The following is a 115,608-nucleotide window of genomic DNA, read 5'->3' on the forward strand; positions in this document are numbered from 1 at the left end:
AGGTAAGCAGAAAGTGGTAGATGAGAAGAAGCCAAGTGGGGGAGCTTAACACCCTTCTAAAATACCCCAATGTTTAATAATAAAATAACAACAATTAAATCATACATATCAGAGTAATCATACATCTCAAGGGTGTCACATAACAACTTCTTCACAAAAGTCAATATAAAATCAGTCATGCTCAATTTTATTCAACATAAAACTTCTTTAACAATACGCAGCGGATAAAATATTTCAACATCTGTAATTCATCAAAATTAACATTTATTCAACAATTCAAACATCCCGTCCCGATGTTACATTTATCAGAGCATGACCCTCTAACCACACTAGACTTCAAGCACTAGCTTCTATTCGACTCACTGCTCGTTACCTGAAAAATATAGCTGTAAGGGTGAGTTCCTCAATCGATATAACAAATATTATAATTTATCATGTTATGTTAAGTAATTCTACACGTTAATCACCCTAATTATATCATGCATTAGGCAACGGCACAGTCAACTCAATTATCATATTCAAACACAACGTAAAGGCAACTCAATAACAACATAAAATGCAACTCAATGAGACTCGACTCTTCATGCATGTGGTACCATTTGGAGCAAAACTCCCAACTTAAAATCATTGCCAGTTTAGTGGGCATCAAGGCATAAGCCTTCAACTTTCAACTTAAAATTTTGCCAATCCAGGCCAACGTGGTGTGAGCAAAAGCCCCATAATTTTTGCCAATCCAGGCCAACGTGGTGTGAGCAAAAGCCCCGACTTAATGCATATGAATGTATATGTCATGTACGACTTGAAAGTTCAACAACATAATAACAACAGCCACATAACAGCTTTTCAACAAAACAACTCAAAATCAACTTTGGCTCTTCAGCCTACAACTCAGTAATTCTCAACAAAGCAACTTAGAATCAACGTTGGCTCATCAGCCTACAACTTAATAATTTCAACAAGGCAACTTAAAAATCAACTTTTCAACATTATTGCATCAACATTTCACAACCATAAACCTAGTAAATTCATTCATCACAATTAACTATGATAGGCCAGCTACCAATTGCATTTACAGCATAAAAATCAGCTATTTTTCCACACTGCACGTATACGAACAGGATTTGAAGGCTTTGAGTCGACCGTAGGGGTCAGCTCAAAGTTCACGGGTCGGCGCAAAGGCTCTGCTCAACTGGAGGGAGTCGGCGCAAAGACCCCTTGCGTCGACGCATGGGGTCGACGCTTAACTCACGGGTCGGCGCCAAAATGCCTTGCGTCGACGCATGCAGTCGGCGCATGCCCCACGGGTCAGCGCACGCCGACCCTATGGTCGACCGCTCGCGCGCAGACTCAGTTTTTCTGAGTTATTCCAAAGTTCTGTTAGCTTCACGCAGATCAGGTTTTCCGGCCGCTTCCGCATCTGAACCCTTTCTAAGAAAACCTAATTTGTCTCTAATTTGGTAGTGCCGAATCAAGTTTTTAATTGTGATCCGTGCTATAGTCTAACATTTACGACTCACACAACTATCAATTCAATTTACAGTTTTTAACACGGTTTATTCAACGTCAATTTCAGCATATACAGTCCCAATTAGGGTTAAATCAACGGCTTATCACTACCCATGACATGTTAATCTATAATACCCATTAAACGACGATAAACCCCCCTTACCTGAGATAATCCGGCAATTCTCTAAGCTTTAGCTTTTCCGTTCCTCAACCGTGCTTTTCGGCTCTTTGCCCTTTTTCCTCTTCTCTGCAGCTTCTCTGAGTTTCACGTGAAATTTCTTTGTTAAGAATGAAACCCTTTTCTTTATTCCCACTTATATATATATTCCAATTATTATTATTCCAAAATAATAATAATAATAATAATAATAATCCAATAATCCAATTTATTTAATTAAATTAATAATTATATTATCAACTTAATTAAATAATTCTTTTTCTTTATTTGGGGTGTTACAACTCTCCCCCACTAAAAGAGTTTTCGTCCTCGAAAACATACCTCAAGCAAATAACTCTGGATAGGACTCTTCTTAAGTTCGGTAACATCCGGAATGCACACCCGACTACCAAATCTCAAAACACCATCCTCATCAATTCTGAATTCGCCACCTTGACCTTGATTCACTAGAGTCAACTTATCAACCAAAAGCATATCAGATTTCTGACCCTCTCTGATCTCCTCCAGAATACCACTTGTTAACTTCAACATTCCCAATTTAACACTATTGTGAGTACTCTCACACACCAAACTCAAATCTCTAAACTGTTCGATTAAATCCAACTCCTTAACCATTAGCATAGACATATGCAATGATTTCCGACTCAACGCATCAGCCACTACATTTGCTTTACCCGGATGGTAATTCAAACCAAAGTCATAATCCTTCAGAAACTCTAACCATCTCCTCTGTCTCATATTCAGCTCTTTCTGATCAAACAAATACTTTAAACTTTTATGGTCACTGAAAACTTCAAATCTTGACCCATACAAGTAATGTCTCCATAACTTCAGAACAAACACCACAGCCGCCAACTCTAAATCGTGCGTCGGATAATTCCTCTCATGAATCCTCAGCTGTCTTGAAGCATAAGCTATAACCTGCTTATTCTGCATCAACACGCCACCCAAACCCAACAATGAAGCATCACAGTAAACTTCAAATGGTTCCGACGAACTCGGTAATGTCAGAATAGGAGCAGTAGTTAACCTTCTCTTTAACTCTTGGAAACCTTCTTCACATTTTGAGTCCCAAACAAATGCTTGCCCCTTTCTAGTCAACATCGTCAACGGTAACGCCAACTTAGAAAACCCCTCAATGAACTTCCTATAATAACCAGCCAAACCAAGAAAACTTCGAATCTCAGCAACAGACTTCGGGGCTTCCCACTTAGATACCGCTTCTATCTTAGAAGGATCAACAGCAACACCACCTCTTGAAATCACATGACCAAGAAAACTTACCTCTTCTAACCAAAACTCACACTTGGACAATTTAGCAAATAATTTCTTTTCTCGTAGAACTTCCAAAACCACTCTCAAATGCTCAGCATGCTCTTCTTCCGATTTCGAATACACCAAAATATCATCAATAAATACCACAACAAACTTGTCTAGGTATGGATGGAAAATCCTATTCATATACTCCATAAATACTCCAGGTGCATTTGTTACACCAAAAGGCATTACAGAATACTCATAATGTCCATACCTTGTCCTGAAAGCAGTCTTCTGAATATCCTCAGTCTTCACACGTATCTGATGATACCCAGATCTCAAATCTATCTTGCTGAACACACTCGTACCAACCAATTGATCCATCAAATCATCAATCCTCGGCAAAGGATACCGATTCTTGATCATCACTTTATTCAGTTGTCTGTAATCCACACACAACCTCATAGTACCTTCTTTCTTCTTAACCAACAGCACTGGCGCACCCCACGGTGACACACTCGGACGAATAAATTTCTTATCCAACAGATCTTCCAACTGACTCTTCAATTCAGTTAACTCAACAGCAGACATACGGTACGGAGCCATCGATATCGGTCTAGTACCAGGTACCAAATCAATCGAGAACTCCACTTCGCGTTCTGGTGGTAATTCATTCACCTCTTCAGGAAACACATCAGGAAAATCACGCACCACGGCTAGATCACAAATCACCATCTTATCCTTGGCCTCCAAAGTTGCTAACAGCATAAACAACTCTGCCCCATCAGCTACTTCTTCATTCACCTGCCTTGCTGATAGAAACAAACTCTTTCCTTCCTCAATCTCAGGAAAGACTACCGTCTTATCAAAACAATTGATAGAAACTCGGTTAAACACCAACCAGTTCATACCCAGAATAACATCAATCTGCACTAGTGGAAGACACACTAGGTCCATCCCAAAGTCTCTACCAAAAATACTCAAAGGACAATTTAAACAAACCGAAGTAGTAGTCACTGAACCCTTCGCAGGAGTATCAATTACCATACTTCCAAACATCTCAGATATCTCTAACTTAAGTTTCACAGCACAATCCAAAGATATAAAGGAATGAGTCGCACCTGTGTCAATAATAGCTACAAGAGGAAAGCCATTAATATAACACGTACCTCGGATCAAACGATCATCTGCAGAAGTCTCAGAACCCGATAAAGCAAAGACCTTGCCTCCTGACTGATTCCCTTTCTTCGGCTTCCGACACTGACTTCCAATATGCCCTTCTTCGCCACAATTAAAACAAATCACTTCCTTGTGCTTGCAATCAGCTATTGCATGCCCAGTCTTACCACAGCGAAAACACCTCTTCACTTCAGCAGTACATACATTACTCTTATGACCAGCCTGACCACATTTGAAGCAAACTATACCAGTAGGAGCACCTCCCCTACTAGTCCTCTGAGCCGGAGCAGCTACTTGTTTCCCTTTTCCAGCTGGAACATCATACGGCTTGCCACGGTTTTGATGTTGCTTGCCTCTGCGATCACTGACAATCTTGTAATGAGCATTATTGTCCTCTTCAAATATCCTGCAGCTATCAACCAACTCAGTAAAAATGCGTATCTTCTGATACCCAACAGCCTTCTTAATTTCAGAGCGCAATCCATTTTCAAACTTGATGCACTTTGAAAATTCAGCACCAGCACCAGTGTAATGAGGATAAAATTTGGACAACTCCGCAAATTTCGCAGCATAATCCGTGACAGACATGTTTCCTTGCTTCAGCTCAAGGAATTCAATCTCCTTCTTACCACGGACATCCTCTGGATAATACTTCCTCAGAAATTCCCTACGGAATACATCCCAAGTAACGACTTCACCTGCCGCGGTCAACCTCTCGTGAGTCTCTAGCCACCAGTCATCAGCTTCGACTGCTAGCATGTGAGTACCATACCGAACCTTCTGAGCTGGAGTACAATCCATAACACGGAAGATTCTCTCAATCTCTTTCAACCATCCCAAGGCTGCATCTGGATCATGCTTTCCTTTAAACACCGGCGGGTTCTCTCTCTGAAAAGTCGCCAAGCTACGTGATCCAGCATCTCCACCAGCATTTGGCAAGTTCTGCACAGCTTGTGCCATTGCTTGCATTGCGGCAGCCATTGCAGCGTCATTCCTTCCCGCCATTTCAACTTATCAATACAACACAACTTAAAGTTAGATTGGTAACAATACACGATTGTTAGACAAAACGACACGACAACTGGCCGGACGGACCGACCTGCTCTGATACCACTAATGTAACACCCTTCTAAAATACCCCAATGTTTAATAATAAAATAACAACAATTAAATCATACATATCAGAGTAATCATACATCTCAAGGGTGTCACATAACAACTTCTTCACAAAAGTCAATATAAAATCAGTCATGCTCAATTTTATTCAACATAAAACTTCTTTAACAATACGCAGCGGATAAAATATTTCAACATCTGTAATTCATCAAAATTAACATTTATTCAACAATTCAAACATCCCGTCCCGATGTTACATTTATCAGAGCATGACCCTCTAACCACACTAGACTTCAAGCACTAGCTTCTATTCGACTCACTGCTCGTTACCTGAAAAATATAGCTGTAAGGGTGAGTTCCTCAATCGATATAACAAATATTATAATTTATCATGTTATGTTAAGTAATTCTACACGTTAATCACCCTAATTATATCATGCATTAGGCAACGACACAGTCAACTCAATTATCATATTCAAACACAACGTAAAGGCAACTCAATAACAACATAAAATGCAACTCAATGAGACTCGACTCTTCATGCATGTGGTACCATTTGGAGCAAAACTCCCAACTTAAAATCATTGCCAGTTTAGTGGGCATCAAGGCATAAGCCTTCAACTTTCAACTTAAAATTTTGCCAATCCAGGCCAACGTGGTGTGAGCAAAAGCCCCATAATTTTTGCCAATCCAGGCCAACGTGGTGTGAGCAAAAGCCCCGACTTAATGCATATGAATGTATATGTCATGTACGACTTGAAAGTTCAACAACATAATAACAACAGCCACATAACAGCTTTTCAACAAAACAACTCAAAATCAACTTTGGCTCTTCAGCCTACAACTCAGTAATTCTCAACAAAGCAACTTAGAATCAACGTTGGCTCATCAGCCTACAACTTAATAATTTCAACAAGGCAACTTAAAAATCAACTTTTCAACATTATTGCATCAACATTTCACAACCATAAACCTAATAAATTCATTCATCACAATTAACTATGATAGGCCAGCTACCAATTGCATTTACAGCATAAAAATCAGCTATTTTTCCACACTGCACGTATACGAACAGGATTTGAAGGCTTTGAGTCAACCGTAGGGGTCAGCTCAAAGTTCACGGGTCGGCGCAAAGGCTCTGCTCAACTGGAGGGAGTCGGCGCAAAGACCCCTTGCGTCGACGCATGGGGTCGACGCTTAACTCACGGGTCGGCGCCAAAATGCCTTGCGTCGACGCATGCAGTCGGCGCATGCCCCACGGGTCAGCGCACGCCGACCCTATGGTCGACCGCTCGCGCGCAGACTCAGTTTTTCTGAGTTATTCCAAAGTTCTGTTAGCTTCACGCAGATCAGGTTTTCCGGCCGCTTCCGCATCTGAACCCTTTCTAAGAAAACCTAATTTGTCTCTAATTTGGTAGTGCCGAATCAAGTTTTTAATTGTGATCCGTGCTATAGTCTAACATTTACGACTCACACAACTATCAATTCAATTTACAGTTTTTAACACGGTTTATTCAACATCAATTTCAGCATATACAGTCCCAATTAGGGTTAAATCAACGGCTTATCACTACCCATGACATGTTAATCTATAATACCCATTAAACGACGATAAACCCCCCTTACCTGAGATAATCCGGCAATTCTCTAAGCTTTAGCTTTTCCGTTCCTCAACCGTGCTTTTCGGCTCTTTGCCCTTTTTCCTCTTCTCTGCAGCTTCTCTGAGTTTCACGTGAAATTTCTTTGTTAAGAATGAAACCCTTTTCTTTATTCCCACTTATATATATATTCCAATTATTATTATTCCAAAATAATAATAATAATAATAATAATAATCCAATAATCCAATTTATTTAATTAAATTAATAATTATATTATCAACTTAATTAAATAATTCTTTTTCTTTATTTGGGGTGTTACAGGGAGGATCTCCCATAGCTGGTAAATGTTTCAAGTGTGGCGAGCCAGGCCACCGTGCTGATAGCTGTACCAAGAGAGTGCTGAGATGTTTCCGATGCGGTCAGGCTGGTCATAGAGTTACTGAATGTAAGGATGCTGGTCCGACATGTTTTAATTGTGGCGAGAAAGGCCATATCAGTTCGCAGTGCTCGAAACCGAAGAAGGCGGCTACTGCAGCTCATACTACTGGTAGGGTGTTTGCTCTGAGTGGGACTGAAGCTCCTAAAGAAGATAATCTGATTAAAGGTACTTGCTTGATTAATAATGTTGAATTGCTTGCTATTGTTGACACTGGTGCTACGCATTCGTTTATTTCGTATGAGTGTGCGACCAGGATTGGTGTGATTATGTCGTCCCTAGGCGGAAGTATGGTGATAGATACTCCTGCTAATGGTTCTGTGAAGACTTCTGTTGTCTGTCGAGGTTGTCATTTGACGATCTTTGGAAGAGAGTTTGTGGTTGATTTGGTGTGCTTACCCTTGCATCAAATTGATATTATTCTGGGAATGAATTGGCTAGAATTCTATGGCGTGTTTATCAACTGCTATAGTAAGACGGTGCGGTTCTCTGAAGTTGGTGAGAATGATGAGGCAAGATTTCTATCTGCTAGGCAGGTGGGGGAATTTGTGAAAGATGAAGCTCAGATATTCGCTTTATTTGCGTCTCTGCAAGCGGATAAGAAAGTGGTGAGTGTAGATTTGCCTGTTGTCTGTGAATTTCAGGATGTGTTTCCGGAGGATGTAAGTGAATTACCTCCAGAACGTGAAGTCGAATTTGCCATTGACTTAGTACCAGGTACGAGTCCAGTGTCGATGTCTCCTTATAGAATGTCGGCAACTGAATTAGTTGAATTGAAGAAGCAACTTGAAGAATTGCTTGAGAAGAAGTTTGTGCGTCCAAGTGTTTCTCCTTGGGGTGCACCAGTATTGTTAGTGAAGAAGAAAGAAGGTACGATGAGGTTGTGTGTCGATTATCGGCAGTTGAATAAGGTGACTATCAAGAATCGGTATCCATTGCCGAGGATTGATGATTTGATGGACCAGTTGGTTGGAGCTCATGTTTTCAGTAAGATTGATTTGCGGTCGGGTTATCATCAGATCCGAGTGAAGTCAGATGATATTGCGAAGACTGCTTTCCGTACGAGGTATGGTCATTATGAATACACTGTGATGCCGTTCGGTGTGTCTAATGCTCCAGGTGTGTTTATGGAATATATGAATCGTATATTTCATCCATACCTTGATAATTTTGTTGTGGTGTTCATAGATGATATATTGATATATTCTAAGACGGAAGAAGAGCATGCAGGACATCTGAGAATTGTTTTGCGGGTGTTAAGAGAGAAGAAATTATATGCAAAGTTATCTAAATGTGAGTTCTGGTTGAAGGAAGTGAGTTTCCTTGGCCATGTGATTTCGAGCGGTGGGATTTCGGTTGATCCTGCTAAAGTTGTTGCTGTATTACAGTGGGAGACTCCGAAGTCTGCTACTGAGATACGCAGTTTTCTGGGGTTAGCTGGTTATTATCGCAGATTTATTGAGGGCTTCTCTAAGTTGGCATTGCCGTTGACGCAGTTGACTAAGAAGGGTCAAGTGTATGTGTGGGATGCAGCTTGTGAAGCGAGTTTTGTTGAGTTGAAGAGGCGGTTGACCAGTGCTCCAGTGTTGATCTTGCCTAATCCTGGTGAGTCCTTCGTTGTTTATTGTGATGCTTCTTTGATGGGTCTTGGTGGTGTTTTGATGCAGAATGGTAAAGTTGTAGCTTATGCTTCAAGACAGTTGAAAGTTCATGAGAGGAACTATCCTACGCATGATCTAGAACTTGCAGCTGTTGTATTTGTGTTGAAAATGTGGAGGCATTATCTGTATGGTTCCAGATTCGAAGTGTTCAGTGATCACAAGAGTCTGAAGTATCTGTTTGATCAGAAAGAGTTAAATATGAGGCAGAGAAGGTGGTTAGAATTACTGAAGGATTTTGACTTTGAATTGAGTTATCATCCCGGTAAGGCTAATGTAGTTGCAGATGCGCTGAGTAGAAAGTCTCTACATATGTCTATGATGATGGTTCGGGAGCTTGAGTTAATTGAACAGTTCCGTGATATGAGCTTGGGTTGTGAAGTTTCCGCTGATAGTGTAAAGTTGGGTATGCTGAAGTTGACTAGTGGAATTCTGGAAGATATTCGGAATGGTCAGCAAGTTGATGTCGCTCTAGTTGATCATATTACTATGGTTAACCAAGGTAATGGTGGTAATTTTGAGATTGATGAGAATGGCATTCTGCGATTTAAAGGTAGAGTTTGTGTTCCTGAGGTGTCTGAATTGAAAAAGAGTATTCTTGAAGAGGGTCATAGGAGTGGATTGAGTATCCATCCAGGTGCAACTAAAATGTATCAAGATTTGAAGAAGTTGTTTTGGTGGGCTGGTATGAAAAGAGATGTTGCTAAGTTTGTGTATGCCTGTTTGACTTGTCAGAAGTCAAAGATTGAACATCAGAAACCGGCAGGTATGATGCAACCTTTGAAGATTCCTGAATGGAAGTGGGATAGCATTTCCATGGATTTTGTGACGGGATTGCTGAGGACGGTGAAAGGTAATGATTCTATTTGGGTGATTGTGGATCGATTGACTAAGTCGGCGCATTTCTTGCCGATGAAGATTAATCACTCTTTAGAGAAGTTGGCGGAGTTGTATATTGAGGAGATAGTGAGGCTGCATGGTATTCCATCCAGTATTGTGTCTGATAGAGATCCCAGATTTACTTCTAGATTTTGGGAAAGTTTGCAGAAAGCGTTGGGGACTAAGTTGAGGTTGAGTTCAGCTTATCATCCTCAGACTGATGGTCAGACTGAAAGAACGATCCAATCCTTGGAGGGCTTGTTGAGAGGCTTGGTTCCTTACGGGGGACTCGGATTCTATGGTGATGAATCTGGGAGTGGTGATCCTGTAGCGATCACAAAATGGGTATACCGAGTCGTGTTGAGTCATGCATGGGTGTGTGCATTGCATTTGATGTGTTGTTTTGTTGATGTTCATGAGTTTGTTGATTTTGATGATGATGATGAGTTGTGTTGGCATATGTGAAATTTATAATTGTGTTTATATTTCTGTCGTTATATTATTATTTAATAATGTAATTCTCACCCCTTCTGCATGTGTTTATGTTCATCTATGATGAGCAATGTGCAGATAAAGAGGAGTAGCTTTTGTTGAGGTTCGAAGAATAAGTGTAGAATTATTCTACCGAGTCGAGTCAAATGCTCTGGTCATGTGACACCGGGGATTATGGGATTCGATAGCCAAATTATTTTTACCTACGTTGTTTATGATGAATAATTGTTGAGATGTTTTGTTGAGATAATGTTGAAACATTTTTACGAATTATTATATGATGAATAATAATGATTGTGTTGTTGTCCGCTGCGAAGTTTTAAATACTGCATAATATGTTTTATGTTGTAATGTAATGAGTGTTATGTTGTAAGAAATGTAAACTCTTCTACATGTTGTACTCTGATAAAATATATAAATATGTCGTTTGGGTAGAAGGGTGTTACATTAGTGGTATCAGAGTGGTTCTTGGGATAGTTATTTGCCGTTGGTGGAGTTTACTTATAATAATAGTTTTCATGCTAGTATCGGTATGGCTCCATATGAAGCATTGTATGGTAGGAGGTGTAGAACTCCATTGTGTTGGTATGAATCAGGTGAGAGTGCTGTACTCGGACCTGAGATTGTGCAGCAGACGACTGAAAGGGTTAAGATGATTCAGGAGAAAATGAAGATTTCTCAGAGTCGTCAGAAGAGTTATCATGATAACAGGAGAAAGGCACTTGAGTTCCAAGAGGGAGATCATGTGTTCTTGAGAGTTACTCCGACGACAGGGGTGGGTAGAGCTTTAAAGTCCAAAAAGCTTACTCCGAGGTTTGTGGGTCCATATCAGATTTTGAAGAGGGTTGGGGAAGTGGCGTATCGGATAGCTTTACCGCCGTCGCTTTCTAATCTGCATGATGTGTTTCATGTATCTCAGTTGAGAAAATATATTGCGGATCATTCGCATGTTGTTCAGTTGGATGATATCCAGGTGAGGGATAATTTGACCGTTGAGGTGTTGCCGATTCGGATAGATGACCGAGAAGAGAAGACCCTGAGAGGTAAGAAGATTGCTCTAGTGAAAGTTGTTTGGGGAGGTCCAGCTGGTGAGAGCTTGACTTGGGAGCGTGAAGATCAGATGAAGGAGTCGTATCCGGCTCTATTTGCTTGAGGTATGTTTTCGAGGACGAAAACTCTTTTAGTGGGGGAGAGTTGTAACATCCCGATTAAAATAAGAGAATTATTTAATTGAGTTAATATTATTTTATTAATTTAATTAAATAAAGTTGAATTATTGGATTATTATTATTATTATTATAGATGTTATTTATTTTAATAATAATTAAATAAATAAATAAATGGAATATGAAGAGTGGAAGGGTAAAAGTGGAAATTGGATAAAAGAGGAAAAAGGGAGAACTCAGAATTGTTTTTCACGTGTTGTTGCCTCAGAGTCAGAAAAAGGGAAAAAGCTGAAGAGAAAGAGAAGGAAGAGGAAAAGGCCAAAGATTGCTCAGAGCTTCCTTCAATCCAAAGAGGTAAGGGGTCTGAACCATTATTAAACGATAATATGCGAGCAATTTCGTGTTATCTGTGTGATTGTTGATGGATTTTGGGAATTTTAGGGAGATTGGGAGAGTTGGGATTTTGATGGAAAATGCATCGATCTGTGAGTTTTGTTGTGTTATATGCCCTGTAATCGAAGTATGTTGTGTATATATGTCTGTTAAATGTCGATTTTGGTTTGTTAGCTGTGGGGTACGGGTTATGGCAAGTAGAGGAGCAAAGCTGCGCTGAATTCTGCAGCAGAGGGTTCTGGTTGCGCGCGATTCGCGGCGCGAAGCCTAGTTCGCGGCGCGAACTGGGCAGGGTTCAGAAGGAGTTCTGTAATTCGCTGTTCGCGACGCGAACCCTGCTTCGCGGCGCGTACTGAAGCGAAATAGGTTGTTCGCGACGCGATCCTTCGTTCGCGGCGCGAACTGTGTTGTATTGGGGAGTTCGCGGCGCGTCCCTATGTTGGCGGCGCGAACTGGAGAAATGCAGAAGCCAATGTTGGTAGGTTTTGAGTACGTTGAGTTGCGAGACTCTTAGTAAGTCACTGTAGTTGTACTATAAACAATTAATAGTGATTACATGATTGCGTGTGAGGTGTTATGATGATGATATGTTGAATTTATGTGTTTAATTATGAATGTGTTATGTGGCGATGTGATATCGTTATGATGTTGTTGTTGTTTTGTTGAGTTGTATGTCATGATATTAATGATGATGATAACATGACTATAAGATGTTGTTGTGCGATGATGATTATGAAGCATGTTTGATGTGCATGCATTCATGAGAGGCCGATGCCTAGTGATGAACGGACATGAGTTCCAATGATGTTGTTGACTCCGGGCTTGTTGAGAGGCTTGGTTCCTTACGGGGGACTCGGATTCTATGGTGATGAATCTGGGAGTGGTGATCCTGTAGCGATCACAAAATGGGTATACCGAGTCGTGTTGAGTCATGCATGGGTGTGTGCATTGCATTTGATGTGTTGTTTTGTTGATGTTCATGAGTTTGTTGATTTTGATGATGATGATGAGTTGTGTTGGCATATGTGAAATTTATAATTGTGTTTATATTTCTGTCGTTATATTATTATTTAATAATGTAATTCTCACCCCTTCTGCATGTGTTTATGTTCATCTATGATGAGCAATGTGCAGATAAAGAGGAGTAGCTTTTGTTGAGGTTCGAAGAATAAGTGTAGAATTATTCTACCGAGTCGAGTCAAATGCTCTGGTCATGTGACACCGGGGATTATGGGATTCGATAGCCAAATTATTTTTACCTACGTTGTTTATGATGAATAATTGTTGAGATGTTTTGTTGAGATAATGTTGAAACATTTTTACGAATTATTATATGATGAATAATAATGATTGTGTTGTTGTCCGCTGCGAAGTTTTAAATACTGCATAATATGTTTTATGTTGTAATGTAATGAGTGTTATGTTGTAAGAAATGTAAACTCTTCTACATGTTGTACTCTGATAAAATATATAAATATGTCGTTTGGGTAGAAGGGTGTTACAGTTTGACTCTTCCACTTTATCTCATATGGGATATCGGTGGGACAAGGATCGTCAATGTTTCTATTTCTTTGAAAGGAAATCCAAAACAAGGATCTATAACTTTGATGTGCCTTCTGAACGAATTCATGTTGTTGAAGACCATCCTGATGAAGAAATGCATGATGTGAACGAAGCAGATCTGCCTGCGGCTGATGACAATGCTGGTTGGGGTGATTGGGTGCCACAAAGGTGGTCTCCAACCAACTATGTACCAGAACCAACGGTTCCTCCGTTCTCCGACGGTACGTCATCTTCAACACCTACTACGCACTTAACTCAAATGCTTCAACAAATAGAGCTTGCCAACAAAGAACGTCATGAAGAGGCACGGTCCTGGCATGTACAACAAAGTGAGTGGCATAAGGAGCATCGTGAGTGGCATGACGATCATACAAGGATGTACCATAACCAACACTCTTGGCACACGGACTTGGTTAAGTGGCACCAAGTCTTCTACAATGAAATGTCTGGCTTTATGGACGACTGCCGTGCTAATCATGGTATTATTGACAGATTCAGAAGTGTTGAAGTTCAGGACAGGTTCAGGCACTACACCTTCATGGGCCACAATCCAGATGCAATGCCTCCTCCGTCGCCTCCGCCAAGCTTCAGAGATCTTGATAGAGAAGATGAGGAGTCCTGTGGTGGCTATAATCCACATTAAACCATCATCATTTCATCTCACTGCATTTCATTGCATGTTGCTTGAGTTTTTTTTCCAGATTAGTTTCACATTATATGTATTGGCTTATGTAATTTTTAAATAATTTCTACTAGTTAAATGCTTATTTCCTTCTGCTTACTTCTAGTGTTATTGCCCTTATTTGTCATTCTTTGTGAGTGATTCTTTACTTTGTAAGCTTCCTTCTTTGTGATTGTTAGCTTCTTTATCATTTTTGTTGTGTCCTGCTACAACATGTTGCCTTGATAAAACTGTTTTCTTTCTTCTTTTTGATGTTGACAAAGGGGGAGAAACGCAAATGTTGACAGATATGCACAAACTCAGGGGGAGTATCACACATCTTGCTAAAAATTTGCCATCATAAAAAAGGGGGAGTTTGTGAGCAAATTCTTTACTTTGAATAAGTTTTAAATGATAACAAATTGTGTGATCATTGTCTAATTGTTGGTTGTGCATTATTTTTCATGCTTCATTTGTGTTTTTAGCCTATACTATTGTTTCGTGTCTTTACATAAAGCTCCACATTGATACATGTCTTAAAAGAACTCATAAAAACTGTTTTGAGTCAGTATGTATCAATACATGTTCATTTGCATCGATACATAAACTTGCTTTAAATAACAAAACGTTTTTGCTTCAGTATGTATCGATCCATACGAGTCTTGTATCGATACATGCTTAGTTAAAGTGCTCTATGTATCGATACATACGAGCTTTGTATCGATACATGCTTAGTTAAAATGCTCTATGTATCGATACATACGAGGTTTGGATCGATACATGCTTGTATTAATTCTCTAAAATTAATCAAAGCTACAGTATGTATCGATGCATAATCTCTTGTATCAATACATAAGTCTGTTTTGTCTACTAACAGCTTCTTTTATTCATATATATAAGCAGTATTTTGACAGATCATGACATGTACGAATTTTGAGAGGGAAAAACAGTTGAAACACAAATCAAAGGAGTGTGTAGCAGCAATTGTTTTTGAGCAGTTAGAAACCTGAAAGAGACTTCATCTTCTTCATCTTCTCAATCTCTTTTCTTCAAGAACATCAACACATAATCATTCTTGTTCTTTGGATTAAAGGATCAACGAGATAACGTTCAGTGGAACGATCAAGGATCTAGCTGAGGTGTTCAGTGGAACGATCGAGGATCTAGCTGAGTTGAAGATTGAAGGGGGTTTCGAGGAAAAACCAACTAGTTTGTCCTTCAAGAACTGGAGTGTTCTTGCGGGTTTGTTAGTCACGATTTGCAGAACAGATTCAGCCGCAGCGTAGGGTTTGGAAATTGGTTAATTTCGCAAACAGGTCGTGGAACCGGTGAATTGTTTGCAATTTCTTGCAGGAAATTCTTGATCGAGCTCAGATTAAGTGGAGGTTTTATACAAGAAGAAGATCTTGGGATTTAGAATTCTGCCTGTGTATAATAACCTTGTATCAACGAATTCGGCATTATTGATAATTACAGTTCTCAATTTCATTTGAAATTGAGAGGGAGACGTACCCACACGCGAGGACGACAGTGGGGAACTTCCTTACCAAATCTCTGCGTATCGTATTCTTTCCTTATCTCTCTTTACGTTTTCAACAGTTTTGTGAATTCAGTTGGTGTATAGTGACTGTACCTTTTGTGATACAATAGTGGAAAGAAAACTTCTTTATCTAAACTCCACCATTGCTCATCATTGATCACATACACACCAACTGTTTGACAAAACTGTCAGCTGAGTTTTTATTCATTGGAATCAGAATTTAGTGATAAGTGCATTTGATTTGATAAGATTCTGGTGTTAATAATCTCTATCGTTCTAATTCAAATCCAGCATATAAATTCGCGTGTCCGGTTTTCTAGTAGCGGTTCAGAATAGACGGAAGTCGATTCGGGACTGTAATTTTCCGCTAAGTTTCACAAACTCTGATAAGAATTTTTAAATCCGTTTATTTTAAAGAGGTGATCTATTCACCCCCCTCTCGATCACTAGCCACACCGTCTAATAGGCCCCATGTCTATGTTTGTCATGATTTCACTCTCCCCCTTATTCTGAGGCTCTTCTACTTCAATGATCACATCAGAATTTGTTTCAACTTGTTTTTCTCTTGGTTCATTAGAAATTATGATCTGGTCTTGCTGCCCATCGTTGGTAGACGTGATATCTTCTTCAACAGAATAAAAATCCAGAGCAAATGTTGGCGAAGTATTTTCTTCACTGCTGTCCTTTTCATGTGGTGCATACGGAAAAATTTCTTCATAGAACACCACATCTCTTGATACATAGATCTCTTGAGTATTTAGGTTGTACACTGTCCAACCTTTTTGGCCTTTAGGATATCCCACGAATACACATTTTTCTGCTCTTGAATCAAATTTATCTCGCTGCTTGTTTGAATTTTTCACATAACATAAGCATCCGAAAGTCTTAATGTGCTCATATGATGAAGGTTTTCCCAATAGCTTCTAATATGGGGTCAACCCATCATTAATCATGGTAGGGGTTCTATTAATGAGGTATGTTGCTGTCAAGACACACTCCCCCTGAAATGATATGGGTAAGTAAACTTGGAATCTCAAAGCTCGTGCCACATTGAGTATATGCCTATGTTTTCTCTCTACCCTTGCATTTTGTTGAGGTGTTCCAACACATGAAGTTTCATGTAGGATTCCCTCTTGTTGTAAGATTCCTTGAAACGCATGATTGGTAAATTCTGTCCCATTGTCACTCCACAACCTCTTGATCTTTACATTAAACTGTGTCTTTACCATGTTGATAAAATTTGTTATAATTTTCAGAACTTCTGTTTTTTCTTTTAACAAGTAAACCCATGTTCCACGCGAATAATCATCAACAATCGTAAGGAAATAGTGACAGCCACTATGAGAGCTAGTACGATATCTTCCCTACAGATCGCAATGTATAAGATCAAAATGATTATCAGCTTTATTATAACTAATATGAAAGGGAAGTCTACATTGCTTTGATCTATGACATATGTCACAACAACGAAGTTTATTTGAACAGAAATTAAAATTCACTAGCTGAGATATGCGTTGCATAACTTGAGGAGAGGGATTCCCCATGCGTGCGTGCCAAAGAACAATGTTGTCTTCACGATGTGCTGTGAAAGCAGACCCATGACCTTGTTGCTTCAACACATAAACCCCACCATGTACATCACCTAAGCCAATCTTCTTCTTCGTGGCAAAGTCCTGTATCATACAATAACTAGGATGATAAGTCACAAAGCAATTTAAATCACGAGTCAATTGACAGATTGAAATTAAATTGTAATCAAACTTAGGAACAAGTAAAACATTTTGTAAAGTAATGTCTTTGCTAAGATCAATGGTCCCCATCATTTCTACCAACACTGTGTTCCCTGTAGGAATGGTGACATAGAAAGGTTTCTCAATCTTGGTTACCCCTCTCATTAAGGATAAGAGAGGAGTCATGTGGTGTGATGCACCACTGTCCAAGACCCATTTTAGATCTTTACAAGATGTATTTTTACCGGATTCACAAAAATCATGCTTCATCACACGAGAACCATGGAATGCACGCCCCTGCACTATTTCTTCAGTCGCATGTGTATGATGAGCACTAGATTGTCCTCCACCATCTCTTGAGAGGTGTTGTGTCCTTCGCGTGTTCCAACTCTCTAGGTATCCTATAATCTATGTAACAACCCGTATAATATATATCTAGAATAATATCATACAAGTGTAAAATTTTGATACTGTCACAACATAAGTGCCTAATGGCATCAATATATATATATATATATATATATATATATATATATATATATATATATATATATATATATATATATATATATATATATACATGTCCAAACTAAAAACATAAATGGAACATGTTATACAATAATGCCTAAACAATAAAATCTAAGAACTATGTGCAATATCTTCATTGCACACCACTCCACAGCAGAAGATCATAATAAACAACATCCCTTGAAACATCCATAACAGCTTCTCAAGATTCAACCTGTAAGGATTACCTGAAAATAACAACAATAATGGGATGAGATAATAATCTCAGTGAGTTCTCCTATCCTATGAGTCCACTCGGCTCTACATGGTTTTCTAATCAATATTCAACTCATATCCAACTCAAGTCAACAAGGGAAAGAAGACTTAAGTGATGGGGAACTATCTCGCAATTGTGTGGCAACATGCATATGAGTTCTCACAACTCAACCACGATCATTATTCAGATCACGATGCATCAATTCCCGAACGGACTTACGTCTAAGCCAGACCCGGTTCATGCATGCTCGTATGATTCGACTTTCGCGGTGGATATCCGGTTCCCCTATGGGACTCAAACCCACTTTTAAGAACCATCACTCGTATGGGACTTTAACCCACTTTAAGTCTCTTTCACCGTATGGGATTTTAACCCACTTAGGTGTCCACCTTTCCCCCATGTCCACCATGATTGGGGCTCAAACCCAATTGAGGCTCGAATCATTGGTCCCACATCCCAATGCTTACTCATCTAAGCATACCACAAGAGATGTGTACCACCACAAAAAAACAACATTCTGAATACATGATCGGTTCCATAATCATTGGTTCCACGAACCATAACAAATTCATCAATCATAGGTGACTTCATTCACCATGATACACAAATAATAACATGGCATGTTCCATACAATGCGTCTCATTCTCAATCATGGCAACACTTCGTCCACGACCTCACATAAGCGTCGTACGAATGAATACCATATTCTCATACATATATCACATATGTTCCATAACCTAGATCATATTTTTAAGTTATTAATCACGTTATTCTCCTAGGTTTCCTCACTCATCTTTGTAAAGTTTTAATCATGTTACTTTACCTTTCACATAACAACAATATTTAATTTTCATCATGATAAAATTCATGACATTTATAAATCACATAATATTTTATAACATGGAACAATAATAATAGCCCTTTACGTTATCTTTCTAACGCATCCGTCCGTGTCCAAAACGGAGGTATAATACTCAATTAATTCATTAATCTATCTTAATCAAGATTTAGATTAATATTTATTCATTGCATAAGTAGTCAACAACAACACCTCTAACCTAGTGGTAAGGCTTGTACAGTTTTAAGGAGGTCTTGGGTTTGAACCCCCTTGGTGACATATTTTGTACAAAGTATTTAAATTTATAAAATCATTTAAATATTGTACTATATTTCATACTTTATTACTTAGAAAAAAATCACGAAAAAAAAATTAGGTAAAAACTTATATTTTTATAATTGTTATATTCTTATATAAGATTTTATAAAAGTTATAATTTTTATAAAAATTCATATTTTGCACATTTAAATATTTTCATAAATTTGATATATTTTATAGAAATATTTATTTCTATTATTTATGTTCCTTTTACTTTGTGTATATTCAATAACATCCAAAACCACTTACAGGTTCATTATCTTCTTTATTCCCAATCATTTATTTTAATTTAATTATGTATATTTTTACTTTATCGTTTTTCAATAACACTCATGACCTCTCGCATGCTCATTACTACATTTAAAATTAAAATTTGTATATTTAACTGATTAAAACTATTATAACTAACAATTGATTTTAAAATAAAATTGTTATGAATTAAATTTGATAATTATAATAATATAATAATATAAGTTAAATTTATTTATCTCTTTTAAAAAAATTGAAAAATATATAAACTAATAAAATAATAACTTATATAAATAACAATATTTTAATTTCTAAATATTTTTAAACATAAGTATTATGAGTTTTAGTTTTTTTATAACTAATTATCTTATTAAATACGCATTTTTAAAAATAAATATATACCAATTGCAAATTTTATCTTTATATTTTAAAACACAAAGAAATCATTATATACCTGTTTTAAATTTAATCATATTTAATTTCTATTCTAATTCAAATTCTTTTAGATACTAATAATGTAACTTAATAATTATTAATTTCTAAATATTTTAATTTCTATTATAAATAAAAGTTTAATTTCTTATATTTTAATTTCTAATAAAACAATAACTTATATAAATAACAATATTTTAATTTCTAAATATTTTTAAAAATAAGTATTATGAGTTTTAGTTTATTTTATAACTATTTATCTTATTAAATAATTATTTTTAAAAATCAATATATACACATTGCAAATTTTATCTTTATATTTTAAAACACAAAGAAATCATTATGTACCTGTTTTAAAATTTATCATATTCAATTTGTATTCTAATTCAAATTCTTTTAGATATGAATAATGGAACTTAATAATATTAATAGTAAACATGTAACAAATCTAATATTTATAGTATGTCTGATAATAATTGTCAGTAGTTAATTAGAATTATTATTATGTAATTTTACAGAACATCAATTTGTTATAAATGTGCGTTTTTTTATAAAAATTTTTATGACATAATCTCAACTATGTATTTGAATATCTTTAAAATTAAATAAATATAAATAGCATTTTTACTTGAAACATTAAAAAAATATATGCATTTATACACAAATAATAGATTGATTAAGTACAATTTTTAATAAGTTATTATTGTCAAATTATTTTGAAAAAAATAAATTTAGTATGTAATTAAGTCACAACATAACAGTTTGTTATAAATATGAGTTTTTTATTGAAATAATTTGATATAATCACAATTATTTACTTGAACCTTTTCAAAATTAAATAAATATAAACATCATTTACACATGTTGAACATTAAAAATAGATACACAACTTTTACTCGAATAATAAATTAATGAATTTAATTGATATATACTATCCGTGTAAAGATTTTTTACACTATCAGTTAATCACAACCATTAATTTATTTAAAAAGTTTGACTTCTATTTTAAACATTTAAAAAAAAATACGTACAGTATAAAACTTTTTACACGAACAATATATAACGATTAATCTGATTACAAATTTACCTACTTTTTCTCATTGCCATATAGGCGATTTCTGATTCACTGATTATCTTATGAAGATGCCTCTGTTTTGGCCTCTAAAGATATTTAATAAAAAATAATGATGTGATCGGCTTTTTTTCTTAAACTTTTTTTAATGACGTGGTTTGTTAAAGATTGCATTTTTAAAAAAATAAATTATTATTGATTTTTTTAAGATTGGAAATTTTAATATCGAAAAAAATAAAAAATTTGCTACAAAAATGAGTTGGACTAAAGTCTCCTACCTCCCATGCCTAGGGGCCTCACCACTGGACCATTTTTCATGCTTTACATTTTTATCCCATTTTGATTATACTTTTATTTTAATTAAATTAAAGTTGTTTACATATTAATTGATTATATTTATTTAGTTAATTAATATTTAAATATTTTAATTATTAACTAAATTTTATTGAATAAAAATTACGTTTTAAATATTTGATTTTTAATTATTAAATAGTAATTATTTTTCAGCAAGAAAAGATTAAATAGTAATTAGCTAGATAATTATATTCAATTAATATATATTAAATATTTAATTTTAAATATAATTAATATTTAACATGAATATATATATCCAATTAACTTAAATATTTCAATTAATATATTTTAAATATTTAACTTTAAATATTTCAAATAAAATATTTTATATTTTATATATTTAATTATATTTTAAATATAATTAATTTTAAATGATTAAATAGTAATTAGAATTTTTTACAAAAATAACCCACTTTTTCAAGGAAATTCTCAAAAATACCCCTAGTTTCAAAAAAAATCCCCAACTATCCCACTTTTAGGAAGAGGCGCCAATTCAATTGACGACTCCTCTTAAATACTTGAATGGAGGCGCCAATCCAATTGACGCCCATGTGTATTACTTGAGAGGAGGCGCCAATTGGATTGACACCTCAGTGTAAAATGCATTTTTTTTTGTAAATGGTATACGTGATAGATAAAAATTTCAAAATGGGAAGTCCGGGATTGGGGAAGCCGAAGAAAGTGGTGCATGTATCGACGTCGCACCTGTTGCCTACGATGGATGATATTCAACATGATACCAACAAACATGTTAATGATAGATCGTCTGAAAGCTCTCATGGCGATACTTTGATTGAAAATGGGTAGGAACAACAAGAAATATATTACGATTAAAGTGGAAGTGGATGTCACACAAACGCTTAAGACATATATTACGATTAAAGATAGTGAAGGGCGTAGAATGATCAAGGCGGTGGAATATGAATGGAAGCCTGCTTTCTGTGAAAAATGGCAAAAGGTGGGCCATAATTTTGGTGTATCAAAGCCAAAAATGCAGTGGAAACCACGAGCAAAACCACCTGAGTTAGAATAAAAAACTCTTTATAAACGTAAAGGAACTAGCAGTGTTACTCACACTAAAGAAAAAATAGAGGATGGACAAAGGTACATAGCAGGGGCACATACAAAGGACAAGGAATAGTTCAGGAAGGGACACTAGAAAGAGTTCGATGCACCAATGTTTTTGAGGCACTAGGGACTGAGAATGATCATGTGGTGTACCAAGATATTGAAACATGATGCTTGCTTGGAATTAGCTCCCGTCTCCTAGAGTTTCGCCCCAAAGATTGCTATCTTATTAGAAACTAGGGTGAAGAAAGATAATGCTACTAATATCAGGAAGTTGCTTCATCTTCAAGGTACTTATCTTGACAACTTTGCTAATCATGCTATGGTAGGATTAAGATAGTCTGGGATAATACTTGCATTGACATTAGGTTCATTAGTAGTACTAGCAAATTGGTTCACTGTGGTATGTATGATCTTAAGTGAAAGTTTCAATATTGGTTAATTACTATCTATGCCCTTAATACCCTTGATCAAAGAAGAATTTTGTGGAAATATATTGAAGCTATTCATGGTCAACAGTAGGATCTTTGGTGCTTGGTTGGTGACTTCAATAATATTACGAAGACTCAAGATAGAATTGGAGGTAAAATGGTTACAACAACCGAGTACATTGATCTTATCAAATCACATTTGATACCAAGCGGTCCGTCAGATCTTAAACTAAACTTTTGATACCATATTAAGAAATATAGTTAGAGCTAACTCAATCTACACATATTCATGCCATATATTAGGATTCTAAACAAATTCAATAACTTTTTTCCTTCTAATTTTAATTTTAATATGGTATATTTTAAGCCAAACTTATTATTTACCGCATATTTGCAATATTATAATTAAAAACTTCAACTAATATGTTTTAACATTTAACATTTTATTCAAAATAAATCACATTAAATTAGATCTATTTTGATCGGATTTTAGAAATAACTATTCAAAATTGAACCCTACAATATAAATTATTATCTTTATCTCAAAACCATAGCAAACACACATAAAAATTTGTATCATTGATTCTTAATGAACAAATATAAATTTTAAAGTGCTTTTATTCATAATCAAGTTTATGCTTCTCAAATAAATAGTTCTTACACACTATAAATTCTAAAGCAAAAAAAAAAGTGCATCTATTATTTTCAAGAATTATATCAAGAAATTGTAACTCATTATACTAAACAACAACATTTATTTTCAAGTTGAGAATTACAGTCTCCACCTTGTACATATCTCTTATTGATGCAATCGGTAGAACAATCAGGACTACAACTCCCTATACAGCAAAATTTTGGGTCTACGTCACTCTAATGAATACATATTGGTTTTTCAACTAATGTTCGAGTCTCCAAACTTGTATCAATATCTGAATCAAACATAAATAATTATTTTAAACAAATATGTAATTTATCTAAAAAATATACAAAAAAAAGATAGGAACGAAATTCCACTTACCTGATATCATGATAAAACTCATGCATAAAACAACTAGAATATAAGAAAAATGACAACGTTGAGAAGTCATCTTTTGGATATCACCTTATTTGCATATCACCTTATATGAGTTTACTTTTTATTGACAAGAAACTAAAACTACCTCTAGAAAACATCTTAACACACAAAAAAAAACTATCATTATGTTAATTTTTTTTTATAAATAAAATTGTTTTCGAAACATGGAAATAAACAGGGTTTTAAAAACGGTCACATTAGTGTAAAGGATTTCGCGTTTTTCGAAGATACAACAAGTATTGTGACACTTATTTCGATCGTCGGTGAAAATTAATTATAATTTATTATCTACTTATTATAAATGTAAAGTTGTCATTATAACAACCCTAACCCTAATTTTATAATAAGTGGATTTATCATAATGAACTATAAATATATATATATATATATATATATATATATATATATATATATATATATATATATATATATATATATATATATATATATATATATATATATATATATATATATAAAATATTTTAACAATAAATATTTTTAAATATACTTTTAATAGAAAGTTGATCTAATTAATTAAATATACCTATGAATATAATAATAAAACGTTTCTCTCTTCTCCCAATTGAATAAATCATTATTTTTAATATAAATTAATTGTTTATGTTTAGGTAATAGGTAATAATAATAATAAAAAATTAAATATAGTTGTAGAATACATAATTTCTAATATATTTTCAAAATAAAATTTAAAAAACCTTATAAAAAGAATTATTTCTAAATTATTCCCATTATTTTCTACTTCTTTTACTTTAGGTATATTCAATAAAATGAATCACCATATTGATAAAAATTTCAACATAGGAAGTCCGGGACTGAGGCAGCCGAAGAAAGCGGTGCATGCATAAAACAACTAGAATATAAGAAAAGTGACAACTTTGAAAAGTCATATTTTGGATATCACCTTATTTGAATTTCACCTTATATGAGTTTACTTTTTATTTACAAGACACTAAAATTACCTCCAATATATAGGCTGAAAATTGTCCTAATGATAATATTTTATTTTAAAAATTAACTTCATTATTTTCATTCATATCCAAAAATTAACTCTATTATTAAAACCCATTAATTCATCATTTCTATTCATATACAAAAAAGATCTAAATTTTAATTATCCATAATTTAAAAGTAAATATTAAATATAAATTATAGGTTCAAACCCACTATTTTAAGAAAAATCATATAATCACGGTAAAATTCGAAAAGATTTTATTAGTGCTGCCCGAAAAATGTTTTATCAACATAAATTGATAAAATTCTTAATCACTACAAACATAGAAAAAAGCTATTATATCTTAATCTTCTTCCTAATTATTTTTATTTTCTTCACCTTTACCTTCTTTCCAAATCGAGAAAACATCTTAACACAAAAAAAATAAAAAACTATCATACTCTTAATTTTTTTTAACTAAAATTGTTTTCTAAACTTGGAAATAAAAAGGGTTTTAAAAAAGGTTTCGTGTTTTTCGAAGGTACAAGTATTATGGCACTTATTTCGATCGTTGGTGAAAATTAATTATAATTTATTATCTACTTATTATAAATCTAAAGTTGTCATAATGACAACCCTAACCCTGATTTTATAATAAATACATTTATCAATAATCAATTTATATATAGAGAGAATATATTTTAACAATAAATATTTTTAAATATACTATTAATAGAAAATTGACCTAAGTAATTAAATATCCCTACGCATATTAAAAAAATGTTTCCCTCTCCTCCCAATTGAAAAAATAATTATTTTTAATATAAATTAATAGTTTATGTTTAGGTAATAGGTAATAATAATTATAAATAAAAAGAATATAGTTATATAATATAAAATTTCTAATATATTTTAAAAATATTATTTTAAAAAACTCATAAAAAGAATTGTTTCTAAGTTATTCCCATTATTTTCTATTTCCTTTATTTTATGTATATTCAATAACATGAATTACAATAATGATAAAAATTTGAAAATGGGAAGTCCGGGATTAGGGAAGCCAAAGAAAGCGGTCCATGTGTCGTTGTCGTACCTGTTGCCTATAGTGGATGATATTTAACATGCTACGAACAGTCTTATTAATGCTAGATCGACTGGAATCTCTCATGGCGACACTCTGATTGAAAACAAAAAGGAATGACTAGAAAGTGAAAACACAGAACCAAATAACCCAACCCTAGATATGTAAACACCATACAAAACTAAAGAACCTAGGAAGCTATGGGTCGATGTTCTATCTGAAAATAGAAACTTAGCAAAAGGAATGACTATTGTGCAAAAACTTTTGAATGATGAAATTGAAATTGAAATTGAGAAGGAGGATACCGCATCTGAGGCGAAGTTTTAGGAATGAGCATTATTCATGTATGTCCTTGGAGGGGAAGTTAGCATAAATGTGATGAAATAATTAATGACTAGGTCATGGAACTTTGTACAGCTCCTTGATATGTACTACCATGATGATGTGTACTTTCTACTAAAGTTCAGAACTCACAAGGATATGGAATATGTTATGATGAATAGGCCTTATAGTATTAGAAGTATGCCTATGTTACCTAGGGAGTGACAACCAGATCTTAACTAGAAGGAATATATGTTGAGAGCCCTCCTTATTCGGATCAAACTTCTCCAGTTACCTTTTCACCTTTGGGACCCAAGAGTCTTAGCAAAATCGGTAGTGCACTTGGAACTCATTAACTCACAAATGAAGGCACTGCAAATTAGTCAAGAGTCTCCTATGCTAGAATTCCAGTGGAAGTGGATGTCACACAAGCGTTTTAAGATATATATTACGATTAAAGATAATGAATGGCGTATAATGATCGAGGAGGTGCAATATGAATAGAAACCTGCTTTCTATGGAAAAATGCCAAAAGGTGGGCCATAATTTTAGTGTATCAAAGCCAAAAATACAGTGGAAACCATAAGCGAAACCACTTGAGTTAGAAACAATAATTCTTCATACACCTAAAGGAACTAACAGTGTTACTAAAATTGAATAACAAAATAGAGAATGGACAAAGGTAAATAGCAATGGCACATACAAAGGAAAAGGAATATTTCAGGAAGGGACACTAATAACAGTTCAATGTACCAATGTTTTGGAGGCACTAGGGATTGAGAATGATAATGTGGTGTACCAAGATATTGGAACATGATCTTGCTTGGAATGTTTAGGGGCTAAATAAAAAGGGTAAGCTCAGGGAAATTAGCTCCCGTCTTCTAGAGTTTCGACCCAACATTGCTATCTTATTGGAAACTAGGATGAAGAAAGATAATGCTACTAATATCAAGAAGTTGCTTCATCTTCAAGGTACTTATCTTGACAACTATGCTAATCATGCTAATGGTAGGATTTGGATAGTCTAGCATAATACTTACGTTGATATTAAGTTCATTAATAGTACTAGACAATTGGTTCACTATGGTGTTTATGATCTTCAAGGAAAGTTTCAATATTGGCTAACTGCTATTTTTGCCCTTAATACCCTTGATCAAAGAACAATTTTATGGAAAGGTATTGAAGGTATTCTTGGTCAATAGTAGGGTCATTGGTGCTTGCTTGGAGACTTCAATAATGCTACAAAGACTCAAGATATAATTGGAGGTAAAATGGTTACAGCAGCCGAGTACATTGATCTTACCAAATCACATTTCATACCAAGTGGTTCGTCAGATCTTAAACTAAAATTTTGATACCATATTAAAAAATTTAGTTAGACCTAACTCAATCTACACATATTCATGTCATATATAAGGATTCTTAACAAATTCAATAAACTTTATTTGCTAATTCTATGTTTTAATATGGTATATTTTAAGCCAAACTTATTATTTTACCGCATATTTGCAATATTATTATTAAAAACTTCAATTTATAGATTTTGACATTTAACATTTGATTCAAAATAAATCACATTAAATTAGATCTATTTTGATCGGATTTTAGAAATAACTATTCAAAATTGAACCCTACAATATAAATTATTATATTTATCGTATTGAACAAATATAAATTTTAAAGTGCTTTTACTCAGAATCAAGTTTACAGTTCTCAAATAAATAGTTCTTACACACTATAAGTTCTAAAGAAAAAAAAAGTGCATCTATTATTTTCAAGAATTATTGCAAGAAATTGTAACTCAATATTAGGAATGAGCATTATTCATGATGTCTTTGGAGCGGAAGTCTGCATGAATATGGGGAAACCATTTATAACTAGGTCATAGAACTTTGTATAGCTCCCTGATGTGTACTATCATGATTATTTGTACTTTTTGCTAAAGTTCATGACTCAGTAACTCGCAAGGATATGGAATCTGTTAGGATGAATAGGCCTTATACTATCAGTAGTATGCCTATGTTTCTTAGGAAATGACAACCAGATCTTAAGCAGAAGGAATATATGTTAAGATCCCTCCCTATTTGGATCAAACTTCCCCAATTACCTCTCCACCTTTGGGGACCCAAGAGTCTTAGCAAAATCGGTAGTGCACTTAGAACTCATTTGCTAGAATTCTAGTGGAAGTGGATGTCACACAAGCGCTTAAGACATATATTACGATTAAAGATAGGGAAGGGCGTAGAATGATCCAGGCGGTGGAATATGAATGAAAAACCTGATTTCTGTGAAAAATGCCAAAGATGGGCCATAATTTTGGTGTATCAAAGCCAAAATGCAGTGGAAACCACGAGTGAAACCACCTAAGTTCGAATAAAAAACTCTTTATAAACTTAAAGGAACTACCAATGTTACTCAAACTCAAGAAAAAACTAGAGAATGGACAAAAGGTACATAGTAGGGGCACAAACAATGGACAAGGAATAGTTCAGGAAGGGACACTAGTAAGATTTAAACGCACCATTGTTTTTGAGGCACTAGTGAGAATGATCATGTGGTGTATCAAGATATTGAAACATGATGCTTGCTTGAAACGTTCTAGTGCTAAATAAAAAGGTTAAGCTCATGGAAATTATCTCCCGTCTCCTAGAGTTTCAACCCAACATTGTTATCTTATTAGAAACAAGGGTGAAGAAAGATAATGCTACTAAAATCAGGAAGTTGCTTCATCTTCAAGGTATTTATCTTGACAACAATGCTAATCATGCTAATGGTAGGATTTGGATAATCTGGGATAATACTTGCATTGACATTAGGGTCATTAGTAGTACTAGCAAATTGGTTCAACCTGGTGTGTATGATCTTCAAGGAAAGTTTCATTATAGGCTAACTGCTATCTACGCCCTTAATACCCTTGATCAAAGAAGAATTTTATGGAAAGATATTGAAGCTATTCATGGTCAACAGTAGGGTCTTTCGTGCTTGGTTGGTGACTTCAATAATGTTACGAAGACTCAAGATAGAATTGGAGGTAAAATGGTTACAGCAACCGAGTACATTGATCTTACCAAATCACATTTGATACCAAGTCGTCCGTCAGATCTTAAACCAAACGTTTGATACAATACTAAGAAATTTAGTTAGAGCTAACTCAATCTACACAAATTCCTGCAATATATTAGGATTTTAAATAAATTCAATAAATTTAATTTTTTAATTTTAAGTTTTAATATGGTATATTTAAAGCCAAACGGATTGTTTTACCGCATTTTTCCAATATTATAATTAAAAACTTCAATTTATAAATTTTAACATTTTACATTTTATTCAAAATAAATCACATTAAATTAGATCTATTTTGATCGGATTTTAGAAATAACTATTCAAAATTGAACCCTACAATATAAAACATTATCTTTATCTAAAAACCGTAGCAAACACCCATAAAAATTTGTATCAGTGATTCTTAATGAACAAATATAAATTTGATTCATTGATTCTCAAATAAATAGTTCTTACACACTATAAGTTCTAAAGCAAAAAAATAAGTGCATCTATTATTTTTAAGAATTATAGTAAGAAATTGTAAATCATTATACTAAGCAACAACAATTATTTTCAAGTTGAGAATTACACTCTCCACCTTGTACATATCCCTTATTGATGCAATATGTAAAACAGTAAGGACTACAACTCCCTATGCAACAAAATCTTGGGTCTACGTCATTCTCATGAATACATATTGGTTTTTCAACTAATGTTCGAGTCTCCAAACTTGTAACAATATCTGAATCAACATAAATAGTTATTTTCAACAAATAAGCCATTTATCTAAAAAATATACATAAAAAAAGATAGAAAAGAAATTCCACTTACCTGATATCATGATAAAATTCATGCATAAAACAACTAGAATATAAGAAAAATGACAACGTTGAGCAGTCATGTTTTTGATATCACCTTATCTGGATTTCATCCTATATGAGTTTACTTTTATTTACAAGAGACTAAAACTACGTCCAATTTATAGGCTGAAAAATTGTCCTAATGATAATATTTTATTTTAAAAATTAACTTCATTATTTCCATTCATATCTGAAAATTAACTTTATTATTAAAATTCATAAATTTATCATTTCTATTCATATACAAAAAAGATCTTAATCTTAAAAATTCATAATTTAAAATTAATATTAAACATAAATTATAGTTTCAAACCAACTATTTTAAGAAAAAGCATATAATCACGGCAAAATTAGAAAAGATTTTATTAAATCTTAGAAATAACGCTATTATATCTTAATCTTCTTCCTAAATTTTTTATTTTCTTCACCTTTACCTTCTGTCCAAGTCCATAAAACATCTTAACACAAAAAAAAAACTATCTTATTTTTAATTTTTTTTAACTAAAATTGTTTTCTAAACCTAGGAATAAAAAGGGTTTTTAAAACCGTCACATTCGTGTCAAGGGTTTCGCGTTTTTAGAAGGTACAAGTATTGCGGCACTTATTTCGATTGTCGGTGAAAATTAATTATAATTTATTATCTACTTATATAAAGCTAAGGTTGTCATAATGACAACCCTAACCCTTATTTTATAATAAGTACATTTATCAATAATCAATTATATATATCCCTACTTATATATCCCTACCGATATTAAAATAAAATTTTTCTCTCTTCTCCTCATTGAATAAATAATTAATTTTAATATAAATTAATAGTTTATGTTTAGGTAATAGGTATTTATAATAATAAAATATTAAAAGAATATAGTTATAGAATACAAAATTTCTAATATATTTTCAAAATAAATTTTAATTTTTTTTATAAAAAGAATTATTTCTAAATTATTCCCATTATTTTCTATTTCTTTTATTTTATGTATATTCAATAACATGAATCACAATAATGATAAAAGATTCAACATGGGAAGTCCGGGACTATAGCAGCCGAAGAAAGCGGTGCATGTAAAAGCGTCACACCTATTGCGTACAGTGGATGATATTCAACATGATACCAAGAGTCCTGTTAATGCTAGCTTGACTGAAAGCTCTCATGGCGATACTCTGATTGAAAACAGAAAGGAACAATAAGAAAGTGAAAAGGAGGAACCATATAACCCAACCCTAGAGATGGAAACACCAGACGAAACCAAAGAACATAGGAAGCTATGGGTCGATGTTCTATCTGAAAATAGAAACCCAGCAAAAGGAATTACTATTGAGTATGTTGGGAAAAAACTTGTCAATGGTGAAATTGAAATTGAAATTGAGAGGAGGAAATCGCTTCTCAGGTGAAGTATTAGGAATGAGCATTATTCATGTATGTCCTTGGAGGGGAAGTCGGCATGAATATGGTGAAACAATTCATGACTAGGTCAGGGAACTTTGTACAGCTCCCTGATATGCACTACCATGATTATGTGTACTTATTGCTAAAGTTCAGAACTCACAAGGATATGGTATCTGTTAGGATGAATAGGCCTTATACTATCAGAAGTATGCCTATGTTACTTAGGAAATGACCACAAGATCTTAGCAAGAACGAATATATGTTGAGATCCCTCCCAATTTGGATCAAACTTCCATAGTTATCTCTCCACCTTTTGGGACCCAAGAGTCTTAGCAAAATCGGTAGTGCACTTGGAACTCATTTACTACCAGATGAAAGAACTACAAGTAAGTTAAGAGTCTCATATGCGAGAATTCTAGCGGAAGAGGATGTCACACAAGCGCTTAAGACATATATTACGATTAAAGATAGCGAAGTGCGTAGAATGATCCAGGCGGTGGAATATGAATGGAAACCTGCTTTCTGTGAAAAATTCCAAAAGGTGGGCCATAAGTTTGGTGTATCAAAGCCAAAACTGCAGTAGAAACCACGAGCGAAACCACCTGAGTTAGAAACAAAAACTCTTTATAAACCTAAAGGAACTAGCACTGTTACTCAAACTGAAGAATAAAATAGAGAATGGATAAAGGTACATAGCAACGACACAGACAAGAGCAAATGAATAGTTCAGGAAGGGACACCAATAAGAGTTCAATGCCCAATGTTTTTGAGGCACTAGGGATTAAGAGTGATCATGTGGTGTACCAAGATATTGGAACATGATGCTTGTTTGGAACGTTCTGCAGCTAAATAAAAAGGGAAAGCTCAGGGAAATTAGCTCTCGTCTCCTAGAGTTTTGACCCAACATTTCTACCTTATTGGAAACTAGGGTGAAGAAAGATAATGCTACTAATATCAGGAAGTTGATTCATCTTTAAGGTACTTATCTTGATAACTATGATAATCATGTTAATGGTAGTATTTGGATAGTCTGGGATAATACTAGCGTTGACATTAAGGTCATTAGTAGTACTAGCCAATTAGTTCACTATGGTGTGTATGATCTTCAAGGAAAGTTTCAATATTTATTAACTGCTATTTATGCCCTTTATACCCTTGATCAAAGAAGAATTTTGTGTAAAGATATTGAAGTTAATCATGGTCAACAGTCTGGTCTTTTGTGCTTGCTTGGTGACTTCAATAATGCTACGAAGACTCAAGATAAATTGGAGGTAAAATTGTTACGGCAACCGAGTACATTGATGTTACCAAATCACATTTTATACCAAGTGGTCCGACAGATCTTAAACTAAACTTTTGATACCATATTAAGAAATATAGTTAGCCCTCACTCAATCTACACATATTCATTCCATATATTAGGATTCTTAACAAATTCAACAAATTTTCTTTTAGCGCATATTTGCAATATTATAATTAAAAACTTCAATTTATAAATTTTAACATTTAACATTTTATTCAAAATAAATCACATTAAATTAGATCTATTTCGATCAGATTTTAGAAATAAATATTATAAATTGAACCCTACAATATAAATTATTATCTTTATCTTAAAATTGTAGCAAACACCCATACTAATATGTATCAATGATTCTTATTGAATAGATATAAATTTTAAAGTGCTTTTATTCATAATCAAGTTTACGGTTCTCAAATAAATAGTTCTTACACACTATAAGTTCTAAAGCCAAAAAAAAGTGCATCTATTATTTTCAAGAATTATAGCAAGAAATTGTAACTCATTATACTCAACAACAACACTTATTTTCAAGTTGAGAATTACACTCTCCACCTTGTACATATCCCTTATTGATGCAATCTAAAGAACAGTCAGGACTACAACTCCCTATGCAGCAAAATCTTGGATCTACGTCACTCTCAAGAATACAAATTGGTTTTTCGACTAATGTTCGAGTCTCTAAACTTTTAACAATATCTTAATCAAACATAAATAATTATTTTAAACAAATAAGTTATTAATTTAAAAAATATACTACAAAAAAGATAGAAAAGAAATTCCACTTACCTGATATCATATTAAAACTCATGCATAAAACAACTAGAATATAAGAAAAGTGATAGCGTTGAGAAGTCATGTTTTGGATATCACCTTATTTGGATTTCATGTTTAATTTTTATTTACTTTTTATTAACGTTAATGATAATATTTTATTTTAAAAATTAACTTTATTATTTCCATTCATATCCGAAAATTGACTCTATTATTAAAATCCATAAATTCATCATTACTATTTATATACAAATAAGATATGCATCTTAAAAATCCATAATTTAAAATTAAATATTAAAGATAAATTATAGTTTCAAACCAACTATTTTAAGAAAAAGTATAGAATCACGGTAAAATTAGAAAAGATTTTATTTGTGCTGCTCGAAAAACATGTTATCATCATAAGTCGATAAAATGCTTAATCACTACAAACTTAGAAAAGACACTATTATATCTTAATCTTCTTCCTAAATTTTTTCATTTTCTTCACCTCTATCTTCTTTCCAAATCCATAAATCATGTAAACACTAAACAAAAATATATTCTTAATTTTTTTAAAACTAGATTTGTTTTCTAAACCTAGAAATAAGCAGGGGTTTAAAAACGGTCACATTTGTGTAAAGGATTTCACGATTTTAGTAGGTACAAGTATTACGACACTTATTGAGATTGTCGGTGAAAATTAATTATCTACTTATTATAAATCTAAGGTTGTCATAATGACAACCCTAACCCTAATTTTATAATAAGTAGATTTATCAATAATCAAATATATATATATATATATATATATATATATATATATATATATATATATATATATATATATAATATATATATATATATATATATATATATATATTAACAATAAATATTTTAAAATATACTTTTAATAGAAAGTTGATTTAATTAATTAAATATCCCTACGAATATTAAAACAAATATTTCTCTCTTCTCCCAATTGAATAAATCATTATTTTCACTATAAATTAATAGTTTATGTTTAGGTAATAGGTAACAATAATAAAAAATTAAAAAAATATAGATATAGAATACAAAATTTGCAATATATTTTCAAAATAAAATTTTAAAAAACTTATAAAAAATGTCTTTCTAAATTATTCTCATTATTTTTTATTTGTTTTATTTTATGTATATTGAATAACATGAATCACAATAATTATAAATATTTCAACATGGGAAGTCTTGGACTGGGGCAGCCGAAGAAAGCGGTGCATGTATCGACATCGCACTTGTTGCCTATGGTGGATGATGTTCAACATGATACCAACAGTCTTGTTAATGCTAAATCGACTGCAAAGGTCATGTGGCTATACTCCGATTAAAAACAGAAAGGAACAACCAACAAGTGAAAAGGCGGAACCATATAACCTAACCCTAGAGATGGAAACACCAGAAGAAACCAAATAACCTAGGAAGCTATGGGTCGATGTTTTATCTGAAAATAGAAACCCAGCAAAATGAATGCCTATTGAGTATGTTGTGCAAAAACTTGTCAATGGTGAAATTGAAATTGAAATTGAGAAGGAGGATATCGTATCTGAGGTGAAGTTTTAGGAATGAGCATTATTCTTGTATGTCCTTGGAGGGGAAGTCTGCATGAATATGGTGAAACAAATCATGACTAGGTCATGGAACTTTGTACAACTCCCTGATATGTACTATCATGATTATGTGTGCTTTCTGCTAAAGTTCAGAACTCACAAGGATATGGAATCTGTTAGGATGAATAGGCCTTATACTATCAGAAGTATGCCTATGTTACTTAGGGAATGACAACAAGATCTTAACTAGAAGGAATATTCGTTGAGATCCCTCCCTTTTTGGATCAAACTTCCCCAATTACCTCTCCACCTTTGGGGACCCAAGAGTCTTAGCAAAATCGATAGTGCACTTGGAACACATTTACTCACATATGAATGCATTGCAAATAAGTTAAGAGTCTCCTCTGCTAGAAATCTAGTGGAAGTGGATGCCACACAAGCGCTTAAGACATACATTACGATTAAAGATACTGAAGGGCGTAGAAGGATCCATGCGTTAAAATATGAATGGAAACCTGCTTTATGTGAAAAATACCAAAAGGTAGGCCATAATTTTGGTGTAGCAAAGCCAAAAATGCAGTGGAAACGACGAGCAAAATGACCTTAATTAGAATCCAAAACTCTTTATAAACCTATTGGAACTACCAATGTTTCTCAAACTGAAGAAAAAAATAGAGAATGGTCAACGATACATAGCAGTGGCACAGACAAGGGAAGAGGAATAGTTCAGTAAGGGACACCAATAAGAGTTCAATGCACCAATGTTTTTGACGCACTAGGGGTTGAGAATGATCATGTGGTGTACCAAGATATTGGAAGATGATGCTTGCTTGGAACATTCGGGGGATAAATAAAAAGGGTAAGCTCAGGGAAATTAGCTCCCGTATCCTAGAATTCCGACCCAACATTGTTATCTTATTGGAAATTAGGGTGAAGAAAGATAATGCTACTAATATCAGGAAGTTGCTTCATCTTTAAGGTACTTATCTTGAAAAGTTTGCTAATCATGCTAATGGTAGGATTTGGATAGCCTGGGATAATACTTCCGTTGACATTAGGGTCATTAGTAATACTAGCAAATTGGTTCACTGTGGTGTGTATGATCTTCAGGGAAAGTTTCAATATTGGCTAACTGCTATCTATGCCCTTTATACCCTTGATCAAAGAAGAATTTTATGGAAAGATATTGAAGTTAATCGTGGTCAACAGTAGGGTCTTTTGTGATTGCTTGGTGACTTCAATAATGCTACGAAGACTCAAGATAGAATTGAAGGTAAAATGGTTACAGTAGTCGAGTACATTGATCTTGCCTAATCACATTTGATACCAAGTGGTCCGTCAGATCTTAAACTAAACTTTTGATACCATATTAAGAAATATAGTTAGACCTAACTCAATCTACACATATGCGTGCCATATATTAGGATTCTAAACAAATTCAAAAAAATTTATTTTCTAATTTTAAGTTTTAGTATGGTATATTTTAAGCCAAACTTATTATTTTACTGCATCTTTGCAATATTATAATTAAAAACTTCAATTTATAAATTTCAAATTCTAACATTTTTTTCAAAATAAATCACATTAAGTTAGATCTATTTTGATCGGGTTTTAGAAATAACTATTCAAAATTGAACCCTACAATATAAATTATTATCTTTATCTCAAAACTGTAGCAAACACCCATACTAATTTGTATAATTGATTTCTAATGAACAAATATAAATCTTAAAGTGCTTTTATTCCTAATCAAGTTTACGGTTCTCAAATAAATAGTTCTTACACACTATAAGTTCTAAAGCCAAAAATAAAACGCATCTATATATTTTCAAGAATTATAGCAAGAAATTGTAACTCATTATACTAAACAACAACAACACTTATTTTCAAGTTGAGAATTACACTCTCCACCTTGTACGCATCCCCTCATTGATGCAATATATAGAACAGTCAGGACTACAACTCCCTATGCAGCAAAATCTTAGGTCTACGTCACTCTCATGAATATATATTGATTTTTCAACTAATGTTCAAGTCTCCAAATTTGTTACAATATCTGAATCAAACATAAATAGTTATTTTAAACATATAAGTTATTTATCTAAAAAATATACAAAAAAAAAGATAAAAAAGAAATTCCACTTACCTAATATCATTATAAATTCATGCATAAAACAACTAGAATATAAGAAAACTGACAACGTTGAGAAGTCATATTTTGGATATCACCTTATTTGGATTTCACCTTGTATGACTTTACTTTTTATTTAAGAGACTAAAATTACCTCCAATATATAGGCTGAAAAATTATCCTAATGATAGTATTTTATTTTTAAAATTAACTTCGTTATTTCCATTCATCATTTCTATTTATATACAAAAAAAAGATTTGAATCTTAAAAGTCCATAATTTAAAAGTAATATTAAATCATATAATCACGGTAAAATTAGAAATTTTTTATTAGTGTTATCAATAATCAATTATATATATATATATATATATATATATATATATATATATATATATATATATATATATATATATATATATATATATATATAATATATATATATATATATATATAATATATATATATATATATATATATATATATATATATTATATATATATATATATATATATATATATATATATATATATATATATATATATATAAAGAGAGAGAGAGAGTATATTTTAACAATAAATATTTTAAAATATACTTTTAATAGAAAGTTGATCTAATTAATGAAACATCCCTACCAATATTAAAATAAAATGTTTCTCTCTTCTCCCAATTGAATAAATTATTATTTTTAATATAAATTAATAGTTTGTGTTTAGGTAATAGTTAATAATAATAACAATAATAAATTAAAAGAATATAGTTATAGAATACAAAATTTCTAATATATTTTAAAAATAAAATTTTAAAAAACATATAAAAAGAATTATTTCTAAATTGTTCCCATTATTTTCTATTTCTTTTATTTTATGTATATTCAATAACATGAATCACAATAATGAGAAAAATTTCAACGTGGGAAGTCCGAGACTAGGGCAGCCGAAGAAAGCGGTGCATGTATCGGCGTCACACATGTTGCCTACGGTGGATGATATTCAACATGATACCAATAGTCCTGTTAATGCTAGATCGACTGAAAGCTCTCATGGTGATACTCTGATTGAAAAATGAAAGGAACAACAAGAAAGTGAAAAGGCGGAACCATATAACCCAACCCTAGAGATGGAAACACCAGATGAAACCAAAGAACATAGGAAGCTATGGGTTGATGTTCTATCTGAAAATAGAAACCAATCAACATGAATGACTATTGAGTATGTTGTGCAAAAAATGTGTCAATGGTGAACTTGAAATCGAAATTGAGAAGGAGGATATCGCATCTGAGGTGAAGTTTTAGGAATGACTATTATTCATGTATTTCCTTAGAGGGGAAGTCTGCATGAATATGGTGAAACAATTCATGACTAGGTCATGGAACTTTGTACAGCTCCTTGATATGTACTACCATGATGATGTGTACTTTCTACTAAAGTTCAGAACTCACAAGGATATGGAATTTGTTATGATGAATAGGCCTTATACTATTAGAAGTATGCCTATATTACCTAGGGAATGACAACTAGATCTTAACTAGAAGGAATATATGTTGAGAGCCCTCCCAATTTGGATCAAACTTCCCCAGTTACCTCTTCACCTTTGGGACCCAAGAGTCTTAGCAAAATTGGTAGTGCACTTGGAACTCATTAACTCGCAAATGAATGCACTGCAAATAAGTCAAGAGTCCCCTATGCTAGAATTCTAGTGGAAGTGGATGTCACACAAGCGTTTTAAGACATATATTACGATTAAAGATAGTGAAGGGCGTATAATAATCGAAGAGGTGCAATATGAATAGAAACCTGCTTTCTATGGAAAAATGCCAAAAGGTGGGCCATAATTTTAGTGTACCAAAGACAAATATACAGTGGAAACCATGAGCAAAACCACCTGAGTTAGAAACAATAACTCTTCATAAACCTAAAGGAACTAACAGTGTTACTGAAATTGAAGAACAAAATAGAGAATGGACAAAGGTAAATAGCAGTGGCACATACAAGGGCAAAGGAATATTTCAGGAAGGGACACCAATAACAGTTCAATGCACCAATGTTTTTGAGGAAATAGGGATTGAGAATGATCACGTGGTGTACCAAGATATTGGAACGTGATGCTTGCTTGGAATGTTTCGGGGCTAAATAAAAAGGATAAGCTTAAGGAAATTAGCTGCCGTCTTCTAGAGTTTCGACCCAACATTGCTATCTTATTGGAAACTAGGGCGAAGAAAGATAATGCTACTAATATAAAGAAGTTGCTTCATCTTCAAGGTACTTATCTTGACAACTATGCTAATCATGCTAATGGTAAGATTTGGATAGTTTAGGATAATACTTACGTTGACATTAAGTTCATTAGTAGTACTAGCCAATTGGTTCACTGTGGTGTTTATGATCTTTAAGGAAAGTTTCAATATTGGCTAACTATTATTTTTGCCCTTAATACCCTTGATGAAAGAATATTTTTATGGAAAGATATTGAAGGTATTCCTGGTCAATAGTAGGGTCTTTGGTTCTTGCTTGGAGACTTCAGTAATGCTATAAAGACTCAAGATAGAATTGGAGGTAAAATGGTTACAGCAGCCGAGTACATTGATCTTACCAAATCACATTTCATACCAAGTGGTTAGTCAGATCTTAAACTAAACTTTTGATACGATATTAAAAAATTTAGTTAGACCTAACTCAATCTACACATATTCATGCCATATATAAGGATTCTTAACAAATTCAATAAATTTTATTTGCTAATTCTAAGTTTTAATATGGTATATTTTAAGCCAAACTTATTACTTTACCGCATATTTGCAATACTATTATTAAAAACTTCAATTTATAAATTTTAACATTTAACATTTGATTCAAAATAAATCACATTAAATTAGATCTATTTTGATCGGAATTTAGAAATAACTATTCAAAATTGAACCCTACAATATAAATTATTATATTTATCTTATTGAACAAATATAAATTTTAAAGTGCTTTTACTCATAATCAAGTTTACAGTTTTTAAATAAATAATTCTTACACACTATAATTTCTAAAGCAAAAAAAAAAGTGCATCTATTATTTTCAAGAATGATAGCAAGAAATTGTAACTCAGTATTAGGAATGAGCATTATTCATGATGTCTTTGGAGCGGAAGTCTGCATGAATATAGTGAAACAATTCATAACTAGGTCATGGAACTTTGTACAGCTCCCTGATGTGTACTACCATGATTATTTGTACTTTCTGCTAAAGTTTAGAACTCAGTAACTCGCAAGGATATGGAATCTGTTATGATGAATAGGCCTTATACTATCCGTAGTATACCTAAGTTTCTTAGGAAATGACAACCAGATCATAACTAGAAGGAATATATGTTGAGACCCCTTCCTATTTGGATCAAACTTCCCCAATTACCTCTCCACCTTTGGGGACCCAAGAGTCTTAGCAAAATCGGTAGTGCACTTAGAACTCATTTGCTAGAATTCTAGTGGAAGTGGATGTCACACAAACGCTTAAGACATATATTACGATTAAAGATAGTGAAGGGCGTAGAATGATCCCAGCGGTGGAATATGAATGGAAACCTGATTTCTGTGAAAATTGCCAAAAGATGGCCCATAATTTTGGTGTATCAAAGCCAAAATGCAGTGGAAACCACCTAAGTTCGAATAAAAAACTCTTTATAAACCTAAAGGAACTACCAGTGTTACTCAAACTCATGAAAAAACTAGAGAATGGACAAAAGGTACATAGCAGGGGCACAGACAATGGACAAGGAATAGTTCCGGAAGGGACACCAGTAAGATTTCAACGCACCAATGTTTTTGAGGGACTAGGGATTGAGAATGATCATGTGGTGTACCAAGATATTGAAACATGATGCTTGCTTGGAATGTTCTAGGGCTAAATAAAAAGGTTAAGCTCATGGAAATTATCTCCAGTCTCCTAGAGTTTCAACCCAACATTGTTATCTTATTAGAAACAAGGGTGAAGAAAGATAATGCTACTAAAATCAGGAAGTTGCTTCATCTTCAAGGTATTTATCTTGACAACAATGCTAATCATGCTAATGGTAGGATTTGGATAGTCTGGGATAATACTTGCATTGATATTAGGGTCATTGGTAGTACTAGCAAATTGGTTCAACCTGGTGCGTATGATCTTCAAGGAAAGTTTCAATATTGGCTAACTACTATCTATGCCCTTGGTACCCTTGATCAAAGAAGAATTTTGTGGAAAGATATTGAAGCTATTCATGGTCAACAGTAGGGTCTATCGTGCTTGGTTGGTGACTTCAATAATGTTACGAAGACTCAAGATAGAATTGGAGGTAAAATGGTTACAGCAACCGAGCACATTGGCCTAACCAAATCACATTTGATACCAAGTGGTCCGTCAGATCTTAAACCAAACGTTTAGTTAGAGCTAACTCAATCTACACAAATTCCTGCAACATATTAGGATTCTAAACAAATTCAATAAATTTAATTTTTTAATTTTAAGTTTTAATATGGTATATTTTAAGCCAAACCAATTGTTTTACCGCATTTTTCCAATATTATAATTGAAAACTTCAATTTATAAATTTTAACAGTTTACATTTTATTCAAAATAAATAACATTAAATTAGATCTATTTTGGTCGGATTTTAGAAATAACTATTAAAAATTGAACCCTACAATAAAAAACATTATCTTTATCTAAACACCATAGCAAACACTCATAAAAATTTGTATCAGTGATTCTTAATGAACAAATATAAATTTGAATAATTGATTCTCAAATAAATAGTTCTTACGCACTATAAATTCTAAAGCAAAAAAAAAGTGCATCTATTATTTTCAAGGATTATATTAAGAAATTGTAAATCATTATACTAAACAACAACACTTATTTTCAAGTTGAAAATTACACTCTCCACCTTGTACATATCCCTTATTGATGCAATCTGTAGAACAGTCAGGACTGCAACTCCCTATGCAGCAAAATCTTGGGTCTACGTCACTCTCATGAATACATATTGGTTTTTCAACTAATGTTCGAGTCTCCAAACTTCTAACAATACCTGAATCAAACATAAATAGTTATTTTAAACAAATAAGCTATTTATCTAAAAAATATACATAAAAAAAGATAGAAAAGAAATTCCACTTACCTGATATCATGATAAAATTCATTCATAAAACGTTGAGAAGTCATGTTTTTGATATCACTTTATTTGGATTTCACCCTATATGAGTTTACTTTTATTTACAAGAGACTAAAACTACCTCCAATTTATAGGCTGAAAAATTGTCCTAATGATAATATTTTATTTTAAAAATTAACTTCATTATTTCCATTCATATCTGAAAATTAACTCCATTATTAAAATTCATAAATTCATCATTTCTATTCATATACAAAAAAGATCTTAATCTTAAAAATCCATAATTTAAAAGTAATATTAAACATAAATTTTAGTTTCAAACCAACTATTTTAAGAAAAAACATATAATCATGGCAAAATTAGAAAAGATTTTATTATATCTTAGAAAAAACGCTATTATATATTAATCTTCTTACTAAATTTTTTTATTTTCTTCACCTTCACCTTCTATCCAAGTCCATAAAACATCTTAACACAAAAAAAAACTATCATATTTTTAATCTTTTTTAACTAAAATTGTTTTCTAAACCTAGAAATAAAAAGGGTTTTTAAAACGGTCACATTCATGTCAAGGGTTTCGCGTTTTTAGAAGGTACAAGTATTGTGCCACTTATTTCTATTGTCGGTGAAAATTAATTATAATTTATTATCTACGTCTTATAAATCTAATTTTGTCATAATGACAAACCTAACCCTTATTTTATAATACATACATTCATCAATAATCAATTATATATATATATATATATATATATATATATATATATATATATATATATATATATATATATATATATATATATATATATATATATATATATATATATAATTAATTAATTAATTAATTAAATATCCCTACCAATATTAGATTAAATTTTTTCTCTCTTCTCCCCATTGAATAAATCATTAAATTTAATATAAATTAATAGTTTATGTTTAGGTAATAGGTAATAATAATAATAAAATATTAAAATAATATAGTTATTGAATACAAAATTTCTAATATATTTTCAAAATAAAATTTAAATTTTTTTATAAAAAGAATTATTTGTAAATTATTCCCATTATTTTTTATTTCTTTTATTTTATGTATATTCAATAACATGAATCACAATAATGATAAAAATTTCAACATGGGATGTCCGGGACTAGGGCAGCCGAAGAAAGCGGTGCATGTATCAGCGTAACACCTATTGCTTACGGTGGATGATATTCAACATGATACCAACAGTCCTTTTAATGCTAGATCGACTGAAGGCTCTCATGGCGATACTCTGATTGAAAAAAGAAAGGAACAATAAGAAAGTGAAAAGGAGGAACCATATAACCCGACCCTAGAGATGGAAACACAAGTCGAAACCAAAGAACATAGGAAGCTATGGGTCGATGTTCTATCTAAAAAATAGAAACCCAACAAAAGGAAGTACTATTGAGTATGTTATGCAAAGACTTGTCAATGGTGAAATTGAAATTTAAATTGAGAAGGAGGAAATCGCTTCTCAGGTGAAGTTTTAGGAATGAGCATTATTCATGTATGTCCTAGGAGGGGAAGTCGGCATGAATATGGTGAAACAATTCATGACTAGGTCAGGGAACTTTGTACAGCTCCCTGATATGTACTACCATGATTATGTGTACTTTCTGCTAAAGTTCAGAACTCACAAGGATATGGAATCTATTAGGATGAATAAGCCTTATACTATCACAAGTATGCCTATGTTAATTAGGAAATGACCACCAGATCTTAACAAGAACGAATATATGTTGAGATCCCTCCCTATTTGGATAAAACTTCCATAGTTATCTCTCCACCTTTTGGGACCCAAAAGTCTTAACAAAATCGGTAATGCACTTGGAACTCATTTACTCCCAGATGAAAGCACTACAAATAAGTTAAGAGTCTCACATGCTAGAATTCTAGTGGAAGTGGATGTCACACAAATGCTTAAGACATATATTACGATTAAAGATAACGAAGGGCATAGAATGATCCAGACGGTGGAATATGAATGGAAACCTGCTTTCTGTGAAAAATGCCAAAATGTGGGCCATAAGTTTGGTGTATCAAAGCCAAAACTGCAGTGGAAACCACGAGCGAACCACCTGAGTTAGAAACAAAAACTCTTTATAAACCTAAAGGAACTAGCACTGTTACTCAAACTAAAGAAGAAAATAGAGAATGGACAAAGGTACATAGCAACGACACAGACAAGAGCAAATGAATAGTTCAGGAAGGGACACCAATAAGAGTTCAATGCCCAATGTTTTTGAGGCACTGGGGATTGAGAGTGATCATGTGGTGTACCAAGATATTGGAACATGATGCTTACTTGGAACGTTTTGCAGCTAAATAAAAAGGGAAAGCTCAGGGAAATTAGCTCCCGTCTCCTAGAGTTTCGACCCAACATTTCTATCTTATTGGAAACTAGGGTGAAGAAAGATAATGCTACTAATATCACGAAGTTGATTCATCTTCAAGGTACTTACTTGATAACTATGATAATCATGCTAATGGTAGTATTTGGATAGTTTCGGATAATACTTGTGTTGACATTAAGGTCATTAGTAGTACTAGCCAATTAGTTCACTATGGTGTGTATGATCTTCAAGGAAAGTTTCAATATTAATTAACTGCTATTTATGCCCTTTATACCCTTGATCAAAGAAGAATTTTATGGAAAGATATTGAAGTTAATCGTGGTCAACAGTAGGGTCTTTTGTGATTGCTTGGTGACTTCAATAATGCTACGAAGACTCACGATAGAATTGAAGGTAAAATTGTTACAGCACCCGAGTACATTGATCTTAACAAATCACATATTATACCAAGTGGTCCGTCAGATCTTAAACTAAACTTTTGATACCATATTAAGAAATATAGTTAGACCTAACTCAATCTACACATATTCATTCCATATATTAGGATTCTTAACAAATTCAACAATTTTTCTTTTAGCGCATATTTGCAATATTATAATTAAAAACTTCAATTTATAAATTTTAACATTTAACATTTTATTCAAAATAAATCACATTAAATTAGATCTATTTTGATCGGATTTTAGAATTAAATATTATAAATTGAACCCTACAATATAAATTATTATCTTTATCTCAAAATTGTAGCAAACACACATACTAATATGTATCATTGATTCTTATTGTAGATTTTAAAGTGCTTTTTATTCATAATCAAGTTTACGGGTCTCAAATAAATAGTTCTTACACACTATAAGTTCTAAAGCCAAAAAAAAAGTGCATCTATTATTTTCAAGAATTATAGCAAGAAATTGTAACTCATTATACTCAACAACAATTATTTTCAAGTTGAGAATTACACTCTCCACCTTGTACATATCCCTTATTGATGCAATCTAAAGAACAGTCAGGACTACAACTCCCTATGCAGCAAAATCTTGGATCTACGTCACTCTCAAGAATACAAATTGGTTTTTCGACTAATGTTCGAGTCTCCAAACTTGTAACAATATCTTAATCAAACATAAATAATTATTTTAAACAAATAAGTTATTTATCTACTTATTATAAATCTAAGGTTGACATAATGACAACTCTAACCCTAATTTTATACTAAGTAGATTTATCAATAAATAATTATATATTTATATATATATATATATATATATATATATATATATATATATATATATATATATATATATATATATATATATATATATATATATATATATATATATATATATATATATATATTAACAATAAATATTTTAAAAAATACTTTTAATATAAAGTTGATTTAATTAATTAAATATGCCTACGAATATTAAAACAAATGTTTCTCTCTTCTCCCAATTGAATAAATCATTATTTTCATTATAAATTAAGAGTTTATGTTTAGGTAATAGGTAATAATAATAAAAAATTTAAAAAATATAGTTATAGAATACAAAATTTCTAATATATTTTCAAAATAAAATTTAAAAAAACTTATAAAAAATTTCTTTCTAAATTATTCTCATTATTTTCTATTTGTTTTATTTTATGTATATTCAATAACATGAATCACAATAATTATAAATATTTCAACATGGGAAGTCTTGGACTAGGGCAACCGAAGAAAGCGGTGCATCTATCGGCATCGCACCTGTTGCGTACGATGGATTATGTTCAACATGATACCAACAACCATGTTAATGCTAAATCGACTGAAAGGTCATGTGGCTATACTCCTATTAAAAAACAGAAAGGAACAACCAGCAAGTGAAAAGGCGGAACCATATAACCTAACCCTAGAGATGGAAACACCAGAAGAAACCAAATAACCTAGGCAGTTATGGGTCGGTGTTTTATCTGAAAATAGAAAGCCAACAAAATGAATGCGTATTGAGTATGTTGTGCAAAAACGTGTCAATGATGAAATTGAAATTGAAATTGAGAAGGAGGATATCACATCTGAGGTGAAGTTTTAGGAATGAGCATTATTCTTGTATGTCCTTGGAGGGGAAGTCTGCATGAATATGGTGAAACAGTTCATGACTAGGTCATGGAACTTTGTACAGCTCCCTGATATGTACTATCATGATTATGTGTGCTTTCTGCTAAAGTTCAGAACTCACAAGGATATGGAATCTGTTAGGATGAATATGCCTTATACTATCAGAAGTATGCCTATGTTACTTAGGGAATGACAACAAGATCTTAACCAGAAGGAATATTCGTTGAAGTATGCCGCGAACGCACGGGTCCTTTACTAGTTATATTAAAAACTTCAATTTATAATTTTTAACATTTTACATTTTATTCAAAATAAATCACATTAAATTATATCTATTTTGATCAATTTTAGAAATAACTATTCAAAATGGAACCCTACAATATAAAACATTATCTTTATCCCAAAACTGTAGCAAACACCCAAAAAAAATTGTATCATTGATTCTTAATGAACAAATATAATATTGAATCATTGATTCTCAAATAAATAGTTCTTACACACTATTAGTTCTTAAGCCAAAAAAAGGTGCATCTATTATTTTCAAGAATTATAGCAAGAAATTGTAAATCATTATACTAAACAACAACACTTATTTTCAAGTTGAGAATTACACTCTCCACCTTGTACATATCCCTTATTGATGCAATCTGTAGAACAATCAGGACTACAACTCCCTACGCAGCAAAATCTTGGGTCTACGCCACTCTCATGAATACATATTGGTTTTTCAACTAATGTTCGAGTCTCCAAACATGTAACAATATCTGAATCAAACATAAATAGTGATTTTAAACAAATAAGTTATTTATCTAAAAAATATACATAAAAAATATAGAAAAGAAATTCGACTTACCTGATATCATGATAAAATTCATGCATAAAACAACTAGAATATAAGAAAAGTGACAACGTTGAGAAGTCATGTTTTGGATATCACCTTATTTGGATTTCACCTTATATGAATTTACTTCTTATTTACAAGAGGCTAAAACTACCTCCAATATATAGGCTGAAAAATTGTCCTAATGATGATATTTTATTTTAAAATTAACTTCATTATTTCCATTCATATCTGAAAATTAACTCTATTATTAAAATTCATAAATTCATCATTTTTCTTCATAGACAAAAAAGATCTGAATCTTAAAAATCCATAATTTAAAAGTAATGTTAAACATAAATTATAGTTTCAAACCAACTATTTTAAGAAAAAGCATATAATCACGGTAAAATTAGAAAAGATTTTATCATATCTTAGAAAAAACGCTATTATATCTTAATCTTCTTCCTAATTTTTTTTATTTTCTGCACCTTTACCTTCTATCCAAGTCCATAAAACCTCTTAACACAAAAAAAAAATCATATTTTAAATTATTTTTTTAACTAAAATTGTTTTCTAAACCTAGAAATAAAAAGGGTTTTAAAAACGGTCACATTCGTGTCAAGGTTTTCGCGTTATTAGAAGGTAAGAGTATTGCAACACTTATTTCGATTGTCGGTGAAAATTAATTATAATTTATTATCTACTTATTATAAATCTAAACTTGTCATAATGACAACCCTAACCCTTATTTTATAATCGAAATTGAGAAGGGGGATATCACTTCTGAGGTTAAGTTTTAGGAATGGGCATTATTCATGTATGTCCTAGGAGGGGAAGTCGGCATGAATATGGTGAAATAATTCATGACTAGGCCAGGGAACTTTGTACAACTCCCTGATATGTACTATCATGATTATGTGTACTTTCTGCTAAAGTTCAGAACTCACAATGATATGGAATCTGTTAGGATGTAAAGGCCTTATACTATCAGAAGTATGCCTATGTTACTTAGGAAATGACCACCAGATCTTAACAAAAACGAATATATGTTGAGATCCCTTCCTATTTGGATCAAACTTCCATAGATACCCATTTGGGACACAAGAGTCTTAGCAAAATCGGTAGTGCACTTGGAACTCATTTACTCCTAGATGAAAGCACTACAAATAAGTTAAGAGACTCACATGCTAGAACTCTTGTGGATGTCACACAAGCGTTTAATACATATATTACGATTAAAGATAGTGAAGGGCGTAGAATTATCCAGGCAGTGAAATATGAACGGAAACCTGCTTTCTGTGAAAAATGCCAAAAGGTGGGCCATAATTTTGGTGTATCAAAGCCAAAAATGCAGTGGAAACCACGAGGGAAACCACCTGAGTTAGAAACAAAAACTCTTTATAAACCTAAAGGAACTAGCACTGTTACTCAAACTGAAGAATAAAATAGAGAATGGACAAAAGTACATAGCAGTGACACAGACAAGAGCAAAGGAATAGTTCAGGAAGGGACACCAATAAGAGTTCAATGCCCAACATTTTTTAGGTATTAGGGATTGAGAATGATCATGTGGTGTACCAAGATATTGGAACATGATGCTTGCTTGGAACACTCTGCAGCTAAATAAGAAGGGTAAGCTTAGGTAAATTAGCTCCCGTCTCCTAGAGTTTCGACACAACATTTCTATCTTATTGGAAACTAGGGTGAAGAAAGGGAATGCTACTAATATCAGGAAGTTGATTCATCTTCAAGGTACTTATCTTGATAACTATGACAATCATGCTAATTGTAGTATTTGGATAGTCTAGGATAATACTTACGTTGACATTAAGGTAATTAGTAGTACTAGCCAATTAGTTCACTATGGTGTGTATGATCTTCAAGGAAAGTTTCAATATTTATTAACTGCTATCTATGCCCTTTATACCCTTGATCAAAGAAGAATTTTGTGGAAAGATATTGAATTTAATCATGGTCAACAATAGGGTCTTTGGTGCTTGCTTGGTGACTTCAATAATGCTACGAAGACTTAAGATAGAATTGGAGGTAAAATTGTTACAGCAACCGAGTACATTGATCTTACCAAATCACATTTGATACCAAGTGGTCCGTCAGATCTTAAACTAAACTTTTGATACCATATTCAGGCCAGATATTAGGATTCTAAACAAATTCAAAAAAATTAATTTTCTAATGTTAAGTATTAATATGGTATATTTTAAGCCAAACTTATTATTTTACCGCATCTTTGAAATATTATAATTAAAAACTTCAATTTAATAATTTTAACATTTAACATTTTATTCAAAATAAATCACATTAAATTAGATCTATTTTGATCCGATTTTAGAAATAACTATTCAAAATTGAACTCTACAATATAAATTATTATCTTTATCTCAAAACCATAGCAAACAACCATAAAAATTTGTATCATGGATTCTTATTGGACAAATATATATATTTTAAAGTGCTTTTATTCATAATTAAGTTTATGGTTCTCAAATAAATAGTTCTTACATACTATAAGTTCTAAAGCCAAAAAAACAAGTGCATATATTATTTTCAAGAATTATAGCAAGAAATTTTAACTCATTATACTAAACAAAAACACTTATTTTCAAGTTGAGAATTACACTCTCCACCTTGTACATATCCCTTATTGATGCAATCTGTAGAAAAGTCAGGACCACAACTCCCTATGCAACAAAATCTTGGGTCTACGTCACTCTCATGAATACATATTGGTTTTGCAACTAATGTTCGAGTCTCCAAACTTGTAACAATATCCGAATCAAACATAAATATTTATTTTAAACTTGTAACAATATCCGAATCAAATATAAATATTTTAAAACCCATAAATTCATCATTTCTATTCATATACAAAAAAGATCTAAATTTTAAAAATCCATAATTTAAAAGTAAATATTAAATATAAGTTATAGTTTCAGACCAACTATTTTAAGAAAAATCATATAATCACAAGAAAATTAGAAAAGATTTCATTAGTCCTGCCCGAAAAATGTTTTATCAACATAAATTGATAAAATTCTTAATCACTGCAAACTTAGAAAAACCGCTATTATATCTTAATCTTCTTCCTATATTTTTTTTTTTATTTTCTTCACCTTTTTCCTTCTTTCCAAATCGAGAAAACATCTTAACACAAAAAAATAAAAAACTATCAGACTATTAATTTTTTTAAACTAAAATTGTTTTCTGAACTTGGAAATAAACAGAGTTTTAAAAACGGTCACATTCGTGTAAAGGGTTTCGTGTTTTTCGAAGGTAGAAGTATTGTGGCACCTTGGATGATTTAAATAATGGTATAAAAGGAACTTTTTATGATTTGGATACTTTGGAAGATTTGAATAAGGAGGGACCACTGATATAGAAGATTGAGATGCAGTTGACCAAGAATCTTCATGTGAGGATGTTAATTTGGAAGGGGCCATTGTGTCTGTGTTTGAGAAAGAAAGAAAACACACCGACACAACTTAAATCAAATACACACCAACACTTTCTGTAATCACATTTGAATATCAAGAAAGAAATAATAGCATGTTTGATACAAGTGAAACCCTTAAATAATGATTTTTTTTTATTTTTTTATTGAGTCATTACATAGTTGACACTCCACGTTGACAAATGCTAGCGTTTTCTTAGCTATGCTAACGTTTTGTTAGCTAAACTAAAGGAAGAGACCAATAATGCTAACGAACCTAATATTAATGGACCAAAGAGTAACGTTTTTTAATTAAGGGACTAAAGCGGAACTAAAAATTAACTTAAGGGACCTAATAACTAATTATGCCTAGTTTATATATATATATATATATATATATCAAATGATACCGCTTTTTGATTAACAACATCCTCAAAGATTAACGAGACTTTCTCAGTCGGAAGTGAAGAACCCGAAGTCTCGTAACAACATCTTCTGCATTAAAGGGATCTCTCAGTCGGAAGTGAAGTACTATAAATGCTGAACTGAGCGCAACACTGCAATTCTCCGTTGTTAATCGTGAAATACGGAGGTTCGTTTCTTACTCCAAATTTCTCACTTCCTTTGTCGTGTTTGCGGGAGAAAGTTTTATACTAATGAAAAACTTGTTAACCATTTCAAGCAGCTGCATGAGCGTGAGCACGCGAAAAGGGTGAATCAGATAGAGTCTGCTAGAGGGAGTAGGAAAGTGAAATTGGTGGGAAAGTATTCTATGAAAATGGACAAGTATAAGAAGGATGCAAGGGCTGTTCTGACTCCTAAAGTTGGGTATGGTTTGGCTGATGAGCTGAAACGGGCAGGGTTTTGGGTTCAAACCGTGTTGGATAGGCCGCAAGCTACAGATGTTGCGCTGCAAAAGCATATGGTGGATATGATGGATCACAGGCGGGTTGAGTGCGTGGTCCTTGTATCAGATGATTCTGATTTTGTTGATGTGATAAAGGAAGCAAAGTTGCGATGTCTCAAGACTGTTGTTATTGGGGATATTAGTAGTAACGGAGTCTTGAAAAGGACTGCCGATACTGCATTTTCCTGGGAGGAAATTTTGATGGGGAAGGCTAAGAAGGAGGCTGTATCGGTTATGGAAAATTGGAAAGATCGTGATATATTGAAAAGGTTGGAGTGGACGTACAATCCAGATGTGGATAAAAAGAAACTCAACATGGATGATGCAGATGCTGAAGCATCTGGAGATGATGATATTGAAGATATCTATGATGAAATTGATAATGACTACAATGATGACAAAGGTTCTTGGTGGAAATTAGACTCCGATGATAATGATGTTACAAATTGATAATCACTGAAAGCTATCCATCTTACATGTGAAGCTCGTCAAGAAAGCTACTGATATTGTAGATTTTAAGTAGATCAATGCCAACCTAATGCAATTCTTGATAGTTATATATTATGTTTGGTTTGCTGCTTTCCAAATACATATTTCAGTTTTTCAATCATGATTTTACAATTTAAATTTGTTTGTGTAAACTCTTGTCTGGTGTTCAACACGAGTCTGTGTCAGTGTCAGAAACCGACACATGTGGTTACTTTCATTTTTCAAATTATTATTAATGTCCCAACGTGTGAGTATCATGTCTGGTGTTTGCATGGTGTCGGGCTTGGGGCTGTTTGTCTTTTTTGGTTTTATTTTGGTAAGTTGCTTTTAGTGTTTCTTAGGCTGCATTGTGTTGGTATTGAATGTTGAAACTATTTCCAGTGGTTTTTGAGAGATCTAACTGGCATGGTTGGAGGAATCTTATTCACGTTCTACCAGGTCTGTATCTCAAATGAAATTATAGTTCTTATTAATTTTGAAATGAAATATGCAGCAATAACTCTATGCGGGTTCAATCTCCACTCAAATGATTCTGAAAGCATGATTTATTAACTATATTTCTATTTATTGTATATGCTGCAGGGATCAAATCTTGATAGCAATGCAAAAATGTGGCGTCTGGTTGCAGATCTCATGAACGATCTTGGTAGATTATTTGACACTTCGTCTTTTTATAGAAGAGATTTGTGTAACCATGTTCTTTATGAAAATTTTCCTGTGATGTATAGGCATAGGCCAATAATAGTTTAACCGATTGAATGTTAGTTTCATAGTATATCAATTCAAGGACTGAGATTGGAAATGAATCTTGAGGCCTACATGTGCATCATTCTCCCCTTTCGACCAAACAACATAACACTATTTGGTCGTAAGGGGAGAATGATGCCGGAAGGCTTCAATATATCTTTTATTGATGCTACATTGTTATATTTGATCGTCTACATTGCAATCTTTGTATCTCATATCAATCTGTTAAGTTGTATGAACCGATTGCAGGTATGCTAATGGACCTCATTTCACCATTGTTTCCATCAGCTTTTGTTTTTATTGTTTGCTTAGGAAGCATATCAAGATCTTTCAGTAAGTTCCAACATTTCTTTAACTTCAAAAATAGATCTGTAACATAATTTATTAGTTAGTTTCTGTAATTTTTTACTTCTCTTTAGTTTCCATGTCAGTAATTTTGTAAGATAAGTTGATGTTACATTATAGACTAAACCATTTCCTAAGAATTAAAGCTGTTAAACAGAAATATATGCTTGGAATTATCCAAAATCAGGATACTCTTTTTCTTCTTTTATTTCCCGATTGATATCGTATTTGAATTTTTTTTAAATTAATATTTTGCTTCTTAAATCATGATTTTGAACTAGCCGGAGTTGCGAGTGGAGCCACTAGAGCAGCTTTGACTCAACATTTTGCTCTTCAGGATAATGCTGCAGATATATCTGCTAAGGTATAAATTGTATTAATATTAACTGTTTAGATTATCATTAAGTCTTTTATTTAGTAGGGCATTAAAAATAGAGATATTTTGATTTGTGAACATACATCAATAGGAAGGAAGTCAAGACACTGTGGCTACGATGGTTGGCATGGCACTGGGAATGCTTGTTGCTCGCATTACTATTGGACACCCACTAGCAATTTGGTTTTCTTTTTTGTCTCTGACCATGTTTCATATGTATGGTATGTTTTCAAATTGTAATTTGTTTTTATGCATTCTTTCGAGTTTTGGAATTGTGAAGAACATTAAAAGAAAATGAGGCTATATATTAAAAGCTTGTTTCAATGTAGCAAACTACCGAGCTGTTCGATGCTTGGCACTGAACTCACTAAACCCTGAAAGAAGCTCTATTCTTTTGCACCATTTCACCGAGACTGGCCAAGGTATTATCTGTTTCCATTTTTACGACTTATCTTTGATGTTAGAGTTAGCACCCTGTGAAAGAGAATGTTATTTCCAATTTAGAAACTAGCTTATTCTGTTCTCATTGTTTCTCTCTATATTAATGCCTGCTTCTAAACTTTTTGCCAGTTCTCTCCCCTAAACAGGTCTCTTCACTGGAGCATGTTTTACCGATACAACTAACTCCATGGCATTCAAAGAAGGCTAATTCATTGGATACAAAAGTACGTTTAGGCACAAGGATTTCTTCATTCGATGAAATGGAAATGTGAGTTTCTAAAATTTAGTCCGTGCCCTCATCATAGATAACAAATTTCTTCTTTGAAATGCCATTCATAAAGCTTACTTAGAAAACTCTCTTTGTACAGTAAGGAGCATTTGCTTTCGGTAGCATCTTACTACACAAAAGGTTAATTTCTCAAAAAAAATTCAACTACTTGCTTTCCGCTTCTTACTTTAAGTCTTAAAACCTTATTTCGTTTTCTCGATGCTGTATTTAGCCAAGTACTTACTAGTGGAAAAGAAAGGAATCGTTAACGTTATTGTTCATAAAGATTCAAATGGCGCTGATATCCTAAAGTCCTTTATTCACGCTCTTGTCCTTGCAAATAATGCTTATAAAAGCAAATCTTTGCATTCAGACAGCCAAACATGGATGGAAAATCAGTATGAAGTATTTATTCAGAAGGTACATATTTGAATATGGATGGAAAACTAAGGCATCGTCTAAATAACTCGGTTATTGTAAGATTCTTTTGAAGAGTTTATCGAAACTGAGTCTGTTTGGTACAGGTCAAGTCATTAGGGTGGAAAACAGAACGGCTCCTATCGTCACCTATCATATGGAGAGCAAACTGGATACACCAATCAGCGACCGAAAAAAACGATTAGGCGAAGAGGAAGCTAATGGAAGGACTCGATGGACTGAGTTATTTATGATTGTACAACATGTTTATGGTTTTATTGAAGTTCTGTCAAAATAGAGAAATTTGATCATGTAACTGTCAAAATACAAATTATATGCTTTAAAATAAAACAAACTTGTAATCACTGAGAGATGTGATATTTGATGAAAAGAAAAGTTGGAACTAGAAACTAGTCACGGTAAGCAGAAGTTCTAACAATGAAGATATGTATGAAATGATATAAAAGTTGTTGTATTAAAAGAAGACCAACTGAAACACTGAGGTTCCTGAAAAAAGTTTAAGATCAAATAGGACTATAACTCAATCAATTAGGAGTTATGATGTGTTTCCTAATCTAGTAATCACATAAGACGATTACTTAGTTAATAAGGTCACCACTGCAGAGTTAGAGCCAATTAATTTTAATAAAGCTTTAAATGGTTTAGTATTCAACCATGAAACTCAAGAATATTGACAAGAACAATAATGTGTGGAAATAACAATATAGAGATTGGACTATGCATCTAAGTAGATGTAAAATTTATTGGAGATTTCTTAATGCACCTTATATATTATTAGGGCACCACGTGAAAATACAAAAGTGTTTCTAAATTTCGGAGTTGCATCTCCAAACGCATCCCAAACACACGCGATCTAACCCAATTATTGAGCGTGACTTTTTTTTGATTTGGAGATGTATCTTCTGAATCTGTCCGTAGATGCATCTCCGTAGCATACTGAGACAGAAAAATAAAAGAAAAAACTATAAAGTTGTATTTTAACAAAATAAAATGACCATTCATAACATAAAATCAACATTACAGGTGATGTTAACATACAATCAGACATTATATTTCAATATTCAGGTGGACGATACAACATCTTCACAATTATCTTTGATCGGTCTTGAAATTGTCGCTTCCACCTCGATCAGAACTTTTGTTTCGAAACGGAAAAATATATTCCACATAGTCCTTACATTTGCATTTGTCTTAATCTCATAGTTGTTGAATTCAATCTTGTCTTCGTTGTTAATTGACAGTGAACGATATTCGAACTTCACAATTTTTCAATTTTCTCGGTAAGGTAGAAGATTATGCACTTCGTATTGCATATCTGCAAAAGAGGTGTACTCATTGATCTTTAATTTCCGCCTGGGTGTTGCGCTGGAAAAGGAGACATTTGTGAAATATCAGATTATTTTCATTTGCGGCATTTTATGTTTATATGAAATAAAAAACATGAGTCTATATTTATAAAAGTTGTAGACAAACATGAACATAAAAAAATTATATCGAGATTCCGGAGATGCATCTCCGGTACCACCCTATTATCTTATTCTGGAGATGCATACCCAAAACTTCTTCTAATCTAAATAGAAAACATAATCTGTGTGTTTTGTTTGGCAAATGGACAATTTTTTTTGACAAACATCACAATGGATTAAAATATTTGAAATCGTATATATTACACTTCATTAATACTAGTACACAATTACATACAATTAATTGATGACGAAAAACTAAAAAGAATAGAAAGATTTTCCGTCGGCTAAATCTATAAGTATGGGTGGTCCCCCTTTGAATTTTGTGCATTTGATTCTCTTTCAATGCCACTCAATTTGGTGAAGTCTTCATCCTTTCCACAAATTGATCCGGCCAAGTCTCGACTTTTGTTGTTGAATGAGTCGTCCACTCCGCTGAACAAAGTGTCGTGATTTTGAAAGACACCCAATATACATAATACGATCATTTGATGAAATACAAGAATGCAGATTTGGAGTGAAAATGTTGATTGAGAATGAAATGATTTTTGTAAAGGGTTTGGAGTTGAAAGCAAGTATGGGTTTGTGATTGTGCTTGTGAGTGTTTTATCAATTTATTTCGGAAATACAACTCCGTAAATACCAGATATGCAAATGTGACAGATATTTCAAAATCCCGTCCCAAACCTCCGAAGATGCATCTCCAGAATATTCACTGGGCTGCTCAAATATCAATATATTTGTTCAAAATACCCGAAGATTCATCTCCGAAATAAAATTTTGTTTTACTCTTAGGTGACGCTCATTTGATGCGTTCAGATATGTATCTCCGGAATATGAGAGACATTTTCAATTTTCTATAGAGTATTTTTCCATCCAATAGAGGGAAATAAGAAATTCCCAAATCTATTTCATTAAATGAGCCATTAAAAAAATCAATGTATCTAAATTATATGCGGTTCAAATATATTAATTCTTCAATAAATTTAAAAAATATTTTTTTTATTATATTAACTATCAGAGATAGTATAGGATTTGAAGTGGAAATTTAAAATTTGGAATAAAATAATTGACATTTTCCTCCTCAATTAAACTTCACAAAATGTACATCAGAAGATTGTTAATATTGTGTCTATATAAGAAAAACAAAAGCAATAAGAAGTTGTTAATATTGTGTCTACATGTTCACGATTTGCTGATCATTGGAGCAAATGAAGAGGAGCTAAAAGCCTTCAAGGTAGTCATAATGCAATGTCATATTTATTGGGAATGGAATTTATGTAAATAAGCATAAATATCTTTCTACAAAAGAAGTATGTTGAATATAAATCACTGGCTCCTTCATGTACTTATGCAATACAAGGTTAATAAAGTGTAGTCTTGACGAGAAGATTCATGGAATAGCCAAGAATATGTCATCTAATGATTTCAAAAAGGGGCACTCGGAATGTTAAAGGCACAATTGTGGAATTTGATACCAAACCAGACGGATAGTAAAGGAGATGCAATTGCATATGGTTATTCAAATTTGGAGGGAGAGGTGATAAGATGACAAGAATGATCCAAAAGATAAAAAAAAGAAAAAAAGTAATGTAGACTATCTATTTATGATTGATGGAACACCAATCTCACAGAGTTCAAAAAAGAAATCAATAGTTACTCTATCATATTGTGAGATAAAATATGTTGTAGCCTCATTTGAAGCTTGTCAATCACAATGGATTGATATGTTACTTGAAGAATTGAAGATTCATGAAGCTGGAAGAATAAATTTGCTAGTTAATAAACTTCACAATTTCTTTTGGTAGCTCATTCTGAGTCAAATACCAAACAATATGTATCATCCATCCCCTTGCATTATCCAATGTCATAACTTCTTCAACCTCTGTACTCGGTGCTTCTAAGGTCTCTTGAATTACCGTCTTGCTTAAATCGGAACCTTTGGTGCTCGCTAACCGGGCTAAGAGGTCGACTATGACATTCTCCTATGGGAATATGGTTTACCTCAAATTCCACAAACGTCTGAGATATCTTGAGAGCTTTTTGCAAGTATCTGACTAACGATGGATCCTTCTTCTGAAACTCTCCTCTGACCTGGCTGGTGATTAACTGAGAGACAGTTTGAACAAGCAAATGTATTACTCCAACCTCTTTTGCCAACCTCATTCCTGCAATCAAAGCTTCATACTCTGCCTATTTATTGTTAGCCTAAAAATTAAAACACAAAGAATATTCTAAGATCAGGTCACCTGGGCCCTCCAATACTATCTCAACTCCACTTCCTTTAAGATTAAAGGATCCATCCACAAATGGAGTCCATCTGGATGATGACTCTTCTGAGGCCGAAGCACTCAATTCAACCAGGAAATCAACAAGCATTTGAGATTTGATGTTACTCTGAGGCACAAACTCTATATCATACTCTGACGATCTATTGCCCATACCACCATTCTTCCTGCCAAGTCCGGTTTCTTCAAGACCTGCTTGATAGAATAATTGGTTCTGACAATGATAGGGTGTCCCTGGAAGTAGTATCTCAACTTCCGAGTTGTAATCACTACTGCCAATGCAAGACATTCAATCTTATGATAACACAATTCCGCTCCTCTTAGCACCTTACTAACAAAATATATTGGCTTCTCTCCTTCCTCCGTCTTTTGGACTAACACGAAACTCATAGCCTTGTCTGAAATGGCCAGATACAGGATGATACATGGTTCTCCTTCGGTCGTATCAGGATGAGAGGTGCAACCATGAAACGTTTTACTTATTTAAAAGCATTTTCACATTCTTCCGTCCACTGGAACTTCGCTGACTTCTTCACCGCAGCGAAGAAATGAATAGACTTATCTCTTGCACAAGACAAGAAGCGAGATAAAACGACCAAACGTAATGTCAATTGTACCTCTTTTACTATTAATGGACTTCTCATATCATTGATTGCTTGATATTTATCTAGGTTTGCTTTTATTCCCCTGTTGGTCAACATAAACCCAAGGAATCTCCCAGCTTGTACCCAGAAAGTGCACTTGTCCGAGTTAAGCCTCATGTTGTAACTTATGATTGACGCAAATGTTTCTTCTAAATCTTTGACGTGTTTCCAGTTTTATGGGGTTTTTATCACCATATCATCCACATATACCTCCAGGTTCCGCCCTATCTATCAAGCGAATACCATATCCATCAGTCTTTGGTAGGTAGCCCCTGCATTTTTTAGTCTAAAATGCATCACCTTATAATAATTATTATTCATGTTCGTCATGAACCATCTTAGGAGCATCCAACGGATTCATCCGTATCTGATCGTAACCCGAGTAAGCATCCATGATACTGAGAAGACAGAGACCAGAAGCCCCGTCGATGAGCCGATCAATGTGAGGAAGAAGATAACGATCTTTGGAACATGCCTTATTCAAGCCAGTGAAATCCATGCACATTTTCCACTTTCCCACTTTCTTTTTTACCATGACTATATTAGCCAACCAGGCCGGGTACTTAATTTCCTGGATGAAACCGACCCTCACAAGCTTTCCGACTTCATCTTCTATCGCTCTTCTCCTCTCCTCTCCATCCTTTACTCTCTCTGAGACACTGGCTTGATGGTTGCATCCAACGCCAGATGGTGGCAAATTATGTTTGGATCGAATCCAAACATGTTAGTCGGTTTCCATGCGAACATATGTATGCTCTCCTTCAATATTCTTATGATCTCGACTTCCTCCTCTAGAGACAAATTAGAACCAATTTGAGTCGTCTGGGATGTTTGGGAACCAATCTGTACCTTCTTCACATCCTCGATGGGTGTCAGACTATCTTCCGCTGAGTCTTCTCTTGTATCAACATCAATTAGATTCACCTATAAATGATCACCTTTTATTGGTTAATCAACTTGAGCTTTCTTTTTGAGCTTCAGAATATCTTTATAACATTGCTAATCTTTGATCACCTTTTACTACCCCTACACGGTCATCTTCGAGAGGATATTCAGTGTGAGGTATAAAGTGGATAATGTCGCCTCTAAAATATTGAATGGCAGTCTGTCAATAATAATGTTGTAGGGATACGCGGCATTGACAATCAAGTACTTAACCTTGACACTTTTCGTGTTGTCTTCACTTCCAAAAGTTGTTATCACAGGCATATACCCTAGAACCTGCACTTGTTCTCCGGAGAAGTCGACTAAAGTACCTTTAAAAGGTAACAACTCGATCATATCAAAATTCATACTCTTGAATGCATCCCAATATGAAACATCTGCTGAACTTCCCGGAGCTACTAAGACTCGCTTCACGCTCCAGTCATGAATTTGTACTTTAATTACCATTGGGTCGTTCTTGTGAGCCAATACTCCTTCGACATCTTTTCTAGAAAAACTGGTTACAATCGAGTTTTCATCTTCTTCTAAAAGTGGGTTTTGTCTGATATGCATCACTTCCCAGGCATATCTCTTCCTGGATGAACCGGTTTCTCCTCCTCCTGTGAATCCTCCAACAATGGTGTTCAATGTATTTGGAAAGCAGCAAACCAAACATAATATATAACTATCAAGAATTGCATTAGGTTGGCATTGATCTACTTAAAATCTACAATATCAGTAGCTTTCTTGACGAGCTTCACATATAAAATGGATAGCTTTCAGTGATTATCAATTTGTAACATCATTATCATCGGAGCCTAATTTCCACCAAGAACCTTTGTCATCATTGTAGTCATTATCAATTTCATCATAGATATCTTCAATATCATCATCTCCAGATGCTTCAGCATCTGCATCATCCATGTTGAGTTTCTTTTTATCCACATCTGGATTGTACGTCCACTCCAACCTTTTCAATATATCACGATCTTTCCAATTTTCCATAACCGATACAGCCTCCTTCTTAGCCTTCCCCATCAAAATTTCCTCCCAGGAAAATGCAGTATCGGCAGTCCTTTTCAAGACTCCGTTACTACTAATATCCCCAATAACAACAGTCTTGAGACATCGCAACTTTGCTTCCTTTATCACATCAACAAAATCAGAATCATCCGATACAAGGACCACGCACTCAACCCGCCTGTGATCCATCATATCCACCATATGCTTTTGCAGCGCAACATCTGCAGCTTGCGGCCTATCCAACACGGTTTGAACCCAAAACCCTGCCCGTTTCAGCTCATCAGCCAAACCATACCCAACTTTAGGAGTCAGAACAGCCCTTGCAGCCTTCTTATACTTGTCCATTTTCATAGAATACTTTCCCACCAACTTCACTTTCCTACTCCCTCTAGCAGACTCTATCTGATTCACCCTTTTCGCGTGCTCACGCTCATGCAGCTGCTTGAAATGGTTAACAAGTTTTTCATTAGTATAAAACATTCTCCCGCAAACACGACAAAGATGAGGCTCATTACGTTTGATCACACCCTTATTCTCCAAACTATACAACAATTGCCTCTCTTTCCGACTCTCCCGAACAACATGAGGGACATGGCTGAAAGTGTGGCTATTCGCATAAGCCACCATATGGCGAACAACCCCGAAGGAAGCTGCAGCTATTCTGAGCTTATTGGCAACTTCATAGGGTGGAATTGAATTGGGTGGTTTGTTATCCAAATCCCAGAAAAGCCCTACTCTACATAGCTTCTCAGAATGACAGTGTCTCAAAGCACCATATGATTCTTTTCGTGTGGCTTCTATTGTGTAGAAGATTCTACGGAATTTGAGGATTGAAACCATAAAGAACTAATAGGTTTTATGTTGTTCTACAAATCAAACAGCCTGAAAAGAAAACTGAATCTAATCAAAAAGACATATTAATGAACAACAGAGTGAAGGGAGGTCCTCGCCTGCAACGGTGGTTTTGGCAGAGAGAGGGGACTGAAGAAGGGCCGTCAATGGCGGGTGCGAAGGGCGGAACGGAGCCGGTAACGGGCTGCTCCTTCCAATATTGAGAATGAGAGAAAACCCTAAACGAAGAGAGTGAGTGAAAGGAAGTGAGAAATTTGGAGTAAGAAACGAACCTCCGTATTTCACGATTAACAACGGAGAATTGCAGTGTTGCGCTCAGTTCAGCATTTATAGTACTTCACTTCCGACTGAGAGATCCCTTTAATGCAGAAGATGTTGTTACGAGACTTCGGGTTCTTCACTTCCGACTGAGAAAGTCTCGTTAATCTTTGAGGATGTTGTTAATCAAAAAGCGGTATCATTTGATATATATATATATATATATATATATATATATATATATATATATATATATATATATATATATATATATAAAAACTAGGCATAATTAGTTATTAGGTCCCTTAAGTTAATTTTTAGTTCCGCTTTAGTCCCTTAATAAAAAACGTTACACTTTGGTCCGTTAATATTAGGTTCGTTAGCATTATTGGTTTTTTCCTTTAGTTTAGCTAACAAAACGTTAGCATAGTTAAGAAAACGCTAGCATTTGCCAACGTGGAGTGTCAACTATGTAATGACTCAACAAAAAGATAAAAAAAGATCATTATTTAAGGGTTTCACTTGTATCAAACATGCTATTATTTCTTTCTTGATATTCAAATGTGATTACAGAAAGTGTTGGTGTGTATTTGATTTAAGTTGTGTCGGTGTGCTTTCTTTCTTTCTCAAACACAGACACAATGGCCCCTTCCAAATTAACATCCTCACATGAAGATTCTTGGTCAACTGCATCTCAATCTTCTATATCAGTGGTCCCTCCTTATTCAAATCTTCCAAAGTATCCAAATCATAAAAAGTTCCTTTTATACCATTATTTAAATCATCCAAGGTGCCATCTGCTAAATTATTCAGAGTATTCAAATCTTCAAAAATACCTTTCACATCATTATTCAAATCTTTCAAATTGTCTTCTTCTACATTGTTGGATCATACGTTGTTTTCTAGAGACAATATTGAATTTTCCCCATAAACTGGATGCATGACATATAAATGCACATTCTCATTAATTCGTGCTATCATTTTCACTCTATTTGTTCCTGCATCATCTTTGAACAAAACTAGCTCATTAATATCCATTGAATCAGAATACCAAAACTTTCCACTTTTTGATACTTTAAATCCTTTAAACCACCCATAACCTCAAAATAATTCCATAAATTAGGGTCAACTTGTCAAACCTCCTCTAACCCCTTGTAACATAATTTGTTAAACTCCACAAACACACTCCCATGATGGATAACACACTCAAACCTATCACTCATGACCTAACCACACCAAATAATGCAGAAATGAGTCTTTGAAGAAGGAGAAAACGTTAAAGGTTTGATTTTTAATATAGTAAACGCATAATAGTATCTTAATTATAGAAATGAGTTGGTTCACATTAATTGGTTACCCATGCAGACCCCAAGTAACTTGAACACATTGATTGTCCAATTTCCAATAAAAGCGTCTTCCTTTATTTATTGTGATCTTTGATATTGCTTCAACTTCAATTCATTTAGTGAAGTAATTCACTCTCACGAGTAAAGAATTTAGTTGTTCTAGTGCTAAAGGAAAAGGACTTGGGATGTTTACGCCCCCATTGATAAAACGGCCAAGGCGAGGATACGTAATACAAGACCTCTCTATGGGGACGTGATGTAGGTTTGAGTATTGATGGAATTTGTTGCATTATCCTTCTTATCTTATTCACTTCCTCTTTGTTCGGGGACAATTTATAATATGTTAGGTATTGAAATAAGGACATCATCCCGCTTTTGGCATCTAAGGAGTCTATGAAGTTGACGACTTTACTTTCTATGTTAAGGACGCACAATGTTTCTTGTGAAATCGTTTTGTTGTGACCCGACTACTTGGTGTTGGCGAATTTTGACAAGAGGATAGCTCTTGAGTATTCCACTCTAGGATTGTAAGTTAGTTCGAATGAATTGAAGTGTTTTGCAAACTCTTAAACCTACTACAAATACCTAATAAATTGTGTTTCCTTCATCTGGTAGTCGCAGCGACTTAACTAGTAACAAGTTAAGAATCACTTTTTGGATTTGAGATTAGACACACCCATTTCTCTAGCCAAGGCCATTCTTGCAATAAGGGATTCATACTTCACTTGATCATTACTGGCTTTAAACTCATGTCTTAAGATGTTTATAAATATTTTTATCAAAGTTTCAAAAATAGAGTTTATTTTACGTGACGGAAGCAACTTTTGCGTAAAAGAGATTATGCTTATCGATTGAGAGATTCACAAATGTACTTAACCAGTTTGTAATGTATTAAATCGAACTATTGAATTACACCAAATGTACAAACTAATCGTATTGCAAAAAATTTCAATTCCACAAGAAGTGTTATCGAATGATTTTCAATCACGCACAAGATTCTACTATCAAAGTCTTCATATTTAATCAACATTAATACAAGATATATTCTCTTTGGGTGATAGTATAAAACTTTTTTACGTTGTCATTGTATCTCCATTAAACCTTATTTATATATAAATATGTTGAAGTATGTAGTGGTATAGACCTTATGGTCATTATTACATGCAAATTTCACTTTTTTGCTTTATTAAATAGTTGATGTATATGGATTATATATGGGCTAAATACATTAATCATCGAATGAAACAAAAAAAGTCAAATTTATTTATAATAGTAATTGATTTGTGTATTTGCAAAGGATTACACAAAGTAACATACGATTCACCAAGGACAAGATGATAACACGCATCACCCAAAATAGAGTTTGTAGTCGCCTATTACTCATAATGTATGCCCATTAATTGAATCAATAGCTTGTTGGTTATGTCACTCACCCACTTACTAAAATATGGGGAGTGACATGTCCTGACCCACTAATGGTACGAGAAAGACAATCAAAGAAGAAAATTCATTCTCTAGTATAATAAGGGAAGTAACAGTTCCACATCCATATTCCTGAGAGAGAGAAGAGTATCATAACCAATCTCTTAGGTCTTAAGACCCAGGCCTAAACAATTCATTTAAATACCTCAGCCATGAGGTGAGAAAGGGAGATTCAATTCACTCAACAATCACTCATATACAAATCTTCTTACAATCCTTGTGTGAACTTACTCTAACTCCACACCCACTTGGACATCCCTGCACAAGAACGTGTAGCTGAAATTGCATTGCAGTCAGTATCATTTATTGTGATGCTCTGTCTAAATTTGATATGTGTGTGTAATTTGATTTATTGCATTATTGTAATTCGTTTGTAATTTGTTTGTAAGTTGATCATTTTGACTATTTTTTTAGACATGTACCTTTAGATACCCCTATACTCAATGTATTATTTTTGGACCTATGATAATGTATCTTTTTAGCCTATACAATTTGATGTAAGTCAAAATCTTGAGTGTAGCTTTAATCACAAGTTAGAATACTTAAATCAAGGTTTTTGTGAAGATTAATTCAAATCATACATGTTATGATTTGAATCAAACACTTCCCTAGATGTTTATAATTTGGTTATGCCACCTTGATTCGAATTAGGAAAGTGTGTGATTCAAATCATTGTACTTCTTGACTCGAATCACATGGTATTTGATTTGACTCATGTGAACCAAATTTTTTTCTTTAAAATCAATTGTGATTCGAATCATGATTTAGTGTGACTCAAATCACAGACATGGAACATGATTCAAATAAAATAATAAATTCTTCACTTCACTCCTTTAATTCAAATCCTTCTTTCTTTATTTAAATCATAACCTCGTGATTTAACTCAAATCTTATTTTCTTCCTTTCATCTTTTTGTGCCAAACCTCATGCACATATTTAACCAATTAGTGTCTCTTCTAAAAAGTACTTGATGTGAGATAATCATTTTTCAATAATCATTATTGATGGTTAGTTGAGAGTAATCAAGATATTCACCAAGAACCAAATACTCCTTTTGTCAAGAATCTTGAGAGAAGCCATGAGAGCTTTTTCATTCACACACATTATTCCTTAATTCAAACTTGTGAAAAACTTCTTAGAATATTAATATTGTGAGAGTTTGTAGTTGTGTTGTGTGAGATGCTTTAGATATTATTCATCATCTTCAATCTTATACTAAGAAACCATTATTGTGATGCTCAATTCTAAAGCTTGAGTATGAGAGGTAGATTAAAGGTACATTAGGGAATCTAATATTTTTCTGTGAAATTTGTTCTGTGTATCAGGAGAAAGGATCTCTTCTTGTCCAACGTATTAGATGGTGTATATCGAGCAAGATAAGAGTTTCTCAATACTCCATAGAAGACTTTGGTGGAACTAGGTAAAGGTTGTCGCATATCAAAGTTGCAAGTTGTCAAATCATTTTTGGTTAAAACAATCGCTCAGATAAGTCTTCGTCCGATTCGAGTAAAAGTTATTGCGGAATTGAAGTTTGAAGCATGATTATTATGTCTTGCAAGTGTGTTTGGATCAAGATCATTGAAGATCTTGTTTGTGTGTTAGCAGTTGAGTAATCTTCATCAGCAAAAGGAATATCGTTTTTTATATGTGTTGGCTAAAGCATTGAGTTGTTACTATTTAGTTTGATGATAACTCGTTGTACCAAAATATTTGTATCATTAACTTTGAAATAGTGGAAGATGTTATCGTTTCCAATAGTTAAAACCATTGAAGAGTAGAGTAGGCATATCGATGACGAATTGTCGAACCATTATATATCTTCGTGTACATTTTTCTTTCTCTATCTATGTTTTAATTTTCTGCATAATACCATATGTATTATATTTTGTTCATCTTTAGAATGTCATATAATGTTTTATCATATAAGTTTAGATTTTCGATGCATCTAATTCATTGAACATTTTATTCGTCAATTGAGATTTTGTTAACCCTAAAATTTTGAATTTACATTTCTTTTTAAAACAACTTCTTTTACATTCGTTGTTTGTAATATTAATTGAACCATTCTTATTAAAAAGACGATGAAACATATATTTCTTGAATCCAGCTGTTATATTTTGCTTCCACGCTTTAAACTCAGATTTTTTGAAAAGAATTTGTTTTTGAAAATGGTATAAGGGAGTCGTTCTATTCAACCCCTCCCATTTCTTGACCGTTTCATCTCCATATTCTCGGTTAACAACAATGACCCCAAGAACATGTCAAATCCATCAATACATAAATGACAAAATCTCCAATTCCCTAAAATACAAACTTCCCTCTGAAACCTTTGGAGACGCATCATTAAAGTGACACTTGAGTCTACCACGACTCTCAATCACCCGCTATCATGACCTAATAAAGAAGTTGGTCCATCAGTTTGCGACGAGCAGACACGAAAATGTGTTTACCACCAACCTATTCAATATTCTCCATAGTCCTCCTAAATCTTTGAAAAAAGTATTTCGCCCACTTTAGTGACATGACTATCAAAATCATCTACCCAAACCAAAAAAAAATCATGTGAACCTTTTAAAGTAAATTGAGAATTATGCATTTTAATGAATATCTCACACAAAACATGCACATATCCTAAAACTAAACACTAGTGTGTATGATTTTTGTTATCATTTGTTAATTATTGTTATTAGAGACTTATCCTAAAAAAAGTCACATGTAGACTTTCAATGTGCATTTAAAAAAAAAGACACATGAACACTTTCAAATAACTTTTTTCTAAAACAAAAACAAAATCCAAACAATTTTGTTTTCTTCGAATTTCAAACAAGACCATAATACCACCAATCCCTTATTTTACCCAAATTTCTTTATCCTTCCAAATCCAAACCCACACAAGCCATGTTTCTCAGTCTCATAAACCATAAACTCTCTTTTTCTTCTTCTTCTTATTGCTTCTTCTATCTTCAACCTTCAATTTCACCCAACACTCACACTAAACCCTCTTTCCACATTCACTCACACAAAACCCCACTTTCTCTAACTACAACTCCAAATTATTCAACTACCCCCATTTTTCTCCCATATTTTGAGCTACACGAACAAGAGCAAAACATACAAGAACAAAATGAACAATCCCATCACCCAGATGATCCAATCTACAAATTCTTCAAAACCCGCACTACGGTTCCATCTCAAAACCCTGGAAAAGAAGGGAAATTGTCCCTTCAGAGAAATCGTCGTACAACGTGGCACCTTGCTTCAGAAGAATTTGACGACGAAGAAGAAGAAGTAGAAGAAGAAGAAATCCCTTTGTTGGTTGAAGACAATCAAGAAACGGGGTCTCAAAAGAAGGAATCATCACTGCCTCAAGGCGTTGTTGGGGAAATTCTTCATCTTGCAAAGAATTTGCCACAGAATTTGACTCTAGAGGAAGCTTTGGGAGAGTATGAAAAAAGGGTCAATGAGAAAGAGTGTGTAGAGGTTTTGGAAACACTTGGGAAAGAACACCTTATGGTGTGTTGTTTGTATTTCTTTCAGTGGATGAGGTCACAGGAACCATCGCTTGTTACACCAAGGGTTTTTACTGTGTTGTTCCCTTTGTTGGGAAGAGCAAAGATGGGTGATAAGTTGATGGTTTTGTTCAGAAACTTGCCCTCTGGCAAGGAATTCAGAAATGTTCGTGTTTATAATGCTGCAATTTCAGGCCTTCTCTCTGATGGCAGGTAGCTACACATTTATTCACATTCCATCATTTCTATATTACTGGTATAGCATCTGTGTAGGTGTCTTATTGCAGGTCGTTTCAACTTTTTTGGAGGTACTATGTAGGTTAACCATAGTATAAATGTGGCAAATTAAATAGAGGCCGTATTTGATCACACTTCATTGTGACAAATGTTTGTATGAGGCTCTATTTAACCACGGTTTAACTGTGACAAATTTTGATTCTGTGTCCTAAAAGACGATCCTGAGTTATTGTATAGTATCTATGTGTTACTTGGTATAGTATCTATGTGTTATTCCATGATTGTTATTGTATCTGTTCATACCAATCTAGTTTTTCCATTGTAGCACTATGGTAGTCTTTTATACCTTAGAATACTGCATAACATAAGAGTTTGATGTTGATGCGTTCGTGGTTGTGTTTATTAGATATGAAGATGCTTGGAAGGTTTATGAGTCGATGGAAACAGATAATGTTCTTCCTGATCATGTTACGTGCTCTATTATGATTATTGTTATGAGAAAACTTGGCCATTGTGCAAAAGATGCATGGCAGTTTTTCGAGAAAATGAACAAAAAAGGAGTCCGATTGGGCGTAGAAGTCCTCGGTGCACTGATAAAGTCATTTTGTGTGGAGGGTCTGCTGAGTGAAGCTCTCATCATTCAATCTGAAATGGAGAAGAAAGGGGTTTCTTCCAATGCAATTGTGTACAACACTCTGATGGATGGATATTGTAAATCCAACCGCGTAAAAGAAGCCGAAGGGCTTTTTGTCGAGATGAAAGCTAAAGGGATTAAACCAACCGCTGTTACCTTCAACATTCTAATGCATGCATACAGCCGAAGAGTGCAACCTAAGATTGTAGAGAATCTGCTTTCAGAAATGCAGGATTTTGGCTTGAAGCCAAATGCCAATTCATATACTTGTCTAATCAGCGCATATGGGAGGCAGAAAAATATGAGCGACATGGCTTATGATGTATTCTTGATGAAGAAAGTCGGTATAAAACCCACTTCACATTCCTATACAGCAGTGATCCATGCTTATTCAGCTAGTGGCTGGTACGAAAAAGCTTATGCTGCATTTGAAAACATGATCAGAGAAGGTACCAGACCTTCAATAGAAACCTACACTACTTTACTAGATGCGTTCAGACAAGCTGGTGACACCGAAACATTGATGAAAATATGGAAGCTGATGATGAGGGAGAAAGTTAAAGGAACACAGGTTACATTCAACATTCTTGTTGATGGTTTTGCCACACAAGGTCTCTTCATGGAAGCAAGAGATGTGATCTTTGAATTCGGGAAGATCGGATTGCAACCAACAGTGATGACCTATAATATGCTGATGAATGCATATGCACGAGGAGGGTTAGACTCGAAGCTGCCGCAGTTGTTGAAAGAAATGGAAGCTCTTAAATTAAGACCAGATTCGATAACATATTCAACCATGTTATACGCCTTTGTCCGTGTTCGAGACTATAAGCGGGCATTTTTTTATCACAAGCAGATGATCAAGAATGGGCAGGTGATGGATATCAATTCTTACCGGAAGCTACGGGATATTCTCGATGTCAAAGCCGCAGACAAGAATAAGAGTGATAAGGTAGCCTTGTATGGTGCAATTAACAAAAAGATGGGCATTATGAAAAATAAGAGGAAAAAAGATGAGTTTTGGAAGTACAAGACGAGACATGTAAAAAAACCTTAGTTCTGATGTTGATGTATAGTAGAAGTTAATGGTGCAATGCCTTGTAAGTTCAATTTTGATCCAATTAAGTTTCTTCATTTTAACTTTGAACAATGTGTCATCATATGATAATTATATTAGTCAATTTGTATTCCAAAAGTATATTAAGTGTATGGTTAATGAAGTTTAAAGTCTTGGTTAATAGTGATCGAAGAAATTGAGATTGAAGGAATAAAAGAAGAATAGTTGGATTATTTGTAACACAAGTAGTAGCTATTAACAGTGTCCAGATCCTCTCCATTTTTCCTCTCTATTACTATAGTTTTGAAGATGTACATTCTATAAATTATTTTGACCAGTCGATGTGTAAAATCGAAAGAAGTCTATGATGAAGTAAGAATGATTGGGTGGAAGTCGAGTAGTAGTCTGGGCTAGAACACGAATTCGCCTAAGGGATACTTGAGATATAATCCGGCCTAACGAAATCATAGTATTGCCGGGTTGAGAGTCCTGATGGGCCGAAGTGGAGAGTCTCGTGTCGTCGAGTATGGAATCCGAATAAGCCGAGATAATAGTCGGACGAAGGGCCACCATCTGAAAACGCTCTCCAAAAATGAAAGGTCATAACGACACCATAATGAAGCAGATGTTACAAGCCATTAAGAAGTGAAATTAAATGATAAAGCGATGACGATTTTCTAGGCTTTGAATGCAGAAAGGAAGAGAAAAGGGTTCTTCATTATTGTTGAGGGTGAGAAATGAGCCTATATAAGGGACATCAAGAAATGGGGAAAGACAAACAATAACTACCCGAAAAAACATTTACAGACACTTAACCAACCATTTGAGGCTCTCCTTGACTAGCATGGGAGAAGTCAACCTTTTAGTGTTTTTAGCAAGAAAGTTTGGCGCCCACCGTGTGGTCTTGGTAAATTTTTCCAGGCCACACAAAAAATCATCATCAAAATCGCTAATAGCCCAGCTGTGCGATGTCCGAATCATCTCCTAGCCGAAGTGATCCACCTCCACCACCAGCTTTAACCCAATTATTCGTAGTGGTGGATGCTTTCCATCAATAAAATGAAACATTGCAAGATAGCGTCCACATTTTGCAAACACATAGTCAACAGGACGGGGATGCAGAGGAGAAGCTTCTGGATTCCCAACCATTGTCTGAGGCGATCTAGGATGATCAAGTTCCAGAGAACTTCAAACCACCATTATTGGTATCTTTTGATGATAAAACCGACCCACAGGAGCACATTAGTATGATCAATAATCAGATGGAAATAATAGGGGCTTCTGTCCCTCTTAAATGTAAACTCATGGCAGGTACTTTTAAGGAAGAGGCTTTGCGATGGTATATGAGCTTACCCGGATTCTCGGTCGTTAGCTACCAGGACCTAAATTAAAAGATGGTACAACACTTTTCAACAAGCAAACATAGAAAAATATTGACTACCAGTTTATTCAACGTCAGACAAGGGTACTCGGAGTCTCTCAGAGAGTATCTGGCGAGGTTCAACGAAGAAACTTTTAAGGTGTCTCATCCGAACCAGGAGATGTTCGTGGGGGAATTTCAACATGGTCTCAAAGTCGGTCAGTTCAACAAATCCCTAGCACAAAAATCGTCATCCAGCATGGATGAGGTTATTACCAGAGCATAATGCTATATCAAAAGGCAGGAGAGCAACATGGAAAAGAGGTCTCGAGACGCCAAGGAAAAATGCGAGCTAAAGAATATGAAGTCAGGTATAGGAAGGAGTACCCTAAGCCCGAACCTAGAGATCGGACAATGATAAGACCATCCCGACGACCGTTTGACAAAAGATGTCGAGTATACGTCACTGAATGCCAGACGTGAAGACATTTTGAGATAAGTCTATCATCTCAAATTACTCCCCATCCCGAGGAGTCCAAAAGGGGTCCAAGTCGTGATGGTAAAAGACGAGAGTGCATGATGTGCTACCATAGACTTCGTGGTCATCACACGGAAGGTTGTCATCAGCTCAAAAGAGAAATCGAGATCTTAATTTAGAGAGTTTGTTTGTTGTCTTATGTGAAAGATGTCAGAGGACAACCAGGAAAGAGAAGTCCTCCCAGGGGGGATATCAGCTCGGAAAATCCTCCGCAAAAGAAGGGGAAGAATACACATGAGGTTCGCGAAGCCCGAGTGACCCGTCATACATTGAACACCATTGTTGGAGGATTCACAGGAGGAGGAGAAACCGGTTCATCCAGGAAAAGATATGCCTGGGAAGTGATGCATATCAGACAAAACCCACTTTTAGAAGAAGATGAAAACTCGATCGTAACCAGTTTTTCTAGAAAAGATGTCGAAGGAGTATTGGCTCACAAGAACGACCCAATGGTAATTAAAGTACAAATTCATGACTGGAGCGTGAAGCGAGTCTTAGTAGCTCCGGGAAGTTCAGCAGATGTTTCATATTGGGATGCATTCAAGAGTATGAATTTTGATATGATCGAGTTGTTACCTTTTAAAGGTACTTTGGTCGACTTCTCCGGAGAACAAGTGCAGGTTCTAGGGTATATGCCTGTGATAACAACTTTTGGAAGTGAAGACAACACGAAAAGTGTCAAGGTTAAGTACTTGATTGTCAATGCCGCGTATCCCTACAACATTATTATTGACAGACTGCCATTCAATATTTTAGAGGCGACATTATCCACTTTATACCTCACACTGAATATCCTCTCGAAGATGACCGTGTAAGGGTAGTAAAAGGTGATCAAAGATTAGCAATGTTATAAAGATATTCTGAAGCTAAAAAAGAAAGCTCAAGTTGATTAACCAATAAAAGGTGATCATTTATAGGTGAATCTAATTGATGTTGATACAAGAGAAGACTCAGCGGAAGATAGTCTGACACCCATCGAGGATGTGAAGAAGGTACAGATTGGTTCCCAAACATCCCAGACGACTCAAATTGGTTCTAATTTGTCTCTAGAGGAGGAAGTCGAGATCATAAGAATATTGAAGGAGAGCATACATATGTTCGCATGGAAACCGACTAACATGTTTGGATTCGATCCAAACATAATTTGCCACCATCTGGCGTTGGATGCAACCATCAAGCCAGTGTCTCAGAGAGAGTAAAGGATGGAGAGAAGAGGAGAAGAGCGATAGAAGATGAAGTCGGAAAGCTTGTGAGGGTCGGTTTCATCCAGGAAATTAAGTACCCGGCCTGGTTGGCTAATATAGTCATGGTAAAAAAGAAAGTGGGAAAGTGGAAAATGTGCATGGATTTCACTGGCTTGAATAAGGCATGTTCCAAAGATCGTTATCTTCTTCCTCACATTGATCGGCTCATCGACGGGGCTTCTGGTTTCTGTCTTCTCAGTATCATGGATGCTTACTCGGGTTACGATCAGATACGGATGAATCCGTTGGATGCTCCTAAGATGGTTCATGACGAACATGAATAATAATTATTATAAGGTGATGCATTTTAGACTAAAAAATGCAGGGGCTACCTACCAAAGACTGATGGATATGGTATTCGCTTGATAGATAGGGCGGAACCTGGAGGTATATGTGGATGATATGGTGATAAAAACCCCATAAAACTGGAAACACGTCAAAGATTTAGAAGAAACATTTGCGTCAATCATAAGTTACAACATGAGGCTTAACTCGGACAAGTGCACTTTCTGGGTACAAGCTGGGAGATTCCTTGGGTTTATGTTGACCAACAGGGGAATAAAAGCAAACCTAGATAAATATCAAGCAATCAATGATATGAGAAGTCCATTAATAGTAAAAGAGGTACAACAGTTGACATTACGTTTGGTCGTTTTATCTCGCTTCTTGTCTTGTGCAAGAGATAAGTCTATTCATTTCTTCGCCGCGGTGAAGAAGTCAGCGAAGTTCCAGTGGACGGAAGAATGTGAAAATGCTTTTAAATAAGTAAAACGTTTCATGGCTGCACCTCTCATCCTGATACGACCGAAGGAGAACCATGTATCATCCTGTATCTGGCCATTTCAGACAAGGCTATGAGTTTCGTGTTAGTCCAAAGACGGAGGAAGGAGAGAAGCCAATATATTTTGTTAGTAAGGTGCTAAGAGGAGCGGAATTGTGTTATCATAAGATTGAATGTCTTGCATTGGCAGTAGTGATTACAACTCGGAAGTTGAGATACTACTTCCAGGGACACCCTATCATTGTCAGAACCAATTATTCTATCAAGCAGGTCTTGAAGAAACCGGACTTGGCAGGAAGAATGGTGGTATGGGCAATAGATCGTCAGAGTATGATATAGAGTTTGTGCCTCAGAGTAACATCAAATCTCAAATGCTTGTTGATTTCCTGGTTGAATTGAGTGCTTCGGCCTCAGAAGAGTCATCATCCAGATGGACTCCATTTGTGGATGGATCCTTTAATCTTAAAGGAAGTGGAGTTGAGATAGTATTGGAGGGCCCAGGTGACCTGATCTTAGAATATTCTTTGTGTTTTAATTTTTAGGCTAACAATAAATAGGCAGAGTATGAAGCTTTGATTGCAGGAATGAGGTTGGCAAAAGAGGTTGGAGTAATACATTTGCTTGTTCAAACTGTCTCTCAGTTAATCACCAGCCAGGTCAGAGGAGAGTTTCAGAAGAAGGATCCATCGTTAGTCAGATACTTGCAAAAAGCTCTCAAGATATCTCAGGCGTTTGTGGAATTTGAGGTAAACCATATTCCCATAGGAGAATGTCATAGTCGACCTCTTAGCCCGGTTAGCGAGCACCAAAGGTTCCGATTTAAGCAAGACGGTAATTCAAGAGACCTTAGAAGCACCGAGTACAGAGGTTGAAGAAGTTATGACATTGGATAATGCAAGGGGATGGATGATACATATTGTTTGGTATTTGACTCAGAATGAGCTACCAAAAGAAATTGTGAAGTTTATTAACTAGCAAATTTATTCTTCCAGCTTCATGAATCTTCAATTCTTCAAGTAACATATCAATCCATTGTGATTGACAAGCTTTGAGGCTACAACATATTTTATCTCACAATATGATAGAGTAACTATTGATTTCTTTTTTGAACTCTCTGAGATTGGTGTTCCATCAATCATAAATAGATAGTCTACATTACTTTTTCTTGTTTTTATCTTTTGGATCATTCTTGTCATCTTATCACCTCTCCCTCCAAATTTGAGTAACCATATGCAATTGCATCTCCTTTACTATCCGTCTGGTTTGGTATCAAATTCCACAATTGTGCCTTTAACATTCCGAGTGCCCCTTTTTGAAATCATTAGATGACATATTCTTGGCTATTCCATGAATCTTCTCGTCAAGACTACACTTTATTAACCTTGTATTGCATAAGTACATGAAGGAGCCAGTGCTTTATTTGTATAGTGATGCATCAACTGAAGTTGTGTATTTTTCCCAATTGTGCTCCCCGTTCCATTGGAGTTATTGTAGCATGGCAATCGCTTGAATGAAACCTTTTCAATATATATTCAACATACTTCTTTTTTAGAAAGATATTTATGCTTATTTACATAAATTCCATTCCCAATAAATATGACATGTTTTAAAAGTCAGACATTTCAAACTTTGCATTATGACTACCTTGAAGGCTTTTAACTCCTCTTCATTTGCTCCAATGATATAGACACAATATTAACAACTTCTTATTGCTTGTTTTTCTTATATAGACACAATACTAACAATCTTCTGATGTACATTAATTGAGGAGGAAAGTGTCAATTATTTTATTCCAAACTTTAAATTTCCACTTCAAATCCTATACTATCTCTGATAGTTAATATAATAAAAAAATTATTTTTTAAATTTATTGAAGAATTAATATATTTGAACCGCATATAATTTAGATACATTGATTTTTTTAATGGCTCATTTAAGGAAATAGATTTGGGAATTTCTTATTTCATTCTATTGGGTGGAAGAATACTCTATAGAAAACTGAAAATGTCTCTCATATTCCGGAGATACATAACTGGAGGCACCATGCACCACTTTATGACGCATCAAATGAGTGTGACCTAAGAGTAAAACAAAATTTTATTTCGGAGATGAATCTTCGGGTATTTTCAACAAATATATTGATATTTGAGCAACACAGTGGATATTCTGGAGATGCATCTCCGGAGGTTTGGGGCGGAATTTTGAAATATCTGTCACCTTTGCATGTCTGGTATTTACGGAGTTGTATTTTCGAAATAAATTGATAAAACACTCACCTGCACAATCGCAAACCCATACTTGCTTTCAACTCCAAACCCTTTACAAAAATCCTTTCATTCTCAATCAACATTTTCACTCCAAATCTGCATTCTTGTATTTCATCAAATGATCGTATTATGTATATTGGGTGGCTTTCAAAATCACGACACTTTGTTCAACGGAGTGAACGACTCATTCAACAACAAAAGTCGAGACTTGGCCGGATCAATTTGTGGAAAGGATGAAGACTTCACCAAATTGAGTGGCATTGAAAGAGAATCAAATGCACAAAATTCAAAGGGGGACCACCCATACTTATAGATTTAGCCGACGGAAAATCTTTCTATTCTTTTTAGTTTTTCGTCATCAATTAATTGTATGTAATTGTGTACTAGTATTAATGAAGTGTAATATATACGATTTCAAATATTTTAATCCATTGTGATGTTTGTCAAAAAAATTGTCCATTTGCCAAACAAAACACACAGATTATGTTTTCTATTTAGATTAGAAGAAGTTTTGGGTATGCATCTCCAGAATAAGATAATAGGGTGGTACCGGAGATGCATCTCCGGAATCTCGATATAATTTTTTTATGTTCATGTTTGTCTACAACTTTTATAAATATAGACTCATGTTTTTTATTTCATATAAACATAAAATGCCGCAAATGAAAATAATCTGATATTTCACAAATGTCTCCTTTTCCAGCGCAACACCCAGGCGGAAATTAAAGATCAATGAGTACACCTCTTTTGCAGATATGCAATACGAAGTGCATAATCTTCTACCTTACCGAGAAAATTGAAAAATTGTGAAGTTCGAATATCGTTCACTGTCAATTAACAACGAAGACAAGATTGAATTCAACAACTATGAGATTAAGACAAATGCAAATGTAAGGACTATGTGGAATATATTTTTCCGTTTCGAAACAAAAGTTCTGATCGAGGTGGAAGCGACAATTTCAAGACCGATCAAAGATAATTGTGAAGATGTTGTATCGTCCACCTGAATATTGAAATATAATGTCTGATTGTATGTTAACATCACCTGTAATGTTGATTTTATGTTATGAATGGTCATTTTATTTTGTTAAAATACAACTTTATAGTTTTTTCTTTTATTTTTCTGTCTCAGTATGCTACGGAGATGCATCTACGGACAGATTCAGAAGATACATCTCCAAATCAAAAAAAAGTCACGCTCAATAATTGGGTTAGATCGCGTGTGTTTGGGATGCGTTTGGAGATGCAACTCCGAAATTTAGAAACACTTTTGTATTTTCACGTGGTGCCCTAATAATATATAAGGTGCATTAAGAAATCTCCAATAAATTTTACATCTACTTAGATGCATAGTCCAATCTCTATATTGTTATTTCCACACATTATTGTTCTTGTCAATATTCTTGAGTTTCATGGTTGAATACTAAACCATTTAAAGCTTTATTAAAATTAATTGGCTCTAACTCTGCAGTGGTGACCTTATTAACTAAGTAATCGTCTTATGTGATTACTAGATTAGGAAACACATCATAACTCCTAATTGATTGAGTTATAGTCCTATTTGATCTTAAACTTTTTTCAGGAACCTCAGTGTTTCAGTTGGTCTTCTTTTAATACAACAACTTTTATATCATTTCATACATATCTTCATTGTTAGAACTTCTGCTTACCGTGACTAGTTTCTAGTTCCAACTTTTCTTTTCATCAAATATCACATCTCTCAGTGATTACAAGTTTGTTTTATTTTAAAGCATATAATTTGTATTTTGACAGTTACATGATCAAATTTCTCTATTTTGACAGAACTTCAATAAAACCATAAACATGTTGTACAATCATAAATAACTCAGTCCATCGAGTCCTTCCATTAGCTTCCTCTTCGCCTAATCGTTTTTTTCGGTCGCTGATTGGTGTATCCAGTTTGCTCTCCATATGATAGGTGACGATAGGAGCCGTTCTGTTTTCCACCCTAATGACTTGACCTGTACCAAACAGACTCAGTTTCGATAAACTCTTCAAAAGAATCTTACAATAACCGAGTTATTTAGACGATGCCTTAGTTTTCCATCCATATTCAAATATGTACCTTCTGAATAAATACTTCATACTGATTTTCCATCCATGTTTGGCTGTCTGAATGCAAAGATTTGCTTTTATAAGCATTATTTGCAAGGACAAGAGCGTGAATAAAGGACTTTAGGATATCAGCGCCATTTGAATCTTTATGAACAATAACGTTAACGATTCCTTTCTTTTCCACTAGTAAGTACTTGGCTAAATACAGCATCGAGAAAACGAAATAAGGTTTTAAGACTTAAAGTAAGAAGCGGAAAGCAAGTAGTTGAATTTTTTTTGAGAAATTAACCTTTTGTGTAGTAAGATGCTACCGAAAGCAAATGCTCCTTACTGTACAAAGAGAGTTTTCTAAGTAAGCTTTATGAATGGCATTTCAAAGAAGAAATTTGTTATCTATGATGAGGGCACGGACTAAATTTTAGAAACTCACATTTCCATTTCATCGAATGAAGAAATCCTTGTGCCTAAACGTACTTTTGTATCCAATGAATTAGCCTTCTTTGAATGCCATGGAGTTAGTTGTATCGGTAAAACATGCTCCAGTGAAGAGACCTGTTTAGGGGAGAGAACTGGCAAAAAGTTTAGAAGCAGGCATTAATATAGAGAGAAACAATGAGAACAGAATAAGCTAGTTTCTAAATTGGAAATAACATTCTCTTTCACAGGGTGCTAACTCTAACATCAAAGATAAGTCGTAAAAATGGAAACAGATAATACCTTGGCCAGTCTCGGTGAAATGGTGCAAAAGAATAGAGCTTCTTTCAGGGTTTAGTGAGTTCAGTGCCAAGCATCGAACAGCTCGGTAGTTTGCTACATTGAAACAAGCTTTTAATATATAGCCTCATTTTCTTTTAATGTTCTTCACAATTCCAAAACTCGAAAGAATGCATAAAAACAAATTACAATTTGAAAACATACCATACATATGAAACATGGTCAGAGACAAAAAAGAAAACCAAATTGCTAGTGGGTGTCCAATAGTAATGCGAGCAACAAGCATTCCCAGTGCCATGCCAACCATCGTAGCCACAGTGTCTTGACTTCCTTCCTATTGATGTATGTTCACAAATCAAAATATCTCTATTTTTAATGCCCTACTAAATAAAAGACTTAATGATAATCTAAACAGTTAATATTAATACAATTTATACCTTAGCAGATATATCTGCAGCATTATCCTGAAGAGCAAAATGTTGAGTCAAAGCTGCTCTAGTGGCTCCACTCGCAACTCCGGCTAGTTCAAAATCATGATTTAAGAAGCAAAATATTAATTTAAAAAAAATTCAAATACGATATCAATCGGGAAATAAAAGAAGAAAAAGAGTATCCTGATTTTGGATAATTCCAAGCATATATTTCTGTTTAACAGCTTTAATTCTTAGGAAATGGTTTAGTCTATAATGTAACATCAACTTATCTTACAAAATTACTGACATGGAAACTAAAGAGAAGTAAAAAATTACAGAAACTAACTAATAAATTATGTTACAGATCTATTTTTGAAGTTAAAGAAATGTTGGAACTTACTGAAAGATCTTGATATGCTTCCTAAGCAAACAATAAAAACAAAAGCTGATGGAAACAATGGTGAAATGAGGTCCATTAGCATACCTGCAATCGGTTCATACAACTTAACAGATTGATATGAGATACAAAGATTGCAATGTAGACGATCAAATATAACAATGTAGCATCAATAAAAGATATATTGAAGCCTTCCGGCATCATTCTCCCCTTACGACCAAATAGTGTTATGTTGTTTGGTCGAAAGGGGAGAATGATGCACATGTAGGCCTCAAGATTCATTTCCAATCTCAGTCCTTGAATTGATATACTATGAAACTAACATTCAATCGGTTAAACTATTATTGGCCTATGCCTATACATCACAGGAAAATTTTCATAAAGAACATGGTTACACAAATCTCTTCTATAAAAAGACGAAGTGTCAAATAATCTACCAAGATCGTTCATGAGATCTGCAACCAGACGCCACATTTTTGCATTGCTATCAAGATTTGATCCCTGCAGCATATACAATAAATAGAAATATAGTTAATAAATCATGCTTTCAGAATCATTTGAGTGGAGATTGAACCCGCATAGAGTTATTGCTGCATATTTCATTTCAAAATTAATAAGAACTATAATTTCATTTGAGATACAGACCTGGTAGAACGTGAATAAGATTCCTCCAACCATGCCAGTTAGATCTCTCAAAAACCACTGGAAATAGTTTCAACATTCAATACCAACACAATGCAGCCTAAGAAACACTAAAAGCAACTTACCAAAATAAAACCAAAAAAGACAAACAGCCCCAAGCCCGACACCATGCAAACACCAGACATGATACTCAACGTTGGGACATTAATAATAATTTTAAAAAAAAAGACACATGAACACTTTCAAATAACTTTTTTCTAAAACAAAAACAAAATCCAAACAATTTTGTTTTCTTCGAATTTCAAACAAGACCATAATACCACCAATCCCTTATTTTACCCAAATTTCTTTATCCTTCCAAATCCAAACCCACACAAGCCATGTTTCTCAGTCTCATAAACCATAAACTCTCTTTTTCTTCTTCTTCTTATTGCTTCTTCTATCTTCAACCTTCAATTTCACCCAACACTCACACTAAACCCTCTTTCCACATTCACTCACACAAAACCCCACTTTCTCTAACTACAACTCCAAATTATTCAACTACCCCCATTTTTCTCCCATATTTTGAGCTACACGAACAAGAGCAAAACATACAAGAACAAAATGAACAATCCCATCACCCAGATGATCCAATCTACAAATTCTTCAAAACCCGCACTACGGTTCCATCTCAAAACCCTGGAAAAGAAGGGAAATTGTCCCTTCAGAGAAATCGTCGTACAACGTGGCACCTTGCTTCAGAAGAATTTGACGACGAAGAAGAAGAAGTAGAAGAAGAAGAAATCCCTTTGTTGGTTGAAGACAATCAAGAAACGGGGTCTCAAAAGAAGGAATCATCACTGCCTCAAGGCGTTGTTGGGGAAATTCTTCATCTTGCAAAGAATTTGCCACAGAATTTGACTCTAGAGGAAGCTTTGGGAGAGTATGAAAAAAGGGTCAATGAGAAAGAGTGTGTAGAGGTTTTGGAAACACTTGGGAAAGAACACCTTATGGTGTGTTGTTTGTATTTCTTTCAGTGGATGAGGTCACAGGAACCATCGCTTGTTACACCAAGGGTTTTTACTGTGTTGTTCCCTTTGTTGGGAAGAGCAAAGATGGGTGATAAGTTGATGGTTTTGTTCAGAAACTTGCCCTCTGGCAAGGAATTCAGAAATGTTCGTGTTTATAATGCTGCAATTTCAGGCCTTCTCTCTGATGGCAGGTAGCTACACATTTATTCACATTCCATCATTTCTATATTACTGGTATAGCATCTGTGTAGGTGTCTTATTGCAGGTCGTTTCAACTTTTTTGGAGGTACTATGTAGGTTAACCATAGTATAAATGTGGCAAATTAAATAGAGGCCGTATTTGATCACACTTCATTGTGACAAATGTTTGTATGAGGCTCTATTTAACCACGGTTTAACTGTGACAAATTTTGATTCTGTGTCCTAAAAGACGATCCTGAGTTATTGTATAGTATCTATGTGTTACTTGGTATAGTATCTATGTGTTATTCCATGATTGTTATTGTATCTGTTCATACCAATCTAGTTTTTCCATTGTAGCACTATGGTAGTCTTTTATACCTTAGAATACTGCATAACATAAGAGTTTGATGTTGATGCGTTCGTGGTTGTGTTTATTAGATATGAAGATGCTTGGAAGGTTTATGAGTCGATGGAAACAGATAATGTTCTTCCTGATCATGTTACGTGCTCTATTATGATTATTGTTATGAGAAAACTTGGCCATTGTGCAAAAGATGCATGGCAGTTTTTCGAGAAAATGAACAAAAAAGGAGTCCGATTGGGCGTAGAAGTCCTCGGTGCACTGATAAAGTCATTTTGTGTGGAGGGTCTGCTGAGTGAAGCTCTCATCATTCAATCTGAAATGGAGAAGAAAGGGGTTTCTTCCAATGCAATTGTGTACAACACTCTGATGGATGGATATTGTAAATCCAACCGCGTAAAAGAAGCCGAAGGGCTTTTTGTCGAGATGAAAGCTAAAGGGATTAAACCAACCGCTGTTACCTTCAACATTCTAATGCATGCATACAGCCGAAGAGTGCAACCTAAGATTGTAGAGAATCTGCTTTCAGAAATGCAGGATTTTGGCTTGAAGCCAAATGCCAATTCATATACTTGTCTAATCAGCGCATATGGGAGGCAGAAAAATATGAGCGACATGGCTTATGATGTATTCTTGAAGATGAAGAAAGTCGGTATAAAACCCACTTCACATTCCTATACAGCAGTGATCCATGCTTATTCAGCTAGTGGCTGGTACGAAAAAGCTTATGCTGCATTTGAAAACATGATCAGAGAAGGTACCAGACCTTCAATAGAAACCTACACTACTTTACTAGATGCGTTCAGACAAGCTGGTGACACCGAAACATTGATGAAAATATGGAAGCTGATGATGAGGGAGAAAGTTAAAGGAACACAGGTTACATTCAACATTCTTGTTGATGGTTTTGCCAAACAAGGTCTCTTCATGGAAGCAAGAGATGTGATCTTTGAATTCGGGAAGATCGGATTGCAACCAACAGTGATGACCTATAATATGCTGATGAATGCATATGCACGAGGAGGGTTAGACTCGAAGCTGCCGCAGTTGTTGAAAGAAATGGAAGCTCTTAAATTAAGACCAGATTCGATAACATATTCAACCATGTTATACGCCTTTGTCCGTGTTCGAGACTATAAGCGGGCATTTTTTTATCACAAGCAGATGATCAAGAATGGGCAGGTGATGGATATCAATTCTTACCGGAAGCTACGGGATATTCTCGATGTCAAAGCCGCAGACAAGAATAAGAGTGATAAGGTAGCCTTGTATGGTGCAATTAACAAAAAGATGGGCATTATGAAAAATAAGAGGAAAAAAGATGAGTTTTGGAAGTACAAGACGAGACATGTAAAAAAACCTTAGTTCTGATGTTGATGTATAGTAGAAGTTAATGGTGCAATGCCTTGTAAGTTCAATTTTGATCCAATTAAGTTTCTTCATTTTAACTTTGAACAATGTGTCATCATATGATAATTATATTAGTCAATTTGTATTCCAAAAGTATATTAAGTGTATGGTTAATGAAGTTTAAAGTCTTGGTTAATAGTGATCGAAGAAATTGAGATTGAAGGAATAAAAGAAGAATAGTTGGATTATTTGTAACACAAGTAGTAGCTATTAACAGTGTCCAGATCCTCTCCATTTTTCCTCTCTATTACTATAGTTTTGAAGATGTACATTCTATAAATTATTTTGACCAGTCGATGTGTAAAATCGAAAGAAGTCTATGATGAAGTAAGAATGATTGGGTGGAAGTCGAGTAGTAGCCTGGGCTAGAACACGAATTCGCCTAAGGGATACTTGAGATATAATCCGGCCTAACGAAATCATAGTATTGCCGGGTTGAGAGTCCTGATGGGCCGAAGTGGAGAGTCTCGTGTCGTCGAGTATGGAATCCGAATAAGCCGAGATAATAGTCGGACGAAGGGCCACCATCTGAAAACGCTCTCCAAAAATGAAAGGTCATAACGACACCATAATGAAGCAGATGTTACAAGCCATTAAGAAGTGAAATTAAATGATAAAGCGATGGCGATTTTCTAGGCTTTGAATGCAGAAAGGAAGAGAAAAGGGTTCTTCATGATTGTTGAGGGTGAGAAATGAGCCTATATAAGGGACATCAAGAAATGGGGAAAGACAAACAATAACTACCCGAAAAAACATTTACAGACACTTAACCAACCATTTGAGGCTCTCCTTGACTAGCATGGGAGAAGTCAACCTTTTAGTGTTTTTAGCAAGAAAGTTTGGCGCCCACCGTGTGGTCTTGGTAAATTTTTCCAGGCCACACAAAAAATCATCATCAAAATCGCTAATAGCCCAGCTGTGCGATGTCCGAATCATCTCCTAGCCGAAGTGATCCACCTCCACCACCAGCTTTAACCCAATTATTCGTAGTGGTGGATGCTTTCCATCAATAAAATGAAACATTGCAAGATAGCGTCCACATTTTGCAAACACATAGTCAACAGGACGGGGATGCAGAGGAGAAGCTTCATAAAGAACTAATAGGTTTTATGTTGTTCTACAAATCAAACAGCCTGAAAAGAAAACTGAATCTAATAAAAAAGACATATTAATGAACAACAGAGTGAAGGGAGATCCTCGCCTGCAACGGTGGTTCTGGCAGAGAGAGGGGACTGAAGAAGGGCCGTCAATGGTGGGTGCGAAGGGCGAAACGGAGCCGGTAACGGGCTGCTCCTTCCATGAAATGATATCAAAATTCATCAAACCAGATGATTATACTTTTAATATATTGGTTGATGCTCTTTGTAAGGAAGGAAAAGTGAAAGAAGCTAAGAAACTGTTAGCCGTGATGATGAAAGAAGGTGTGACACCTGATGTTGTTACATATAATTCATTAATGGATGGTCATTTCCTACTTAATGAAGTGAACAAGGCCATGAATATATTCTATACTTTGGCTCGAAGGGGAGTGGCTCTTGATGTTCATTCTTATAGTACAATGATCAATGGACTATCTAAGAGTAAAATGGTGGATGAGGCCATCAATCTCTTCAAAGAAATGAGTTGCAACAATATTATTCCTAATTTGATGACTTACAATGCCCTTATTGATGGTTTGTGCAAATCAGGGAGAATCTCCTCTGCTTGGGAGCTTGTTCTTGAGATGCACGATAATGGTCAACCAGCCGATATAGTCACTTACAGTTCTATAATATACGCTTTATGCAAAAACCATCATGTTGACAAAGCTATTGCATTAGTCAAGAAAATTAAAGACCAAGGCATACAACCAAGTATGTTCACATACAATATACTTCTAGATGGATTATGCAAAGAAGGACAACTTAAGAATGCACAAGATGTTTTTAGGGATCTTTTGATTAAGGGTTATAGTCTAGATGTCCGAACGTATAGTATTATGATCAATGGACTTTCTAGAGAGGGCTTGTTTGATGAAGCAGAGGCCTTGTTGTCCAAAATGGATGACAATGGTATCATTCCTAATGCTATAACTTATGAAACTATAATCCGTGCGCTCTTTTATAAAGATGAGAATGCAAAGGCAGAGAAACTTCTTCGCGAAATGATTACTAGAGGTCTACTTGAAGAGTAACTCTAGGTAAGATAATTTCGCACTATTTAATTGGTTATATTGCAGACAATTATGTAATTATTATGATTTAATTATTTATTTTGTCTATAGTTACACAAAAGAAGGTGGAAAACAAAGACATGATGGAAACTTTGAAGTTTATATATACAATGTGAATTATATAGTAATATAACCACCAATTTAATAATTAACCACTGTAATTGTTGTTTGCATTAACTTCCCTTTGGCAAGGTCCATTTGTGGATCCAATTCTTCAATTATATTTGTCTGCAAATCCAAGAGTTCTAGTTGGTTGTTGATGTCTGTGTCAATATCTGAAGTGCCTTTGAGCTGATTATTTTTCAGCACCCTATGACTTATGTTGACTTGATTACTAATATAATGAATTTGAATCTATTTTTTTTTACCTTAAGAGCAAAAAAGAAATTTAAATCTATTTTTTACCTTTATGATGGATTCACTAATAAAAGTTCTTTGCAACATACTCAAATTTGGAAATTGTTTTCTGTACTTCTTTCAGGTTCCTTACGGTCTCTGCATGATCTAAATCATTATTTATTTTCTCGTGGTGGAGAAAAAAATTCACTTTTGATTCACTTCTCTCCTTATTTGGATGTGAGATCTTCATCTTCCAAATCATACCCAAAATCATCAGGATGAGGATCCAGTCAAAGTCTATTTTCTGGCACTATATGTTTCTTTGTACTCAATTGTACTGCTGCTCCGTGGCAAATCAAACAAACGACCAACATCATTCCAGGATATTTGAACTGCAGGATCAGTTGAATGGTCATCAGTATTTAGTTCTGATTGATTAGTATGCACTAATGATGATGCTGTTGGATTTGTATTCATGTCTCTTTCGAATTTTGCTTTATTCATGCGATGCAAGAGCTTTTGTCAATGAAGGTTCAGACACACAAGCTTATCAGAAATGATATACTCTTTGTTTTCTATTATTTATTTGTTTCTTCCATCAATTCTATCACATTCCATGAAATTATGAAATCTGTATTTTACTTCAGAATATTTTCTATCCCTAAATATAAGCAATGTGAAAAATATCTAGTTAAAGTCAATTTACTATACACTAAATATGCAGGGCCTGAAGCTAGCTTTAGACAGCATCAAGTGATCGATAATGCAGCTTTGTTAAATAACAGTTATAATGGTGCTAAAGCGTAGCAGAATTTGAACAATCGCTCCTGTTCTGTGATATTATTTAGTACAAAGTGCTGTCAAATAGTGACTATGTCGATGCTATAGCCTATAGCATTGTAGCGTAAGTTTGAATAAACCGTTATTTCCTGGATGGGTGAAATAGAAATACTGATAATGAAAAGAAATGGACTAACTTACCTATGATGGCATGTGGTTTGTTACTGGGACTTTAGGTGTTGAAATTATAGTATTTGTTGTCCTGTGATAGAAAAAAATAGTAATGGAGAATGTAATGTGATAGCAATAAACTTATGTTATCTTGTCAAGGACATACATTTTTATGTGAATTGATTTATTCTTAAAGATCTTCATAAGTTGGTGTCAAAGGGGTGGAAATGCCATCGGAAACATGAAATACTGTATTTTGACTTGGAACTTTCTGTCTTGAAGTTTATTGTCATTGGCTTACCTAAAGATCTATCATTGGCATGGATTCCATTAGGGCTTTTTACTCTTAATATCAACATTCTAGTTCTATTTTCCGGTAACATTTTATGCTGTTATGTATTTACTTTGAGAAATGTGGTAAGATGTAGTTTGCATACCAAATAATACAATAATAATTTTTCTTTTATTTTGTTAAAATACAACTTTATAGTTTTTTCTTTTATTTTTCTGTCTCAGTATGCTACGGAGATGCATCTACGGACAGATTCAGAAGATACATCTCCAAATCAAAAAAAAGTCACGCTCAATAATTGGGTTAGATCGCGTGTGTTTGGGATGCGTTTGGAGATGCAACTCCGAAATTTAGAAACACTTTTGTATTTTCACGTGGTGCCCTAATAATATATAAGGTGCATTAAGAAATCTCCAATAAATTTTACATCTACTTAGATGCATAGTCCAATCTCTATATTGTTATTTCCACACATTATTGTTCTTGTCAATATTCTTGAGTTTCATGGTTGAATACTAAACCATTTAAAGCTTTATTAAAATTAATTGGCTCTAACTCTGCAGTGGTGACCTTATTAACTAAGTAATCGTCTTATGTGATTACTAGATTAGGAAACACATCATAACTCCTAATTGATTGAGTTATAGTCCTATTTGATCTTAAACTTTTTTCAGGAACCTCAGTGTTTCAGTTGGTCTTCTTTTAATACAACAACTTTTATATCATTTCATACATATCTTCATTGTTAGAACTTCTGCTTACCGTGACTAGTTTCTAGTTCCAACTTTTCTTTTCATCAAATATCACATCTCTCAGTGATTACAAGTTTGTTTTATTTTAAAGCATATAATTTGTATTTTGACAGTTACATGATCAAATTTCTCTATTTTGACAGAACTTCAATAAAACCATAAACATGTTGTACAATCATAAATAACTCAGTCCATCGAGTCCTTCCATTAGCTTCCTCTTCGCCTAATCGTTTTTTTCGGTCGCTGATTGGTGTATCCAGTTTGCTCTCCATATGATAGGTGACGATAGGAGCCGTTCTGTTTTCCACCCTAATGACTTGACCTGTACCAAACAGACTCAGTTTCGATAAACTCTTCAAAAGAATCTTACAATAACCGAGTTATTTAGACGATGCCTTAGTTTTCCATCCATATTCAAATATGTACCTTCTGAATAAATACTTCATACTGATTTTCCATCCATGTTTGGCTGTCTGAATGCAAAGATTTGCTTTTATAAGCATTATTTGCAAGGACAAGAGCGTGAATAAAGGACTTTAGGATATCAGCGCCATTTGAATCTTTATGAACAATAACGTTAACGATTCCTTTCTTTTCCACTAGTAAGTACTTGGCTAAATACAGCATCGAGAAAACGAAATAAGGTTTTAAGACTTAAAGTAAGAAGCGGAAAGCAAGTAGTTGAATTTTTTTTGAGAAATTAACCTTTTGTGTAGTAAGATGCTACCGAAAGCAAATGCTCCTTACTGTACAAAGAGAGTTTTCTAAGTAAGCTTTATGAATGGCATTTCAAAGAAGAAATTTGTTATCTATGATGAGGGCACGGACTAAATTTTAGAAACTCACATTTCCATTTCATCGAATGAAGAAATCCTTGTGCCTAAACGTACTTTTGTATCCAATGAATTAGCCTTCTTTGAATGCCATGGAGTTAGTTGTATCGGTAAAACATGCTCCAGTGAAGAGACCTGTTTAGGGGAGAGAACTGGCAAAAAGTTTAGAAGCAGGCATTAATATAGAGAGAAACAATGAGAACAGAATAAGCTAGTTTCTAAATTGGAAATAACATTCTCTTTCACAGGGTGCTAACTCTAACATCAAAGATAAGTCGTAAAAATGGAAACAGATAATACCTTGGCCAGTCTCGGTGAAATGGTGCAAAAGAATAGAGCTTCTTTCAGGGTTTAGTGAGTTCAGTGCCAAGCATCGAACAGCTCGGTAGTTTGCTACATTGAAACAAGCTTTTAATATATAGCCTCATTTTCTTTTAATGTTCTTCACAATTCCAAAACTCGAAAGAATGCATAAAAACAAATTACAATTTGAAAACATACCATACATATGAAACATGGTCAGAGACAAAAAAGAAAACCAAATTGCTAGTGGGTGTCCAATAGTAATGCGAGCAACAAGCATTCCCAGTGCCATGCCAACCATCGTAGCCACAGTGTCTTGACTTCCTTCCTATTGATGTATGTTCACAAATCAAAATATCTCTATTTTTAATGCCCTACTAAATAAAAGACTTAATGATAATCTAAACAGTTAATATTAATACAATTTATACCTTAGCAGATATATCTGCAGCATTATCCTGAAGAGCAAAATGTTGAGTCAAAGCTGCTCTAGTGGCTCCACTCGCAACTCCGGCTAGTTCAAAATCATGATTTAAGAAGCAAAATATTAATTTAAAAAAAATTCAAATACGATATCAATCGGGAAATAAAAGAAGAAAAAGAGTATCCTGATTTTGGATAATTCCAAGCATATATTTCTGTTTAACAGCTTTAATTCTTAGGAAATGGTTTAGTCTATAATGTAACATCAACTTATCTTACAAAATTACTGACATGGAAACTAAAGAGAAGTAAAAAATTACAGAAACTAACTAATAAATTATGTTACAGATCTATTTTTGAAGTTAAAGAAATGTTGGAACTTACTGAAAGATCTTGATATGCTTCCTAAGCAAACAATAAAAACAAAAGCTGATGGAAACAATGGTGAAATGAGGTCCATTAGCATACCTGCAATCGGTTCATACAACTTAACAGATTGATATGAGATACAAAGATTGCAATGTAGACGATCAAATATAACAATGTAGCATCAATAAAAGATATATTGAAGCCTTCCGGCATCATTCTCCCCTTACGACCAAATAGTGTTATGTTGTTTGGTCGAAAGGGGAGAATGATGCACATGTAGGCCTCAAGATTCATTTCCAATCTCAGTCCTTGAATTGATATACTATGAAACTAACATTCAATCGGTTAAACTATTATTGGCCTATGCCTATACATCACAGGAAAATTTTCATAAAGAACATGGTTACACAAATCTCTTCTATAAAAAGACGAAGTGTCAAATAATCTACCAAGATCGTTCATGAGATCTGCAACCAGACGCCACATTTTTGCATTGCTATCAAGATTTGATCCCTGCAGCATATACAATAAATAGAAATATAGTTAATAAATCATGCTTTCAGAATCATTTGAGTGGAGATTGAACCCGCATAGAGTTATTGCTGCATATTTCATTTCAAAATTAATAAGAACTATAATTTCATTTGAGATACAGACCTGGTAGAACGTGAATAAGATTCCTCCAACCATGCCAGTTAGATCTCTCAAAAACCACTGGAAATAGTTTCAACATTCAATACCAACACAATGCAGCCTAAGAAACACTAAAAGCAACTTACCAAAATAAAACCAAAAAAGACAAACAGCCCCAAGCCCGACACCATGCAAACACCAGACATGATACTCACACGTTGGGACATTAATAATAATTTGAAAAATGAAAGTAACCACATGTGTCGGTTTCTGACACTGACACAGACTCGTGTTGAACACCAGACAAGAGTTTACACAAACAAATTTAAATTGTAAAATCATGATTGAAAAACTGAAATATGTATTTGGAAAGCAGCAAACCAAACATAATATATAACTATCAAGAATTGCATTAGGTTGGCATTGATCTACTTAAAATCTACAATATCAGTAGCTTTCTTGACGAGCTTCACATGTAAGATGGATAGCTTTCAGTGATTATCAATTTGTAACATCATTATCATCGGAGTCTAATTTCCACCAAGAACCTTTGTCATCATTGTAGTCATTATCAATTTCATCATAGATATCTTCAATATCATCATCTCCAGATGCTTCAGCATCTGCATCATCCATGTTGAGTTTCTTTTTATCCACATCTGGATTGTACGTCCACTCCAACCTTTTCAATATATCACGATCTTTCCAATTTTCCATAACCGATACAGCCTCCTTCTTAGCCTTCCCCATCAAAATTTCCTCCCAGGAAAATGCAGTATCGGCAGTCCTTTTCAAGACTCCGTTACTACTAATATCCCCAATAACAACAGTCTTGAGACATCGCAACTTTGCTTCCTTTATCACATCAACAAAATCAGAATCATCTGATACAAGGACCACGCACTCAACCCGCCTGTGATCCATCATATCCACCATATGCTTTTGCAGCGCAACATCTGTAGCTTGCGGCCTATCCAACACGGTTTGAACCCAAAACCCTGCCCGTTTCAGCTCATCAGCCAAACCATACCCAACTTTAGGAGTCAGAACAGCCCTTGCAGCCTTCTTATACTTGTCCATTTTCATAGAATACTTTCCCACCAATTTCACTTTCCTACTCCCTCTAGCAGACTCTATCTGATTCACCCTTTTCGCGTGCTCACGCTCATGCAGCTGCTTGAAATGGTTAACAAGTTTTTCATTAGTATAAAACTTTCTCCCGCAAACACGACAAAGATGAGGCTCATTACGTTTGATCACACCCTTATTCTCCAAACTATACAACAATTGCCTCTCTTTCCGACTCTCCCGAACAACATGAGGGACATGGCTGAAAGTGTGGCTATTCGCATAAGCCACCATATGGCGAACAACCCCGAAGGAAGCTGCAGCTACTCTGAGCTTATTGGCAACTTCATAGGGTGGAATTGAATTGGGTGGTTTGTTATCCAAATCCCAGAAAAGCCCTACTCTACATAGCTTCTCAGAATGACAGTGTCTCAAAGCACCATATGATTCTTTGCGTGTGGCTTCTATTGTGTAGAAGATTCTACGGAATTTGAGGATTGAAACCATAAATAACTAATAGGTTTTATGTTGTTCTACAAATCAAACAGCCTGAAAAGAAAACTGAATCTAATCAAAAAGACATATTAATGAACAACATAGTGAAGGGAGGTCCTCGCCTACAACGGTGGTTCTGGCAGAGAGAGGGGACTGAAGAAGGGCCGTCAATGGCGGGTGCGAAGGGCGGAACGGAGCCGGTAACGGGCTGCTCCTTCCAATATTGAGAATGAGAGAAAACCCTAAACGAAGAGAGTGAGTGAAAGGAAGTGAGAAATTTGGAGTAAGAAACGAACCTCCGCATTTCACGATTAACAACAGAGAATTGCAGTGTTGCGCTCAGTTCAGCATTTATAGTACTTCACTTCCGACTGAGAGATCCCTTTAATGCAGAAGATGTTGTTACGAGACTTCGGGTTCTTCACTACCGACTGAGAAAGTCTCGTTAATCTTTGAGGATGTTGTTAATCAAAAAGCGGTATCATTATATATATATATATATATATATATATATATATATATATATATATATATATATATATAATATATATATATATCAGTATATATATATATATATATATATATATATATATATATATATATATATATATATATATATATATATATATATATATATATACTGATATATATATATATATATATATATATATATATATATATATATATATATATATATATATATATATATATATATATATATATATATATATATATATATATATATATATATATATATATATATATATATATATATATATATATATATATATATATATATATATATATATATATATATATTAAAACTAATATCCAACATATTGAACTAATATCCAACACATATATATATATCAGCATATTAACTAATATATCTAACATATTGAAATATTAACGTATATTAACTAATATCCAACAAATATAAACTAATAACAACAAAAGATTCAAAGATTCATATATTCAGATTTTTAAAAAACATAGAGAAGAAATGTGTAACTTAGAGGAAAAATTAAACAACTTTGAATCTTTGATTTTATTCTCCTTGCAACAGTTTAAATATTTATTAAAAAATTAGAAAATGAATAAAATATATTAAAACTAGGGATTTGATATAATCCAAAAATCAAAAGATTTTTTTTTATAAAATTACCTTTTAAATAAACCTATAGAAGATTTTTTGATGAAAAATATGAGTTTGGTGGTGGAAGAGTGAGGTTAATGACGTAACATTGGGGGGAAATGAAAAAACCAGACAAGTAGAAAGAGAAATAGATGCTGAAGTGGTGGAGGAATGGGGAAATGAAAGTGGTGCATCAAATATATGATTGTATTTGAGGGGGCTCCCCATGCCAGTTGAACGATAATAAATAGTTAGGGTAGCCCCTCACAAATTATAATGACTTTATTAAAGAGACTGACGTGCGCTCAGGTGATGGGATAATGTGCAGATGCAACTCAAATTAGTTAGGGGTTGTCCCTCAGAAATGCAACAGAAAATTATGGCTAGGGGTTACCCTTCACAAATGTAAACACTTTTATTAGAGTGTGTCATACCCCAAAATTTGCCCGTTGATATTACAAAACATTGTTCTGCAAGGCACTGATATCAAACGGACTAAAGCCCACTCACAACAGGCCCAATCCACAGGCGGCCCAAAACAGCTAGCTCGCTAGGCGAGCAGCTCCTTCGCCTAGCGAACATTTCATCATGCAACTCGCCCAGCGAAGCGTTAGATCCAGAAAGAGGCCCAGACCTAATTTGCTCGCTAGGCGAGCAATTCCTTCGCCTAGCGAAGCTTGCGAGAATTTGAATTTTTGGACCTCATTTAAGCCCATTAGGTCACCATTACCACTACTATAAATACCTGCTCCTCTGCCACGAAAAAGAACACACAGAGACGGACGAAGACGGACGGAAACACGCATCCAGAGGGAGAAACACAGAAACCCTGCTGATCCAAAGAATTCAGAAGGCGGAAACCCTGAAGGCCGCTCCGAAGTTACCGCCGCCCAAATCAATCCGACACCAACCGGGATCCGTCAATTCAGCATTATCGCTAGATTGCAAACAGGTTTGTGTATCATTACCGTTTTATGTTTCCATCTCATAATCTCTAAATGCATAACACCTCATGATATATTGAAATTTTTTTGATATGGGATCATACTTTGCATGCAAGCTCAAATGTGTCTGAACATCATGAATATTGGACCATGTTATTTCTGTAATTAAATGCGATAAGATATGTAACATGCTGAAGTCATACTGTTCTAAAATTCCAAACCCGTAGTCGCTCGCTAGCTCATCGCTAGGCGAGCCTGCAGCGAGCCTTCGCTGAGCCTTCGCTAGGCGAGGCAGAGGCGAACGGGACAGTGGCTGCTTTGTCCCTTTGCTGTTCCATTTTTGTGTATTTCATTATTGTTGCATCATTTGGCTTGAACTCTAACTGTTATATGCATTTTATGGCATTTTATGGTATTAATCAAATCATATTTTATCCTTATGCTCTAACCCGTGCGTTGAATGATGTAAAAGCGTCCATGAAGTGGCCGGCTAGGTACCCTTACGTGTGAGAGGCTTTCGTGGAGATGGATTCCAAATTACTTCACCTTAATGTGAAGATTCACGTTGATTAGTGATTTTAATATGTCTATTTTTAATGTATTGATTGATTGTAATGTGTTGGTTTTAATTGGTTTTAATGTGGAAATTCCCCATAATTACCTAATGAACTTAAAACATGGACTTTAAACAAATGATATCGGACCTCTCTTTATGACTCCACGATTACAATATTACGGTCATGTCCCGCGAATATGGGGATATCCTTAGCAAAGACCCTTCGGTAAAATCATCATAGTCCCTCGGACGTTGCCTTCAAAAATACGATTTTGTCCCTCGATGACCCTTCGGTGTAGCCTACGGTTAAATGATGATAGTCCCTTCGAATGCTAAGGTATCCTCCCAATTGTTGCCTTCAATGACCCATCGATGACCCTACGATGACCCTTCAACATCCCAAGGTTAAAACTACTTGCTTCTCAATAGTAAGGACAGTTTTACCCTCATAAGGATGGGAAATGCCCAGAAAGACCTCGGACAGGTATAACCTTAATTGCTCATTCATAACAAAAAAAATGCTTTCCACACCCCACACCTTTCAAACATCCTTTTTTGGAAAATCACCACTTAGCATACATCCATACTAGGATCATTGCCGAGTTATATTTTTCTAAACCATTTTCAAAATTAAGAGGGATAACCACTTTGTATACATTCATGCAAGAATCATTACAAAGTTAAATTCTCATTTTCAAAACATCTTTCATACATTTCTCAACCACTTTTTTCAAACCTAGAAAACATAAATGATTGAGCAATTAAGAGCCCATGGATAACCATGGATACGAAGGGTGCCTAACACCTTCCCTTTGTATAAAGTACCTCCCGAACCTAAGAATTTAAAATTAAGGTCTTTCCTGTTCTTTTCCACCTTTCCTTAAGGGATAAAAGAAAAGTCGGTGGCGACTCTTGCTAACCGCGACATTGCGATTACAAATCCAATAAAGTCCAGTTCACCGTATGACAGAACTGGCGACTCTGCTGGGGACTACATAAGAGAGGTCCATCTTTGAAAAAAAAATCATTTATGTTTTTGGATTGTTCCTTCTTTTAAGGGTATTGTTGAGTGAAAGATCCTACACCCGGATCTAGTGTACCTTAGGTAAGTAGCAATAGATCATCGCGACTATCCGGCGTATACTGGAATGGTTAAAATGATAGCTACGGTTAATGCGACACTTTGGTTGTCCTGATGTTCCTCATGTTACTTGAGGAAAAATTTGGCTTCCGCGTGGTGTCATCAAAGCATTAACCAGACCTTTAGAACCCTAATTGACTCATCCTAGCCATTAGAAAGTAGTGAGATAACTGACTTCGGTTCCGACTGAGGTTGGTTGATACTCGATACTACACTCTTTGAGATTGGACTTTAGGAAAGCTTCGGTCAACCACTTGGTGTTGCACTGAAGTGGACCTAAAGAAAGGTCGATGATCTGAGATCCTTCTAGAACCCGGTTACTATTCTAGGACAGGTTGAACCAACTAAACTTCAGTGGGGAGGGTACTTACCTATGGAACTCATGCAAGCCTTAAAACCTAGGAATAATTGTTGTGTGACATGTTTGTGCTTGCATAACATCATAACATCATAACATCATAACATCATAACATCATCATACTAACCATTTCAAGGACTTAGGAATTTAGCTTTGCTCTGTTAAACAGGTTATGGCTTCCAGGAAGACTATCCGGATCAATCTTGTAACGATCTCTCCTCAACTCAAGGATTTGGTGTCAGAACTCCCAGATCACGCTCAGTTCAACAAGAAACATGGTCATCTCCTCAATCTGGTTACCACTGGTTTCAAAGAAGATATGATGAGAGTCCTATTCCAGTTCTTCGATCCTAAGCATCATTGCTTCACTTTCCCAGATTATCAGTTGGTACCCACATTGGAAGAGTTTTCCAAGCTGATTGGGATACCTATCCTGGATCAAATACCTTTCAGTGGTTTGGAAAAGATTCCGAAGTCTGAAGAAGTTGCCGCAGCTTTACACATGACAAAATCTGACATTGAGACCAATTGGGTAACAAGGAGTGGAACGAAAGGTTTACTTGCCAAATTTCTGATAAGTAAGGCCCAAGAATTCCTAAAAGTTATGAATGTCCATGCTTTTGAAGACGTTTTAGCATTGATAATCTATGGTTTGGTGCTATTCCCTAATCCAGACCAATTCATAGACATGAATGCTATTAAGATATTCCTCACTCATAACCCTGTGCCTACCTTGCTTGGAGATGTCCTGCATTCCCTTCACACTCGTACTATGAAGAAGCAAGGGACTCTCATGTGCTGCGTACCGTTGTTGTCTAGGTGGTTTATTTCGCACCTTCCTCAATCAATCTTGAAGAATGATCAAAATCTGAAATGGTCTCAAAGGGTAATGACACTCTCCCATTCAGACATCCGTTGGTGTTCTAACCTCAGAGAAAATGTTATCATCATCGACCGTTGTGGAGAATTCCCTAATGTACCACTCATGGGGATAAGAGGAGGTATTACTTATAATCCTGCCTTAGCCCTACGTCAGTTTGGGTATGCTCGAAGAGACGGTCCACATGAAATGATTATTCAAGGTACAGTGTTCGACTATGACAATGACCCTCAAAATCTCCGTCAAAAGTTTGTACGAGCTTGGGGCATGGTGAAAAGAAGCAGTTTAGGCAAGAAAAATTCTATTCCTATGGAGCCTTATCTCAGATGGGTACGCGCCAGAGCTCGCGAACTTGTCATGCCATATCTTGCAGTCGGACCATTGATTGTTGAATCAGAGGTCGAAGGAGGTACTTCCCAAATCATTTCTTACCCAGATATGCCTACTGATGCTGAGGAATTGAAAAGATCCTGGACCCAGTTGAGAGAGGAGAGAGATACTTTCGAAGCTCAGTTCAATGCAGAAAGGAAGAAAGTATTAGAGCTCACCAGTCAGCTTAATGAGGAACGAAGACTCAATGCATATCTTCGCCCAAAAAGAAGTCGCCCCTGGGAGACTTGAGTTTTCATTGTATTTTACTATTATTCCTTTTGTAATGAACATTGATTAAAAAAAGTAGCAATAAACATTTCTCTCTTGTTGGTGATTTACGCAAAGTTAAATTCCAAAAGTCCTTGAAAACATTTCATGCATTGCATCGCATAACACAACATCGCATAACAGGACCATATTCTCACGGTCTGCCTCTTAAACAGAAAAATGGATCTCGAACAGACTGTCAAAGATCTCCAGACTCAGAATGCTCAATTCAAGGAGATGATGCTAAGCTTATCCAAGGGGCAGGAAGAACTGAAGGCTCTTTTGGCCGAAAAGAAGAAGGACAAGAAAGCTGTGAGCTTCATTAACCCGGGCAGAAGGCGTAAAGGACAGGCTACGGGAATCAAATTTGGAATCCCGAATGGTCCAGAAGAGGGGGCGGAAGATGATTCAGAGGAGGAGAATGTTGATCTCTCTAACCCTGAGGATGATGATGAGGAGTATGAAAGTGAACAGTACTCTCCAAGAGATGATAAGTACAAACTGCTGGAAGAACGCCTGCTAGCCATGGAGGGTCAGAAGACACCTGGTCTGGATTTCGAAAGTTTGGGTCTGGTCTCCGATGTGACCATTCCTCGCAAGTTCAAAATCCCCACTTTCACTAAGTACGATGGTGCATCCTGTCCTCAGATGCATTTAAGGGCTTATGTGAGAAAGATTCAGCCGCATACCACTGATAAGAAACTGTGGATTCACTTCTTCCAAGAAAGTCTGTCTGGCACTCAGTTGGAATGGTATTATCAGCTCGAGAGCTCTGACATCCGCACCTGGACTGATTTAGCAACAACTTTCTATAAACAGTACCGGTATAATTCTGAGCTAGCGCCTACTCGGCTACAGTTGCAGAATATGGCTATGGGGTCTAAAGAAAGCTTCAAAGAGTATGCTCAGAAATGGAGAGATTTGGCCGGCAGAGTCAAACCCCCTATGACTGACCGAGAGTTAGTAGACCTGTTCATGGGTACCCTGACTGGCCCATTCTACAGCCATCTACTGGGAAGTTCTTCATCAGGTTTCACTGAACTTATACTGACAGGCGAGCGGGTGGAGAGCGGCATTCGGAGTGGAAAGTTACAGGCAGCTACTTCTACAAGCAGTAAAAAGCCCTATCATGGGAAGAATGAATCGAATGCTGTGTATGGTCAAAAGAATCATAATAAGAAAATCGGTGACCATGCCATTGGAGCAGTGACGATCGCAGCCCCGCCAGCTCAAAACTTCCAACAAAGACAAGACAGACCAAGAAGGCAGTTTACCAAGCTCAATATGACTTTAGCACAAGCACTGCAAAACATGCTGAAGGTAAATTTAATCACTCTCAGAGGTCCTCCTGCAAACGTCAACACTGCTTCGCCTCGTTATAATCCCAATGCCAGGTGTGCATATCACTCCGATAGCCCCGGGCATGATACAAATGATTGTTGGCTGTTGAAGAATAAAATTCAGGACATGATCGACGCTGGGGAAATTGAGTTCGAGCCTCCGGAGACTCCTAATGTCATCACCGCTCCTATGCCTAATCATGACAAGGCTGTTAATGCTCTCGATGACAATCCTCTCATCACTACTGTAGCAGACTTAACATCTCCTCTCCCAATTATAAAGAGGAATTTGTTGCAAGCTGGTTTATTTCCAGGTTGTACGGAAGATTGCAATCTCTGCATACTCCGGCCCGAGGACTGTTTGAAATTGAAGAATGGTATTCGACAGCTGATAGACGATCGTACAATTCTCTTTGAAAGGGTTTCTAAGACGGAAAACCCTGTTGAAGAAGTATCTGTGATTGCAAGGTCCAAGGTTCCCGTGAAGATTACCGCTCCCAGAATACCTGTGAAGATTATTGCTGAACCCAGAGTAGCTCCCCTGATCATTACTGCACCTGGCCCGATCCCGTATTCCTCAAGCAAAGCCATTCCGTGGAATTATGGAGGTGATGTTTATGTCCATGGCGTAAAGCAAGTTGGTGATCCTGCTAATCCTAATGACATAGTTGGGACTAGTAAAGTTACTCGAAGCGGAAGGATTTTCTCTCCAGAGATCACACCTCCGGTTCCCGAAAACCGAGGAAAGGAACCAGTCAACCCTTCTCAGTCAGAGACACCGATAGAAGCTACTACTGAAGACGTTGCCAAACGAGAAATGGAAGAAGTGCTGAAAATCATCCGCAAGAGTGATTTTGATGTGGTAGAACAGTTGGGGCATACCCCGTCTAAAATCTCGATGTTGTCCTTGTTGTTATCCTCTGAATCTCATGCCCATGCCTTGATAAGATTCTTGAAGACTGCTCATGTACCTCAAGAGACCTCCGTCGATCAGTTCGAAAACTATGTTGCTAACCTGACTGTTGACGACGGCCTAGGTTTTTCCAATGCTGACCTGACACCAGCAGGAAAGAACCACAATAAGGCCCTGCATATTTCTATTGAGTGTAAGGGAATCACTTTGGCTCATGTGTTGATCGATAATGGCTCTTCCTTGAATGTGCTACCGAAAGTCGTGCTCGATAAACTTAACTGTAAAGGCATTGAATTGAAGCCTAGTGACATTGTGGTGTGTGCTTACGATGGTGCAAAGGGTGTTGTCCACGGTGAAGTTGTTCTCCCTATCAAGATAGGACCTCAAGTATTCAACACTACCTTTCATGTAATGAACATTCGCCCCGCCTATTCCTGCTTGCTGGGACGCCCCTGGATTCATGGGGCAGGTGCTGTAGCTTCGTCTCTCCACCAAAAGCTGAGATATCCAGTAGAGGGAAAGATTGTCACTGTGTGTGGGGAAGAAGAATACATTGTCAGTAGTGTACATACCTTCAGATACGTTGAGATGGATGGTGAATTCTTCGAGACTCCAACTCAGTCATTTGAAGTGGTTTCTCCGCCCGATCCTGTCCTTAAGCCAACTCCCTGTGTACCCAAGGTTATTCGTGCTCCTCCTGCTATGATTTCTCTGAAAGATGCTCAAGCTGTGGTCGAAGATGGTGGCTGTACTGGCTGGGGTCAACTGATCAACGTACCCTACAAGTCTGATAAATCTGGTCTGGGATTTAGCTCTGAAAAGATGGTCAAAGATCAAATTAATGCTGTAGAAGATGCTGACAGTGATTGTGACCTAGATAGCTGGATCTACCCAACAATTGGCGACGGACTCAATAATTGGAAGGCTGAAGACACTATCCCGATCTCCTTTAGTCAGGAGTAATTGTTATTGTCCATTTAGTATTGCAAAGCTTTATTTTTTTCAATTGAACTTCTTAAAGCATTGTGTCTATACCCGGGGCACAATAGCTAATTTGTTAAGGGTTTTGTCATTTCATAAGCATATTCATATTCAATAAATCAATGGACTTTTTCGCATTCAAATATTGCGCTCTTTATTTTTCCTGTCGTCTTTCAAACAAGCTATGCATTCTTACACACACTCACGTCATAAATCGCAGATCCGTATCCACTCTGGATCCTATTGACAATAATTCCGCTACTGTTCATTATGACTTTGAAAATCCGATCTACCAAGCCGAAGATGGAAGTGAGGAAGATTGTGAAGTGCCTGGAGAGCTTTCCAGACTGTTACTGCAAGAGGAAAGGACTATACAGCCGCATGAAGAGTCACTCGAAGTCGTAAATCTAGGTACCGAAGTGGAAAGAAAAGAAGTCAGAATAGGAGCAGGATTGGAAAACAGTGTCAAAGAAAGATTGATTCGGATGTTACATGACTATGTAGAGGTTTTCGCCTGGTCTTATGAAGACATGCCCGGATTGGATACTGACATAGTAGTGCATCGTCTGCCCATGAAGGAAGACTGTCGTCCCGTTAAGCAAAAGGTTCGCCGCATGCGTCCTGAAATGTCCGAGAAAATCAAAGCCGAGGTTATGAAACAATTCAATGCCGGTTTCTTAGCTGTTACTTCTTATCCTCAATGGGTTGCTAACGTGGTGCCAGTGCCAAAGAAAGATGGTAAGGTGCGAATGTGCGTAGATTACAGAGATTTGAATAAAGCGAGTCCCAAAGATGACTTTCCGCTCCCGCACATTGATGTTCTGGTAGATAATACCGCTCAACACAAAGTATTCTCATTCATGGATGGATTCTCGGGTTATAATCAGATTAAGATGGCATCTGAGGACATGGAGAAAACTACGTTTGTGACGCAATGGGGCACTTTCTGTTACAGAGTAATGCCGTTCGGTCTAAAGAACGCCGGGGCAACGTACCAGCGTGCTATGGTAGTTTTGTTCCATGATATGATTCATCATGAGATAGAAGTATATGTGGATGACATGATAGCTAGATCTCATACGGAAGAAGAACATCTCGATCACTTATACAAACTGTTCAAGAGGTTGAAGAAGTACAAGTTGAGATTGAATCCAAACAAATGCACTTTTGGAGTGAGATCCGGTAAACTCTTGGGCTTTATTGTCAGCGGTAAAGGAATCGAGGTTGACCCGGCTAAAGTGAGAGCTATTCAAGAAATGCCAGTTCTCCGTACGGAGAAGGAAGTCAGAGGTTTCTTGGGACGCTTGAACTACATTGCTCGATTCATCTCCCACTTGACCGCCACTTGCAAACCCATCTTCAAGCTACTGAGGAAAAATCAAGAGATGATATGGAATGAGGAATGTCAAGAAGCTTTTGACAAAATCAAGAAATATCTCCAGGAACCTCCGATTCTGATACCACCAGTTGAAGGAAGACCTCTCATCATGTATTTGACCGTGTTAGAAAATTCAATGGGGTGCGTATTGGGGCAGCATGACGAGTCTGGTCGAAAAGAGTATGCCATATACTACCTGAGCAAAAAGTTTACCGACTGTGAAACAAGATATTCACTGCTCGAGAGAACTTGCTGTGCTTTGGCCTGGGCTGCTCGCCGACTAAGACAGTATATGTTGAATCATACCACTTTGTTGATTTCTAGGATGGATCCCATCAAATACATGTTCGAGAAGCCTGCCCTCTCCGGAAGAATAGCGAGATGGCAGATGATCTTAACAGAGTATGATATCCAATATACTACCCAGAAAGCAATCAAAGGAAGCGTGCTAGCTGATCATTTGGCTCATCAAGCGGTGGACGATTACCAATCTATGAATTTTGAGTTCCCAGATGAGGATGTCATGCTTGTTACTGATAGTGGAAAACCTAAACCAGATGAAGGACCCGAATGGGGGTCCCGATGGACGATGGTCTTTGATGGATCTTCTAATGCATTGGGCCATGGTGTTGGGGTTGTACTCATTTCTCCCGAGGGTTACCATACGCCTTTCACAGCTAGACTATGTTTTCATTGTACCAATAATATGGCTGAGTATGAAGCATGTATTTTTGGACTCAAAGCTGCTATAGATTGGCGAATCAAGTTTTTGAGTGTATACGGAGATTCGGCCTTGGTAATCAGTCAGATCAAAGGAGAATGGGATACTAAACATCCAAATCTCATTCCTTATCGAGAGCAGGTAATGACATTAATCCCATACTTTGAAGAGATCACATTCGAACATATCTCACGAGAAGAGAACCAGTTAGCAGACGCATTAGCTACCATGTCATCTATGTTCAGGGTCAGATGGGGCAATGAAGCTCCCAGGATTACCATTGGACGGTTAGATGAACCAGCATACTGTTATGAACTTAACACTGAGAAGGTACCGGAGAAACCTTGGTTCCACGACATAAGAAGATATTTGGAAGCTCAGGAACACCCTGAAGGGGCATCCATCAATGACAGAAAATTCCTAAGGAAGTTCTCCGCTAAATTCTTTCTGAGTAACGGAGTATTATACAAACGTAATCATGATTCGACTCTGCTTCGCTGTGTGGATAAGAAGGAAGCAGAAAGGATTATGGAAGACATGCATGACGGCATTTTTGGGACTCATTCTAATGGACATACAATGGCCAAGAAGATTCTGAGATCAGGGTATTATTGGTCTACCATGGAAGCGGATTGTCATCATCACTCCAGAACCTGTCACAAGTGTCAGATCTATGCGGACAAAGTACATGTGCCTCCTGCTCCATTGAACGTGTTGACAGCTCCTTGGCCCTTTGCAATGTGGGGCATTGATATGATTGGGGAGATTAAACCTACTGCTTCTAACGGACATCGTTTCATCCTTGTCGCTATTGATTACTTTACAAAGTGGGTCGAGGCCGCCTCATTTGTGTCTGTCACCAGGAATGTGGTGGCACGGTTCATCAAGAATAGTCTTATTTGTCGATATGGCATCCCTGGAAGAATTATCACTGATAATGGTACTAATTTGAACAACAAGATGATTACTGAACTCTGCACGCAGTTCAAAATTAAGCATCACAACTCTTCTCCGTACCGGCCAAAGATGAATGGCGCCGTAGAGGCTGCTAATAAGAACATCAAGAAGATCATACAAAAGATGACAGTAACGTACAAAGACTGGCACGAGATGTTACCGTTTGCTCTCCATGGTTATCGCACTTCAGTACGCACTTCGACAGGGGCAACTCCTTTCTCTTTAGTATATGGAACGGAAGCCGTTTTACCAGTGGAAGTCCAGATTCCCTCTCTAAGAATCATGAAAGAGGCGGGTTTAGATGAAGATGAATGGATTCAGACTCGACTCGATCAGATAAATTTGATTGATGAGAAGAGACTTGCGGCTGTTTGTCATGGGCAGATATATCAGAAGCGCATGACCCAAGCATTCAACAAAAGAGTCAAGAGACAGGTGTATCAAATTGGTGACTTGGTGATCAAGCGTATCATTCTACCCCAAGGTGACCCCAGAGGCAAGTGGACTCCCACATACGAAGGGCCATTTGTGGTTAAGAAGGTATTCTCTGGTGGAGCCATGATACTTGCTACAATGGATGGCGAAGACTTCCCGCATCCCGTGAATGCGGACATAGTTAAAAAATACTACGCATAAAAGAGACCCGCTAGGTCGACGTACCTGGGCAAAAGTAAGGGCATCCCGGCGAACCAAAAGGGTTCGGGCAAAAATTAGGGATATATATATAAAAGATGTACACCCGGCAAGTCGAAAACCTGAAAAGGCGGCTTGAGCAAAAAAGGGTATCCCGGTGGACTGAAAACCTGAAAAGGCGGTCCAGGCAAAAATTAGGGATTAAAGCGTATGACTATGTCCCGTTCTCGCTCCGCTTCATCTAAGTTCAAGGGACTGAACAAGCCAATCACTTCTATCCGACAGCAGGAGATGAGAGGCTTGAAGACATAATGACAGTGGTGGAATTAGAATCAATAGGACTTTTTCTGCATAGCTTTCTCTTTGTTTTTGACAATTTCCTCTTACTAGGATTTCTGTCTTCTTGTACACAATTTGCCTGTTTATAGGCCTCCTTTCAAAATCAATACAATTTCAGTTCCAAAAAGATGCTTTTGTTTTTACCTTTTCTGTTTTGTTTGCGTAAACGTCCGTTGATTTAATTTGAATTAATATGTGCAGTCGAATATGACCAATGTTTACAAAAGAATACATGCCTAAAATAGCAATAGCAATTACTACACGACTTCAGGATCGAGGAGAAGGTCTAATCGCGCTTCCCCAAGGAGTCCGTTACTAATTCGATTCCCCGGCAACGCCAATTATTCCCCAAAAGAGGTTGGCACCGCCCTACCGAAAGGTCATCCCTCCTATCCCTAGCCAGGCCCCGTAGGACAGAACTCAAATCCCCAGCTAAGGAAGGGCCATCAATACCAATGTCTCCGACCAGCAGACTGAGATCTATCTCCCCCAGTGAAGTCGCCAGCCAGGCTCTGTTGAATATCTCTACCATCAGACAGAAGTCAGAACCCCCAGCCGAGAGAGGGCCCTCAACACGAATATCTCCAATCAGTGGATGGGGATTTATTTTCCCCGGTAGAGTCCCCAAGCGGAACTTCTCATACACATAACTCATTCATTACATCATTTCACAGCATACGCATGCATACAACACTCGCATTTATTTTCGAAAGCATAAAACATCTCATGCATCATGACAGGGCATAAAGCTAACCTTTCTTTGCAGGTTAATTATCCTCCTGATATAGCCAAAGTAAAAGACTCATCCAGGCAGACGCCTTTATCAATCACAGACAAGATTCAGATACATATCCCAGATGCAATTCACGGGAACGTTCATTCTGACAACACTTCGATATCCTCCTAGTGATGGCATCTTTAAGCCCATCCCAGACATTTATTGCAAGTACAACGTATACAGATACAGCCTAACATACGGTTCATTCTGATTCGGCCCAACATATGACTCTTTCAACTCAGATACGATCTAACGTACGATCCAGTCTGATCTTCAACAACCCAAGTACGGTTTAATGTACGACCAAGTTAAACCTCCATCTTCTCAGGTGCTACCTTCGGACAGGTACATTCCTGAATGGTAGTCTGGTATACGGCTACTCCCTTTCTCAGGTGCTACCTTCGGACAGGTACATTCCTGAATGGTAGTCTGGTATACGGCTACTCCCTTTCTCAGGTGCTACCTTCGGACAGGTACATTCCTGAATGGTAGTCTGGTATACGGCTACTCCCTTTCTCAGGTGCTACCTTCGGACAGGTACATTCCTGAATGGTAGTCTGGTATACGGCTACTCCCTTTCTCAGGTGCTACCTTCGGACAGGTACATTCCTGAATGGTAGTCGAACATACGGCTACTCTCCTTTCTCAGGTGCTACCTTCGGACAGGTACATTCCTGAATGGTAGTCAAGTATATGGCTACTCCCTTTCTCAGGTGCTACCTTCGGACAGGTACATTCCTGAATGGTAGTCTAGTATACGACTACTCCCTTTTCAGCAGCTTCAGCCTAACGTACGGCTCATTCTGCAACTATACGATCTAGCGTACGATCCATTCTGATCTTTCATCCCCAGCAAAGTCATCTGCCTAATGAATAACTCACTCTGGTATTCAGACACGGTCTAACGTATGATCCATTCTGATCCCTTATCCCCAGCAGTATAGCATACTCGGACTCCCCAACGAAGTCAACAGCATAATGGAGGGTTCACTATACGGTCTGGTGTATGACCCGGTGTGACGCCCATGTCTCCAGATATCGTCTAACGTACGACACAATCTGGAAATCTCCTCAGCAAATTTCTTGGATGGCATCTTTAAGCCCATCTCCGTCAAGACAAATGAACAAGCGCAAATTTTTGGGGCATTCTAGTGTTCAATAATCTTCCACCTCCAGACCACGAATGGTGCACATACCATTCTACTCTCTCGGTTCAAGCATATTGAACAGGGGCAGCTGTCATACCCCAAAATTTGCCCGTTGATATTACAAAACATTGTTCTGCAAGGCACTGATATCAAACGGACTAAAGCCCACTCACAACAGGCCCAATCCACAGGCGGCCCAAAACAGCTAGCTCGCTAGGCGAGCAGCTCCTTCGCCTAGCGAACATTTCATCATGCAACTCGCCCAGCGAAGCGTTAGATCCAGAAAGAGGCCCAGACCTAATTTGCTCGCTAGGCGAGCAATTCCTTCGCCTAGCGAAGCTTGCGAGAATTTGAATTTTTGGACCTCATTTAAGCCCATTAGGTCACCATTACCACTACTATAAATACCTGCTCCTCTGCCACGAAAAAGAACACACAGAGACGGACGAAGACGGACGGAAACACGCATCCAGAGGGAGAAACACAGAAACCCTGCTGATCCAAATAATTCAGAAGGCGGAAACCCTGAAGGCCGCTCCGAAGTTACCGCCGCCCAAATCAATCCGACACCAACCGGGATCCGTCAATTCAGCATTATCGCTAGATTGCAAACAGGTTTGTGTATCATTACCGTTTTATGTTTCCATCTCATAATCTCTAAATGCATAACACCTCATGATATATTGAAATTTTTTTGATATGGGATCATACTTTGCATGCAAGCTCAAATGTGTCTGAACATCATGAATATTGGACCATGTTATTTCTGTAATTAAATGCGATAAGATATGTAACATGCTGAAGTCATACTGTTCTAAAATTCCAAACCCGTAGTCGCTCGCTAGCTCATCGCTAGGCGAGCCTGCAGCGAGCCTTCGCTGAGCCTTCGCTAGGCGAGGCAGAGGCGAACGGGACAGTGGCTGCTTTGTCCCTTTGCTGTTCCATTTTTGTGTATTTCATTATTGTTGCATCATTTGGCTTGAACTCTAACTGTTATATGCATTTTATGGCATTTTATGGTATTAATCAAATCATATTTTATCCTTATGCTCTAACCCGTGCGTTGAATGATGTAAAAGCGTCCATGAAGTGGCCGGCTAGGTACCCTTACGTGTGAGAGGCTTTCGTGGAGATGGATTCCAAATTACTTCACCTTAATGTGAAGATTCACGTTGATTAGTGATTTTAATATGTCTATTTTTAATGTATTGATTGATTGTAATGTGTTGGTTTTAATTGGTTTTAATGTGGAAATTCCCCATAATTACCTAATGAACTTAAAACATGGACTTTAAACAAATGATATCGGACCTCTCTTTATGACTCCACGATTACAATATTACGGTCATGTCCCGCGAATATGGGGATATCCTTAGCAAAGACCCTTCGGTAAAATCATCATAGTCCCTCGGACGTTGCCTTCAAAAATACGATTTTGTCCCTCGATGACCCTTCGGTGTAGCCTACGGTTAAATGATGATAGTCCCTTCGAATGCTAAGGTATCCTCCCAATTGTTGCCTTCAATGACCCATCGATGACCCTACGATGACCCTTCAACATCCCAAGGTTAAAACTACTTGCTTCTCAATAGTAAGGACAGTTTTACCCTCATAAGGATGGGAAATGCCCAGAAAGACCTCGGACAGGTATAACCTTAATTGCTCATTCATAACAAAAAAAATGCTTTCCACACCCCACACCTTTCAAACATCCTTTTTTGGAAAATCACCACTTAGCATACATCCATATTAGGATCATTGCCGAGTTATATTTTTCTAAACCATTTTCAAAATTAAGAGGGATAACCACTTTGTATACATTCATGCAAGAATCATTACAAAGTTAAATTCTCATTTTCAAAACATCTTTCATACATTTCTCAACCACTTTTTTCAAACCTAGAAAACATAAATGATTGAGCAATTAAGAGCCCATGGATAACCATGGATACGAAGGGTGCCTAACACCTTCCCTTTGTATAAAGTACCTCCCGAACCTAAGAATTTAAAATTAAGGTCTTTCCTGTTCTTTTCCACCTTTCCTTAAGGGATAAAAGAAAAGTCGGTGGCGACTCTTGCTAACCGCGACATTGCGATTACAAATCCAATAAAGTCCAGTTCACCGTATGACAGAGTGTCTGACACAAAGTAGTTGTGACAGGACAATTTTAAAATGGTTGAAACTATTAGCTATGGGTTTCTGTTTCCCCTTGCTAATGTTATCGAAACTTTTAGCTAGGGGTTTCCCCTAAAAAATGGTCAATTTCAAAATTTAAAATATCCCTTCTTAAGATTTGGAGGGGTTGCCCCGGACTAATCAAGCAATTTCTTGTAGTGGACAACTCGGTTGATCCCTCGTTATCAGTTTGTCCCTCTTTAAAACACTTTATTAATGCTTTCTCACAATAAATGTCTTTTTATTAACATTCTTTATTGACTTTCTATTAATTGAAAAATTCAAGTGTAACAATTATATTATATTTCCATTAAAAAATGTTTAAAAACATATTCGATGAATTTCATTTTCTAATTTTAAGTTTTAATTTGTTAAATGTTATATTTTAAACCAAGCTTATTATTTTGCCGCATATTTATAATATTTAAATTAAAAAATTTAATATGTCAATTTTAATATCATAAAATTGATTGAAAATAAACCATATTGAATTGAATTTGTTGAATTCAATTTTTTAAATAGTTATTCATAATGGAACCAAACAATTTATATTATAATGTTTTCTTCAAAACCATTCAAATCACCTTGAAAACACTCATACATTTTAAGGTGGTTTGATTCATAATTATTAGAAGTAATTCATATTTATTAGTTTTGCTATTTTCTTAGCCCCTAAGTTTGTTAGAGGGTATTTTAGTATTTTAATCTATTCTAGTAACCCTAGTTTTAGCTTATAAATAGGGTGACAATCATTGTAACTTTTATCATGTTTGTAGCCGTCATTCTCTTTATAATAATATTCTACCTTTGCACCAACAATTGGTATCTAGAGCTCCGGTTCGGATTCATTGGGAAACACGGGAAACACGAGTGAACGTGAGGTCTTGTGTGTTTGATTTTGATTCTTAGATTCGTGTTGAATCTTGAACAAAATCTGATCAAAATTTTAATTCTGTGGGTTGGGAAACACTGTGTGAGAAATCTGAGTGTACTGTGCAAGGTAGAAAGATGAACGGAAACGGCAACATGAACACCAAACTTCCAGTATTTGACGGTAAAAACTGGAATCGTTGGATGATCCAAATGCGTGTACTGTTCGGTGCTCAAGATGTTCTAGATTTTGTCACTGATGGTTATGTTCCGGTAGCAGCAGATGCGACGGATGAACAGAAAAACGCGCAGAAGGAAGTAAGGAAGAAGGATCAGAAAGCATTGTTCTTCATTCATCAATGTGTTGATGTAAATGTGTTTGAGAAGATTGCAGATTCAACGACAGCAAAGGCTGCGTGGGACACACTGGTTAGATGTTATGGTGGTGACGCATCAGTGAAGAAGGTGAAGCTTCAGTCCTTGAGAAAGCAATATGAGAATCTCAACATGAAGAATAATGAGAAAGTTTCTGAATACATCTCCAGAGTGATTCTGATCACTAATGAGATGAAAGCGTGTGGAGAAACTCTTTCTGAAGAAACAATCATGGAGAAGGTATTGAGATCCCTTACCTCTCAATTTGATTACATTGTGGTAGCAATAGAACATTCCAAAGATCTGAGCACCATGAGAATTGAAGAGCTGCAGAGCAGTCTAAAAGCGCAAGAGTTGCGTTTGACTGAGAGAACTTCTGAAAGGGAAGTAGAGCAGCAGGCTCTGAAAGCAACTTCTGATAGGAGGTATCAGAAGCAGTCAGAAGCCAGGAGAAGATCTGATGGTGGTCAGAAGTCAGAAAGCTCAACCTCTGATAGACAAAAGAATGCTCAGAAGGGAAAAGAGAAGTATGACAAGAAGAAAATCCAATGTTACTGTTGTAAGAAGTTTGGTCACTTTGCTAGAGACTGTTGGTCAAACAAGGAGAGAAAATCAGAAGAAGCAAATATAGCCAGAAGTTCTGATGACGAATTTGTGCTATTGATGGCCTCTGAATCTGGTGATATGGATCTGATAGACTGGTGGTATATGGACACTGGCTGTTCAAATCATCTTACTGGAAACAAGAAATGGTTGGTTGACTTTGACTCTGAAAAGAGGACAAAGATCAGATGTGCTGATGACAAATATCTTAATGCAGAAGGTATGGGAAATGTCAGAGTGATTCTGAACAATGGGAAAACAGCATTGATTCAGAACGTGTGGTATGTACCTGGCATCAGAAGCAATCTGATGAGTGTGGGACAATTAATTGAGAAAGGTTTTTCAGTTACCATGAAGGACAATCTTCTGAAGCTGTATGACTGCAATTAGAAGTTGATTATGGAGTCAGAACAGGGAAGGAATAGAACATTCAAGGTGAATGTCAGAACTACAGACTCAGAATGTCTTAGTGCAACAAGTGCTGAGAAGGAGAGTGAGCTGTGGCACAGAAGATTTGGTCATTTGAATTTCAGAAGCTTAAAACATCTGAATTCAAAGAAGTTGGTACATGGAATTCCTGCAATTAAGAAGCCTGAAAAGTCATGCAAAGTTTGCATGGAAGGAAAACAACCACGATTGCCATTTGCGTCAGAAACTGCTCCAAGAGCAAAACATGCCTTGGGAGTTGTACATTCTGATGTGTGTGGTCCATTTCCAGTAGCATCGATTGGAGGGAATAAATACTTTGTGTTATTTGTTGATGAATTCACAAGAATAACATGGGTATCCCTTATTAAGTTTAAACACGAGGTGTTTGATGAATTCAAGAAGTTCAGAATGAAGGCTGAGAATCAGAGTGGTCAGAAGTTGAAGATTCTTAGAACTGACGGTGGAGGTGAGTATAACTCCAAAGAGTTCCAGAAGTTCTGTGAGGAGAATGGAATTGAGCATGAGGTTACTGCTCCTTATACCCCTCAACACAATGGTCTTGCTGAAAGAAGAAACCGCACTTTGCTTGATATGGTGAGAAGCATGCTAAAGGAGAAGAAGCTTCCTCAGAAGCTCTGGGGAGAAGCTGTTGCCACTGCAACGTATGTACTCAACCGATGTCCTATGAAGAAGTTGAAGGAAATAGTTCCAATACAGAAGTGGACTGGAGATAAGCAAAGTGTTAGTCATCTGAAGGTGTTTGGTTCTGTTTGCTATAAACATGTTCCAGAAGCCAGAAGACAGAAGCTGGATGATAGAAGCAAAGTGATGATTCTGATAGGGTACCACAGTACAGGTGCATACAAGCTCTATTGTCCAGAAACCAATAAAATTGAATTCAGCAGAGATGTGATTGTGAAGGAATCAGAAGTTTGGAATTGGGATAAGTCTCAATCTGATTCTGATGTTAGAACTTCTGAAGAAAGGTCAGAGTTAAGAATTTCTGAAGTTGGAGTAAACTCTGACGTTGATTCTGATTCTGATAGTGATTCTGACTCTGGAGAAGACTCAGAAGATGAAGGTGACTCTGATGATCCAGACTCTGATGACCCAGACTCTGATGGTAATCCAGATTCTGGTGGCAATTCAGACTCTGGAAATATGCCAGACCCTGAAGATGATCAAAGCTCTGGAGGAAGTCAACCATCTGAAGCTAGAAACTCTGAAGCTCAAGACTCTGAACAAGTTCAGAGACCACAAAGAATCAGAAACATCCCCAGAAGATATGCAGAATTTGACATGCTGCAAGACACTGAAGTAGACTCTGAAGGAGAAGTTATTCAGTGTGCCATGTTAGTAGACTCTGAACCCATAAGTACAGAAGATGCTCTTAAGCAGAAGCTCTGGCTGAAGGCTATGAAAGAAGAACTTGATGCTATAAAGAGAAACAAGACTTGGAAGCTGACAGAACTTCCAAAAGACAAGAAAGCCATCAGCGTCAGATGGGTTTTCAAGCAGAAGTTAAAGCCAGATGGTTCAATTGGCAAACATAAAGCAAGGTTGGTAGCCAGAGGATTTCTACAGAAACCTGGGCTGGATTACTCTGAAGTGTTTGCACCTGTAGCAAGACATGAAACAATCAGAATGGTGATTGCAATAGCTGCTAACAGGAATTGGCCTCTGATACATTTAGATGTAAAATCTGCATTTCTGAACGGTCCATTAGAAGAAGAAGTTTACATGTCACAACCTCCTGGATTTGTGAAAAAGAACCATGAAGGGATGATGTACAAATTATACAAAGCTCTATATGGATTGAAACAAGCGCCCAGAGCTTGGAATCAGAAGATTGATTCATTTTTCAAGAAGCAAGGCTTTCAGAAATGTGAGATGGAGTACGGTGTCTATGTTCAGCATACTTCTGAAGGAAATATGACTCTGGTATGTTTATATGTTGATGATATACTGCTGACTGGAAGTTCTGAACAGGAGATAGCCAAGTTCAAGACAGTTCTGATGAATGAATTCGAAATGACTGATCTAGGCAAAATGACATACTTTCTAGGGATGGAGTTCAGATACTCTGAGAAAGGTATTATTTTGCATCAGCTCAAATATGAATTAGAACTTCTGAAGAGATTTAATCTGAAGAATTGTAAGATTGCTGTCACACCTTCTGATACAAATCAGAAACTGGATTCTGACTCTGATGGAAAGGATGTGGACGCTACAACCTTCAAACAGTTGGTTGGTTCTCTGAGGTATTTGTGCAATACCAGACCTGATATTTGCTATTCAGTTGGGATGGTTAGTAGGTTCATGAGTAAACCTAAGTGGTCCCATTACCAAGCTGCTGTCAGGATTCTGAGGTATATCAAGGGAACTCTGAAGTATGGAGTATTATTTCCTTCTGGAAGAAAGGATGAGTCAGAACTTCTGAGTTATTCAGATTCTGATTGGTGTGGAGACAGAGTTGACAGAAGAAGTACGTCTGGGTACTTATTCAAATTTCTGGGAGGTCCCATTTCTTGGTGTTCCAAGAAGCAACCTGTTGTGGCGTTGTCAACTTGTGAAGCTGAATACATTGCAGGTGCTGTTACTGCATGCCAAGCTGTGTGGATTCTGAATCTATTGCAGGATCTGAAGATTAAAGTAAACAAACCTCTGGAGCTGATGATTGACAACAAGTCTGCAATCAATCTTGCCAGAAACCCAGTGTTGCATGGGAGAAGCAAGCACATTGAGACCAAGTATCATTTTCTGAGACATCAAGTTCAGAGGGGAGTGTTAGAAGTTGTACACTGCAGCACTCAGAAACAGTTGGCAGATGTTCTGACGAAAGCTATCAAGACTGATCAATTTCTCAGATTAAGGGATGGAATTGGTGTTACAAGTTTTGATGGAATATGAATTAAGGGATGGTATTAGAAGTAATTCATATTTATTAGTTTTGCTATTTTCTTAGCCCCTAAGTTTGTTAGAGGGTATTTTAGTATTTTATCCTATTCTAGTAACCCTAGTTTTAGCTTATAAATAGGGTGACAATCATTGTAACTTTTATCATGTTTGTAGCCGTCATTCTCTTTATAATAATATTCTACCTTTGCACCAACAAATATGACTTCTCAACGTTGTCAGTTTTCTTATATTCTAGTTGTTTTATGCATGAATTTATAATGATATTAGGTAAGTGGAATTTCTTTTTTATCTTTTTTTTTGTATATTTTTTAGATAAATAACTTA

General features: G+C 35.4%; 7 protein-coding genes across 20 annotated transcripts; 4 read left to right on the top strand and 3 right to left on the bottom strand.

Annotated features, from left to right (window-relative positions):
* Window positions 1–51,698: 51,698 nt before the first annotated feature.
* On the top strand, window positions 51,699–52,770 carry LOC127110561 (uncharacterized). The gene is made up of 2 exons (XM_051046129.1): window positions 51,699–51,866; window positions 51,960–52,770. Exon 2 carries the CDS (start codon window positions 52,047–52,049, stop codon window positions 52,629–52,631), a length of 585 nt encoding a protein of 194 aa, XP_050902086.1. The 5' UTR covers window positions 51,699–51,866; window positions 51,960–52,046; the 3' UTR covers window positions 52,632–52,770.
* A 150-nt stretch (window positions 52,771–52,920) lies between these two features.
* On the top strand, window positions 52,921–55,674 carry LOC127110560 (protein root UVB sensitive 3). Its single transcript, XM_051046128.1, has 10 exons — window positions 52,921–53,108; window positions 53,253–53,316; window positions 53,667–53,750; window positions 54,044–54,126; window positions 54,230–54,359; window positions 54,468–54,560; window positions 54,709–54,847; window positions 54,948–54,988; window positions 55,080–55,267; window positions 55,372–55,674. Exons 1-10 carry the CDS (start codon window positions 53,076–53,078, stop codon window positions 55,468–55,470), a joined length of 954 nt encoding a protein of 317 aa, XP_050902085.1. The 5' UTR covers window positions 52,921–53,075; the 3' UTR covers window positions 55,471–55,674.
* Window positions 55,675–61,393: 5,719 nt separating this feature from the next.
* Window positions 61,394–62,482, bottom strand: LOC127110583 (uncharacterized). The gene has a single exon (XM_051046150.1). The coding sequence runs from the start codon at window positions 62,465–62,467 to the stop codon at window positions 61,394–61,396; it is 1,074 nt and encodes a 357-aa protein (XP_050902107.1). The 5' UTR covers window positions 62,468–62,482.
* Window positions 62,483–68,350: 5,868 nt separating this feature from the next.
* On the top strand, window positions 68,351–71,235 carry LOC127110564 (pentatricopeptide repeat-containing protein At5g50280, chloroplastic). The gene is made up of 2 exons (XM_051046131.1): window positions 68,351–69,287; window positions 69,718–71,235. The coding sequence occupies exons 1-2, from the start codon at window positions 68,464–68,466 to the stop codon at window positions 71,000–71,002; spliced, it is 2,109 nt and encodes a 702-aa protein (XP_050902088.1). The 5' UTR covers window positions 68,351–68,463; the 3' UTR covers window positions 71,003–71,235.
* A 7,636-nt stretch (window positions 71,236–78,871) lies between these two features.
* Window positions 78,872–93,517, bottom strand: LOC127110566 (protein root UVB sensitive 3). Of its 14 annotated transcripts, none has more exons than XM_051046136.1 (11): window positions 93,368–93,517; window positions 81,438–81,494; window positions 81,230–81,293; window positions 80,796–80,879; window positions 80,420–80,502; window positions 80,187–80,316; window positions 79,986–80,078; window positions 79,699–79,837; window positions 79,558–79,598; window positions 79,279–79,466; window positions 78,872–79,174 (listed from the first exon to the last, which is right to left on the bottom strand). In XM_051046136.1, the coding sequence occupies exons 2-11, from the start codon at window positions 81,468–81,470 to the stop codon at window positions 79,076–79,078; spliced, it is 954 nt and encodes a 317-aa protein (XP_050902093.1). In that variant the 5' UTR covers window positions 81,471–81,494; window positions 93,368–93,517; the 3' UTR covers window positions 78,872–79,075. The 14 variants fall into 14 exon arrangements, with proteins under 14 accessions (XP_050902093.1, XP_050902091.1, XP_050902102.1 ...); XM_051046134.1 differs by lacking the exon at window positions 81,438–81,494 and adding an exon at window positions 91,533–91,589; XM_051046145.1 differs by lacking the exons at window positions 81,230–81,293; window positions 81,438–81,494 and adding exons at window positions 91,325–91,388; window positions 91,533–91,589.
* Window positions 81,716–84,537, top strand: LOC127110563 (pentatricopeptide repeat-containing protein At5g50280, chloroplastic). Its single transcript, XM_051046130.1, has 2 exons — window positions 81,716–82,638; window positions 83,069–84,537. The coding sequence occupies exons 1-2, from the start codon at window positions 81,815–81,817 to the stop codon at window positions 84,354–84,356; spliced, it is 2,112 nt and encodes a 703-aa protein (XP_050902087.1). The 5' UTR covers window positions 81,716–81,814; the 3' UTR covers window positions 84,357–84,537.
* Window positions 91,871–93,516, bottom strand: LOC127110565 (uncharacterized). The gene is made up of 2 exons (XM_051046132.1): window positions 93,368–93,516; window positions 91,871–93,125 (listed from the first exon to the last, which is right to left on the bottom strand). Exon 2 carries the CDS (start codon window positions 93,081–93,083, stop codon window positions 92,010–92,012), a length of 1,074 nt encoding a protein of 357 aa, XP_050902089.1. The 5' UTR covers window positions 93,084–93,125; window positions 93,368–93,516; the 3' UTR covers window positions 91,871–92,009.
* Window positions 93,518–115,608: the final 22,091 nt, after the last annotated feature.

Source organism: Lathyrus oleraceus, unplaced genomic scaffold (assembly GCF_024323335.1).
Source record: "Lathyrus oleraceus cultivar Zhongwan6 unplaced genomic scaffold, CAAS_Psat_ZW6_1.0 chrUn0004, whole genome shotgun sequence".
Lineage (NCBI taxonomy): Eukaryota > Viridiplantae > Streptophyta > Magnoliopsida > Fabales > Fabaceae > Lathyrus > Lathyrus oleraceus.

Bases quoted from the DNA above. Each gene is read 5' to 3' on its own strand.
- LOC127110564 (XM_051046131.1), top strand. From the start codon at position 68,464: ATGTTTCTCAGTCTCATAAACCATAAACTCTCTTTTTCTTCTTCTTCT. The intron at 69,288-69,717 runs GTAGCTACACAT...TGTGTTTATTAG, and splicing joins GGCCTTCTCTCTGATGGCAG to ATATGAAGATGCTTGGAAGG.
- LOC127110566 (XM_051046136.1), bottom strand. From the start codon at position 81,470: ATGGTTGGAGGAATCTTATTCACGTTCTACCAG. The intron at 79,838-79,985 runs GTATTATCTGTT...ACTTTTTGCCAG, and splicing joins TTTCACCGAGACTGGCCAAG to TTCTCTCCCCTAAACAGGTC. The intron at 79,599-79,698 runs GTGAGTTTCTAA...CTCTTTGTACAG, and splicing joins TCATTCGATGAAATGGAAAT to TAAGGAGCATTTGCTTTCGG.
- LOC127110565 (XM_051046132.1), bottom strand. From the start codon at position 93,083: ATGGTTTCAATCCTCAAATTCCGTAGAATCTTCTACACAATAGAAGCC.
- LOC127110563 (XM_051046130.1), top strand. From the start codon at position 81,815: ATGTTTCTCAGTCTCATAAACCATAAACTCTCTTTTTCTTCTTCTTCT. The intron at 82,639-83,068 runs GTAGCTACACAT...TGTGTTTATTAG, and splicing joins GGCCTTCTCTCTGATGGCAG to ATATGAAGATGCTTGGAAGG.
- LOC127110560 (XM_051046128.1), top strand. From the start codon at position 53,076: ATGGTTGGAGGAATCTTATTCACGTTCTACCAG. The intron at 54,127-54,229 runs GTATAAATTGTA...ATACATCAATAG, and splicing joins CTGCAGATATATCTGCTAAG to GAAGGAAGTCAAGACACTGT. The intron at 54,561-54,708 runs GTATTATCTGTT...ACTTTTTGCCAG, and splicing joins TTTCACCGAGACTGGCCAAG to TTCTCTCCCCTAAACAGGTC.
- LOC127110583 (XM_051046150.1), bottom strand. From the start codon at position 62,467: ATGGTTTCAATCCTCAAATTCCGTAGAATCTTCTACACAATAGAAGCC.
- LOC127110561 (XM_051046129.1), top strand. From the start codon at position 52,047: ATGAAAATGGACAAGTATAAGAAGGATGCAAGGGCTGTTCTGACTCCT.